General features: G+C 45.3%; 5 protein-coding genes across 11 annotated transcripts; 2 read left to right on the plus strand and 3 right to left on the minus strand.

Annotated features, from left to right (window-relative positions):
* The first annotated feature begins 7182 nt into the window (after positions 1-7182).
* Positions 7183-32101, plus strand: LOC8035162 (complex I assembly factor ACAD9, mitochondrial). 2 transcript variants are annotated; one of them, XM_029995699.4, is made up of 19 exons: positions 7183-7265; positions 7516-7777; positions 7898-7991; positions 8099-8200; positions 9792-9898; positions 14172-14272; positions 15216-15366; positions 16303-16405; positions 16501-16574; positions 20156-20231; positions 22116-22186; positions 22268-22387; positions 25013-25141; positions 25238-25317; positions 26312-26438; positions 27991-28068; positions 28580-28708; positions 28779-28851; positions 31866-32101. In XM_029995699.4, the coding sequence occupies exons 2-19, from the start codon at positions 7565-7567 to the stop codon at positions 31964-31966; spliced, it is 1929 nt and encodes a 642-aa protein (XP_029851559.2). In that variant the 5' UTR covers positions 7183-7265; positions 7516-7564; the 3' UTR covers positions 31967-32101. The 2 variants fall into 2 exon arrangements, with proteins under 2 accessions (XP_029851559.2, XP_029851560.2); XM_029995700.4 differs by having other exon boundaries at positions 7255-7777.
* Positions 32102-35839: 3738 nt separating this feature from the next.
* On the minus strand, positions 35840-39249 carry LOC8035161 (60S ribosomal protein L18a). The gene is made up of 5 exons (XM_029995705.3): positions 39167-39249; positions 37854-38033; positions 37124-37253; positions 36924-37033; positions 35840-35978 (listed from the first exon to the last, which is right to left on the minus strand). The coding sequence occupies exons 1-5, from the start codon at positions 39182-39184 to the stop codon at positions 35886-35888; spliced, it is 531 nt and encodes a 176-aa protein (XP_029851565.1). The 5' UTR covers positions 39185-39249; the 3' UTR covers positions 35840-35885.
* Positions 39250-39361: 112 nt separating this feature from the next.
* Positions 39362-65811, plus strand: LOC8035157 (exportin-T). Of its 2 annotated transcripts, none has more exons than XM_029995775.3 (26): positions 39362-39642; positions 41115-41193; positions 41517-41599; positions 41721-41777; positions 41840-41909; positions 42850-43068; positions 43754-43837; positions 44642-44902; positions 46725-46804; positions 49302-49500; positions 50619-50681; positions 50770-50841; positions 51723-51851; positions 53577-53645; positions 54089-54208; positions 54934-55028; positions 55925-56096; positions 57427-57569; positions 59842-59941; positions 60207-60392; positions 61471-61678; positions 62419-62486; positions 62986-63150; positions 63242-63289; positions 64362-64490; positions 65546-65811. In XM_029995775.3, the coding sequence occupies exons 2-26, from the start codon at positions 41134-41136 to the stop codon at positions 65573-65575; spliced, it is 2910 nt and encodes a 969-aa protein (XP_029851635.2). In that variant the 5' UTR covers positions 39362-39642; positions 41115-41133; the 3' UTR covers positions 65576-65811. The 2 variants fall into 2 exon arrangements, with proteins under 2 accessions (XP_029851635.2, XP_029851636.2); XM_029995776.3 differs by having other exon boundaries at positions 61489-61678.
* A 1950-nt stretch (positions 65812-67761) lies between these two features.
* Positions 67762-75571, minus strand: LOC8035158 (protein lin-37 homolog). Of its 2 annotated transcripts, none has more exons than XM_029995723.4 (9): positions 75179-75571; positions 75002-75071; positions 74759-74815; positions 74596-74687; positions 74223-74380; positions 73978-74136; positions 72406-72479; positions 70651-70722; positions 67762-68319 (listed from the first exon to the last, which is right to left on the minus strand). In XM_029995723.4, the coding sequence occupies exons 1-9, from the start codon at positions 75204-75206 to the stop codon at positions 68274-68276; spliced, it is 756 nt and encodes a 251-aa protein (XP_029851583.2). In that variant the 5' UTR covers positions 75207-75571; the 3' UTR covers positions 67762-68273. The 2 variants fall into 2 exon arrangements, with proteins under 2 accessions (XP_029851583.2, XP_029851581.2); XM_029995721.4 differs by having other exon boundaries at positions 75002-75074; positions 75179-75563.
* Positions 75572-77548: 1977 nt separating this feature from the next.
* LOC8035160 (glucose-6-phosphate 1-dehydrogenase) lies at positions 77549-109925 on the minus strand. 4 transcript variants are annotated; one of them, XM_040499652.1, is made up of 12 exons: positions 109665-109925; positions 89875-89964; positions 89257-89294; positions 89031-89139; positions 88186-88400; positions 86771-86929; positions 86300-86425; positions 84982-85075; positions 83431-83647; positions 82501-82706; positions 81707-81876; positions 77549-77817 (listed from the first exon to the last, which is right to left on the minus strand). In XM_040499652.1, the coding sequence occupies exons 1-12, from the start codon at positions 109683-109685 to the stop codon at positions 77730-77732; spliced, it is 1533 nt and encodes a 510-aa protein (XP_040355586.1). In that variant the 5' UTR covers positions 109686-109925; the 3' UTR covers positions 77549-77729. The 4 variants fall into 4 exon arrangements, with proteins under 4 accessions (XP_040355586.1, XP_040355585.1, XP_029851563.2 ...); XM_040499651.2 differs by lacking the exon at positions 109665-109925 and adding an exon at positions 93087-93539; XM_029995703.4 differs by lacking the exon at positions 109665-109925 and adding an exon at positions 91898-92124 and having other exon boundaries at positions 89875-90240.
* Positions 109926-136880: the final 26955 nt, after the last annotated feature.

Below are 136880 nucleotides of genomic sequence, written 5' to 3' on the forward strand. Positions count from 1 at the left end.
TTTATCTCACCGCATGTACCCGAGTTTTCACTCCGAACTTTATTGAAGAATTTCAAATCCTTTCGCAATTGCTTCTCGCAGACTCGAAGGTGAAACTGAATATTACTTTATCCTTCAATCGCGGCCAATATCTTCCATGCCTCACTTCGACCTTGGCCGTTTTTATAGACTACTCAGGAGCTCTGCTAGGGTAGCAACAAACTTTTTATATCTTAGCAGTTCTCTGTTCCATTTCCAGAGCTTCCAGTTGAACTTCGGATTTGTCTTTTGTTTCTTTCTAGTTTGAACAGTTACAAGACAATGATCAGTAGAAAAAAACTAGTCGAACGCGGTAACCATGTACTTTTTGTATAACGTCACCTGAGACATAGATGGGATCTAGTCGAGCGTATGACGCAGCTTGAAAGTGTGTATATCGTAGATCATTCCTGGCTGCTTGCAAGGCGCCTCCTCTTCGAGCCCACAGGTGCCAAATATAATATCCTTCCCTAGACGGTTACACTAATATCCCTATATTTCGTATATCATCCGCGTGAATCTGTCGCGTTCATCGCAAACGCAGTTGAAATCGCTTAATAAAAACCAGAACTTTATCACATTCCAGGTAACTGCGCAAGAATTGGAAAAAACTCTTCTCTTTGTCGTGCACTGTTAGGAGCATATACGCACATCACATGCCACTGTACGCTACACAACGTAAAGTCACAAGAAATGAAACGACCCGGCTCATCCGAGACCACCTGCAGATTTTGAAGGTTTACAGTCTTCTTAAGAAAAAGTTAACATCCCGCCGAAAATCTTACGGCACGACTCACACACGCTTCATAACGAAAAGAAAAGGAACTCACTGGTGCTTTATAGCAATGTCATTATCGTTCGCCATCTTAGTCTCTTGTATTGCAAGGAAATCCGACTGCGCACAACATAGCAGGCGTTGCAGCCTGGTACGGCTTCCTTACCAAGCTCAACACACGAATGTTTAAGGTGCCGAAATTGTTGGCCATTTTTATTTCATTGCAATACGCACCCAATTTTTAACGGTCAACATAATATCATAACCGATAGTGATTACGTCTACAGGATTGAAAATCCTCGCCCAGCTTACTTGCTTGTCCTCGCAAGGCACGCTTGGACGACTTGAGAACGAGCAGGAGTTTTATATGTTTGTATGTTTCGCTATCTCTTTTTTTAAACATGAAAAAAATATAACTATGATGTGAGTGGAATCACAAATGCTATTCGCAGACTGCTTTGATTTTCTAATAATCGCACACCCTTGTTATGAACTATTACCATAACTTTATGTTATATCATATATGTAGTCATGAGCGAATAGTGGATCTTGAGTTCGAAGCAATTTTGAAGCAAATAGTGATTTTGGCCGAATATTTTCGAATGAAATATCGAATAGTTTCTCCAAGCCTTTCACTACTGTACCATACTTAATTTTAACGAGAGCCCAGATAAACTTGAGAAGGTTGTTCCCAAGCTTCCACGTGTCCATTTCTAAGCTGAGTTAATTTTAATTCAACTATATTTATAGACTGTAGCCTCAGAAAGTTCAATACCCACATTGGGATAGCAAGTAAACTACCGATTTCACATAAAATTAAACCTAGAGATGCCCAGCCATACCTAATCCTTGAGATTTATAAATTGTCTTGCTATGTGCAAATATATATTTTTAAGCACGCAAAATAAATATTGTATCGTATGGTATTGTATTGTAATCTAGATTTTTTTTTAAAGAAAAAGAAACAATAATTAATAATAAACGCAGGTTGTCAGGAATCTCGGCTTAATACATACTCTTGCATAATAACCTGTTTAATTTTTAAAGTTTTACTGTAGTGTATCAGGAAGGGACAGAGATACTCTAAAATGTATTTTAAAATGCAAATATAGGGATGCATGACGAATACTGCTAAGATACTGATACTGAAATGCATCCACGAAAGGGAGCTCCGCGGGTGTTGCTTATCCACAGCGCACCGGTGCACCATAAGTGGGGCACTCAACGGGGCTAGCTTACCACCATCGACACTTCGAAAAAAAAAAAATAATAATGATAATAATAAAACGAATATCGCAGTTTATCTCGAAGCGAATAGCCTATTATTTGAAAGTACTACGTATCAGAAATACATTTGAAAAGTAAATAAAAGATAATTGGAAACACAAATACAAAAACAAAATTTACCGAAGCACTATAATTGTCACATATTTATATATAAAAAAAAAATATTTATTTTTTTCTTTTTGTGATGTGAGCTTTTTTATAGCCGGCTAAAAGTTACTATTTGTTCAGAAATTAAATAAATTTGTGCTACATGTTTTATTTAATCGATCAGCCGCTGCCGATTTGGGCAAAGAGTTAAGTAGCGAACGAGATTAAGCGTTCCATAAGTGTCAACGAACACGGGATAATATTAAAACGAACGAAGACCGTTTTCACACCTGAAAACGTTTTAAACCATGCATATATAAAGAGTGTTTTTTTTTTTTTCATTCTTACACATTTGTTAAAAAGAACGTGAAAGCTACACTAACGCTGTTTGTGCAGGTGAGTTATACAGCCAGGCGGACATTGTGTGAGTGGCTAATCTTTGCGATAAGTCGGCTAATTAATTAAAATTCGGTAATTAACTTTTTAATTAGTAAAATAGACATATAGTTCTAACTAGAAACTTGCTCAGCATCACCGAAAACTTCTTAATAAACTATTTTTAGCAGGATATCACGCCGGGGCAGCATTGTACGGCTTTCTGTAAAAACGCTTCATTTGAGCGGCGTTTCTAGATTTCGGTTTCTTATCGGAGCGCATCTTTGCGCCCGCGGTCCTGCTCCCCGGTGGTCGCGGCGCGAAGCCACCCCCTGCCTCCCTTGTAGAATGGAGGGAAGTAGGGCGCACGTGTGTTGCGCGTCTCAGCCACTGGGGAGCAGGACCGCGGCCGCGGTGATGCGCTCCGATAAGAATCCAAATGGAACGCTTTTACAGAACGCCGTAAAATGTTTCCTCGGCGTCATATCCTTCCAAAAATAGTTGCTTTAGTGGTTTTCGGTGATGTTCTACAAGTTTTTAATTGAAACCATATCTTTATTTTCAGTAATTAAAAAGTTAAATAACGAATTTTAATTAATTAGCCGACTTTCACGGTTTTTTTAACAAATGTTTAAGAATAAAAAAAACACCCCGTATATATATATATATATATATATATATATCAGTTTTAGACCACGCTTGGAGTTCGACTGGGTTTATGCTTCTAAAGCGAAAAACGAGTCCTCCAGTGAAAACAAAAACAGATACTTATTTATTTATTTATTTATTTAAAAGTTCCCTCAGGGCCCGAAGGCATTACAGAGGAGAGCGGGTTACATCAATAGAATTCAACAACATACAATAAATAACAACCTATGAATGCAAAATAATATATGTACATATTAGTGAAACGCTGAAATGTGAACATTGTTAAGGCAATTTTTGAAAGCAACGCTGTCAGATATTGATACCACAGACGCTGGAAGGTGGTTCCACTACACTGTAGTTCGGGGTATGAATGAATTGTGAAAAGTAGTGTTACATGAAGGTACGCCCATCTTGTGTCGGTGATCAAGACGCTGTGATATGTAAAAAGGAGATGCTAATAACTTGTCACGCAAAGTATGATTGCGGCGGTAGTAGATTTTGTGAAACAGGCACAAACAGAAAACTTCTCTACGCGATGCAGATTAGGCAGGTTCAAACTTGATTTCATGGATGTTACGCTGGCAGTGCGGTGATAATTAGTAAGTATGAATCGGGCGGATCTATTTCGAATTGCTGCAACTGCAGATGTTAATACGTCAGTACCGAAGTCCCAAATTGAAGAGGCATATTCTAGTTTGGTGCGAACAAGCGTTTTGTAAAGAAGTAGATTACGTGATAAGGGGGCTGCTGAAAAATTTCGTTTTATGAAACCCAGCATACGCGACTGGCGTTGCTTGTTACGTATTGAATATGAGTTTCCCAGGACAGATTGGATGAAATATGAACTTCCAAATATTTGTACGTTGTTACTTGTTGTAAAGGAGTGTGGTTCAGGTAATAACAAGAGACATCACTGTGAAGCCGAGAAACCCTCATTACCTTACATCTGTTAGTGTTAAGCTGCATCCGCCATAAGTCACACCATTCAGATACACGGTCAAGGTCACACTGAAGAGAAGAAACATCGGATTTGTTAGTCACTTCACGATATATAACACAGTCGTCAGCAAACAAGCTAATTGAAAATGAAACACAGGAGGGTAAGTCATTGACATATATAAGGAAAAGAAGAGGACCCAGTACAGACCCCTGCGGCAACCCGGACGTCACAGAAGCTGAAGGAGAAGACGCGTCATTCGCAAATACAAACTGAGACCGGTTAGTTAGGAAGGCGTGAATCCAAGATAATGTACCGGAATCAATACTGAGTTTGCTTAGTTTATGAAGTAGTAGACTATGTGATACCTTATCAAATGCTTTAGCGAAATCGAGGAATATGCAGTCAGCTTGGGAACTTCGATCAAGAATAAGGTGAAGGTCGTTAGTGAAGGTTAGTAGCTGGGTTTCACGCAAAAATGACTTACGAAAACCGTGTTGGGCGGGAGAAAAGAAGTTGTTAGACTCCAAGAAGTTTAGTAAATGTGAAAAAATGACGTGCTCAAGAATTTTGCATGGGATGCTTGTTAGCGATATGGGGCGGTAATTAGAAGGAGAATGTTGATCACCCGTTTTGTGTACCGGCACCACCTTTCCCACCTTCCAGTCGTCCGGCAAACACCCGCAATTAAGAGACTGATTAAATAGTTTAGAAAGTATTATAGAAGAGTATTCTTTGGTACTTTTTAGGAATTTTGAATTAATAGCATCTACTCCCGCAGAACACGATATTTTTAAATTATCGATTACTTTAACAATTCCACAAGCATCAATAGCGATCGGGTACATAGGAACAAATCCAGTATGTTGAAATGGAGGTAAAGATGACACGTTAACGTCTGAAAATGAAGCGACCATGAGGTAAAGCTTGAAGTTGAACTTGGGCATTCTCGAGCTCGAAATTATTTTCGTATAAAATTGGCATTTTCTTTTAACATCTGTGGGAACTAAGCGAGCCCTTAGTAGGTTGGAAATACTTTTCATCCACATTGCAGTGCAGTTCTTTTTTAGATATATTGCACGCCTTCGAAGCAACGTCACAAAAACCTTTAAATTCGTTCTATATGTATCCAAATATCGCCGAAAGGTCAGCATCTTCTAATTTCATGTTGCCGTTGGTACCTTTTTCGCGGTCACTTCAAGACGTCACTTGGAATGAAATGATGATCTTTTATCTGATGATATGAAGGAGAAAACATTTTGCTCGCCCTAGTAAATGGTGCTGGGAGATCAATGTACAGTTGAAAAGCTCGTACCCACAGCGCCTTCAACGTTTTGAAATATCGCCCAACTGAAACACTGCGGAAGACATATGTCATCTTTGAAAAATAGGGGGGATCGGTGGCCGAGTGGTCTAGCGCACACCAGCTCGGAGCACGTGGAGCGAAAGCTCGCGCTGCAGAACCCAGACATCCTGGGTTCGAGCCCCACCCCTGCCCGTTTCGATCTGGATGAGCATCGTACCGGCGTGCGGTCGTGTATCACTACTGCGTGGTGCACGTTAAAGACCCCAGGCTAGCGGCTGTACCGCACTGGCTAAATTTCTCATCTACAGCTGGGAGACTCGTCGCCCCTGTGAGGCAGACCAAGTTCTAGGCTGTATAAACACACACACAACCCAATTTTTTTGAAAAATAGGGAACAGTGTCGCCAATGTCGGGCTCAACTTGTTCGAAACAAAATCTAGCTTGATAACGAAGCTTCAATGTCACATTCGGTGTACCTTCTACCATTCTGAAGCACGAAAAAAAGAAGTCTTTTTTTTTCTTTTTAGCTTTGCTTGGGGGTCACTGATTTCTCGATTTCTAGCCATCCTTAGCGAAGGCAACGCCAAGCGAAGAGAGAAGGGGCGAGTACAAGAAGAAGGCATGACGGGAGAGGAGGATGAGGGGGCACACAACAGCGGATGGATGGATGGATGGATGGATCTGGCTAAACCCTGTGAATCGGGCGGTGGCTTGCGCCACCTAGCCAACATTATAAATCTAATTATATGTTTTGAATTCCAAGATTAAATCTCACCCCTGCCTCGATTTTAGCCACCAGTCTGATAACCTCCGCTTGGTTATTTCTACCCGTGTAAAGTCTATTTTTCCTTCACTGTCTTTAAAACCCAATGCTTTGATTAGCGCGTGCGTGAACAGCCTACACTCTGGTGAAGGAAAAACATTTTATTTTTTTTCTACGGGAGTCTCCACAGATCCAACAAAAGAAGAATTAGAGACGCCGTGATCACGCACGCCACGCAAGCTGTCTGTCAAGCTCCAGGCTTGTTTCTGGACATTTTAGAGATTGTATCTTTTAAAAGTAACATTAAACTCTGTAATTCTGTAAAAAAAAAAATGTTTTTAAACAAGTTATACACGTTCTTTAAAATAAATTAAGAGTTATCAATTAACATAGAAGCGAACTTCGAAGCGTCTGCTCGAATCACACTTGCTACGTCACTAGTAGAGCGCCCGCGTGGTGGACACTCGCCCCGAGTGATAAGTTTACTGGAAATTTGTCTTTGTATTCCGTGTTGATTCAAGCGATCAGTAGTGAGTGAGCACCGTTTCGTGCGCTTTGAAAAAATATAATCTGCCGGAAATATATTTTCGACTGAAGACGCCCGCCACCTTTCCCCTCGTTGTGTTGGAAACAAATTGTTTCATTGTCATAATTTCGATAATAGAATAAAACCCTTGCGCCACATTAGCTCCTCAACGCTGCCCCTCACGCTCGTTATGAACAAAATTTATACGATGCATGCGCAAAAGCGGCGGCGGAGTATCGAGTGTTGTTATCGGAGTCATCGAGACGATCCAATCGTCTGCTAATACCTAAAAATGAGTCGAGTTCATAGCCTTCGCAATATGGAAGTTACTTCAAAAGCACACACCTCTTTCACGCGACAAAATGAGCATTCAAATATGCCGCCGCCGCCTCTAAATAGCGTGGAGATATGAATAAATGCTCCTGAACCCTGCGAATTGGGCTGCATCGTGCGCCACCTAGCCAATTATGCCAGCTTTCTCGTGTGTCTATTGAGTCACACAGCTGCAGTTTAAAAAAGGTTGAAGGAGTCCAAGGAGTCCAAGTAAGTTCAGCAAAACATTCTCCACTTCGCCTGCCTAAAGTTAATTTCGATTGTTCTTAAACGTCTTGTCTTTTAAACGTCCTATTCTTTGAGCGTCACACGTGACGTTGAAATCAAAACTTCTCCTTCACTTCCTGTTTTCTGCTTCTCGCGTGCAAGGACGCAAGGCATGCTGCGTACTCACGAGGAGTGTGCAGGAAAACATCGCGTACTTCATTCAAAAGGTACTCCGTTCGTACTCTAATTTCAGGCCCCAATTAGGACAGAGGAAACTCCGAGTACTTTCCGACGACAAAGAAATGTCTCATTTGCTGAAACACGCCTTCAAGGGCGGCAGGGGGGCCGCGATATTAGTGCGGCAGCGCGGTCGAATTCTCGTGTTCTGCCGCCACGCTTCGCAAGGTTCTCACATGGACGTCCCCATCACCGAAGAGAGACCTCTCGAGCTGACCACAACGAAGGTCAAGAAAGAACCATTCGTCAAAAATCTGTTCGTCGGCAAGTTCGATAAGGTAAACCGTCTCGCGCTGGTTGAACTGCCGTGTATAATTGATCATCAAAAGCGATGGTGTGTGGTGCCCTTCAGAGATACCTATCTTCGATCCCGTTTGATCGACGTTTTATTTTTCCAGTCTATGCTAGTCTATCCAGAAGTCCTGAACAATGAGCGGCTCAAGGAGCTCGAGTCCATGGCAGACGCGGTGCGGAAGTACTTCGACGAGAACGGTATGCTTCCTCGTTCGCGCGCTCCCGTGTTTGCCTTCCTCGATGGAAAAACGTTTTCTTTTTTTCTTCTTGTAAGTATACGTTTAGCGTTTAATGGTAATTTCCAGTGGACACACCCAAGATCGACCGGGAGAAGCAGATTCCGCCAGAGGTCCTGGAGGGCTTCAAATCCCTGGGATTGTTTGGACTGCAAGTCCCATCAGATTATGGTAACTCTCTACCCTCCTTTACACGCGCAACGAAACCGGAATCAGCTGACAGACGGGAAACTTTCTGTTTGTCAGACGTTCACCTACTTTATTTCGGCTTTTGGAGTTTCATGATGCTTGTGCTCATCGTATAGTTACACACTGCACGCTCTGGACTCAATATCATTACAAAAAAAGCATATTTGTAATCACGTTAACATTTTTTTTTAAAGCCCACAATGACCTTTGAGTGTTTGCAGCTAATTCAGTCATTTTTAGATTTTACGCCATAAAATGGTGCGGAAAATTCGCTACCTGCTCATAGAAAGCTCACACTCTCACCAAACGTGCGTTGAGGTGGTGCATTCTAGGTAATAACTTTTTAAACCTTAGATTCTTTTATTTATTTATTTTTCTTTCATTGTGAGAAATAGGGTTATTAATCTTACCAAGGTCAACGGCGGACGGGTTTGCAGACAACCGTAGTAGCGATGCTAGAGAGCCTAGGTTGTAGAGGGGGTCCATCTCAGACCATACATTGAGGTCTGCATCACAATTTGCAATCTAATGGCAGGCGCCTCCCGTGGAGATTAATTGCAACTGCGCAAGCGCTCTAAGCGATGCTTGTAGTGCATAACGCCATCTCCCGATATGCGGAGCGAGCCGTTGGTGCATCCTGTCGGCTGCTCACTGCGTCTATCGGGAGATGGTGTCACAAGTTGCATTCAGTGCTTACCTGGTCGTCCGCTAACCCGTCTGCCGTTGACCCTGGCAAGTTTGCTGGCCGCATTTTTCACAGAAATAAAGCTATGGCCTTCTTTTTGTGCACATTAGGAGAAAGTGTGAGCTTTGCACGAGGTCGAGAATCCGAGAGAAACGCCCTGCCATTCTCGCCTCATCAGCTACTGTTAGCGCCGAAATGTTTCGGCGGTGCCCTCTTACGGTTCTTCTTTGTGACGTCACAACCAGGTTTTGCCCCACCACGACATCATGAGTTGTGACCCTGGCTACTTATCATCGCCTGCGAACAACTTTGCCGGTGTTTGTAATACCCTAGTTACACGGGCGCCCTTAACCGCAGTAAAGTGTGACTGAGGTCAGGCTTAAATTCAGTTAAGGGTTCCATAGCTGGTGTATAAAATGCATGATGGTAGTTTGGAGTCATCATCACATTCTCAGACCAGCACCATCAAGGGTGACAGTTTGCCATTGTATGTGCCGGCACCAACTTTTCCGACTTTTTTACAAAACTAATTTCCTCTGTCTTAATCCCCCTGCACCACTTTGCTCTTAGTATGTCTGTGCAAGAGAGAAGAGCTACAGTGCCACAGAAAGGCATTGTAGTTCATTCCGGGGACTCTGCGGTGCCATGGTTAAAGTTGCGCTATAAATGTGTGCTAAGAGCGAGCTTCCGTCGTATTCTTTTCCACATCATCGACATTGTCTTTCTCACCAAGCTATAAATAAGTCATAGTGCGTGGTGAATACCGTCTTTTTAACAACCACTTTGAGGTAGTGTGGAGCTTGTAGAATTGGGTGGCCTCTAGCACAGTTGTGTACAAGAAGGATGTTTCCATTTAATTTAATAATATGTTAATTTTTTCCCAACCAGGGGGCCTTGACCTGACGGCCACCGAATATGCGAGAATGTGTGAAGTCACGGGAAGAGATGGTTCTATTGGCGTTACCTTGGCAGCACACAACTCTATTGGCCTGAAGGTAGGTTAGACAGTCTACTCTGCTTTATCTTTTTCCTTCAGCAGATTTCCATTATTTTCCAAATAAATCACATATAAATATGCACACAGTACTTATTCGTATTACAGGGGTGGAACGGCTGCGCCATTTGCACCATTTTGCGCCAGACGCATTTATCTGCGCCATCCTGCGCCATTTTGCGGAAACTGCGCCACAGCCAATACATCGCGCCATTGTGCTCCAAATCGCTGAACGTGCGCCCAATTTTGTTTTCATTTTGTCTTGGTTTCGGTTTTTATCGACTCGATTGGCAACAATGAGCGCGTTTAGCTTGGTCGGCCTTGCAATCCTTTGTTCTGTTTATTCTTCCTTTGTATCCCAATTCCCGAGTCGGAAGCGCGCGAACAAACTCGGGGTTCCAATTCCAAGTGCTACACCACCTGCGACTGGATTGTTGTTCTTCAACCATAAGCGGCTAAGCAAGTTGGCCGAGAAGAGGTAGAGCCGTTAAGCGTCAGATTACCTGAGGCTCTGCGGCCCGGGTTCCGGACGTCAGCCAGTTGAAAACACATTAGCAAACGATTCCTTTTAGTACTTCTTCGTTAGAAGTTGGAACCGCATTCATGCAAGATAAATCGTGATTTGATAGAACTGAAACGCAGTCCGATCCGAAACCTTGCCGGCCAGCAGCTCTCACGCGAGCGATAGATCTTGCTTGACAAACCTTGCTCCTGCTTCTCGCTAAGAACACGATAACTCCGTTAATCGTAGTCTGCTGCTTCAATATTGAGTTATACAATAGTATAAACTCGGAATTTGTTGCCCTGTTCCTCCGCGCAACTGCACGTCCGTTTCTCACGCACGTCACGTGGTTCGCACATATAATTACCATCTCGAACAGGTGTGAGTTGTGCCATAAGCAGTGCTGGTTTGCATTTTGAGCAGCTGAAAGCCACTCAGAAAATATCAAGGACACTATCTGCAGAAACATATGGTACTTGCTTTTTGGTTCTCATTAAGGCTCACAAAGTTTCAAGTTTTCGCATCTGTTACACTGTTATCCCACCTACATAGGTCCCTAACCACCATCTGTGTTGTTCTTTTGTGCTGCTAAGCACAACTGAAATTGCTCCCGTGCTTGTCTAAAACACAAGCTGAAGTGCAATCAAAACTGATCTGAGCTGCTCCTAGCCTGCTCCAGAACATCGTTTTAGCTGCTCTTAACCTGCTCCAAAACAGCTGTTTCAGCTGCTCCCGTGGCTGCTCCCAAGTACATTTCATGAGTTCCACCCCTGTATTATGACCTTTGCACCTTTAAAGGGATACTTCAACAATATTTGAAATATTCCCGTCGTGTTTAAAAATAGGTTGAATATGATCCACAATATCCGTAAATGACAATCGCACGTTTGTATTTTTAGCCTGGTGGCTGTATTTTTCGTTATAGACCGACACGCGGGCTTGACGTCACGGAGCTGCGGTGGCGCTGTGATCGCGCCGGAGCCGGGGGGTGTGGGCAAAAGCACGCACGTTGGGCATGTGCGTCATAGCATTTCAGCATGCCGCGAAGCTGTGTTGCCGTTAATTGCGCCAAAATGTACAAGAAAGGCAGCGGAGTGAGTTTCCACAAGTTCCCGGCAGACTCTGAAAGGCATAGAAGGTGGATAATAACCGTGGATCGAAAAGTATGGTCGCCTCGCGCGAACGACCGTTTGTGCGGCAAAACCTTTCTTGAAGGCAACGGCGGCTTCCATTTCACTCTCCGTCCCGAGGCTTGCTTATGTGCAGGGGAACCGTTGGCTGATCGAGACCACCCGGATTTTGTTCCCATGGTGTTCGCGCACAAAGCACCGGCCAAGCGCTCGTCGGAGGCTCGTTACGCCCGTGCTACCCAGCAGACGGGAACGGCGACAGAACGGCAGTGTTGTAGGCGTTAGCGAAAAAAAAGTAACGAAATACGTTACTCGTTATTTGCAAATAAAAGGTACGCGTTACTGAGCTACGTTACCTAAAACTAAAAGGAACGCGTTACCGCTACCGATAAAAAGTAAAGCACGTTACTTCTGATTCTGCGTTACTTTTTTTAAAATTATGATTTAACACATTTTACGGTTTTGACGATACAGGTAATATGTCAAGAAACATTATGTTTATGCAGAAACTGAACATAATTACTTTATCTCTTTTTGCGGTTTCACCTAAATAATTACGAGAAAAAACGCACAGAAAATCGTAGCTTGACGCCTAAAACACGTAAAAAATTGAAGTGTAATTTCTTTAAGACTTAGGAAGTAGTAACGAGTAACGCGTTACTTGAAATAGTAACATAAGTACGTTACCCGGTACTGTGTCAAAAACTTAACGAGTGGGTTGCTACGTTACTGAAAAAAGTAACGCGTCACCAACAACGCCGTTACTTGTAACCTGTTACCGCCAAGACTGCAGAACGGACAAAGCGTTACTGCTTGCCACGCCTTGTGGTCATGAGGGCAGGGAAAATATCATACCTTGACTTGAAGACGCTGTGTGTATTTAATCAATTAATGAATACACACACTTCCGCGGACCCACGGGCTGCTGATCCTGCCGGCAGTGCAGAAACCAACTCGAAGTAATCGTAGACCTCGAGAGACGTGTACCTGCACCGTGTCGGCCGTGAACTGGCTTGGCGAAAAAACTAAATAAACGACGACGTGAGCCATCGACGTCGGTGGCAGCAACTTTACGTCGGAAATCCAGCAGGTCTTGTTTATACGGCGTACGGATCCTCGTAGTCAACGCCGTCCACGCACAGTTTGTTTCGATACCGCTGCCGTTCAGGCTCGGGCAACGAGCTCGAATAGTCGGGCATAGCATACGGCATACGTTGTGAGGAAATACGACGCACAAATAAAGATACAAGCGTCCCTACAACGTCGACAACGAGCGCACGCCATAGAGCGCAATGGCGAAAACACGGAGAGCCGGGCTGCTTTTGCCCACATAGCTACCGCGCATGCGCGGCCTTCCGGCCGTGTTGGTAAACAGAGCCGCTCCGCGTGTCGGTCTATAAACGGCCCACTCTGGCAAGCGCTCGGAGAAGGCCCAGCGGAGACCACGTGACATCCAACGCAATCGTGACGTAGGTCGTCTCAAGACGAGCAAAGCTACGGCGAGGCTGACGTCTAGAAGATGGCCTAGTCGTTCCAGCCATGGAAGCGGCTGCTTTTGTACGAATTTTGCGTGACGGGTTAATCTTCTCTAATCTTGTAGGGGGACAATAGCGACTTCCGCGACACACAAAAGGCATTCTCAGGAAGAGGGGAGTTCCTCCTGCCCCTCTTCTCTCGTCGTGGCCGGAGGCGAGACAACCTCCGTCACTAGCTGTCAAAGTTCCTAGACAGGCATTACAAGTGAGGCGTTAGCGACATCCACCAGGTGCTCTTTGCTAATCGTTTAATTCGTTTTAAAATTCCTTTTCGTGACTTTTTTAACAAGATATTGGTATGTTCGATGTGATACTGCTCCTTTGAACACATATAGACCAAAAAATGAGCGCCGAAATTTTGTTGTAGTATCCCTTTAACATAAAAATATGACATATCATTGTTCACATTTTTTTTTCTTTTGTTGCTTCCTTTTGTTTATTGCGGGTATGTTCAGCATCATCGTCTTATTTCCAATATATCGGCAGTTCTGATGAAATCATGAGCCTTTTTTATGATTCACTAATGTGTAACAAACTCAAAAGTTTCAAGGGGGCATTGCTTGCTACAAGTTAAGTATAGATATGCAGATGACACAGGTACATATTTTTTTTTTTTTATCACTGCTGCATCTATTTGAATTTGACCAAACTTGGTGGCAACTTACTTTCTCCAGTGAATGAAACTGCCCTTCAAAAACGTTAGAAGCCAACAGTTTTATAAAAAACTAGAATATGAAGTGCCACATGGTAAAATATGTCAAAAACTTAATTTTATGTGTTGATAAACATTTTGTTTTTTACGATCTGCTGACTTCGCTCAAATTACTTATAATTTTTTACATTGCAGGGGCTATTATGCAGCATCTTTACAAGGAGATGCCTTATTCTTACGTTTTATGCTTATGGCTTTACAAAATTGCAAACTTGTAACCCAGAGAAATTTTTGCTAAAAACAAAGCAAATTAGACGTTTGTGTTTGACAGCATGAGGTCAGTCTGCCTTAGACACTTGGGCTGCAGAAAATAGTTTTTATATAGCAGCAGGTTTTGGACTGCAAGCTTCACAATCCCAGCCACCTTTTCACTTTGCTACCCTTGCGTTTTCTAGGGCATTCTCCTGTGTGGCAATGAGGAGCAGAAAGCAAAGTACCTGCCAAAGCTGGCCACAGGAGAGCACATTGCTGCCTTTTGCCTCACTGAGCCTTCAAGGTACGACCTGTTGAAATTTCATACTACTGCTCTTTCGCGTCCATTATAACACTGATTCCTTTTGCATCTTCATATCAGTCAGAAGCTACATGTAACCGTTAGCATTCCATTGAGCAATATGCTTGCCATGACTCAAATCAGTTTAAAAGAATGCAATAGACAAATGTTTGTCGTAGAAATGGACATGCAATTCGCGATGCTGGTAAACAGCTAAGTCCCAAAAATTGATAATTTAATATTTTATAGCCGGGGAAACTGGCTAAAGCCATGTATAAAACTTATAAATGCACATTACAGATTTAAAAAAAAAAAAAAAAAAAGTTATGAAAACTACATTAGTGCGGCTAGGCAGGTGAGTTATATGACCAGGGGGACACACACAATATAGGGGAATAATCGTCATGATAGGTCAGTTAATTAACTACACTTCGTTAATTAGCTTTTTTTAATTATTGAAGGTAAAAATATGGTTCCAATCTGAACTGAGCATCATGGAAAAGCATTAAATAAATAAATTTTAGAAAGATTTGTGGCGCTTGGGAAGCACAATGGTTACCGCTCTTGAAGCAGGCGCAAGGCTAGCAGTGCAAAAAGCGGCCCATAGTTTTCTGAGCTTCGCTGACTTATTGTTTTTCGATGACACTCGGCAAGCTTCTGATTGGAACCATGTCTTTCTCTTCAATAATTGAAAAGCTTTTTTTAACAAATTTTACCTGATTAACCGACTTAATTGCGACAATTAACCCCCTATATTGTGTCACCCTGGTCGTATAACTCACCTGCACAGACAGCATTAGTGTAGCTTTCACGGCTCTTTTTAAACAATTATGTAAAACCTAAAAAAAGAAAAAAAAAACTAAAAAAAGACACCCTGTATTTTTTGACTGTTGAGTTGACATGATGATGTTGGTTTAAAACCTTTTCTGTTGTTTTTTTTTTTCAGTGGTAGTGATGCTGCATCAATCCAGATGACTGCAACACTAAGTAGCGACAAGAAGTTCTATCATTTGAATGGCAGCAAAATCTACATCAGCAACGGTGGCATCGCCGACGTAATGACTGTTTTTGCAAAAGTCAAGGTGGATATGCCGGATGTACGTCGTTCTGAATTCACTCATTTTTTTTCGCAAGATTCACTCTTGCATGAAATTATCGTACCTTGCAGACATATGTTTCGTTGAGTGTAAATACACGTCCAATCATCAGATACTTGCCCCGAGTATCGATTACGTTTACAGATGTGCTTACGGAAGTCGCTGCTGTACCTCCTGGTGCATAAAAATTTTCTAACGCCATCTTTTTTTGCAGGCTTTCAGTTTGGTGGCCGTAAGTACCACATCAGATTAGATGGGGCGAATCACACGCAACATGTTCATATGAATCATGTTAAAAAGTACTATAACTCTGATTATTCTCACAAATTTTATTATTATATCAGGTATTTTTTTAGGCTTGGTGGATTGTTTCTTAAAAAATTCAATGTTACACTAATGTGGTCTTTGCAGGCGAGTTATATGGTCAGGGGTACATAAAACGGGGCTAGTCGTCACAATAAGCCGAATAATTAACTAACATTTGCTAATTCTTTTAATTAGTGAAAATAAACATATGGTTTCAATGAAAAACTTGCTGAGCATCATGAAAAACCACTAAATTAGTAATTACAAACAGATTTGGTGCACACAGGGAGCATGTGCGCCGAATATTTTTCAACGATGTTCAGCAAGTTCTTGATTGAAAACATAGTTTTTTTTTATTTTCACTAATTAAGAAAATTAATGAACCGACTACTTACTTATTCGACTCATCTAGACGATTCTTCTCCTTTATTATGTCCCCCTGGCCGTACAACTCGCCTGAACAGACTGGAATTGTGTAGCTTTCGCAGCTTTTTATTTTAACCAAATCTGTAAAGATAAGAAAAAAAAGCAAAAAAAACACCACCCCGTATATTTGATGATATTAACAGCTTCTAAACGAACAGTGTTCAACAGTGGCCCATAACTTAGTTTTTTCTTCTACTCCGGCAGCGCACAAAGGAAGGTGTTGTGACGGCGTTCATCGTTGAGAGGGGCTTCGGCGGTGTCACTTCCGGACCTCCGGAGGACAAGTTGGGAATCCGTGGGTCTAACAGTTGAGTGTCGACGTTTTCTTTGGCCGCGGTTGAAAACACCGTGTCGCGTGGCGAGCAAGTCCAGTAAAACGAGCGTCACATTTTATCGTTACAGCGACATCCGTGTTCTTCGACGACACCCCGGTTCCGGTCGAGAATGTGCTTCTCAAAGTCGGCGACGGTTTCAAGGTACGTCAGAAATAGCTCGGCTCACTCTCCTAAGTGAAACGCTACGACCAGGATTTTAGCGGGAGCTGGGGTTACGTAACTGGACGGGGCTTGGAATGCGTGTCCGCCCGACGTCCAAAAAAGTGGTTCCCCGATTTCTGCCCTGTGACATCGTAAAAGTGTCATGTTGGCACCGACCGTTGTCCTGCCGGTGGCACAGCGAGGTAGAGGGCGTGGTAAATGCCTGTTCTATGTAATCACACCAATTGGAGACACTCTCCAGGCACCATTCTAATAGTGTGTTAACAGTTTGGTAATCGAGCAGGCTAACATGACGTAAACACACCTACAATCGAATTGCTTTGACCCCAGACCAGGTTATACTTCTGTAACGTAAGAAGAGAATTAAGGGGAGGTACTCCCTTGGAAGGTCTACTTTTTAAGTACTAGTGCTATTTCAATGAAATTGGCAGGGTATACTAGGCATGCAAACTTGGGAGGCTACACCAACTTTCAGCTGAAAAGGTCAATTTCGTGCCAAGTTACAGCCTTATATGTCAAAAATACTATGCAGCTAGTAGTGCCTAGGGGAAGAAACTATAGTTGCAAAACAGTACCAAAGTGTCACAATTTGTTTCCTTGGATATAAGGACGAGTGACTAGACTAATCGGTAGTGGGTTTCAAATAATTTTAAGCGCCATATTTAGCGTTAAAGTAAACTTCGAGAAAGGGGTTAATTTCATTCATATTTTTACTGTTACAAAAGTTGACATTTTCTCGCTAAAGAAATAGCAATCTTGAAAAAGTAAACACATAGTCGAGTTCTCCAGTAAATTTCACTCCAGAAAAACCGCACAGCAGTTACGAAGGTACTTCAGTCATCGAATGATAGTTTTTGAGCAATGAAGAAATGGTCAAAACATGAAGCTGAGGAAAACGCGTTTGAAAATCTATATTGTGTTCCACTTTCGATGGCACTTGCCACTTGACCTAAAATGCTCCAGGAGTGTACGGCAGTCTCTCCTCTGCATTGTCCTTCTGTGCTTTGGCCACAGCTTCCATCTTTTGTCTTTTGCGCGATGCCTCGGTGCCTTCACTTGGGCCTTTGCAATCTTCGTCCGAGTGACCTTCACGGCCTGTGATGTCTGGTGGCTCCCTGGCTCAATGCCCATATCCAAAGAACTTTCTCAAAGCCTCGAGGATCCAGGTTGAAGACTGCGAGAGTACAGTACTTAGAGAAGCGACCTTTGGGCACCTCTTCCAAAGCAAGGCGTTGAAAGATCATTCCCGTTCTGGGTTTTCATCTGGGAACATCTTTCAAGAAAATCATTCCGTGACAGGCGGTTGTACAAGGGCACTAGCTCCTTCGCTATCTCCTTGGAAAAGCTGGCTTATGTGGCCGAGATGCTGGTGATTCTCTCGCTTCCTTGAGAGCTTTGCTTCGGTTCAAGTGGCACCAGGACTCCATCCCAGTGGAACAAGCGAAATGAATTGGCTCCTTGTCGGGGGGTGGTATGAATGCAGGCAATGCGTTGATGCAGGAGACTGGCATATACACTCCACGTTGCATGGAGTATTGGGTCACGTGGCAGGTTTAAGCGAATCGGAGTTCCTTATTCACCAGTGTGGCCAACAAGAGAGCGTGCGGTGCTGTTTTTTATGCGGTTTCACGTTTGGTGCGCACAACGTCTCGCAAGGAGCTCTATACCAAAAGAAGAAGGGCTAAGCACTTTTTCTAATGAATGCGGAGCGAGCGCACTTTGAGAATGGTAAATTGGTGTGACCGCGTGCAGTTTTATGAAGCGCTCTCGGCCGCCGGCACATCAGAAATAATTTATTTCGGACTAAATACTGGATCTACAGGAATAAAACTTTTTGACATCATTCTTCGGGAGTTATACAAGCTGATAAGACTATTTTTCATAAACATGATTTTTTTAAAAATTATGATTTTAAGGCCGTGCCTCCCCTTAACTGATTATCGCATCCCTACGTCATTCTCGAGTGGCATAACATGTCTGCAAGTGGTAATTTGCCAAGCATTGAGAGAGGGAGATTTCGTTTTAGTTCTTTATCTAACTTATTTTAAATCTCCTGGTTAGGGCATTGTATGAGGGAGGATGCAAAATTTGATGACCCAAAATACAACATACAATAATGCACTTAAAGGGCCCATGAAACGATTTTTGGGTTGGGATAAATCATTTTAGATTGGGATTTTACTAATAGAACATCGTTCAGTGGGCCAAAAGCAAAAAGGTAGAAAGTCAAAAGCCTGACATTCAGTGCGAAAATTTGAAAACACAGCGGACTATTTCGTTCCTCCTCCCCTTCATAACCGCTCTGCCTTATCACTGAGATACATCCGCCGTCCCAAAAGCGTGTCATCGGGTCCAAACTGACGTCACACAAAACCGGACCTCATTTAGTCCCTTCACCCCTAAGCTGACATTGTGGTGGAAGCTACGCGCTTGCCGGACCAATCAGCCACCTCCGTTTCATCACCTGACTTCATTCTCTGCAGCCACATTTGCCACGCTTACGTGGCAAAAATGTGGCTAGCCCAAGGAGCACGTAGCTTCCACAGCACTCTCAGCTTAGGGGTGAACGGGCTAGGGAAAGAAACTCTTGTCTGAGTTTTGAGCGACGGGCTAATCTTCTAGGGGGACAATGGTTGTGTCCGGCTAGTCAAGCGAGATTCCGAGCAAGAGGGGACTCCCCCCTTTCCGACTTCTTGAACTGTTTGGTGGAATGCGCGATTTATGAGTTGAGGAGGAAAGCGAAACAGGAAAAAGTTGGAAAAGCGTTTCATGACCCCTTTAAAGGGGCGATGCAACGATTTCTGTATTTTGCGCAAATACCGCTTAAAACGGATCCCTGACAATAATGACCTGTGGAATACCTGTTCGTTTTTCACCACACGCAATCGAAGTCGCAGGAAAAAATTACGAAAAACGAGCAGGGTTCACCCCCTCAACTCGCAGCCAGAACAAGCGGCCACCTGATCTGGAGCCGATTATATGGCGCCAATGTTGATCATAGCCTCGCGCTGGGGTTGGCAAGGCACAGGAAATGCGCCGAGTTCTAGACATTGTTATGGTTCGGTTGTTGTTGTCATTGCAGCGATTGGACACGGGACACTACCCGAATGCTTCTCGAGCTATTGGTTATCACGAGCCAAAATCGAGTGTCTATGCCATGCTCGGGTCCAATCTATGAGCAGCATTCAAATATCGTCACTGAGCGGTACTGCTACTGCCGAGCTACGTCATCAGGTTTTGCGAAGGAGAGATTGAATGAAAACACTCGGTTTTGCCCTCGAAATTACAGCGCAACAAAGAAGTTTTTTGGTCAGTGGCATTGTGTGCGAGTATCCTTGAGTCCCACTACTGCCAGTAAGCTCGTGTAAAGTGAAAAACATTCCAATCGAATATCGTTGCACCGCCCCTTTAATACACAAAAAAGAAAATCCATATCAACTAGAAAAAAGAAAACAATATCAATGTCGATGATCATGGTATTGTTATCTACTTTATTTTATCCCAAGCAATGGAGACTAAAACATTTCTGGTGTTTTTTTTTTTTGTTTTTTTCTCTATAGATTGCAATGAATGTTCTTAACAATGGACGGTTTGGAATGGGTGCAGCCATAGCGGGTGGCCTGAGAGACTTGATCTGTAAGTCTGCTTCACTTCATTTGAGAGCATGGTATTTACCTTACGAAACGAGCAAGGAGCCTATTACAGTAGGCTCGTTAATTCAAACTCTAAGAAGCCTGTCTTTTCTTTGAATGATTGCAAGTTTGAATTATCAGAAATTCAACTGTATATGATCCAAGGTAAAGTTATTTTTTATATGTGTGGCTACAGCTACAAAGCATGTATGCCACACATGAAACATCAGTGAAATGTATGTGATAAGATTATTCATCCCTCAAAAATGTTGTTATTGTGGGCTGTTTAGACACCACACTGCACCTCACAACAAATTTAAGTTTGTTCATCCAACAAAAAAGTTGTCTATTGTCGACTGTCAGCCCCGTTGAGCGCGCTTCTTATCGAGCACCGGTGAACCACGGGTAAGCAACACCCACGGAAACGAGCTCAGTGGTTGTTGCTTTTCTGTAGTGCACCGGTGCACGGAAAGAAGCGCGCTCAACGGGGTCGCAAAAACAAAAGGTATGTATTACGCGAAAATGCCATTTGAATTAAGCGGCATTGAAGTACATTGAGTACATAAGTACATTGAAAACATAGCAGAATGATCAAAATTTTGAAATTTGTTTGAATTAACCAGAAGTATGAAATATCCGAGTTTGAATCATTGCGAGCCTACTGTATACTGTAGATTTCGTTGGAAGTCAGGTCGGATCCGCTCAGACGCATTAAGAACGTCATGCACAGTCGCAGCTGAAGGTATTTTATACATGTTAGCAATTTCCTTTGGGAACTTGGGTGTGTTTGTGTTTCAATTTCTATTTGACGGTAGGTCATTTCGCCAAGCCTCTAATATATCAACAAATTAATCAACCATTGGCTTTTATTAAAGCCAATGCATATAGACTTTAATGACTGCTTGAAAAATCAATGAAGAGGCCATCTTTCTGCTTACTTAAAGGGGTTGTGCAAAAAAATAGATATGCCCACATTTAATTTTATAAAATTGATGAGACCTCAAAGCTCCTAAATCCTAAATATTGTGGCGAAATATTGCGTCGCCTTTTTATCAACCTTGTTTGAAAGTCGTGTTTCTTGGGGTGTCTGAAACTACCATGCGACACTGTTGGCCAGCTTAAGCAACAAAACGTCACAAAAATACTTGTGTAAGGTTGAGGATCTACTGTATTTTATTTTGTGTTTCAAGACTAAAAAGGAAATTATGAAAATAGTGAGGAATTTACTGGTGTTCTAAAACTAATTTGGCGGTACTATATCACACGATTGCTGGTAACTTTTGTTTTCAAACACATCTGAGATTTCAGTCGTCTGGCAACCCTAGCGACGTCAGCTGCTGTCGTCCGCTGGTCACATTCTCTGTGCGCGGAAGTTTTAGGTTGCGGTGTGTGCTTGCGTCGTTGGCATGTGTTGTGTTCGCCCAGCACTTCCTACGCCGACCATGTGCGTTCTGAGACAGTGCAGCACAAGGTACGATAGAGCGAAAGACATTCAGTTTCATGAGTTGCCAGACGATCCACAGCGAAGAGCGGCCTGGTATCGATCCATCGACCGCTATGGCCTGGACGACATCGGCAAGAGCCAGGGTTGCATGTGAAACCGAACTTGTTGTTTTACGCTAATAAATGAATCCAGACACAACAAATGCAAGTGGGTTACATCAAAGAAAACCGGTAATCCAAATAAGCACATAGCGCTGAATTTTCAAAAAACGTTTCACAACCCCCATGGGATATTTGGTGAAAGGGCAGGTTAAGACAGTATTTAAAAGTTGGTGACATGGTTACATGAAGAAAAGAACCCTATTTTGCAATTTTTCATATGTTGCCACTCTAAACGTTCGCAAAGAGACGAACAGTCGCTCTGACCTATACAATCTGTGTCTAGCTCTCACGGCAGACTATGCTGTAAACAGGGTCCAGTTCGAGAAGCCGCTCTCGGAGTTCCACATGATCAAGGTGAGGATCCCTCTTCTACGAGTGGTTTGTTGAGGTCTCGTCTCAGAAGACGTGTGCAGAGTGAGGTTGTTTGCGTTCCAGGACAAAGTGAGCAAGATGACAGCCCAGTTGTATGCCATCGAGAGCATGGTCTACGTTTCCTCCGCCATCTTGGACGTCGTTGAGGAACCAGACTGTGCCCTTGAGTGTGCCATTGTAAAGGTATGCTGGCTTGGGACAGTTATGAAGTTACATGCAGGTTACAGGCTTTAATTGAGCTAATTGGTGCATACTCATGAAAGGTTAGCTTGAACTTACAGAAATGAATGGAGTAAGGACAGAACAGGGCAAAACAGCTGGCTAACAGCTTTGCTTTAGTAAAGGAGTTGTCCATCAGATTTCATGCGGCAAGTGTTACGTTGGCCGAACAGGCCGATGCATCAGTGACAGAATTGGGGAACATGCAGCAGAGTGCAGCGTCAGGCCCTCTGCCGGCTTATTGAAGGACATGCGAATGCGGTGCAGTATTCAGCAACATTACGGTTCTTGCAACGAACAAGAATCCTATGCACGTGAGATGCTCGAGGCACTAAAAATGAAAGAATGTGTGGATGACTGTGTTAGGCACCTCGTCCATCACGATTCACGGCAAAGAAAAACGGTGTTTGCGGTGTACCACAGCCAGATAACCTGTGGGATGAAATTCGGCGGGTAACATTAAACTTGATAATTTCATTGTGTAAATCCTTTTTGTAACTAATAGTCATTTTGTGTATATGTGGGAGACGATTACACGTACAAAGAAGTGTGTACTAAAGCAAAGTTCTGAGCTGTTTTGTCCTTTTTTCGTTTGTTTCTTTAAGTATTTGTATGCAGGGTTCCTTTTTTGGGGGGTTTATGTTTTTTCGAATTTGAAAGTGTTTTTTGGGGGGGTTTATTTTTTTCCCCCTCAGATGTGGTGTCAATTTTCAATCTCGGACAAAGGAAAATTGTCCTTTATCGCGGTTTACGTTGAAGAAAATAGAACACGTGCGTGGGATTTCTCTACCTCCAGGGAACAGATTCATTCATTCATTCATTGCTTTATTTTCAAATTGTTCTTTCAAATATACAAAAGTTGTTTGGACCCATAGCCTTTATGGCTTGTCCGGGGTCCAATGGTAAAAATACACTTCAAAAAGCGGCAACACAACGGACAAATACAATACACGAAACATAGAAGGATCACATTCTACAAAATAATTAACTCGACTGCTTTTTGTAATTAGCAAAAAATGTTTTGAAGAAAGGCAAAAAGTTATTTTTTAGCTTAATATCTATGGGTATTTCATCCCATATTAAAGCACCATTAAATTCGATCAGCTTTTGTCCTTATGTATTGTGACATGGCGGTAAATTAAACGAGTGATTCACTGCAGCTCTTGTTTGTCTAGTTGGAGATCTAAATAGGCTTGAAGGAAATGGTTCATCAATTTCTGTGATTTTATTAACTATTTTCAGTATTTTAATTTTGTAAACAGAACTTATTGGCAACACGCCTAGTAATTGAAGAAGAGGTCTACTAGGGTCAGTTGTTTTTGAGAATGTGAGAAATCGTTATGCCCGTTTCTGTAAATGAGTGATTGGATCTAAGTTCATACTATAAGTATTACCCCATGGCTATACAATAGGTCAGATGACTGTGCACTAATGCGAAATAAAGTTTGCGGAGAATAACCAAATCAAAACATTCGCGCTCCTTTAGTAAAGTATGACACCCGTATGCCCATTTTGAGCAAACGTGTATAACTTAGTTTTTCCAGTGCATGTCAGAATCAAACAGAACACCCAGATATTTATAACACGGAACTCACTGTAACTCCATATTATCTAAACATATAACCAACTCATAGTAATTTAAAACCTTTTTCTTAGAGGGGAATACTGTATACTTAGATTTTTGTTAAATTAAGTGTGAGCTGATTACTCGTGAACCATATCAAAACTCTAGCCAGCTCTTCATTTATCTTATACTGTAGCTCATCTATCGTGTCTCCCACAAGAAATAATGCCGTGTCGTCAGCGTGCATTAATACCTCTGAATATTTTAAAAACGATGGAAAGTCATTTATATAAAGAGAAAAAAAGAATGGCCCCAAGCTCTGAGTTCTATGGTACACCAATTGACACCGTTTGAGGTGTAAATATAAAATCTTTTATTACTATGCACTGTCTCCAATCGGAAAGATAGCTTGTTAACAGCTGTAACATATATCCTAGAAAGCCATAATTATAAAGTTTATTAATCAAAATATTGTGATTAAATGTGTCAAATGCTTTTTTTTATATCTAAGTATACAACAACGGCAAACTTATTGTCGTAAAACAAAAATGGCTGAAGACATCATTCTATTAGATCTGATCCCGTGCCGATTGGGGCAAAAATAGAGTTCTTTAGTAAGAAGTCCTTTATACGTTTGCAGAGTTTTTTTTTTTTTTTAATTGTGTTGATTATATTTAAAACTGAGACTAGACGATGCAGAGGAGTCTTCATCTTTATAGATAAGTATTTTTTTAGCTACCTTAAATTTGTTAGGGTATGTTCCGACTTCTATCGAATGATTGAACAGATGTAGAAGATGAATACTTGCTATATCAATATTGTCTTTAATTAATTTAACTGAAATTGTAGAAGTTGAAATTAATTTAACTGAAGATGCCCTCCCTTCTTTGTCCCTGTCAAAGCAAAGTCAATATAGCTAGTTTTGTTGTTTTTGACTGATTCCTTGTGACAACAGAGAGTCGCGTGAAGAATGTTAAAGGAGATTGCAGTGTTCCCAAAATGACACATTTCTTCATGTCCTCAAGGTGTTCAGCTCGGAGGCTGCCCTGAGCGTGGTGAGCGAGTGCCTACAAATCCACGGGGGTTCAGGCTTCATGCGATCATTACCCCTGGAACAGTACTACAGAGACATGCGGATACTCTCAATTTTTGAGGTAAAAGCACATTCTCTCCCCGATACACCTTTGTTTTTTTTCGTGGAATTTTCGCCGTTCTCTCTTGTTTAAACCGTCATCTTGGCTCCTTTTCAGGGTACGAACGAAATCCTGAGGCTTTTCATTGCTCTTATGGGGATTCAGCATACCGGAAAAGCAATTGGAGAAATCATCAAGTATGATAGCTTCAGCCGTTTTCTTCTTTAAAAACTTACTGGAGTTGCCACCGTACCCTTCTTAGTACATTGGGGTAGCATACTGCTTGAGTTCTGGAGAACGTTCTAGAGAGTTCTCCAGAAAAAAAATGTTACTCCTGGCTTAATTGCAACAGAAATTGAGACCCACTCACATCTGCAAACCAATGTGACTAGTGGTACAGCACCGAAATTGCCTCGCTGTAAAAGTTGGCAATTGGAATCACTTTGCAAGTCTTAGGCTTCTGAAAATTTGACTGCCATGTGAGATGGGTGTTTGGCTATACTGAGCGGTCCACTTATATTTTTGTTTACACTTGCCTCTGCTTTGCTCTAGTATATTTCATCAGAGAGTCCTTAGGCAATAAAAAACAAAAGTTCTCCTCAATTTAGGACTTGTCACGCTTGACGACGACAGTACAATGAAAAGCCCCATGAAGCGGTTTCAGATCTGTTTGCCAAGTGATGCTTAGAGCAGGTTTGAAAACATTGTGGAACATCCGCTTTAAGGTTCAGAGGACAGCTATGTACATGCTAAGATCAAGACAAAGGGTGCTTTCATTCTCGGGATTGGACAGCAGATGGAAAATCTCCCGTGTAAATAACCCGCGTCAAACTGCTCTTGATCCTACGGCTGGCAGCAACAACCTAAGGTGGTCTCGTGGCTCCTCTAGTCGGTTCAGCCAAAGTCCCTCGATAAGGTTCCCGTCCCACGTTTCTTGCAAGTACCGACGACCACCATTGCGCGAACGTGCATTACGCGCCACGAGAGAGTGCCTCACTGCCGTCTGCTTCCAAGGGTCGCACAAGGCGCGCTCCTCGTGCGTCGGCACATTTGATGCCATGCTCATTAGACAAACACATCGAGGGGCTTTGGATCCAGAGAGTGCCAACATCAAAGAACCTTTCGCCCTTCTGTACTCCGCGTTGTCGGGTGTCCCACGCCGACCAGTCTTTCCGACTTGGGGGTCCGCAGGAAACTGAGGAACCCCTTGGCCCATCCCTTCCTGGTGTTGCAGAAGGTGTGGGAAAACAGGCGGGACGTCGCGGACAAGCCTATCATGGACCTGGACCTCTACACCAGCTTGCATCCCTCTCTCAAGGTGAGCCGCTCGTCGTCAGAATGCAGCATCTCCGCCACAGTGCCGTCCCGGCCCGGGACTTGGGGAAGAAACCCTCCTCAGACGGCGTCTGCATACTGTCTAACGTATTAGTGGCGTGACCACGGCTCTAGAGGTCGGTTTTACCTCGCGAAATTCCGCGCAACTCCGTTTTCGTAACAAGGTAGAACAGACACCACCCTTTATTGGTGGCTAGTTCGACGGCGGCAGAGTTGGGTTTTGAAATTGCGCTGGATGATAATGACCGCCAGACCGTGCATTTGAGGAAACTTGTGTACTGCCAGACTAAGACGTCAATTTTTCGTGATTGTTTATCGGTGCGTCTAGTGAGTGACGTTGAGGGCGCCTTGTGGACAGACGTACAAGGGCAGTTTTAAGATAAAGGCGTAAAAATTGTTCATTTTCAGGAGCGTAAGTATTGGTATTGAACGTGAACATTTTACAGAGATCTGTCTGGTTTGGGACGAGGCTAATTAGAGACGGGGACGTCCAACCGCAGCCCAATTAGGGACCCAACGTTTCGAGGCCTGCTCGGCCTCTTCTTTAGAGACGATTGTTAAGGAGCAGTGTTGTCATCTAGTGTTTTTTTTCTGTCTTTTATGGTAATGCCTTTCTCTATGGATTGGTGATATTGCAAAGCTTGTTGACATAGTAGAAGCGTATGCACTTGGGCTAGTTGGTGATCCATGTATGTGAGGTTAAAAGCGCTAAAAACAACGGACAAGTAAAAGAAACATACAACACAGAGCACTACTTGCAACTGAAGTTTATTCTTAGGAAACACACATATATATACACCGTGAAATCGCGACATGTACTTCAGAAATGCAACATCACCCCATCATAGCAGACAGACGAACGCTGATGGGGTGATGTCGCATTTCTGAAGTACATGTCGCGATTTCACGGTGTATATATGTGTGTGTTTCCTAAGAATAAACTTCAGTTGCAAGTAGCGCTCTGTGTTGTACGTTTCTTTTACTTGTCCGTTGTTTTTAGCGCTTTTAACCTCGCATACTTGTTGACATAGGCGGGTGGTTAAAGTACCAAGAGACCTATTGATGTTTTCTGCCATAGTTTGTGCCATGATTCCAAGAAAAGTCTATAGGTTAATCGGCGCTTTACCATCCACCTACGTCAACAGGCTTTGGTGATATCAGCAACCCATAAAGAAATGCACCACCATAAAAAATTTTTTTTAAAACTTCTGCTTTTTGACGGTTGTTGCCACAGTCAACCCCAAAGAAGAGGCCTATTTGGCCTTCGAATGTTGGGTCCCTAATTAGGGTATGGTTGGTTGGTCGTCCCTTTTTTTAAAATTAGTTAAGCATAGTTATGACTATATTGTATTTCCTGCAGCAAGAGAGACGAGGTCAGACTGTCGGCTAGTCCGATCTAGGTACAAACAGAACCCAATGGTTGGACATAGTAATAAACTTTTGCAGCACTTGCATTGAGCAGGAGTGAACTCTGATGCATGATTATACCTCACTTGCAGTTTCAGAGTCATTTGCTTTTTGTGGTCTCCTCGCAGACTGAAGCAGACACGCTGGAGTACTGTGTCAAGCGGCTCAAGTTCTGCGTAGAGGTGTGCCTCGAACGCTTCGGAAGGGTTAGTGCCTCTCACTACAAAGCTATATTTCCAAAAACGGATCTGAGGCTGTCCTCATTTGTTTTAGGAAACGAGGCAGTGTCCTTTAAAAATATGCTAAGTGGGATTTCTATTTTGTCCAAGTAGAATAGCAACTAGGTCGAGATGCCACATAAGAATATTAATACTTTCAGTGTCCAGGCAGCTCTCTCATTTTCCGTACGCCTATCGGCGTGCCACCGGAGTTGGAGCTAAAAAATGTAGCGGACATAAAAACAACAGAGATATACAAGAAGCAAAACTATGCAGGCGAGTTGGTTAGGACACATTGTCCATTATTACATTGTCCGTTACATTAATCCTCCCTATATCTGGGTCCCTATACATTATAAAGAGGTATACGCCCGTTTCATGGTTGCGACATTACCATTCCATCTGGCGATTCTGATCGAACCTCTTATACAAAAAAAGGAAGTTTGTGTTGGTCGCCATGCTGCGTCTTAGTATAATGTGGCTTATACATTCTTTGCAGGAAATCGTGGAATACCAAATGGTGTTGTCCAACCTAGCGGACATGGTCATAGACGTCTATGCAATGTCTTGCGTACTTGCAAGAGCGTCGCGTTCCTATTGCATCGGTCTTCGAAATGCGGATCATGAGGTTGGTTTCTCTACCTTTTTCGCTTTGGCTCCGTGACAAACTGACCGGGGCGAAATTTTTCTCGCCACAGCTCGACATTGCGGCTGCCTTCTGCCACGATGCGAAGAAGAGGATAAAGCTGAAGGAGGACGAAATCAATGACGGTGAGGCACAACTAAGGTCCGGCCTCCGAGCGGATCTAATTTCTCCGCACTGCATAAGCGCGTGCATATCTTGGTCTTTTTAATGCAAAAGCATTAACTGTCCCATGAAGCGAGTCGACGTCATCAGTTTGAAGCGCGAAAACGGCACCTAGTTTCCCTGATCCCAAAGATCCCATTGGCTGGTGCGCGGCGACGAGGCTCCCATTGGCTGCTGCGCGCGTCAGTTTCAATGACTGCTGCCAGGTGGCGCCGCGTGTTTGTGCCGCCAGCACGCCGATAAAACTAACCGCCGCAACCTCGTGCCACTACGAGCCCCGTGCCGGTTAAAACGCACACATTGGCGCACGCTCGGAGGCTTCTGCTCGTCTCGCTGCCGACCAACATGCCATTGCCTTCCATCATCCACATTGTCGGCGGTGCTTCTGCTCGTCTCACCGCCGACGAATATGGCACCGCCTCGAGCAGCCACATCGTCGGACATTCATGCTTTCGCATTCACAACTAAAAAAAAGTGCTAGGTGTCTTCCAAATATTTTTCGTTTTCTATGGCCGCCGGTTATGGCCAGCAGTTCTGTAGTTTGCGAAAACAGCTTGTGTTTTCGCGGCCTTGCCCCTTTGTAGATGCATCGATCCAACCGGTTTAGGTCCATCGGGGTCAGTGATTGCCTAACCATGCATGCAGATTTGCTTTGTGGTCCAGGAAATGATTGGCCTCCCATTCTTTGTCACAGCTGCTCATAATTTAATGAGTTACCCGGGACTGCACTGACATCATTCGAGCCCAACTTTGAGGAGATTGTTTCATGAATAGGGACTAGCAGTAAAGAAACATAATGAACTTAATGAGCTTTTCCCGCATCTGTGTTGCGCTTCTTCTCCTGCCTTTTGATACTGACAAGTATCGAAGGGTCAGATGTAATTTTCAAGGGGGGGGGGGGGGGGGGGGGGACACTTTCACATGGTGTCTCCCCCTCGTGAAACACGGGGGAACCGGACCCTCTCGGGATTTACGCCGCTGGTCTTCTTACTGGCACCGATGTCAAAAGGGCAAACCGCGTGCGACAGTCTGGAGGGTTTCTTGTCTAGCCTCTTCTAGGTGCGATGCATGGCGGCACATGCACGTTGTGCGTTTTAGACACCTAAGTGGGGATAACCCACATGGTGATGCGCATTGATAAGAAACCGAAACCCAGAAACGCATCCAAATTGAGTTTTTTTTTTAAAACGCTGTAAAAGCATTAAGACTAGTTCCTTGGTGCCTCATTTTACTGCCCATAGTGACTGGCATTCGTTGTGAATAAACTGGAATTTGTTTGCACAGATATACTATTAACTACTGAGCAAGTGCCTAGCCACGATTTTCAGATAATTAGGTGAAACAGGGGATAAGTGCTTGTTAGGTCCGAAACTGGAAATGCAGAAGGGTGCTCACAGTGGGGGGGGGGAGGTGGTCTGACGGAACAGTGTAGCGGTAACGCTACAGGGGTACGACGGAAACCCTGTAGTACTAGAAAACTCTTGGAGAATAATAACGAAATATTCCAACACAGCTGACCCTAACTTTTTTAAAAGAGTCTATGCCTCTCCCATCTAGCCCGCTTCACGCAAGCTCTTTCACATCAAGCTCCATTGCTTTGCACTGATGCACGGGTGTCAAGCTTAATTTTTTTTTGCACCGGTGTGCTTGGAGAGGCGGCTGACACGGTGGAGCATCTCGGTTAGCTCGGTTTATTCGCAGGTTTCGCTCTTTAGTTTGCGATTATAGGCCGACCCCTTATTTCAGAGGAAAATTGCCAAAAAGAATACTCTATCTATATTCTAATAAATATTGTTGCATTGCAGAGGGCACTTGATGTGTCTTTTCCATATTCTTGAACTTGCTGGGGTGGGCGCTTGATACGTCCTTTACTTATTTTTTAGATGTTTTAAAAGTGGGGGGGTGGGTACCCGCTGGGGCGTGGCCACATGCTTGGTATCTTACTGTTTGGAGACGGACACATAAGGAGTTCTGCTAGATGTTTCTGGAACCATCCTTTTACATTGAGAATCACTTTAGTTCTCGAATTTTTGAAGTTGGTTTTCTCTCAGTGGCTTTTGGCAACATGTGGCTCTATTTCTGCCCCTAATATAGACACATCTAGAATTCTAGAGCTTCTTCTCATGTTTTTCTATACATTTTACTTCAGCTTATGGTGCCATGTAATGGTCTTGCCATATTCTCCAGTAGCAGAAAAGCGTGGTGCAAGATTGCAACACCGATGGAGCTTAGTACTAGTTGCAGTGACTGGAAGCTATTCTCGACAGAGAACGAAAGATTGTGATGGTGCTGAGTTATAGCTTGCTGCAACCAAGAACGGAAATTATTCCACCAAATTCATCACTCTGAGCAGCTGGCTAGTCTACAATTTCACAAGTAACCAAGATTCTACATAGAATAGCAAGACAGCTCGAACCAGTCACAAAGGCGCCAATCATAGCAATAACCTCGGTAATGTTTGTGGCTAATACACAAGGTCGGCTCTCACTTCCCCATTTTTATTTTGGGGAGAAGCCCCGATTAACTACTGTTTGTAATCTTTTTGCTCCGATTTCACCTCTTCACAAAAACAGCAATAGAGATGTTTATTTTGAATCATAATTTCTTTTTATATGCAGATGAACCTTCCCATACAAAACTGGTTGCATTAGGCTCTATTTGCCATGTATCATATCTGCTTACTAGATTATTTTAAGCCTGTGAGGCATTCAGGTTCCAAGTTTTGTTTGTTAGCTATACAATTTGTGCAGGGGCACAGTTAAAAGTGTGAGGCACCCTTTTTACTTCATTATCTAAAAGAACTAGATCTTAGAATAACTGTCCTCTTCTCTTCCTCCATGTTCTGTGCGCTGTTTTATCCTGCTTAGAATAACCATTGCTTTCTACCACAGGTAAACAAAGGCTGTATTCTTGAGGTGCCCAAGAACTTTAACAATTTCTAATTTCAGCAAAAATTCTGGTTCCTTTTTGTTTTCAGAGGTGGTCGGAATGGTGAACATGAGGAAACGAGACGTTGCGAACAGAGTCTTCCAAGAGAAAATGTATGCTGCAGTGCATCCGCTCACCAAGAACTACTGACAAAGTGTTCAGTAGTGGCATTGCGATTGTGTACAGGTAGTTTTAGCACTAGCATAAAAATGTTGATTATTTTATTTCATCGCCGCAAGAAAATGTTCATGACACGAGAAAGAATAAATAATTGTTTGTTACAAACTTTGTCTCCGCAATGGATGAATCTGGCGTATGGCTTGTCTGCTTTCCTGGTTCATCCACTCTACCATGTTGGACGAACCAGGATCACTCATTGCTTAGTCTGCGGCTCTGCCAACAAATGGCAGCACTGAATATGTTTAAATTTTGCTCCCATTTTGTTTGTGGCTAAAAACTTTATTTAAAGGCAACAAATATAATTTTTAAGACAATTAAGCAGATGAGGGTGAGAAATTCCCCAGAACTAAAAACGGTTAGAGGCTGACGACCCGACTTAAGATTCTGCAAGGCAGAATATCCTCCTCACCTTGGGGGAGGAGGAAACAGGCAACGGTGGACAGGGAAGGAGAGGAGAAAGCAAGGGAAAAGTGGAAAGCGCGAACTGGTCGTCGGCCTTTAAGGGGTTAAAGCCAATGAAAGTCACCTTTTTTTTTATAAATCTGTCTCTTGCATTATGCTGTTTTCTTTTGTTCTACTCTTCAGTTTGAATCTCCGACAAACAGACATGTTTTCACACTTGATCCATGCCATACATGTAATATCGTAGTATTTTAGTAGTCCAAAAAATAAAAACCATTAAACCCAACTAGACACTGGGGCAATGCATCAAAATTAAGCATCATGGTGGTTAGCGACTAGTGAAATGTTCACCTCTTAGCTTCCAAATAGTGCTGAAGACTACACCAACCCAGTGAAGTCATTGATCAGGGTCATTTTGGAGCGGCTTTCAGTGTACCAAAAAGTCCATTTTACAGCATCAAAAATACCCTTTGGAGCGCAACCGTGCAATTTGTTCTCATTTATTCTGCTCAAAATTCTCTGCTAATGCTTGTGTTGACTGTAGCAAGATTACTGAAGGTTCTCCTTGCATAGAATTTTGGGCGAGTTGGTGATGCATTAAAAAGAGAAAATGGTGCAAAAGGATGGCAGACCAGAGGAAGACAGTCCTCCCCTGGTTCGTCGCCATTTTGCACCATTTTCTTGTTCCAAACTCTTTGCCATTCTTGTATCGTCAGCGACTATAGTGTCCATTGTGCAGCTTGCAATTTAATTTCTCTGGATACGCAACTGGCTGGTTTGCAACGAGAATACCGTGGATATTGCAACGAGAAGCAACCTCTTTTTGTATACAAAATCTCTCTACCCCCACCAGGCACGTAGCCAGGATTTTGTTTTGGAGGGGAGGGGGGGGGGGGGGTGGGCCCCACTCATGACAAAATGCTGTATGAGGCGGAGGGGAGAGGTGGTTCCAGCAAAATGAGATATCAGGGGGGGTCCTGGGCCCCATGGGCCCCCCCCTGGCTACGTGCTTGGCCTTGGCCACTTTTGAAATGTGCCAATGTAAACATAGTGCATGGGTGAATGGTAATTTTAGATACGGAGTCCAAACATAACCATGCATTCCACCCAAAAATGTTTAGAATACAGTAATTGGTGTACCATATGCTTTAATTCGGAGTTATAATTAAGCTTTCCAGTTAAATTACGGTGTTTGTCATTTAATTAGGCACATTAATGACATTCTGCATGTACCCAGTCTCGTACGATAGCAAATCTTCATGTATCTACTGCACTCAAAGTCCTATGAACGATGTATTTAACATAAAAAAATTCCAAAGTACTAGCCAAAAGGATTTGGCAACCGAATTTGAAAACCGAATTTACGACTAATTGCACACACAGCTCGTTGGGACATAAGCGCCGCTGTTACCTTTTGAAAATTTTACTTGTCAAGTCGTTATATGGACACTTGCCAAATTCCATTTTTTTCTTTCAACCCGATGCATCCCCCCCTTGAGTCATACATGCTGCAGCGAAGCAATAGGCAGAATAGAGCCTACATAACATCACTGTCCCCACCTGACAGAAGGTCCACTGATCAAAGTCAACTAGCCCACCCAAAGAAACCTCAAACAATAAATATTGTGGAACAAAAGCACAGCAATAGTACACCAGTGAAATCAAATTGTGGCTTGCCCATGACCTCGGTTTGCCCTTCTCTCTGGCGGCCAGGGCACCTTGTTTGCACCGAGGAAGCTACGCTCATTCGTCCTCTCTTCCACCCCTCTTTTTGGTGAAGTGTCCCGTTCACGCAGTGGAAGCAACTTTCCCACTCTCCCCCATTGTCTGACCAAATGACTTCAGTGCAAGCTACGTATAGCCTGTTACCGCAAGTGATAATTTTGACAATTCAGAGGCCTACCTTAAAGGAGTCATGAAATGCTTCTCCAACTTTTTCCTGTTCACCTTTCCTCCTCAACTCATAAATCGCGCATTCTAGCAAACAGTTCAAGAAGACGGAAAGGGGGAGTCCCATCTTGCTCGGACTCTCGTTTGCGTAATCCCAGACACATCCATTCGCCTCCTAAAAGATAAACCCCTCGCTCAAAATTCAGACAAAAGTTGCTTTCCCCACCTCGTTCACCCCGAAGCTGACAGTGCTGTGGAAGCTACATTCTCCTTGGGCCAGCCACTTTTGCCACATGATCTCACTCTCTCGCGCATACCCATGCGCAGAGAATGAAGTCAGGTGGCAAGCGCGTAGCTTCCACCACAATGTCAGCTTAGGGGTGAGGGGAATAAGTGGTGTCCGGCGTCGTGCAACGTGCGTTTGGAGCCGGTGACGCGCTCGGGGTCCGCAGGTGTATCCCAGAGAAAAGGCAGAGAGCTTACGAAGGGAAGGAGGTACGAAATAGTCCGCAGTGTTTTCAAATTTTCGTACCGAAAGTCAGGCTTTTGACTTTTTTTCTTTTGGCCCACTGAACGATGTGCTATTAGTAAAATCCCAATATAAATTGATTTATTCCAGCCCAAAATTCGTTTCATGCGCCCTTTAATGACCATAGTGTAGCAGGGTGTTACTAATTTCAGCAGTGAAAGGAACCTTTTGGCACAAAGTTGGCGCATACCCCTCGCATTCTGGCGAAATATATTTATTTATTTACCCTCAAGGTACAGAGTACATTTTAGAGGGGAGTGAGCAAACAATAAATAAACGTAATGAATCAACCAAGGGTGCTGTTAATAAGTGATTGCTTAAAGAGTGAAATATCATTAATATCTGCAATAGAAGCGGGAAGGTGGTTCCAGTCAGTCGATGTGCGAGGTATGAACGAGGTGCTGAATTTGAAGGTGTTAAAATTAGGTATGCCTACCTTTGTGAATATGGTCAAGACGGGATGAACGGTAAGAGGGCTCGAGCATTAGTTTCAAACGGAGAGATGGGATGTGATGATAAATTTTGTGAAACAGGCATAAACGAGCTGTTTTGCGCCGAGACGACAAACTGGGAAGTGACAAAGTTAATTTCATTGATGTTACACTGGCTGTACAATGATAGTTAGATAAGATGAAACGAACGGCTCGGTTTTGTGTAGCTTCTAATCTGCTGATAAGACCTTGGTGACCAGGGTCCCATATGGATGACGCATATTCTAATTTAGGACGGACTAAGGACTTGTATAAGGTTAGTTTAAGAGAAGAAGGGGCTTGAAAAAAGTTTGGGTTTATGTAACCCAACGTGCGGTTAGCATTACTTACAACATATTCGACGTGTGTATTCCAGGTAAGGTCAGAGGTTATATGGACTCCAAGGTATTTATAACATGGACCGTATTTGCCACTGCAACTGCATCGGCACTGACGGTGCAGAGGGCACACCTTCCAATGTTATGCCACGGCCCCCCAATCTACGACCGCAGTCGCTGTTTCTGGATCAGTTCCGTACAACTAAGAACAATCTGGGGGTGGCTCCAGTTTTTTATTCACAGTCCCGGTTACACCCGGACTAGAACTTGGCATCCGGTCGCACAGTGGTGAATCTGGGCTGGTGGAAGTTGCGGTTGATCCTCGACGGGAGAGGGAACTTGATCCTGCTGTCCTGCAGCGCCAGAAACAAAAGGGGGACACTGTCAGCGACGCTCCTTTTCGATGCGGAGAAGGCAGACTAGGCAATCTTTTGGCAGTGTTGGCACATGGTTCAGTGCAAAGCTCCCAAGTCAATGGAGAGCATGCATGCGACAAGTGTCAATTTCTTTGGCACCGTTTCTGGCCAACTGCAACAGTACAATCGCTGCTGGCAAATGGTACGGGTGCATCTGGAGACCTCTGGAAATACACCCATTTTCATTCAGGTAGTTCTTTTTGTAATAAAAGGTCTTTTGGGTCTGTTGGAAAACTTGGGCAGGGAAGTGCATTGTAGCATTCAAACTAAGTATAAGCGTTATTGCTAAAAAAAGAGAAGTCAGATACATGGAACCATCGGCCTACCGTAACACACCTGACACATTAATACAATTGTGCAAGTGTCCCCGTTTATATAAATTGCATAACAGGCCAAAATACAGTGCACAACTGTTAAATAAAACATGGTAGTAAAAAAAAAAAAAGTACCTTCTGCTTGCAGAATTTGACAGCACCACGCCAGTTTCTTCTTTGAGCCCTACTTCCTGCATCCATTCTCAAAGAATTGGGTTGATTTAACTAGGGTGCCTCAATGTCCTTTTGTTTAATAAGAAACAAAAGGGTGCCATAGAACAGTCAGCGCTTAAAAAAAAAAAAAAAAGTTTAATGTTTGGAACGAAATGGTTAGATGTCAGCAAGGCACTCTACATTTAAGCACTTCGAGGCTCTTTTGCATCCACCAAAAACATGTTCTGGCCAACCAATGCCCACCATAATTTTTCCGCAGTTTAGACCAAGCCTGTAGTCCCGAGTAATAGCTCAATAATACAAGGCGCCTTCCTGGAGACGACTGTCAACTCGTGCACCACCCTCAAAGACACGCATACACTACATTAACTGCAACTCCAAGTGAAGCACGTACGTGGAACTGCTTGATGTGGGGCCTCCTGCACTTGGCGGCCGCAATCTCCTCCACGCGGATGATCTGGATGGACGACGCACGAGCGCTGTGGCGGGCACCCATGTCGCGGTCTGTACACGTCCGGACAAAGCGGTGTTGTTAGCGCAACAGTATAACTTTCAATACGAGAAAGAGAGCAGCCAGAGGCAGAAAGCACTCACAGCACTGGGTGACGGCAGCAGCCACGGTCATGTCACGGTACTCCCGGTACATGTTGTGTGTGCCACTGCGAGAGTTGTATCGCAGCCACACTCCGAAGTTCTTCACTTTGGTCGGGCTCTTGTCGTAGATCTGGGGAACACGGAGCATGCGGGACAGTCTTTTCAGCACAATGCTCAAGAACAAGTCACCTCCCTCCCCCCCTCAAAAATCAGTAAAACCTGTAGGTATACAAGGCAGTCACTAGTTTCATTTTGATTAATTTGTTAAATCACATTGCAAGGATGGAAGCTGTATTGATTTTAGCCTAAAGTACTGTTTCACTGGAAAACTCTACCGCTTCGCCTGCTCCCGCATGGAAAGGAAGCAGCTCCACTCAAACCTCAACTCTCCTTTCAACCACGCAAAGAGTGTAGGGGAAAGACAACCTAAGCACTTTAATACTGATTTCTATCTTTCCTTCAAGCTTATTGCCGTGCGGGTGCACAGAAACACCAGAATTATGATTACAGCGTTGCACGGCATTATAACGACAACCTCGCAAACTTTACGTGACCGCATAGTGTCGGCGAGTGGTTCAACGCAAGGTCCACAACGGTGTAGTGAACGTGCATGCGACAAACGCCGTCGGCATTGCTCTTGCACTGTATCTGACCCCCTGAGACTCGCAATGCCTCAGTGGGTAAATGGGACGGTGCTGCTAATTGAGGAGAGAGGCAACGAAGCACATACACGACGCAGCGACACGATCTCGGCGCGAGTCTTCTTCATCTTCTTCAGCTTGCGGGTGAAGTACCAGTATCTCGACTTGGCTACAATCTTGTCGGGGGCAAAGATGTTCATCTTGTACAGTGGGGGGTGCTTGAGCTTTTCGGACGGCAAGGGCCGTCCGATGATCTCGTACTGTTTGAGCTGCAGAAAAGAATGACAAAGAATGAATGCAAGTTAAGTAGTGCACTCGGGGCATTTCTTGACCGCTTGCAACAATACCTGTTTCTGATCCTTTCGTGAGCAATGGGAACGAGTAAATGGCACACACAGGTTAGTTACCACGTCATATTCAGTCTTCTATCAAGATTTAAAGTTGTGTTCATTGGCTTTTATCAAGCAGAGAACAAGCCTTCTGTCAAGCGACAATTCATCTATCGGCTTTACACAGGTACTCGATCAGCCGAAGAAGTTCCAACACTCGTTTTCCACCTCAAGAATCGCAGTAAAGTTTAGCTCGTGCAGAGCGTTACTACTTGCCTCCTCACGAGGTAAATTCAGATACTTGTGCCTGTACTTAAGATCAGCTACTTGATCAAAACCTTGATATTAGAAACCTAAGCAGCAACGCTATTCCCCTGACAGCTAAATCGTCTAAGAACTTCCCGCAGAATATAAGCTATCCACAAAACTTGCTTCCTTCAATTCACGACAAAACAGAATTTATTATCTGCGAACAAATACAATGATACAATGACAGATAATCGCTGCGGTGTGGTGGACCTGCACGTTCGTAGCTTCCAAACCTGACATACTGATCGCATTTTTGACATACTGATCGCATTTTTTTGTATTTCCCCCGGATCAAGTAGACGACGCGTGCTTTAATTTTCGGTAAACGCCACAAGCGGTTTTTAGCTGCACGTCACAGTGCTTGAACCGACCAAGATCAACGCTACCGACAATGTGCACGATGGGACAGAATGTGCAAGACGAAGCAAGGACGACAGGAGGAACTTCCTACGGCGGCCAATGAATCGTATAAAAAAAAAAACTTGCATAAGAAGCTATAGCGACTTTGCACTACTCACAAGTAGAGTTGGAAAACTTTAGAATATGGCAAGAATAGTGGGGAAAATTATGTAGCTGCCTTTAGGCTTAGTTCGCCCGGCCGCAACACGTGGACACAATACGTTAAAAGTTAAGCGAAAGGAACATTTCTATATGTGCCGAAACATTAACTGTAGAAGCTTCTATAGTTAAGGCTACGAAGTAAGTTCAATTGCACCTGTTTAGTAGGTGTTTAATTGCAAAAAAGTAAGATTAAAAACACTTACAAGACCGCTAGCCTTCATCTTGATGGCGTTTACCACAAAAAGGATCCACGTGCAGACCGCACCAAATTTCTCGAATATTTTTAATTATTAATAAAAATGTTTACGCAACTAAATTTACTTTCACAAATTAAAAAATATTTAAAAAAGTATAAATTATGGTTTTGTAAAAATAAATATTGTACATTTTATGCGGTCTGGAGAAAGTTGTCAACGAAACATGGCGATATGTTAAAGAGGAGGCATGGCTTTTAATTCATCGATACTAATAAATGTTTGGAACGCTAATATAATAGTAACCTCTTGCGACTGAAGCGATATTCAAAATAGCACCTCATATCTTCGATATTTCAACCACAGTTATCTCTCGAAGCTACGGTTGTCGGCGCGCGCAAGGGTCGAGCTGATACCGCATGTGCCTTGTCGGCAGGAAGAAGAATGCGGGGCTCGTCATCGTTGACATCTTTTAAAAAATGACTGTAAGTAAACGTTGACACAATGTACCAGGTCATGTTTGCGGGCTACACCTACGTAGCTATACAAGAGGCCGAAACTAGGGATCCTTGAACGTAGTGTATCTGAACAGATTGCACGTGTGGTGTGGTGGGCCGTTCGGAGGCTAATCCTTTCGATCTAAATGGAGACCTCAGTGTAATTTTCCTTTGCAGCCCTCCGCGCGAATATTCGAGCTGCCGCTTCGGAAATGCTCAACTTTAGAGGAGCGCGACCTGCGCGGTTTGCACGAAAAGCGCAGTCTATTTATTTGGCTTTAATATTAGATCCGTTTATCGATCTCATCTAGTGACCTGTGATACTCCGTAAGTTATGGCTAGACTACAGATCATATGCCTCGCCATGACACAAAGTACACATCTGGTGTAGCACGATTGCCCAGCGTGCAAAATCCCAGTCGCAAAAGCTCCGCGTCTTTAGCTCCACGCTTTGAAAACTCCGCGTTCGATTACCCCGTCCCGTGTTCCCCCCGTGCCAAAAGCCCCGTTCTCACTGCCCCCGTCCCACCCTCTTCGCGCTTCAACCAGCGTTCTATGTCTTTACCAAGGTAATCCGTTGAGGGTCTGCAGACGCTCTTTTAAAAGAAACAACAAAATAAGGTTAACTTGAACCGCAGAAAAACTTAGAATGATGTACTACAAGTGGCCAATCGCATAACTCTGCATAACCCTGCTGTCATAGAGGTATACTCGGACATAGAAATATAGACTTTCTACCTAGGTGGATACAAATATTTGTAGAACGACGTAAGAATGGAAGTGGTGTTTGGTGCTGGATATGTAATAATTATCGCGCCATAAGCCACGGGTTAGCAGTTTTGACAGAACCGTCGGAGCTGTGAATCTGTGCATGCTGGAGTCAACGAAAGCTTTATTTCAATGCTTATTCATAAGAACTGCAACTTCAAATGTTTTGCCAGCGACTGATATTCTCTGTTTGTTCTCACTTCTAATGTGTATAGCGTACGCCTGAAGAACGGGAAGCTTCATCCAATTATTCCTTACTTGAGTCCCGGGTACGACATGATTGTTACACAAGCTCGCGTGCACGCTTACTGTCTCTTAGTTAAAAGCAGAATGCTCCGCCCTCGCGCTGAGGACCGGGCCACCTGACACGGCAGATTTGCGTCATGGGCTTCTGAAACTGGAGCTTTTGAAAGCGGGGCGAAAGGGCCGGGGCGTTAGGCGCGGGGCTACACATCACCTCCGTATGCTGCAGGACAGTTAGCTTCCTCACATTTGACTGCCGATTCATGTGAATAATTTTGTGGTAACTGGGGTGTCTTGGTAATTTATTGTCAACCATGGGTTGTGGTGTTTGTGTCTGTTAGTTCTGCTATCAGGCATGATCACTTTAACAATTCCTTTGAGGGCTTTGTCTGTCCAGTGCTGTTCTTGGTTCCGAGTCATGATCTTGGCTGCCACTGGTTGTTCTGCAGAGTCTCCAATTCCTGAAAGATGGATGTTGAGGTGATTCAAGGGTTCCTTGCTCAGGGGGACCAATCTGCACATGCCAGGGTAAGCTGTCCTCCTCTAAAATTGATCGCTTGGCTAACTGGTGACTACTTTACTGCTGCTAGTTGTATTAGTTGCACAAGTGAGGTGCCATGAATGTTGTACTAACAACAGTGAAAATAAAAACTCGTGGCACATGCCCCGTGGGACGCGCTCGAGTGGCACTGTATGTATGCATGCGATGGCACATGCCCACAAAAAATAGAGACGACGGACGTAGTTTGACCTGTATAGGGGGGACTGACCAGTTATAAATCAAGTATAAGAAAAGTTGTCTTCTTGCAGCTTCAGGGGCCTAATTTTATGTATTTATTTTGTGTTGCTAGGCTCTCCAGTATTTTGAGCAGCTCAAGAACTCTCCTAATGGCTGGCAGCTGTCCATGCAGATGTTGCTGCAGCCATCAGTCCAGTGAGTTGCATCCCTCGGTTTTTTCCCGTTAAATTGTGCCTCTAATGGAAGCTGCTGTCAGCTCCTTCGAGTCGCTGAATGTGTCTTGGACTTCTTTAAAATAACAACATTTCATTCTTAGGGATGACTCTGTCAAGTTCTTCTGTCTCAGCGTCCTAGAGCACTACATAAAAACAGGGTAAGGTCCCGTAATCTTTTGTTTTACGCGGAGCCTGTGCATTAATGGGATATGACTTGCAGGTATGAAATTGCAAAGGAGAATGATCAGCAGGCCATGCGGTCCTTTATCAGCCAATGGATACAGCTCCAGGTAAGACCTTGAAATGCAAAAATACGGCCTATGTCGAGATTGGTTATGTGTTGTTTGCAGTTTGTGGAACTCGAAAAGCTGTTTCTAATGTACAGGTGCAATGGCCTGGTTTATAAACAATTTAACGAAATAAAGAATGAGCATATCCCTTAAGATTGAAACCTCGACATCCCTGCAAGAGGAGAGGGAGGCGAGTATACACACTAGAAATAAAAAGTATCTGAAAAGCTGAATTCGTAAAACTCCACTGAGTGTGATCTGTCGTGTGGCACAATGTGGTCTCAATGAAAGGAAATGTCATTAGAATTTAAAGACCTTTGAGATGCTTGTATTGGGGTTTGAGCAAAGCTTCGGGTTTCTTTCATTTGTTTGGTACTGGTTTCTCAACGTCACACATTTTCACGAAAACTAGGCACATTCCTTCATCGAGACATAATGACTGGGCGGCAGGAGTAAACCGCAAAAAACAATTCTTTGGGTTACCCTTTTGGAAAACCGAGAAAATTACATATTTCAGCGAAGTACATAAGAGAAAATTGCTTGGAACTTACCTGACTCCCAATGGCTTTTCTATAGTACTTGTCTCCTCTTTTGAAGTATATAGTACTGTCATATGTAGCATTCCATACACTAGTGTTTTGAGAGATTGGTGGCATGCCGGAAGAGCATCGTACCAGCGTGCGGTCGTGAATCATAACAGTGGTACTGCACTGGTTAAATTTCTCATCTAAACGGAGACACCAGACGCCCAGTGAAGCAAACTAACTTCTCGCTGTCTAAAGAAACACACTACCCAATTATGTTAGTTTTTAAGGATTTCTCAAATGTTTTTTGGTGTTTTAAAGTGCACGCCCCCGTTTTTTTTTTGTTTTTTTTTTAAAGTTGCGGTGGTTGAGCGGGGGGGGCTTCAACCCTTTTCCCGCGGGTCACGTGTCCGTAGGTATACTCCCCCACTGCGGAGAAGGTGTTCATCCGCAACAAGGTGGCGCAGCTGGTCTGCTGGGTGTTCCTACTGGACTACCCGTCCCGGTGGCCGGACTTCTTTCTTGACCTGCTCAACACCCTCTCCCTTGGTGGGCCTGCCATAGACATGTACCTTCGCATCCTGCTGGCCATCAACGGGGACATTGCCGACAGGGACATTCCGCACACCGCCAAGGTACCCTCAACGCTGCATCAACTGTGTACAAAGTGTTAATTTTTTTTTTTTTTTATTATTATTGTCGTAGCAGAGCAGGCTCGCTCTGCTATGACATTCCATTGTAGTGCGACGAGCCCACACAAAGCTAAGGTGAGGGTGACAGTGCTTCATGAAGCCTCTATGAAGGCCATGCCTTCATATGGGACAAGCGACGCTATAGCATTTCAAGTAGTGTGCAGAAACGCAGCCTCGATTTTTGTCATAAATAAATGGAATACTAAATAAATGTGTACCTAATTATGTGGACTCTGTTATGGTTGTGCCAGAGCAGGCGGTAGCATCAGAGGCCAAATATGCGCCAGGACGTTACGCAGTGAAACCTCCCAAGTCGAACAGTTGTTGGTTCAAACTTTGCCACAAAAGGGCTAGAGGTTCTTCGTATCCCTATTTATATATTGTGAAGCGTGTATCGCAGAATGAAAAAAATTTATTTACTGAGTGAATTTTAATAGTGAATGACTCACTCGAAGTAGACTAAATAAAAGAGCCTGGAACACCAAACTAAACATCCTAGAGAGTCGACTGAAAGCATTTGGGGAGCGTTGGTGCTGGAGAGATGCACTTGCCTTCCGTCGGAGGCGCTAGCCCTTCCTTTCTTGCATACTTGCGATCCTGACAAGGCGCTCCATGCGGGTCTTTCCAGGAGGCCGATCGCAACAGGGTGCTCAAGGACACAATACGGGAGAGGCACATCGTCGACCTCGTCAACTCCTGGTACACCATCCTGGTGGGTGTCCACGTCTTTCCTTAAATTAAGGTGTCCGTAACGCGTCTTTGACTGGTGCATTTTGCATCCTACCCCAACTGTGCATCGAAAGCGGCCCCGAAGTGGCTGGCAAATGACGTCACAAAAGCCAGAGTGTCGTGCCATCGGGTGTCACGATCCTGACGGTTGTGCGTGGAGGCACTCGAAAAGGCCCGATCATGCTGAAAAAGCCCAGGGAGCACAAGATGTGTCCCACACAAACCACACTCCCTGTGTTGTTTTACAAGATTTTTCAGTATATTCATCTTTATTTTTCATTTATCTTTTTATTTATTTTTATTTTATTCTATTTTTATTGTCTTATTTATTTTTATTTATTTAGTATTTATTTTATTTACATCCCAAACCTGCCGCTGTCACTGGCGCTTTTGCATTCAAATGAAAACAGCGACCCATATGCACTAGCCACGCTGGTGGCTCTGTGGCTATAGCTATAGCGACTGCCACCGCACCGAATCATGACGCTTGTTCGTGACAATCTTCTCATAGAAAACGCCGCATAAAACACCTTCTGCATTAAAAGCGTGCGAGTGTTGCTATCGTTGCGGCATGTAACCTCCTGGCCACCGGTGCTTCTGTAAACCGTTAATTCGGAGGACGATCAGCAGCAGAACGGGCATCTGTCTTATCCACCGCTGCTGCTGCGACATTGGCAGGATCGCAGCTGATCCCCGTACTGCGAAGCATAGCTTCTTCAGTCGCTCTAGCGGCGACAACCGAGGATCCTAGGGTTCCGTCAGTGCATCGAGGGACGCCCCGTTGCAGACCTGCCAGGGCCAGGACCTGAGCCGGCTGTGCCTGGAGGTGCTGGGGGCGTACGTGGCCTGGATCGACATCGGCCTGGTGGCCAACGACCGCTTCGTGGACGCCCTCGTGCACTTCCTGTCGCTGCCCGCCCAGCGTGAGGCCGCCTGCGACTGCGTCTTCGAGATTGTCAGCAAGGGCATGGATCCCGCGGACAAGGCCCGCCTCGTCGAGTCCCTCTCGGCCGTGCTGCAGAGGGCCGGTGTGCTCGGCGTCTCGGAGGTGGGTATTCCTTGTTGCTGCCGCCAGTCGTGGCGTCTCGTTCGAGGGGCCGCATTGAGGCCCGTCCCCGCACTTGCATTTGCTTACGACCGAGTTCTTGCGATCTCTTACGCCGAGAGAGCACACTGGCGCCGTCCATGAGGTGACTGTAGAACTGCATTTCACTCGAGCGAAGGTTTCGTGCTTTTTCAAGATCAAATTTTAAAAAAAAAAAAAAATTTAATTTGACAAAAAAAAAAAAAAAAAAAAAAACGGAAATGCTGTGTGTTTTACAGCTACCCAATAGATAGCGCCAATATGTTCTGCTCCCGTCATAAGAAATTTTCAGAGGTTTTAAGGCACAAGGTCGTGAGCAGTCGTGAGTGTGTGAGCCAGCCTTTACTCGAAGAGAGGGGGAAGAGCTGGTTGATTACCGTTCACAGTGCCAAGTTCGTGCCTTATTCGAATACTGATCTCACTGTCTAGATGAGGACGGCTAGGCATCTTTTTGGGATGCCGGGCCTTTAGCACGTGCTCCTTGCCTTGTTCTGTGTACTGGCAGTATGTGCGCGCTCGGAGTTCGTGAGATGTCAAAGTGTTGTCAAAGCTGGGGAAGACCCGGCTGGAAGTGGGACAATTGAAAAACCTCCCTGCCAGTTTAGTGCCATCGGTGACTAGAGCAGCTTATTCCTAATGTCTCGAAAACAGTTAGCATAGAAGACGAGAGCAAGTACAAGACTGGACGCAACAAGCACCTTTTCCTGTCCGGTCTTCTACTTTTAAGACAAGGACAAGTAGGAGACTAGACAGGACAAGAACTTTTCTTGTCCAGTCTTTTACCTCTCCTTGTCTTTTGCACTAACTATTTTTGAGATATTTAACCTACTATGCCATCAACTTATATTGTTCTTTCTAATGTCACGAATGCGATTTCTTAACTTTCCAAGGTCTTCCCATTGTGGACACTTATGTAGCGATACCTTTCTTTAGAAGGGCCAGGTTGTGCTCTAGTTTCTTACATTACTGAAGAGAATTCAGACAAACTTCACTTTTTTATATTTTAGGAAGAGCTAAATTCAGGGGTCGCATTTAGACAGTTGACCTTAAACTGGGGCTCTTCCTTGTTCTGAAATGCATTCAATACCACTGGTGGCTAAAATAGATATTTATGTTGATATTCCCACAGATCTCTTATGATCACCGTCTAAACATAACTATATTTTCGGCACACTTCAGCTTTCTTTGTTTTATCCTTGCACGCATGGCTAGGGTAAATATTGACGTGGCCGGTACCCCAAAGCCACATGTTGATTGTCAGCTCCTCTGTCGTCTCTGCCTTCAGGCATTAGATCTAGCTTTTTGCTGCACGTCATTCTTTGAGCCATTGCCAGTTTGTTTGCAAAAAAGTGGAGCCTATTTTTGACCCTAGAAGTTGCACTTGTTGTGTCTCAGTAACCAGCTCATTGTATTGAAACCTCTTGTAATGGCTATCAATAGATAATGGCAATCGGCTACTCTGCCCAGAACAGAAGAAAAAGTGGTGGGCCTTTAGATGCGTCATATTTTTTTGTAGATATTTCTCGAGGGATCACTCTGTGAAGATGTATAGAATGCCATTCAATGTTTCGCTGAAAGATTATTGCTACCCTTGAGGACCCTTAAAAATGTGTAGTTATTTAACCACTTGACTACATTTTAGAAGTTCTTCGTGGACACCTTCTTGTGTGCCCTAAATCCATTTTTGTGACCCAGGTGGCGTGAAAAAAAAGATGCCCGTCCAAGCCCATTGTGTTTCAGTGTAGTGATTGACCCCCCCCATCCTCCCCCATTGTGTCTTGTCTAGGCTGAAGACGTAGACTTCCTCATCAAGCTCGCTAAGCTGGTCAATGGAATTGGGGTCCAGCTTCTTAGCTGCATCATAAAGTGAGTGCACGGGACCGACCTTTTACCTTTCTCTGTTGATGGCTGATGTTTTCGCATGGTTCTTAGCATCACAAATGACCGCTCCCTCTGTGAAGTAGTCAGTGACACTTTGTATATGGACCACGATTGGCCCATGTTTGCCCGAGTTAGGAAATACGAGTTACTTTTTATTCATCAAAGTTTTAGGAGGTCGGTGAGTTTTCTGAATGGCCCTTGCTAGTTCTTTTGCATACGTCCCCTCGATGAGTGTGCAGTGCAATGAAAGATATGACGGTCTGAAAGGATTGTACGCAAGCTTTGAAGGCTGTCTGACATGAGTTCTCTGCTTCGTTAGGGCTTTGTTGAACCAAAAAAAAGGGAAGACATTAATCCCTGGGAAACACTTATTTAAAGTGCATTGAGGACTTCATTGACAACACTGCTCAAAAAATGCTCTATATATGAAATAAAATTGCACTTTAGGGTACAGGTGTAGCAGTTATCGAAATTAATACTTCATTATGCAAGCAAAAATTCTCTCCCACCAAAGCACACATCTCCTCACATGCATCAATTCCACTGAAAGCAAAGAGCCTATTGCAAACATTGTGCAGCACACTGGCTGAAGGCAAACCTCCTTCAACATGCCTTTCCACAACGCAGCAGCTACCATTGTCAGCTGCAGCACACTTTCTGTGGTCATATGCAATTTTTTGTACAGTTCACGGTGCAGTTCCTTCGAATGCACAACTGTTTGCTTGTGTTTTTTCAACAGAGCAAAAGAAGATTGTTGTGTTGTGGAGGATTCTTGCATATGATATGAAATCAGTGCAATAAATTTAAATTATAGATTTCAACTAAAAGTCTAATACCACGCCGTAGCATAGAGACACATTCATCATATCATTTCTTTCTGGTTCATGGTTTCACATTGTGTTCTTTATTTTTAGACAATGGCTTGCTAGCAATATCTCTAGCTGATTAGTTTTACCATGGGCTGATTTTGTTATCTGTTTACATTTGCCAGACATCTAGGGGGACCGTAATTCTCTAAGTAGAAAACGGGGCAATCAAGTTTAAGGCGGGTGCTAAAAAAAAAATTTGTGCCACTATTCATTTGAGCGTAGAAACGCATTGTTTTGGAGTTGGGCAAGTGACTTTCGTCACTGTTTTATTGTTGCCAAACTAACATGTCAAATTCAGTAGTACTACAAGAAAAATCTGGCAGATTTGTTGGCAGATGTAACGAGGGATAGAGCTCAGAGTTGTGCTGTATGGGAAATAATGTTTTCATTGTACCGTATTTACTCGCATATTGAATGCACCTCCCACAACGGGTACCAATATTTGGACTTCTTTTTTTCCCTCCCATGATGAACGCACCTCCAATTTTCGGCTCCGCGAGTTTAGAATTGCGTCCAACTCACCAAGCCAAATTTCTTTTGCCGCCAAGCGGTCAGGCCAAGTCAAGCAAAGCCAAGCCACTCTTGCAATGGCTGCAAGTGCGTAGTTGTGCAAGTGATCAACCGTGAAACCGAGCGGCGCACACACTTGACGAAGCTTGGGTCAAGGGATTGCCCAGCCCCGGACATTGTTCGCCTCTCAGGTGCATTGATGTCAACAAACACGCCGTCGTCTGCAGTCCTCTTTCGGACAGTGAAATCGTGAAAGTGGTTAGGCCTAAGAACAGTCGCGTTGCTCTTCATGCTGAGTGAGCTTCGTAGGGCGCTTTTCCTTCGGCAAAAGGCACGCCAAAAGCGCCGTAAGAATGTTCGCAATTTATAAAGCATGGTTACTGTGGTGCGCCTCTGACCAGTCGTGGGTGCGCCTCTATCAGTGGAGACGTGCCACAGTACCTTGCCATGTTATATTGGCACCTAATATGACATTCGCACAAAGTGTGTAATTGCAGAAATTTTACCCCGCGTAATGAATGCCCCCCCCCCCCCCCCCTTCCCCCCCTCCCCAAATATGTGTCAATATTTCGGGAAAAAAAGTATGTTCATTATGCGAATAAATATGGTATGTCTATTTCTATAAAATTACATCTCTAGGAGATAAACATTCATCCAGTTCTCTTCCATTCGCTTTGTACTGATTTCTCAACTGCACGTTCCCACAAAAACGGGACATGAGACTGTTTTGAGACAAAATGACCGTACGATGCAGATGAACCTCTAAAACGGGATTGTCCTGCCCAAAACGGGACGTCTGGTCACCCTACACATATTCTATACCCTTGGGATAAATATATAAATGGCTATACTTCTCTATAAAATGCGACGGAAGCTCATTTCGGAAAGTAACCAAACGATCGAAATTCTGCCGGGGCTCGCGGATGCCCTTCGCTGGATGGGCATTAAAACCTCCGAAATTGATGGATCGATTGACTTCTTCATAAAAGACACTCCCAGGCAGTGAACGGGCAGACGGTCTTGATATTTTTGGCCGCATCCACGGAACTTGTGTCGTTTGTGCTAAGACCGCATAGCCAATGAAGGAACCCCGACTCTGCCAGGCTGTCGAAGAAGGGCGATGCAGGCAGCCGGGAGCTGGCCAAGGCGGAGCTGTGCTCCAAGATCCCCCTGATGCTGCACTTTCTGGGCAACGAGGACGACGACGTGTCGCAGGGGGTGGTCGAGTTTGCACGCGAGTACATCCAGTACCTCAAGCATGAACCCCAGGCCTACGGGCAGCAGGACAAGGCGAACATGGAGGCAAGTGCTCGGGCCGCTACCGCACGTTTGCCTCGCTGCCTCGTTTGTATCGACCGCAGTGAGCTCGTTCGATTTACCTGCACCAGCTCGCACCAGAGCCACTGTATATGGCAGCTTTAGCAGCCAGAGTAAGGCTACCCTTTTCCTTGTGCCACCTCTCACCGTAATTCATCACAGCCTGTGCCCTAGCAACGGACCGTGCCGGCTCAGTTTCCACGGCGACCGACAGAGCCGACGATTGCTGAAGTTGTGTTTGAATATTTCGGGGCATTGCCGGTGTACTTGTCATCTGCTTCTTTCGCTTCTCGAATAGCACGAAATTCAACTTGTCAGTGTGCGTCCCCGCGTGCATTCATTGTACGGCATTTAATCAATGGATGGAGTGATTAAATGGGCCACGTTAATAAAGGGGTCACCAGGTGCCGCTAGCAGTTCATTCCACCAAATCTAAAATGGAGATCACTATTGGCACTTTTGACGTGCATCTAAGGTCTTTTTGCGGTGTGTCGCTATTCTGGCATCTAAACCTGCCACATACTGTGGCTCTAGCCTGTACTGGTGCAGAAAAGTGTAGTGCAGTGCAGTGCACCTCCGGTTGTGTTTTGATCTAAGCTGCACTCAAATGTAAAATACAGCATGTGCACCGAGCACAGCCGATTCAGGAGGTGCAGGTGAATCGAACATAGCAAGTGTTGAAGCCGACGAGATACGGCGGGTGGGCGGGCAGCGTCTTTGATGTGGATGCAAGACAGAGAGGGGTGGGCAATGCAGAAGCCACAAGTGGAGCTCAATGTCTCATTGAGTGCCTTGAGACTTTACACTGTCCGCCCTTAAAATGTTCTCTAGCATCCAATGTTTTGGGAAAAAACAGGTTGCACTTGGAAACAGCTTATAACAAGCCACGTGACTGGCTTTTTATAATCGCTTCAAAGCACTCGGAAGTGGATGAAAGACGTCGCTTTCTTCCTCCAGAAAAGGTGTGCGCGGTGAAAGGCAGAGACAGCATGTCCTTGACCCTGTAATTTTTAATATTACTCACAGTGGGAGATGCAATTACTTAATCGGCTTGAAACCCACCTACTGTCGGCTCACAGAAGTTCTTCTCTGTCTCTTTTCAGGCCGTACTGTACATAATAATTAACAAATACAAATATGATGACTCCTATTTATTTGAATCCCAGGTGAGTCTCACCTTTAACCTTGCTTCTGGTGCACTGCATTGGTGCTTAGGAAATGCTTGGGGATTCATCGGTTTTATGTTTCTTACAGGGTGAAGATGAAGCGCTGTTTATAGAATATAGGAAAACGCTGAAGGTGCTGTTCGACAATGTGGCTCAGCTGGTAAGTAGACATTTCATGCTAACTGCTGTCTCCAGAACTAGCGTATATCTGCACATTCAGCCTTCCTCTTTAGAAGTGCAAGTGAGGTCTTTTTAAGCTCCCACCCCTCAGTTTTGTAACATTCGTAAGATATACAAAGAACATATCTTTACATATTGTAGACCGAAGGAGCGCCCATCTTCCAGTCATACGTGATAATCTTCAAATTTTGAGTGGGCACTTGCTCAGGATTTTACAGCAGCCTGAAGGCAAGGGAGTGGTACCTTTGCACTGCGAAGGTAATGAAGAACACGACACTATTTAGTTGCAGCCTCGGTTCTCATTTTAAAGTAGATTATTGGGTTTTCAATTTTTACTTTTGAAATAATTCCGCAAAACAACCTATTATCTTTTTTCCCCAAAAAAAACACTGGCATTTATCAATATATTTTTACCTTTGAGCAATTAAAAATACACAACTATGGAAAAAAAAAAAAAAAAAAAAGGTGTATGAAAGTAAGCAAAGGTGTGGTTAGTATACAACATGAAGCATGTAATCACCTTTATTTGGTTGCCTCAGCTGTTCAGATTTCGTGCTTTCGAAAAAGCAAGTGCACACCAGAACTATGTCTATTTTGCACACCCTCGTTATAACATAGCACGAATAAAACAAAAATAAACGTCAAACAGTTGACAGAGTATCTGGTACTGTCTACTTTTTCTACCGATTTGCCAAGGTACATTTACCGGCGCTATTTGATAAGTGCCGAGAGCCAGAGACCCTCCCTCTAGCCGTGCCGAGATCCATTACTTTAGAGTAATTCCAAGGGCTGTAGCTATTCATGCATTTCAGCATGTCCTTCTAGCTTGGCAATCCCCAAACGTGACTACCCTTCTTTCAGGACAAGGAACTGACACTGGCGCTAGTGCAGGGCATGGTCAGCACAACACTCCAAAACTGGAGGGGTCTCCCCTTCCAAGACATTGAGGTGGCCATCTCCTTCTTGTACCTCCTCGGTGAAGCCGTACCTGTGAGTCCCACTTTGTCCTTTCTTCCCTAGTTTCTTGCCCTCAAAGCATGGGTGATATACACTGCACGACACTTGGTGCGAACACATTGTCATCAGTTTTTTCTTTTTCTTTTTTTTTTTCAGTTTTATTTTGTAAAGATATGTTAGGCATTTAAGTTTACGTCTTAGGTTAGTGCACTAAGCGAGCACTTTCCACCACCGTGGTAGATTTTATGACAGCCTTAGGGTTTAGGAGAGAAACTGGAAAAACCGGCAATTGCTTGTTCATGCCAACAGTGTTCTGCAGTGTTCACTGGGAGATACCCCTCATTTTGTACACCTTTAAAGTAAAAAGTTTTAATATTTAAATAACTTAAACTGCAACTCCGCTCAATTCCAAAAAATTTAGGCTTACATGTAATTCAAATTCACAAAGCACTACTAAGCAACTCTACGTCTTCGGATTCACGAAATGTGGAATGTTATTTGTGTAATCCTAATTTAAACATCAGCTGATACCGAAACCGAAACTTCGGTTGCATCAAACAACATTGGTCTCGGGTTGTCAGAGTCATGGCCACGCCACGTCAAACCACGTGGTCTTGTGGCGTTCGGGAGGGAGCGAGAAACAGGACACGCGACGCGGGCAGGTCGCTTCGCATGGCGCGGACGGTGATGGCCCGGGGGGGAGGGAGATAGGGAGAAGACAAAGGAGGAGAAGGGGAGCGGAGAAACAGACCAATAAGCGCGCAGGGCAGCGCAAACTAGCGCATCCGCGTTACGGTGATCACGTGAACGCCCGGTCAGCCAACACCGGGAGGAGAAACTCATGACGGCATCGTTCAATTTCGCTCTGAAAAGTAAAAACAAACAAAACGTGAGTATGACGTAGTCATGCCTCTGACGTAGTGGCTCAATGTCGGCTGCTCCAACTCCGTGGCATTGACTGCTCTGATGATTGCGCCTCGCGCCGCACGCTAGAGTTGGCAGATTTCGGCGACTTGGCTAGCTTGAAGGTTTGCTGGCCAGTTTATTAAATATATAAACGGAATTAGATCGTAATATTTGACATGGGGTCTTCTTATATGAAACTGAAGAGGGCTACATAGTTTTCTAAATATCAAAAATGAAGCGGAGTTGCCCTTAAAAAAATGAGATTCTACCATGGAAACCCCTTTTTGAATATACAAACATACACTACTCTTTTGTTTGTTTGCACCATTGGAAATTCACTCACTTGACATATGGACTCACTTGACGTCCAGAGTCACTTGAATTCCCGAATTGATTGACATCTGGAGTCACTTAACATCCTGTCATTTGACTTCTAGCCATTCAGAAAGTCAAGCAAAGAACTTGCGGTTGGCTGAGCTTTCCATTCATGTTTTTGCCGCGAGCACTCGATGCTACTAGAAAGTGACAAAATTAACAAAGCTGTGTAATACAATGTATTTGTGATGACAGCTGGTGTATTTAAGTATTACAAAATTCATAATGTAATCCTCTATGGAAAATACTTTTCTGTGGGTGAAATGTTTATTTGCGAATTCAAGTGTCTTTATGGGGGCTCTATTTGGCTTGTTCTCTTAACTGGAACTTACTTATCCACTTGGCCAGAATTGAACCAAATTAGTGTTTTGCTGTTACTTGTTGAACCCATTTGCATTGAAGCATGGAAATGTTAGGTTGAGGTTGTCATGACTGAGTTTATGAAATGGGCACTGTATTTCTCTTCTACCTCCACAGGGTTTCCACTGCAATCAGTTCGCAGGAGGCTCCGACATGGTGTCTCCGATGTGTGTCCTGATGAGGCTGGTACGTGTCTCAGTTTTTCTCCTTCACAAATCTCGTTTCAGTCGCATAGCTTGGCAAAACATTAAGCACGTTGTTCCCTGTTTGTGGTGCCCCTGCAACTTCGCCTCATAATCTGTGTTGCGTGCATTCAGGTTATGCAAAGCGTTTCTCTTCTATTTCTCACATCAGTGTACTAGGCACTATACGAGGAGTGAATAGTGCTAGTGGTGTCCCTGTAACGAAGTTGTCTTTTGGTACCCTGCATCCCGGTGATGTATTTCAGTCAAGTCACCAGCGGTGTCACTAGGGGAGGGGAAGGGGAAGGGGAGGGGGAGGGGGAGGGGGAGGGGAGGGGAAGGGAAGGGAAGGGAAGGGAAGAGAAGAGAGTTGCGGCGGGCCCCTGCGTTTGGTGCCGCTGGCCCTAGTAATACCACTGCCTGGCATGGCCTTCTTTCCTCGTGCAGCTCATTTCGTCCGGCGTGAGCACATATGGCCATTCCGCAGTGACGCTGCAGTTTTTCGAGACGGTGGTGCGTTACGAAAAATTCTTCAACCAGGAGCCTCAGATGATTCCAGATGTTCTCGTAAGTGTTTTTGGCTTCATTTTTTCTCGCTGTAATTCTGCGACATTTTCGAATTTTTCCATGAATATGAATATGTCCCACTATATATAAAGGGCATCCACTAGCTTTGTGTTAGCTGTGTTAGACCCCTGGCAGCAAGTGCACAAAAGAATCTTGGCAGTCCGTCGCAAAAATTTTTGTATGCTTATCTTTCGTGGCAGACCTTCATTCGTGAGCGTGTGCTGTAGAGGCTTGTTTCACTGCAGGAAACGAAAGGTAAAACTCGATAGCATAGTCCTATCAAAAACTAAGAATTCATTGTGCTGAAGTAGGTGGCTCTCACCTGCATATGATTTGTTGGACGACTCTATGCACATTAGTGTCTTGCCCCACTCAAATAAATGTTGCCTACCATAAGGTGCCGGGCATCTGCCCATTTCACAATAGGGGCACACTCCTCAATTTCGTACATTTGGAAAATAGTACATAATGAACACATTTTTTACATATTGTTGATCTTAAGGAGTACCAATCTCCCATTTTTGCATGATTATCTCAAAATTTTGAGATGTGTCCTTTATGTTTTGTGGTAAATCTATACTTGCGACATCTCTTTCTTGAAATCCATTGTCTGAAATGAGCACTCATTTTCGATTTTCTCCGCAGTGTGCGGTCGAGGGATGGGATAGAAGTAAACAAGGCCTTGCTGTGCATCCCCGTCGTGCATCTTGCAAATTGTTTTGCAGGTGGCATTCATGGACGAGCGTGGCTTGCGGCACCAGAGCCCAAGAGTGCGGAGCCGAGTGTCCTACCTCTTTTCCAAATTCATCAAGTGCCTCAAGTATGTCGCATGTGCTTTTTTAGCTTTACATCTTGGTTCGTAGTGGTGTCTATTTGAAAATGTCAGCATTTTTAGAAGGGCGTAGAATAGTAGTAAGTCGGAGTACAGCCAGTGTTAGTACAACCACTGATATGACCATTAGGCTATAGGTAGAATCACCAGTGAAAGCTATGTGCCGAGCAGTATAAGAGCAGCAAAGATTACGCAGCTTTCCCCTATATCAAGAAGCATATTCTTAGCATACATGCAAACACATTTCTCTTATTTTATTGTAACTTCATTTGTGAAAGTCGCACAAGTTTTGCAGAGCAGACATATATTGGGGCAAAAGAAAGTAGATGGTAAATACTGCCAGCTGTCATGTAACACATAGGATCTCGAACATAGTTCTCTAGAGTACCTAGAGGGGATCCCTGAGCTAGCTCCTCAATTTTTTCGCTCCTAAGTAAAGTGTTCTGCCAGTTTAAGCTCTCTTCTAGAAGATCTGAACCATCAATTGATGCATGACTATGTGCCAAAATCTCCCTAGTATTGTTCATTATTGTTTACAAGGTTTGCATACTTCTGCACTGCGTTATCACATCCAGTGCTTAGACTGGGTAATGGCTGTCAAGGCAGATTGGTGATCCTCGGGGTCACCTAAAGTAGCAGGTCTTGGGTTTGCCCGCTTTTCTGTCTAGACTGATCTGCCCTTAATGAAAACAGAGCACACTACAAACAGAGGCACAAAAAAACAGATACGACAGACGAGCACTCTCGTACGTCTATTCTTTTGTCCCTGGTTTCTTGTGCTATCTGTTTTTATAATGAATCAGTACCTGCTGGCACAGTTTTCCAACACCTCTGATGAGCCTAGCCACGAGGATGCCCGAGTTTCTCCTCCACTTTGCTTCCAGGGCACACATGCTGAACTTTACGGAGGACATCTTGAAGAGGCTGCAGGACCTGCTGGTGCTGTGTCCCACTGAGAACGGTGTCACCCAGGCCTCCCTGCTGTCTCCTGACGACCAGCTCTACCTCTTCGAGGCCACGGCCGTGCTCATTGTCTCGGGCCAGTTCTCTGGCGAGGTAAGCTGCTTCTGTCTTTAATTCAAACCTCTGGTCATGCCATGGAACAGCAGCCTTACTCTTACTTTAGGCCCCTGGTCATGCCCTGAAACAGTAGCTTTATCCTTAGTTCGAACCCTAAAATAGTAGCATTATCTTTACTTCGAGCCTCTGGTCATGCCCTAAAATAGTAACCTTGTCCTTACTTTGAGCCTCTGGTCATGTTCTGAAACAGTAGCCTTGTTCTTACTTTAATCCTCTGGTTATACCCTAAAATAGTAGCCTTATACTTGCTTTGAGTCTCTGGTCATGCCCTGAAATGGTAACCTTATCTTTGTTTTGAGCCTCTGATCATGCCATGGAAAAGTAGCCTCATCTCTACTTCAAGCCCCTATCCATGCCATGAAACGGTGATTGCAAAAATATTCCATATGCCAAGAGAACTAATGACTAAAAACGTTTATGCCAGCTTAACATAAGAGAGACATCAAGAAAAAAAATTGCGGTGGCTTAGCTCGGCTATGCCAGGATATATGTAGCGTGAGCTCATGCGCACAAAATGAAAGGCACTATCAAGCGGCTCCAGTGGAGCGTCAGACTTGGCTACTGCGCAACGGAGGCGCACAGCTGGGCACGCGGCGGCGCCAGTGCGTCTGCCGCGGCTGTGACGTCACTCCTCTAAAACGCGCAGACCGGCGAGGCGCGCGCGGCGACGGCCGTGTGACGTCGCTGCTCCTCGCACATGCGCAGCACGGCTCTTTGGGAGCCACGCGAAACTGCTCAACCTCGGCCAGTGTAGCTCACGCTACAAAATATGGACGTTTTGCATCTATTCAGGCGGCATCTTTAGTATAAACTGATGCAAATGAGGCAAGAGCCTGCCAGTCACTACTTATCGCAGATGTCCTTGAAAACGCCCAGTAGGGGGCCGTGGTTGGTATCGCACACCGATAAGCAACACCGGCCAAACCAAAACTCCCAAAGCTTTCTTTGGCCCCAGCACTATTGATTGTGTGCCCTGTCGTCCAGCAGCGTTCAACAAGTTCCATCTTTGTGCGTGTAGCATGAGTGACTTTCACCACATCCCTTCTGTGTTCTCCAAGTCCAGACTTTCTCATCTATGGCTGATACACCAGATGGTCATTGGGGCTTTTTAAATCCTGACTGTCTAAACATAAAAACAAGGCAATTACTTACCTTCGAGTTGAGCATCAGTTTTCAGCAATACTTAACAACAAAAAAATCGTTTCTAAAAGTTTTTGTGAAAAGAGGGTAGAGACCAGTGTTAAATATTTAAAGGAACTTAATAGCATTCTTTGTTCTCTTTAAACTTGTTTGCTTTGTGTTACAGAAGAAACAAGTGCTCCTGAAAAGTCTGCTGACGCCAGTCATGAGGAAATTTGAGTCCCTCGCACAGAGGATGCCTCTGGAGCCCATGGAACAGAAGAGGCATGACATTGCAGAGTGCATGAACCATGCCATAGCCGTCACCAGGTGAGCACAACTGGAAGGCACATACATTCTTGTGTAGGGTGGAGGTGCTGCTGGGAAAATGAGCTTCTTGCACTGAGTTCCATGAGGTTTTTTTAAGAATAGAAACGAGTCTTTGCCATCTGGGCTTTGGACAGTATTCACTAAAGCATGTGTAATAAGTATTGTGAAATTAAATATTAACTTATTTATAGATTTTGCTCTTACACAAAATGAGAAGTAACATTGGGTAAAAATGTATTTCGAGTAAATGTGTCACACATGGTATATATTTTTAGAGTAAGCTAATAATACTTTAGCAACACTATCTTGCTTGACATACTGTCATGTTCCCACCAAAGTAATTTTTAATGGAAAAGAAATCATTGCCACAAAATTAAGAACAAAAATGTTGACTTTGAGAGCCAAAAGCTTGTAAGCTGTTTTCTGCCGATAGTACGGTATGAACCTACTTATTACTGACCAAATTTTACAAAGATACTTCAAGTCAATTGTGTACCTTGATCGAAATGTATGTGGTTCCAGAGAAATGTGCACAAAGTATGTAAATAGGATTCTGAACTAAACTTAAACTAGAACACAAGCACTCAAAACATTAAATATTTTGCTCCAAGTACAAAGCACTTTTGGTGTTTTCCAGTGCTACCTAGGCTAGGGCATATCGTGAAAATCAAATGAAGGGCACTACTTAGCAAGTAAGGTTCGCAATTTATTTGATTTTATACAGTTTTCTAGTGTTGTAAAAATAATAACATTTCTTAATGATAATAGTTTTCAACACTAATATACTACTCAATGTTTGCTTCAAGACCACTTTTTACATTCGTATATTTCGCAAAAAGAAAATGCTATATTAAAACTAACAACTCGGTTTTAACTCTTTCCCGACCGTGCCCTTAGGCCAGGGGTTCTCAAATTGGGTTCCCGGGAACACAGGGGTTCCACAAGCTGGTCTCATGGGTTCCCCAAACCACCCAAATTGCAACCCCCCCCCCCCCCCCCCCTCTCCCCCGCCGCAGGCTGCGCGGCAGTACCATGCAAAGCGCCTTCATCTCACTTTGTACTAACATCGCAATTGATATGGTGGGGTATATGGGAAGCAACACAAGCAAAATTGCCTACAATTGTGCATATGTTGCTTTTCGGTCGGCAGATATGGAGGGGAGGGGGGGCTTTTGCGGCAGTTTTTGAGGCTTCCTGGGATTCTGCGAGTCCAAAAACTTTGAGAACTCTGCCTGAGGCCATCGATCACCGGTGATCAACGGTTTCCAAGCGCCAACAAAAAATTTAATGTAGTGCGGAGAATTATGTTCCACAGTCTCATGGATAGCCGAAAAGCTGTAGTTTCGGTTTCAATGTAGTAGGTTTGAGCTTGATCACAAGCTGCTGTGCTGTCAAAAATAGTCTTGGGAAGGGTGGTTGCACTTGTCTAATGCGGCTAACCGTTTGCATCAGTCTTTGTAACAAAGATGGCATTATTACATAATTCAGCTGTATTTTGGCATATTTTTTTAGACCTCAAGAGCTCTGGGGACACTTGAAATGATCTTATAGGTGTCACTTAACAGATGGTTGTTGGTAAGCATCACTATAATTTCCAATGCTATCCTAGGCCGGCAGGGACGTTTTATGTTCCCAACAAGGTGGACAAAAATGCTAAATATAAAGGAACTTCAATCAAGGCTCTGACAAAACCATGGTAGTAGAACACAAAGCATTCTGCTGGGGATGTGAGATGTACTACTATCTGTGTTTCAACAATCAAAGCATTCCTTTGTTGAAAAGCACAGGTGTTACAACGGCTAACTTTTCGATGAATCAAAAATAGACGTCAGAGAACACTAACTTTGAGAAGTAATAGCCATGGGTGTGGGGCACATTTTCTATATTCAGAATTTTTTTTTATTTGTCGTTTAATCTTACATAGCTGTAAAAGTTTTGGCATTTATATACTCGGTCCTCACATACATTGCATTTTCAAAAAATTACATTTTTAAATCTTTCCCCCACTGTTTCTTTTGAAAGAGCAACTAATTGGCCACATTTTGATGTTTCATATTTCTGCATACACGAATTAGTTGGGAAAATAAAAGCGGTTGCACAGATCCTTTGAAGATTACTGCTTTTCCCGTGGTCAGGGAAGAGTTAAGTGCAAGTTGCGATGTGTCATAAGTTTCGGGTAAGTTTTCAGTGTTAACAATAATTTCGGTTCGCGTTTCGTAACCACGTGTGCCAAGCCCAAGTAGCTAATTGAGCCGCCCATTCTCGTCCTCAGTCGGACCAGCAAGGCCTTCTCAAGCCAACAGACGATGAAGGCCTGCAGCTCCGTTTCTGTCTACCTCGAAGCATTGCAGGTGTTCCTCCAAGCTCTAGACGTGAGTACACTTCGACCATCACTTTGGAAGAGTCGGATCCGCGACTGGGCACACAAGCTGTAAGGCATTTAATACCCTATTCCCACGGGCAGCCTTAGCCGTAGTTAAGCGTTACCCACGCCGGCCTCCGGTGCACGACGTAAAGTCTCCGGCGTCGTTACCTAGGAGGCGTTACCTCGGTGGTGGGATTGCCGAACAGGTGGTCACACGAAAAACGTTGCATCCTCGTCGACCAATTTCTGAAGGTAACTTTGTCGCGCGTCAGCTCCCGTACGAGCAGACGCTGCTGCAGGCGGGGGTGCGGCAGTTCCTGCACCGCATGGTGGTGTGCCTGGAGGAGGAGGTGCTGCCTCTGGTGCCCAGGGCCTTCGAGCAGCTCCTGCGCAACCCCGACGTCAAGAGTGTCCAGGAGCTCATCCCCCTCATCAACCAGATCGTCTCCAAATTCAAGGTGGGCGCATCAACACCTGTCCGTTCTCGGCCCCTTGGATTTGTTGTTTTGGGGGGGTAGTATATAAAAATAAAACCGGTCTAAAACGGACCAACAAAACGTTTTCGTGCCCTTCCGGTGGTTATTTGTGGCTCCCGACGCACATTCTTGGCCAACAGACGGGTTCATTCTGTGTTGGTCCCCTGCTGTGGGACACAGTTAGAAACATTCGTTAGAGTGGAGAGCCACGTTTTCATACTCTTACTTTGCCTCGCTCCCGTCTTTGACCATCCAGTTATCGCTTGTTTCCGACTAATTTGAAAGATGATATGGCTAGTGGTCGGAGGTTAAAGATTTTGGCTATATTACCAAAAGTAAACCTCGGCTTTGATGTCATCTCACTTGTTGCAGGTTGCATGCTTCCTTTCTTTTCTCTCTTTTTCCTCCGAGACACTGATGTAGTCTCTCAACTAATATGATAAAAAAGAAAAACCAAAAAACTTCAAAAGAATAGAGCAACATAGATTGTGTTGCTATTGGGTGCAGAGCACATAAAACAGGCACTGAAACCGAAACGCGAATTGGTATTGTCGAGCCTCATAGTCCAGGAAAAGTTACTTGAGGGATCTTCGTGGTCAGTGGAAAAGGGGCTAGCAAGTGGCGGCACCGAAGAAGTGCTCGGACAGAAGTCACCATTATTAGCAACATCTCAAAACACCTCGTCTTTGCCGAGGCAGCGATGGGGACGGTTGTCTGCACAATTTCTCTGGTTCATTGCTGATCTGCTGAAACATTGCTGCACATGCTCTTTTCCTATTGGCACTTTCTTTTCCCTCCATAATGCGACTCAGTCATATGATCTCCAAGCCCATTGCTCTTGTTTCTGTGAGGGAAAAAAGCTTCAAATCCCATCTTAGGTCTAGGAAACTCTAGATGTGATTTCATGGCCTAAGAGTGGATTCATTACTATATTTTCACTCTGGCACTCGCGACTCGTGGAAGTTGTCTTTGTGCCGCATCGAGGATCCGGGGCAGTGTTTGGCGTGCACGTGACTTGCGTGTGGCGGAAGGTGAGGCAGCTAAGCCTTTAGGGGGTCAGCTGTCCTGGGTGTTCCAGAAAGAGGTGGTGCCTTTCCTGCAACGGATGTTCATGCCGCTGGTGGAGGTGATCTTCCGGGCCCTGGCGGCCCCCACGGAGCCCGGGGACGAGCAGGCCCTCAGGGACCGCCAGCTCCTGCAGAGGGCCTACTTTCTCTTCGTGGCCGCCATCATCACCAACAACGTGGTCGAGGTGGTCGCGTCGCAGGGTGCGTCACCTTCGAGCATTCCTTCTATAAAGGCGCTCACCAGAAACGAAAGTGCAGTCTAACCCCGTCGAAAACTCTCGATGCGGATAAGCGTTCTTCAAGCTAGGTTGAGAACCTTTGACTTAGACCGATTGTAGGGTGTTCTGGAGCACAACACTCTCGTTTCACTAGTTGTGTGCAGCGTTACCATAGGTACTGGGGGCGAGAGCATGACTTGAGCAGTAGAGAGAAGAGGACGGAGGAATTCCTTCCTTATCCCAGACCCTCTCTCGTGCGTCCCAGACGTTGCTCTTGTCTCCCTCGAGGACTAGCCCATCGCTCAAAATTCATAAAGGCTTTCCTCTCCCTCCACTGCCCGTGGCTTCCCCATCACTGCGCGGAACTTGTGAGATAGAGTAGTGCCGAGGTTAAGTCTAAGAAATCAGAACTTAGAAGTGCCCTCCCCTTCTGGAGCCACACTTTCAGATGCTCCTGCCACCACTGGTAAAATTTTTTAGAAGGATAGCAGGTAGTCTCACCCTAGTGCAAATGGCACCATAGTCTGCGACGAGCTAAGAACTCGGCAGATACTCGGCCTCGAACGCAAGCTTTGTGCATTTGATAACACTTTGTCGCTGGTTAGGTTACGTTAAGAAGGCAACGAGCATGTTGTGAAACGTCTACTGAGTTGTTAACCTGTTGCCAGCTGCCGTGTCGGCTACCAGGAGAAAGTCTCAAATCTCCGGTTGGTTGGTTTGCAGACGCACGAAGCCTGGAGCAGGTGTTTGCCACCATCATCCAGGGTGCTGTCGAGTTCCCTGACCCGGTGGTAAGCTCATGTTTTGAGTGATACTAGTACCCCTCTACTTGAACGATTGCGGGAGGGTGCTTCGTCTCTTCACATTATTGTTGCTTCGAGGTACACAGCGCAACACTGTCGGTACAGATGCAGCATCAATGCCTCGTCCTCCATTCCGATATTACTGAGCTCTAACCCTATGGATATAGCAATTCCCGCCGGCAGAAATGGTCATGACAGACCCTTCTCAAAAATGCGGGCCATTTTGTAGGTGCTGCGCTAATTGTCCGAGTCTGCCACTCTTTGGGCACATACTCCTGTATTAGACATGAGGGCTGCTTCAGCATTTGGTGACAATTCGGCTCAACCCGTACCAAAAATGAATACTACGTCAACGGTTCAGCGGGAACTCAGATCCAGTCGTGGGCTTTGTGCCCAAGAAATAACAACCGCCAATGTTGCTTGGTGGGGTTTTGAAAAGGGCCCATTAAAAGGCTGGAAAGGCTGATTATAGCCCCTGTGTACGCAGGCCCAGAAAACCTGCTTCACCATCCTGAGGAAGATGGTCGAGTTGTGGGGAGGTGCGGAAGCGGAGCCCCACTTTGTGGACTTTGTGTACAAGTCTGTGGTTCCTGCGTGTTTCCACGCACCGCTCAAGGACAGCTTCGACTTGACCGATGCCCAGACCATCTTGGTGAGACAGCGATGGCTGTGGATTCTGGCCATTTATTGACGATCGTGCCAGGGGTCGTTTCTCTGGAAGTCATTGATTTCTTTCTTTGCAGGCTCTGTCCGAAAGTGCAATGTGCATGAAAACGATCCTCGCCAAGCGGGTAAGTTCAGACGTGCACCAGGCCACAGTGGATGCACATTTGGGTGTGCTGGATACATTTCTCTGAAATCTTGTTTATACTGACACTAGACAATGACATGAAAATGTGTGCATGACCTGTGTTTATGCCACGCTAAACGTGCCTAGATTGGCAGTTCTGCAAGTGCCCGTGTTTGAGGCATCCTAAGGTAATTTCCACCACTTATGCGACACCTGGACGTAGCTGATTGCCTTGTCGTTTCAGTCGTAGCAGAACTATACAGTTCGCTTGGCGTTTATGCAGAATGCCAATTTTAAACTGCATGTGATTGCAGTCATGATTGAGCTGCTTACATAACCTCAATATATGTTACACTGGCAACTTTGCATTGAGAGCTGAAAAACGAAAGTGAAAAATATGACCAGGTCTTTCATTTTCCCTCGCTTGCTCCGAAACTGCTGTTTAGCTTCTGTTAACACAATCGTCCAAATGAGTTCCTGTAGTTTCCACTGGCACTATGTCAGTGTCACTTAAAGGCCACATACAATGCAACCCCCGTCTTCTGCAAAGAACATAACCTTTTTAGCGTTTTCCTTTCCCAAGATTTGAGGGGAGCCATGTTGGTGAGAGGAAAAAACAGGCAGACATTACCTAAACAGAGGCCTTGGTGCTAACTTTTCCAAGTCGCCTATAGCAGGAGTGCGCAGAGCACCAATTGGACATGGCCCTCCGACCAGATGGGGTTGGCAAAAGTGGAAAGTGTGAGACATATGTCGACCTCTGCTAACGGGTGCCTGCTGCCACAGCGTACACCCCCTTGGGGACACCCTGTTACACCTGGTCACTTCACTTCTCTTCAGAGCAGAAATTTCCATATCTAACAAAGATTAAGCAGGATCTGCAAATATCGGTCTAGGTGTCTAGGTTGTGTGAGCACTATTCTGGCAGGGGAGCAAGCAGGACCAAGCATTTGGCACCGGACGGGTAACCACACTGCTGCCAGGACAGTGCCCATGTGATGTTGAGCAGATGGTTTCGACCAGTCTTGTTGCCTTCGACACTCTTGTCCAAATGCCTACCGTTGGTGCTGCAGGGTGAAGAGTTCATGGAGTACCTGCGGACGCGGTACCTGCCCTCCCTGCTCCGGCTCTCCCCCGAGCAGATCCAGGACTACTGCATGCACCTACAGTCGGACCCCAAGGTTTTTAAGGGCTACGTCAAGGCAAGCAAACAGTTTTCTTTTTTTTTTTTCAAGCTTTTTTTTTTTTTTTTTTTTAGTAGAAGTTAGCAATTCAATTTTAGCAGCTCATACAGTTTCGGGTGTAGGTCCGACAGGATTGCCTACATCCAAAACTCACTTCAATGTGTCTAGAAATCCGACGATATGCTGCAAGAAACTAGACTTGTGTGGAAAATCAATTTCCGACCATGAAAGGTAGGAAAGGATTGATTCTCCAAAGTATAATATGAAAGGGTCTGCTATGAATTGCTCAGACTGTGTTGTTTTAGCCCAGCTTGGGGTAAAGGTGGGTTAAAAAATCTTTCAGCGATTCCACTCTGGTGGAAAGGCCACCAGACCCAATAAACACTTTTCCGACCTCAAGTCGGCAAGGGAAAGAGTGGAAAGGCGGCCGCCGTCACTCATAGATGGCGGTAGCTGTCCGGAGTTTTGTGTCAACATTTGTTTGCACGCGAACACAATACTGAAGAAAATAGCCCTTCACGCTGTAAGAAAAAAAAAAATATATATATATATAAAAAAAAAAAAAAAAAAGCTGTTGACAGTGTTAAAACACCCTTGGCAAAGAGAATGTAGCAAGCCACTGGTGAGCACATTGTTCAACATTTTGAGGAAAAAGGAAACCTTTCAAAAACAACAACCTGACATTTTGTGTAAATATTAACGGAGAAAAGTCTGAACCTTTTACATAAATGGATATGGAGGTTATGTAATTAATTTGTTTGTTTTTTTCTAAATCTCCCTAGCCAAGTGTGCCTTCTCATTTCAAGGTCCCCCCCCCCCCCCCCCCCCCCTCATTTCCCCCACCCCATTCTTTTAATATCTTTGCAACTAAAGTTTGTAAGCTTTCAGACGAGATTTTCGCTCATGTTTGTGTATCAAAGCATGTCTCAGCTATGCCGGAGCTGCACTTATACTTCGCAAAGTGATAGAAAATTAGGCTGCTTTTCAAGAACCCAGGTCTTGCAACATTTCCTTTGGAAACGTATACAACTCAATCGGACCGAAGAACCTGACTGCCCATCCTCTGTTTGCAGGCGTTTTTCCAGCGGCTGCGTGGTTCTTGACGGCAGTGAAGCAGGGGTCTCTATTCACCAAGTGGCAACAGACTCTGTCGTACTGACTGTGTACAGCGATCATCACAAGAGAAGGGGCCGACGATGTAATTTAGCTATTACTTGAGTTTTGCTATATGCATGCTTGATATGTGCATGCCCCCCCAACCTATGGAATATTTTGTACAGCTCGTGATAATAAATGATTGCATGCGAGAGCTTGCTGCAAGCTCTACTCAAGTCTGGAACCACGGCACTTCCATGTCTACCGCCTCGATAACATTTGACCAATGAAAATAGTTAATTGCATGGAGAATTAAAACGTTGCTAGTATTATTACTTCTTTTTAGGCACATTGTGCATTATATTTTGACGAAAACGTCAAATCTTTGGATGTAGGAGACGTAATACAGTAATTAATACAGCAATTGAAGATCATGCAAAAGCACGATCTTTGAGTAGATTTTTAATAGGAAAATTGGGTGTTCATGAGCTTAATTTAGGGTTTCTTAAAATGCGCAGAGCCCGTCGATCAAGTTATCACCACAAATAGAAGATCTCGGAATCCACTTGAGCGCCCTTTAAGGCTGGACGTGGAAGATGCGAGCTGGTGCTACCTTCCCGAGGAAACACGCGTACAAGAGTAGGCTGTCCCCAATCAAAAGTTTCCCACAAAACGCCAGAAAACAAATCACAAACGCCGTATCTAATCAAATATAGGCCAGTGGTATTTTCCGAAAAGATGAGAATGGTGGGGCCGTCGCCAAGGTCAAGTGCGGCGTTGGTCAATCCCTGCCGCCAGATTTCTCGCAGACTTTTTTGCCAAGTGTCCAGATTAGGGCGCCACCTCGAGCTCGTTGCCTTTCATGGTGCTTCGCTACCCGCGCATACAAGAGGCTCGCTCGCGCCGGAAGGGTGGGGAACTAAATGACCTTCCCCACCTTTTTCATTCGGTTGCTGGTTATAGAGAAATCGTTGAGAATAATAAAATTAAATACCGAATGTGGGTTGACCAATTTTCAAAGTGAAAGGCAGGAAAGTTCATATACAAAGTGTTGTTTTTTCTTTAAAGCTTTGCAGATTTGTTTATAAGATGCAGTGGAAGCTACACTTATGCGGTTCGTGCAGGTGAGCTCTACGGCCAAGCGGGCATAGTGTAAGGAGCTAATCGTAGCGATCAGTCAGCTGAATAAGTATGCTTTGTTAATTAACTTTTTAGTTAGTGAAAATAGACATATGGTTCCACTTAGAAAGTTGCTAAGCATCATCTAAAACCCCAAATCAACTCTTTTTAGGAAGATACAAGACGAAGGAAGCGTTTTACGGCGTTACGAAAAAAAAGCTCTCTGGACGCGTCTCTAGGTTTCGGTTTCTTATCGAAGTGCATCTTTGCGCCCGCAGTCCTGCTGCTCAGTTGTCGCGACGCAAAGCCACCTTCTCGCTTTCCTCAAACAGGATGGAAGGAAGTAGGGTGCAGAGATGCACTCTGATAAGAAACTGAAACCCAGACATGCATCCAAATAGAGTTTTTATGGAATGCCGTAAAATGTTGCCCCTGCAATATATCTTTCTAAAAAGAGTTGATTTAATGGTTTTAAATGGAGCTCAGCAAGTTTCTAATTAGAACCATATGTCTATTTTTACTAATTAAAAACTTAATTAACAAAGTTTACTTAATTAGCCGACTGATCGGTACGATTAGCCCCCTATACTATGTCCCCCTGGCCGTATAACTCAACTGCAGAAACTGCATAAGTGTAGTTTTCGCAGCTCTTTAAAACAAATCGGTTAAGCTTCAACATAAACTGGCCCCGCCTGTTTATCGCAATGGAAATGTCATTCTCCTAATTTCAACCACGGAGACGCGTTCCGGACACCATACCCATGCTGTACACTGCTAGCCCGCCATTCAGCACCAGTGCTTCTGCTTCGAGCTTCGCCACTTCTCACTGGCAAGCTCGGAAAAGCAGCTACTGCAAGGGGGGAGGGGGGGGGGGGGGGGGGTCGGGTCCACTGCGAGAAAACAAAACAACCGGCCCATATCGGAACGATTTGTGTAAGATCGTAGAAGGTATGAACAAAAGTTTTAAGGACGTTGCACATCCAGAGTTCTTCGCTCGTGGAATTGAGCCATAAAAGGTCGTTACACACGTCTTAAATTATTTTTTTAAAAAAGAGGGACGTCAACACTTTTTTTCAACAGATATTTAATTGGAATGGCCTCTTTTTACGATATCGCAGCCAAGAACGAGCTACACATTCGTGGGAGAATAACATGACACAAAAGGAGCACATTGAAGGGTATATCAACAAACAAAGCATATATTGCGGTAAAGCTGCTGAAGACGGCAAGACCGACCACGCTAGCAACGGTGTCCTCGCAATTGTGCGCAATGTAGCTGGGCCTCAGATCGCTCATTTTCTCGGCTCCAAAGAGCATATTTGCAAAGCTTTGCAGTTGACTTGTGCTTGACAGCCAGTCAGCCAAGTGAGCCCCAGCATTTTCTTTGGGAACTGGAACTTTATCTTTAGCAGAACAGTTCACAGTAATTAGCGCACATTGCTTCCTTACAGACCATACGTTACAGCAGGTAGAGACTGCTTACTCCAATCCGTAAGCTTTACAGCTCGCAGTGAGTGAATCGCGGAACACCTGAAATGTCTACAGTCTACACTTCCTCGTCATTTCACCGCAGCTGTCGAGAAGTGGTCAAGTGGCCACGCTTTCCCACTGGGATGCCGGTGCATCATCACGACTGAAAAGGAGAAAAGGTCAAGTTAGAGTAGTAAGCCATGGGTGCTAGTGACACGGTTTAGGCGCATTCTTAGCTTTTAGCTAGTCTGGTTCCTGGCATGCATTCAAAACTTTTTTTAGTATGAACAACATTGCAAATGAGGGATGCAAGGAGTGCATTGTTAAAGGGACACTGACAGGGTATTTAAGCTCGCCAAAGTTTTTATTTGTGCACGACATGAGAGCCCAACTACCCAGAACACTATTAGCGGCTCGAAATTCGTTTTCTTTCCGCCCGAAAACCGCCAATCGAGAACTAGCCGCTTTGAGTCGCACTCGCTCTCTTCTCCGTAGTCACGTGCACTTTTCTATGGTCTAGGACAACCACCAAAGATAATCAAAGCTGTGTGTCACTGAAGGCACCTACTCGATGCTAAATATAGACAAAAGAATATGACGCCCATTTTTTGTGGCTTGTAAAAAGCTGCAAATACCTTGATTGAAAAACAAAAAAAAAAGTTGCACAGCCACGTGACTTATGGTACTTTCTCCTCTATATTTCTTCTTCGTCCTCAGTATAGTTTCGGTTTCGAGTAGTTACATCTTTTTTACTTCATTAAAAATATATGTAATGCTTTAGTTAAATATTGATTGGGTAGCCTTCCGACACCATAACGGATCGCCTGGCAAAAGATGAAAACATTTTTTTGGGGTGTGTCAGCGTCCCTTTAAGGCCAGTTCACACACTTGCATTCAGAGCAACCACTACGCTCACGAACGAATGCAACCGGTTGGAACAACGATTTGCCATGGCAACGAAGCACTAAACAGCCGTCTCATTCGTGTTCGTTCGCAACGCAATGAGTTAGTTGGGCTGAACTTTTTCGCTACGCTTGGGAACGGACGGAGCAACCGCATTGACAGACCAATGGCAGGTCGAAGAAAGCGCGCGGTTCCTCGACCTGCCGCGGTTCCATTTATCTGCTGAAATACATGAGTCTGTGGTAATCGTCAACGTGGTTGATAAGGTGTAAGCTTATCGTTCCGCATAGCGCGCTATCCTTGACTGTGAATTCTCATTGTGTGTCGAGATGATAACCCAGCACACGTTAGAAGGGAAGATTTATTTACTCGTGCGGCATTGTCATGGCGGCACTCTCAGGAGCTGGAACGCTCATGCTGTCGTGTTTGTTTCCTTCGACTACAGTGGTGCTTGCTCAGCATTTGTATCCTCAAACAACGCCCAGATTTCTTATTTTGCGCACTCCATTCATGCGCTCAAGTTCAAGGTCTGTTATTGATGTGTACCGTATGTAAAGTCGCGCATGAAGGATGAGAATTTTTATGCGTTTTCATCACCCGAGAAAAGTGATTATTGAGATTGGTTATAATGAAGTCGGTTATAACGAAATAGCGGCTACAGCGAAGCGATCACAATTTCCCATTCCCTTTTGCACTTCATTAACCAAAGCCAGTTATAACGAAATAGTGGATATAGCCAAGTGATTTCCGATTTCCTTTGACTTCGTTATAAGCAGTCTCGACAGTATTGGTAAAGTCGTGTGTAAACTTGTGATCGCCCAAGACGGCGTACTGCATCTTTCTTTTTGTTTTCATGCACTTCCCTGCATGTCTATCCTGAGAAAATAAGAATGAACAGAGCTTGAGGCCACAGAAAACTGTCTGCCCATTTTCTGCTATGCCAATGAGTGGCAGCGCGTCCCCTTCTTTCTAGAGGCACCACGGAAACAGCTGACGGCGGCGGAGAAGTTGCCGCCATGCTGACGACCTGCTGCGCTTGTTGCAGCAATGGCTGGAGTGGGTATGCGCGGTGCAGAGCAGTTGTTCCTGTCGCAATGTACGCAGTCGTAGCTAACGCGCTCGTTGCAGATGTCTAAACCGAACTTTAGCTTCGTGCCTTGTAGTTTAGCATGCATCAAACGCCATCTAGAAATTGAGGCAATGGCCTCGCCTCCTAGGTGATACCAAATGTAGCAACTAAAAAGTCTGGGCACGTACAGGCCCCATATATTATCAATATGGCAGTGCAGTGTGGTGCAGACTTGGACTGCATATATGCACATGTTTGTAGTATCCGGTGCCTGCAGTGTTGCAGATGCAAGCCCGAGGTTCCAACCGCACAAATGAACTCCCAGTGGGACCACTTCCCACATCCTTTCTTTTAAAGTTCTTATGAAATTGCGTGTCAGTACTTCGCTGAAACGAGTTATGGCGAGTTCCACTTGCTTTAAAACACCCAGTATATGCGCAGACTAACCGGAGCTACCAAGAGCTTGCACGACACTTATTTTTGGAATGTGCCATCCAAATGCTGGCTGTTGGAAGTGCTTACTTCATGGCTCGGTGCAGGACAGCTGTACTTTCCTTGTAGCGTTCTTCATTGACCATGGCTGCTTCTTTCCATCTGCAGCACCACGCAAGAATAACCTCATTATGAAGCCGCTTTATTGTAATGATTTTTGTTTGTGCAATCAAAGTACAGCGAATCATGTTGCTGGCCACTTATACTGAGGAATGATGAATTTATGCCTTTTCTATCAGTTTGAAAAAGAGATATGAATAACAAGAAACTTCCAAATGAAGGAACGCACTGGCAGTTCTGCCGTGTCCTCGTCCCGACAGAAAGTACAGGAAGCACTCAAGGGTACAATGCCATCAATATCTGAAGATGGACCTTTGTTTAATGCTACAATTGATCCATCGTTTTAAATTCAGAGTTAAATTTGTGTACAAGCAGGTCAGATACAGCGTGATGTTCCCTCTAGTGTGAATGCTGCCTCATCAGCATGGGATCAGAGTTCTGGGCAGGTCGGCTATGAGACATTCATGGGAACTTGCAACACATGTGTAACTATAGTATTTTATTGCCACATATCACTGTTGCTGTGAAGGTCAATCAATACCTGTGGGACAGCACAAAAACCTACCTTGTCCAATGCAGCTTTACTTTCTGTGTTTATTTTTTTTTTTTTTTTAACCCGTTTCAATGACAGAAAAATAGTTAACAATTAGCTTATGTTTGGTCCGAGTTTCAACAAGATTATTTTCACCTTAATGTAAACCATGGCAAAGGCTGCAGGCCATAGTTCAGAACTTCAATAGGTTTTCGCACTGCGAGCCCGCTTCTGCCGCCAAAAGATGTAGCTGTGAGCTCGCACCTTGTAATTTTCAGTGCGGTCTACGTTAAGGTGAAACAAGATGCAGGCCTGAGATATAATGGTGACATCCCTGAGTGTCTACCTCATGCTATGTCAATGCAAGGCCTAGCCCTGGTGGCTCTAAGATTGGAGACTTATTGATTTTAAACAGCGCACAAAAAGTCGGGGGAAGAGAAAAGGACAGTAGAACGAAAGAGCGCTGACCCCCAACTGATTTATTTAGAAAGAAGTGAAAAGAAGGAAAAAGAAGCCACGAAAATTGGAGACTTATCTTCGCCCTAAAGCAGCATGACTGCTATAAAAAATCATAATGAGGTGAATGCAGTGACATTGCTTTTTTCTCGCTAGTAACTGAGGCAGTAACAAAATTTGATCGCAACAAGGAGCGAAGTACCATTGCCTGTCTACCTTACACTCATTTCCAACAGTACAGTGGACTACAATACAAGTTGAATGCAGAAGCAGCTACAAAGAAGCAATGGCTGTGCACTAATGAGCAGGGGAGGCAACTGACGTAGCCTAAGACACAAGCAAACCAGTTCAGAATTAAAATGCTCTCGAAGCCATTTGCAACTGCAGCCCTAACTTGACGAGGCACCTTGCTGACTTATTTATAGAGGGCAGCCAGCACTTCCCAGTTGTCAGCTCTAGTGCTTTAACTAATCATACTACAATCGGATACAACATAAGAGAGACAGTGCAAGGGGGGAAAAGGGCAGAAACCAGGACAGCTAAAGTGGAAGGAGCAACCTCCTTTTTACAATGGCTTTTCTCGTGCGCATCCTTCTTCCCCCCCCGCAGTCTTTCTTACGTTGTATCTGACTATAGGGTATGACACATTTCCAAGCTCGGGTGTAGCCAAGTACAACTAAAGCGCAAGAATTATGTCACGAAGACCAAACGAATACCATGTCACAAAATGCTCCTACTTTTGTCTGATGCCTTTCCAGCGGGCTTGGTGACCAGCAAGAAGGACACTGACTGGGACAACCTCGCTTTCATCCTGAAACATGAAAGAGAATAAACAAATCCCCTATATTCCATCCCAAGAACACTGAGCAACAGCATATGAGGCATGGGCACGAGCATGTGGCTTTAAAGGGACACTGACAGGGTATTTATGCTCCCAAGGTTTTTATTTGTACATTACATATGAGAGCCCAACTACCCAAAAAACAATTCATGGCTCAAAATCCGTTTTCCTTCCGACCGAAAACAGCCCATCGAGAACTTTCCAGTTTGAGTCGCTTTCACTCTCTTCTCCTTGACAACGTGCCATTTTCTTTGGTTTAGACACAACCAACAAATATAATGAAAGCCGTAGGTCATCGAAGGCACACACACAATGTTAAAAATAGAAAAAAAAATATGATACGCATTTTTTGTGGCTTTTAAAAGCTGCAAATGCATTGTTTTGGGGAAAAAGAAAAGTATCACAGCCACGGGACTTCCACCACCTCTCTCCTTTTCTATATTTCTTCTTCCTCCCCAGTCCGGTTTCGGTTTCGAGCAGTTTTGTTTTTTTACTTTATTAAAAATATATGTGAGGCTGCAGCAAAATATTGATTGGGTAGTCTTGTAACACCATAATGAATCCCCTGGCAATAAATAAATAAACTATTTTGGGGACACAAGCGTCAAAAGATAAATTTTATTTTTGACGCTTGTGACGCTTTTTGACGCAAATGAAAAAAGATTAATTTTTTTAAACAGTCTAGTTGGGACACAAGCATCAAAAAATAAATTTTAGGCAAAAAACAAAAAAGAATTTGTTAGAGCAATATTGTTGGCGAGAGATTTATTTGAAATTCTGCGTGCAGAGTCTATGACGGCATAGAACGGTCATTCGCTCTTTCGACCTCGACGTGAAGGCAAAGCCGATCCACCTCTTCTCCATGTGCCCGAAATGCCTAGAGAAAACAAGTGGAAAGGAGGTGACTACTGACTAAATCGCGTCTCAAGCCGTCAATATTGCTCTAAAAAAAAATGTTTCTGTAAAATTAATTTTTTGACAAGCTCAACCAAACTGTTTAAAAAAAAAAAAAACTTCTTTTTTTCTTTTCAGGGTTCTTTTAAGAAATGCTTTCCTTGTATCACTGGTAGTGCAAACAAACACTCGCACCCCTGCCTTTGTTAGCGCTGCACACAATATAGGAGAAGGAGTCTAATAACAATTGCAGCAGCTATACAGCTATGTAAAAGTCAATCTGTGATCAACTTTTACTTTGTTTGTCACACGCGGAAAAGCCAATCTGTGATTGGCTTTTTCACGCGTGTCTAAGATTATCATAAGGGTCACCCCGCTTAGTTAAAGCAGAGTTACATTGCCATTTTTATTTAGGGAACCTTCAAACTGTCTTCGATACCGATCTCATCCCTGTACAAGACGGTACCAGATCCTAGACGGAATAAAGACATTGCATCTAACCAATCCAGCATTTCATAGCAAGCTGTACAATAGCCTTTCGTAGTCGAGTCCTCAGCATTTTTCAAAAACTCACAGATGCCATGAAAAACTTCTCAGTGGATGGCGGAAGCGGCGATGGTATCCGTAAGTCTCTAATATTCCCGTCTTTATCCCTGGGTGCAGCGACCGGTGGTGGCATGTTGTACACTCCTTTGGGATTCTCATCCCCCTTCTCTGCGCCAGATTCAAAAACCTGCAACAGCGACATGAATGTTCCAAAAGGGACACCCTTCCAGATGACAGCACGCTTTTGCATCAAGCTCTTCCAACAAAACATACCTTTTGCTCCTCTTCCTCATCTTCAATGTTGGCTGCTTTTTCGCCATCTTGCAGTGGCTTGTTACGGATCCAACTTCGGCACATTGAGTACAATGGAGAGTTTTCGTCGAACTGCGCTAAATCAACACTGCAGCCATAGATTTTTGTGATGTAGGTGTCTGAGAGGAAAAGGTGAGACATGAGACAATTCCAGCAAGGGGAAACCTAGAGCTCATTCAATGCTACGACCATGGTTTCTTCTGTTTCGAGTTAAAAAAATAGATTCAATTACATGCACGAGTCAGTAATATCACACGAGTATGTTCATATGAAGCAGCACCTCTGCTGCAAACATGCAGTCAAGAAAAAAACAAGATGTTGCAAAAGGGCTTACTTGAAGCCTGGAGAGCCGATTCGTCTTTCCGACGTCGCTTCCTCTGAGTTTTCTGCACCCTCTTCGAAGGAGATGACATTGGTGACGGGTCCCTATAGTAGTAAGGGGCCCAATTAATGTTAAACTCGCGATGATGGCGAGCGCATCGTCAATGCGCACTTACTTCATCACAACATCGGACGCCTTGGCCTCGTCGTCCGACTGCGACGACGAGCTCTGACTGAAAAGCAGATGGCACAATTGTCATTCGTAGGACTGGACCTAGTAGCAATTCACACGGAGTATACACAACTTGAAGAAAATTGTATAAGCATTAGTAGATTTCCACAAATCGATCATCAATCTCCTCCCGTTTTTCGATCTGTAACGGATCACGCGAGAGACGCGGTGTTCCCGGAATATTCACCTTTCTTCCGTTTTCTCCATGAGATTTTGAAGAACTCCATCGAGCTTAGATCTCGCTTGGTCAAGCTCGGCTGCTGTAAAGAATGGTTCAGTTCGACATGAGAGCTCTGCTCGGACCCTCTCTTCGTCATTCGCAACGTGGGCGTGCAAGCTGCTGACGGAAACAAGAAGTACACACCGTGCTTTTCCTGTTTGTTCCTCGACATGATGTGTTCAGACTCAAGTCGCTGCAATTCTAGAGCGAGGAAGGTGCTTCTTGGAGTTCGCGATCAGCTCACCACACAGCCACACCGACGCCAACTGCTCGCCAACGCCGATTCCTCGTATCACCGATTGCGTGTCGTGTACTGCGTAGTACGGGACGAAGGGGCGTCGACGCCACTCCAAGATAACGTCGAGCGAAGGGAAGTTACTTGATTTTTTCCGGGATAACATGTACTAATTCCGCACGGCTAACGAGGAACGGGAAATCAAGCATCGCGCCGTTTCCTAGCTTTAATTCCTATTAAGACCAAGATGGCGCTCTTGTAAACAATGGCGTCCTGTGTTTTGTTGTTGTTTGTGGCTTAATGTCCCAGTGGTGCTTCAGTTTCACTTTCGACTGTAAGCATTTTGTAAAACTAAATATAAATTGTTAAAATAATAAAAAATCAGTGTCTTTATTTTATATGTTTATATATAAAATGTATCAATATTTTTATTTGTTTTAAGTGCTTTTCACGTTGGGTTGGGACGTTTCCAAAGTCAGATTTGTGGTTTTTAAGAGTTTTACGTGCCAATCCAACGAAGGGCATCCAGGGCGGGAACTTTAAATATGGCACGCCCCAGCGGATGCCAGCGGAGGACAGGATTCATTTCAACCACTTGGGTTACCTGGGGATCTTCTCACCTGCAGCCAAAAGCTCGGTTCTTCTCCGCATATGCCACCGTCATATTGCGGGCACCTCACCCAAGATTCGAACCCCGCCAGCTGAGTATCTGTAGGCTGGCGCTTTGCCTCGGAAAGGTTCGTACGTTTCAGTTTTCGATTTTTTAGCAGAAAAACGAAGATGCAACTGTGTGTAACCCCTAGTAACATCCAAAAATAAGCTAAATGTTCACTTCCAACACTCCTTTTTTTTTTTTTTCACAGCTTACATGCGAACGTTTCGAATATGGGCACTCTCAGCATGTGCTTCATAATGTGCTGTAGCTTTGTCGATCAAAAATCGGTCTACGAGCACTTGATCTTGCCCAGTAACAATCAATTTTGGGAGTTTTACGTGCCAAACCAACAACGGGCATCAGGCACGCCCCAGCGGAGGACTGAGGATTAATTTCGACCACCTGGGGATCTCCTGACGTGCAACCGAAAGGTCGCGGTTACACGGCGCCTTCTCCGCAATAAGCCTCAGTCAGATTGCGGGTACCTCGGCTGGGATTCGAACCCGCCACATGGGTATCCGTAGGCCTGCGCTCTCGCCTCGGAGCCATCGAGGTGGCTTGTCCAGTAACCACATTCGTGCTATTTACTTTCAGACAGCATGTTAATCTACGGTCACCTACTAACCAGCTTCCGATATTAATAATGAGTAGGAAAAATTGACGCCAGCAGAGGTGCATAGATATTTATTTTCATCATTATTGAATTGAAACAAGACAGTAGCAGGGTGGATAATAAAAATAGAGATGATTTAATTCAGAATTTAAATAGTAATTTATATCGTGATTTACATCAGGTCAGTTTTACTAGATATTTAAAATATCTCTAGTGCTCGTGCCGCAAAAAAAAAAAAAAAAAAAGAAATTGTAATATTTAAAAAAATGAAGAAATAGTGTTTATTCATTGTACCTATCATTTGATGCTTTTAGATAAGAAAATCATCAAGCAATAAAGATTAATATCAGGCCCAACACGAGCAACAAAGAAGTGCTCTTTTGAGCAAATCGGAAAGTCGAGCTTCCACATCGTTTGAGCTACACAACATCCTGTTGCAACAGTATAAAAACGGAAAACAACGAAAGCTAGAGAAGTAATGTCCTGTAACAATGAAAACAGAACTTGAAAAAAAAAAATTTAAAGTTTCCAAATAATTTTTAGAAATCAAGCTTTGTTCTAGTATGGCAGGGATTACAGCAATAAAAAAAGTTAAACTGTACTTTGCATTTACAGTAATTTTTCTTCCGCTTTTATCAGTGACCGGACAAATTGACCAAATAATCTGCCACGATTAAACATATGTAGCAATAGACAATATTTTCTAGCTAGTGATTTAAATCAAATTAATCGGATTTAAATCATATATTATCTATTGAAATCAAATAAATCCAACTTATTTTATTGAGAAAAAAAAATTTTTCTGCTCAGCTGGACAGGAGGCAGACACTAAAAACAGGATCTTTGCCGTCAACCCATGGCACCATGCATCTGGCAACTTTTACAGGCAACTCTCCATGAACACATCAGCAGTCAGCTAGGATCGTTCACACAAAAACAACAGAGAATGCAGTAAGGCATTTCTTCACAGGACGTGCCATTACACATTTAGTTCAAACAGGAACACAGAAGGAACTTTTAACAATTTTTTATTCATTGGCAATGTAAAAAAATACTGGTTTCAATAACAAAAACGGTAGTCCTTAGGAGAAAGATAGCAGATCTTGTTAATTTCACAACAAGGAGAACTTCTCAATATGTAAGGTAATATTCGTTGGGTTTGCATAACTTATAAATACAGGAGAGACGCGAACTACGCCGCAGTGTTCGTCCACCGATATGTGCCGTAAAACTTGAAGCCGACTTGCTTCCAAAGATCGTCAGCCTCCTTGAAGCCACGACTGAAACAAACAACAAAAGTTTTTTTTTTCTTTGTTAATTACACTTGACAAACTATAACATGCATCACGAATTGACAAGGCACTGGACAGACAATGTAGACACAATCCATCATGCTCTAAAATACTACACATATGTAGTGACATGGTGCATATACTTGGTAAAAACCTGGCTTAGCAGACTCAAAATATTGACAATACAGGGCTAGAATTGATGAGCTTGACGAGCGTGTTGGATTAATACTCAATACAAAGGAAGCACAACACACACAGGGGACAGAGACACATCTGTTTCCGTCCCCCGTTAGTGTTTCGCTTTCTTCATATGGAGGGTGACAATTAGCTGATGGTGCTTACTTGACTGACAGTAGGAACAAAAATGGTTCCAGCTTTAGCAGACTACAGGTCTCTCTCTGGGTGTCGAAGAACTTGGGTATTTTTAGTTATCTCTTAATTTATAGTCTATAGAAAATCGAAGGACAGATCGCTTGATTTTCCTCTCTCGAGCTTCGTGTCACATACCATTTTAAAAAATCCTGCTATGCCAGAAAATATGGTCTATCAGGTTCTGCAAGCGTGCATGCTTGGCTTTTCCGCAGTAAACTCTCATGACCGCTACTATCTAGAAATATTAATCTCAGCCCTGTTTCCATTTTGTTTAGCCATTTACTTCAAAGACGTGGAGAAAGACAATGCAGGTATTTGCACTGAAAGTACAGCGTGTCCACAAATCAGGATGAAGCATTTAAAGTGACCGCATAAATCAACTTGGTGATGCATTGAGCAAGAAATTACCACAGAGACGCCAGAAGGTTGTGTACGCATTGCATAAAAATTTCGAAAGAACAAACTTGCCCGTGTAAAAAGTAAAAAACCGGGAACCGATTTTCCGTACCTACAGCGCCCGTCTGCTATCCACGCCCCTTTGACTGGCACAACAACCGGCAGGTGGCAGCAGCAGCCCCAACCCCGGCACTAGCTAGAGAGCCTAGATTGAAGAGAGGGCCCGTCTCAAGCCACGAGGAGCATGGCAATTTAATGGCAGACACCTGCGGCGATCGGTTGCAAGTGCACATGTGCTGCGTTTTTGCGTAGTGAGGAGGAAAGCAGGAGGAAAGACAGATGTTTGCAGACGATCGACGCTTCTATCACCTCCTCGCAGCTCGTATTGCAAACACAGCCCATAAACAACGTGACCCCGATCGAGCGGTTGGAAACTCTCTGCAATACAGGCTCTCTAGCGCCACGTGGCGACGTGTAGCTGAAATTAATCACCGAACCATTTGTCTTGTTCGTTTTGTGTCCAGTTAATGTGTTTCTCCGAGCACGCACCGTTTTTGATTTAAAAACATTGCTTTTGGCACGACCGGCCGGTAAGCCTGCGCCAAGTGCCTGTATTACGAAGAGTTTCCAATCGCTTGCGTTTCCAGACGCATTGGTCGTCAGCGGGTGTCTCCACCTTTCTGTCCGTTTTCCTCCTCAACACGCAAAAACACAGTGCATGCGTTTTGCATATGCGAAGACCAATCGGAGCGGGAGGTATCGGGCATTAAATTGCAAACACTCTCCATGGATTGATTGGACCCTCTCTACAATCTAGGCTCTGGCTTGCGCCAGGACTGCTGCCACCATCTGTCGGTTGTTGTGCTAGTCAGAGGGTGCGTAGATAGCAGATGGGCACCATGGAGTAAGTTTGTTCTTCTAAATTTTCATGCGATGCTTCCACCACCTTCGGGCACCTCTGCGGTAAACCATAGCGCAATACGTTACAAAGCCGATTTATGCATTCACTCTAAAAACTTCACCCGGATTCGTGGGCACGCTGTAGTAATGGGACTTGAAATGCAAACAGATGCCTGTGCAACTACAGGCACCGAGCAATTTTTCGGACGCCGATAATTCGGACTTGTTCAATATTTCGAACCTAAAGGAGGAACCGTGACCTACCCAATAGAAATAGTGCATATTCGCGACCAATGTTTCGGACAGCTTGAAGTCCGGAAGTTTGATTTTTCGGACAAAATTGTTGCGAGCGATCAGCGGGAAACACCAACGAGAGGTTGCCATTTTGGATTCTACGTTGGCTGCACATGGATTGGCTTGGTTTGGCAGCGCTACTTCAATACTGCCAAGTCCTGCTGTTATGCGACGCTGTACGGCTTTTCTTTTCTCTAGCTGCAAGCCATTATCATCACCATTGTTGTTTCCATTTTGCTTTGTTCATTCGCCATCGCAGTCATGGACTTGTGCCTCTCATCTCGATCTCGTCCCGGTGAATAGTGTTTTCAAACTACGCTGGCTTGGATGCCAAGGCCCCATCTGCTCTTCCGCTGTCATGATGTGTCGCTAGGAAGCGCAGAAACTACTTGACCATAACACTAGAAAAGAAGACAGCGATTCTCAAGCTAACAGAAAGTTAGCCAAATGCAAACGGAGGCGTAACCTAAAACAAGGTGTGCAGGCGCAACCTGAAGCAAGGCACTATTCACGGCTTTTTTAAGCCCGCTTAGGCGTAATAAAGGCAAGTTTTTTAATCTGCTAATTTTTCGGACCGCTCTATTATTCGGACGTTTTTTCCGTCCCTGCGAAGTCCGAGAAATCGGTCGGCGACTGTGGTAACCCCCACTGGCATGACAGAGCATGAAGTGGACCGGCATAAGCGAGTCATTCAAACAAATAATCTCGGGATGGCGTCCTGGAGCCAACGTCTCAATTAAAACTCATTTTTAGTCCTTCGACTGCCAGGTTTTTTCTAGCATGCCAAACAGAAATTTTTGGTCCGATGCACAAATTCTGTAGCATGCTTTAAAAAGTATATTTATTTGTCAAAGACATATTGGTCCATTTGCTCAAAGTTAAGCGACGTCTGCGTGCCTCCAGCCAAGGATATTTTTCTCAAATTATACTTTTCGAAACGTGGTGCAATGCGAAGTGGCACCCCCATCTTTGCGCCCCGCTTTACTCTTTTCAAGTGGCCTTAACCAACATTTTTATTACTAAATAAGCTTATCACTAAATTCGAAATCTCGGTGTTTGACATAAAGCGCAAGGTTGAACGAAGTAGATTCGCCTTTCTGTAATGCGAAAGAGCAAACAGAGACAGAAGTTCCCTAAACAAGACTTTCCACATGCCGTCAACGGGTGTTACTACAAGATAGAACATTGCTCTACACGTGAGAATAGAATCGAACACCCAGTTGGGAGAAGTAGAGAGCAAATCCAAACTGAAACCTGTATGGGGACGCACCCGAGTACACTTGGGCGTGGCACTCGAAGGGTTAAAAGTGATACTGCAACGAAGTTCGAGCGCCTTTTTTATTTTATTTTCTAAATGTCAACCACGTTCTTGACACACTACAGAGACAGAGTTTTTGCTCAGAAAGACACTAAAACATTATTTCGAAGGAATAGGTAAACCGAATGTCGTTACATGACTTTGCACTAGAAAGTGGCATCGCTCTGCGGGTGTACGGCGGCAAGCTGCATGCCTGCGAGCCAGGTCAAACCGGACTTTTCTTCTTTCTCGGCCTATTCAACTCCTCTGGGAAGCGGGGAGAGAACTAAAATGGCCAGGTTGTAATGTGTTCACGACGCCAAGTGGCGGAGCTCCTAACAACGCCAGTCTCCAGGCAGCTTTGCCCGTGCTGGGCTGGTTGTGTCAAACCACCCACGATGCATCGCGCTCTTCGATGGGCAATCATCGAGCGCTCGTTATAATCTATACTTTGGAACGAAAAATAGCCATCCGTTCAAAACGCAGGCATGCAATTGCTATTTGCAGAGAGAGTCGATAGTGTTTAACTTATTTCTGAAAGCGAGAGGTATATCTTAAGTTTAGATTCAGTATCCCTCTAAAGACGAGCGTTGCACGGGACAAGGAAGGGTCACGCACCTGCCGTACTCGTAGGGCACGGGCTGGGGCCGCTCCCGGTCGATCTGATGCAACAGGGGCGTGAAGATGCGCCATGCCTCCGCCAACTCGTCGCTCCGCACAAAGTGCACCTGGCTCCCGTAGAACACGTCCAGGATGAGACGCTCATAGGCATCCGGCATCGTCATGCCCTGCACAGGACGCCACCCAGGATCAAAACGAGGCATAGGCGATCCTTGCAACGTACGAGCCGGTACGGGGAAGGACGGTCGTCTGCTGCGAAAGCTACACCAGAGTCTGAAGGCACAACTGGCAACACTTATCGACCTCGTATAAAAGCCAACGCATGACCCGTGCTTTTCGCTTTCAATCGCTTCCTCCGTTACTCCATTAACACATCCTCTTGCCCTTCACCCTTGAGTCCCAAGAAAGTGTCGTGCAGAGTCAGCCCTCCTTTCTTTGTCGCTCCTTTCCTTTCCATACCCGACCGACATGTTCCCAAGGTCCCTTTAGCTAAGGGGTCTTTATTGTTGGCAGCGAATCCATCCGCAATCCTCCACACGTGACAAGGGCTCGCAAGCCCAATGCACAGGCAGATTCACCAATCCCAAAAACACCTACGTTAAACATACCATCATGCCAAACGTGCAAATAGGAAATACCCTCGAAGACAAAGGAGACTGGAAACCAAGAGAAAACATCTGCCTCGAAGACGACCGGGTTTCGATGCCAGCCTTTCATTATAATAACGGCAAACAACGGTGCCTGCAGACACGCTCAGGCCGGAAATCCGGTTTCCGAATGGTGGCCCTTGCCTTGTAGCGGCTGCCGTAGGTCAGATCCAGCTCTGTCTCCTCGATGTCAAAGGCCATGCCGGGCTTCTTGGACATGAGCTTGACGTAGATGGCCTCCCCTGGCTGCACTCGCAGCACCAGCTCGTTGCGCTTGCTGTTCCCGCCAAAGATGTCGCCGGGCACTTCCTTGTACTGGATGCGCACCTCCGCCTTCCTCTCGTTCAGCGCTGAAACGGAGGAGGAACACGACGGTTGAGACCGGTCGGAAGACAGAGGATGACCCCTCCACCCGCTGCTCGTCACATTACCGTTTGGAAAGAAGTTAAACAAGTTTAAGCTGCACCGACGGCACAGATCATTAGAATTACTTGCTTTAAAGAGTCTTTATTCAAAGACGAATGGAGTGAATGCCCTTAGCACTGCTGCTTGTCCATTAAAATTAGAGAATTATCAATTAATTAACTGAAACCAGCCTGAAAAAATAAAAGGAAAAAGTAAAATATTAAGTAGTGGTATGCAGAGTTGAGAAACGGTAGCACAGGCGGTACAAATAAAGACTAATATAATACACAATACAGTAGCGGGTGAAACATGCCGAAAGTGTGCGGTAGCCACAACAAATTCCCTCGTAACTAAAATGCCAGAAGAAAAAAGAGTTTTCATGGGGAATCGCTTTGACATTACAGAGGAGTTCCACCGAAAGGGAAAAATAGAAAACAATCGGTTCATTGCTCCTCCCACCAAAAAAACTTACTACACTCCAATAATCGTGAAGCTGTAACTCGGGGGTCTACATGCACGCAGTCACCCAGTGCTGCTGTCCCCTGGCACCCCTACCACACCCCCACATAGTGACAGGACACTACGACATTGCCCGGACTGCCCACCGAAGGGCCAAAGAAACCTCTCTGTCTTGCAGAGGGCGCAGCGCCCGGGAATGTCGGCGGTCACCTTTGCCGCAGCGCAGGATGAAGGGCACCCCTTCCCAGCGCTCGTTGTTGATGTAGGCCACTGCCGTGGCATAGGTGGCAGTGCGGGACCCGGCGGGAACCGTGGGGTCGTCCAGGTAGCCCAGCCTCTCCTCCCCCGTGCCGTCGGGCTTGCCCACGTATTGCCCCAGCACCACGTGGTTCATGGTGATTGGGGGCACACACTTGAGCACCTTCACCTGCACGTGGCAAAAGGGCACAACACAGGAGTCAGGAAAAGGATTCCCCCCTTGGGACGAGTCCAATTCGGTCTACTTCCAATCGAAACGCGATACCTGAGCACGCTTTCAAGGCCTGTATCCCATCGATCTTTCGGTTGGAATTTCGATGAGAAGGAGCAAAAGACTGCGTTCCGACTGGTCCTCAACAAGTTTTAGGCTTGAACCTGCCGTACAACCCTGCCCTGCCTTCATGAGCTCCAAAGTTGTTTCAGAGTTTTGCAAAGGACCCAATTCGTGTGCCAATATCGGGGCCCCGAAAAAAAGGCCCGACAGCTCTCCGAAACCTGCAAGTTTAGGGATTACAAATATACCCACCACCACGACGTACAAAATATAATGAGCTCCGAGTGCGCGCTATAAACGAATTTGCTATAAAAATTTAGGTTATAAAAATAGCTGCATTCTTTAAAGTGGCCGAATTCATTCCCACAACCTTTTGATATGTTCCAAGAGAAAAAATTTGGCAGACCACTTAAATTGAATGAAATATTTGAAGCAACGAACTGCATATAAATAATTATGAAATACTACACTTCATCGGGGAGGATGGGAAACATGCACTAAACTGCCACAAAACAATAACAACTCATTGCAAAAAAAACAAAACAACATAGTGCTACTTTTGTTTGACATACATTCACCCTCTTCAGCCGCCGAACATGCTTATCTTCACAACGCCGCAGTGGTGCAAAACTTGTTATGGGCATCTGTATCCCGAGTAAGAGTAACAAATTCTCCCTCATTGGTCAAGTAGAAAAGAATGAACTATTGATTATTTTAACTAAAGATAAAATGGGCTTCCTCTAAACTGATGCAAAAGCACAAAAAACGAAAATGTGCAGGAAAAAGGAACAGGCGACAGGAAATCGGCAGCATCCTGTCGTTCCTTTATCACCCAGCATGCACACGCCAAGACTTTGCTTGCCCCATCAGAAGACAACATTTCTGAGTATACTTTAGCACAGCTGATATCCGATAACTCACATAAATTAATTTCTTAATAGGTCATTCGGAACCATGGATACCCGGAGAAGACATTTTGTGGGCTTGGTCTCTTTCCTTAACCTCGTTTTCTATGTTGAACCACGGATGCAGCGAATGCGATTAGTTTACTTTTGCATGTAATATGCCGCATTAAATTTCATACTAAATTACTTTGTAAGAACATCTGCAAATTAACTATATTTAAGTGGCACAGTAAGGAATCAAATTCAGTTGAGACAACAACTGTTTTAGGTCGCCCAAAATATGTTCACTCAACCATTTACCGTGCGAGCCCACATTGAGGTTACCTTTTCATTTCGAATGTCCTCGGCATTTGTAGAGACTGGCTTTTCCATAGCAACCAGGCACATAATCTGCAGCAGGTGATTCTGCATTACATCTCTGAAATAAGAGTGCAAACCAGTCAGACACAATCCAGACACAAACAAAGACGATGAACTTACGCCCGGAAGAACCACGAGAAAGAACCGAAATCTAGAGCGAACAGAGAGGATCCTAGCTCTTTCTCCAACGACATTAACCAACAATAGCCACATCTCAAACGTGTAGTTTCGGTCAGCTTTTGATGCGAGAATGTCCTAGGGTACAACACTCGAGTTGAGTAAATCCATGTAACCGATAAACAAAAAAATAGAAAGAGGAGTGCTACATCATGCCCGCAAGCATAAGTAAAAGTACCGCAACATACCAGCATCAGCGAGTGCCTCTGCATCTATTTAAGGCACAAGGCAACGCGGTGGGAAGAAGACGGATGCGAGCACGCCGCAAAAATTGACGACGACACCGGACAAGACGAACCAGCTCCACTGAGGCGATCGGCTAGACATTTAGACATTAAAGCGAAAGATGCCAGACTGCAGGCCCGTTCACAAACTTGAATCTGATTACGAGAGAGTTCTTGCGGTCTCTTACGACGAGAAACGCACTGGCACGCTGGCACCATCTAAGAGGTTATTCTGGATCTGCATTCCGCTGGGGTAAAGGCTTCGTGGTGTTTGCGAGATCAAATGTACACTCTACCTATGAGAAATAATCGAGCCAACAAAGATGGTGTTCCATGGCTTCTCGATAGATGGCGCCACTCGGTTGCAAGCGGTCGCAAGTATGACCCAGCCTTGCGAGTAAAAAAATTCCGATTAGAATCAAAAGAAAATAAAACCCTGCCTGTCTAAAATAGTAAATTTTAGAATGTCCAACTCGACTAAACTGCCAAGACATTTTCACATAACATACGCCGAGAGTTCTTCATACTTTATTGCACTCGATAGAAAAGAAAACAAGGAAGCGTGGAAGGCATGCTAGTTCTGCGAAAAGGCTAGGACCCATACAGACAGGTGTGCCCGCAGAACTTCCCCCTTGTACCTCTAATATAGTAAACAAGTAAATAGGAACTGTTCGGTTATGTCAGGCAAGGAAACAACTACTACACATAGACAAAACACAATTACTTAATAACTCGCGTGTTTTTGTTTTCTCCGTGTCCGGTGTGGTTCAAGACGTACATTGTGTGCCAGCTTGCCCGTCTAGCGACTCTTTACGGGGAAGACGGCACGTTGCGACAATTATTTGACGATCCTAGACGAGATCACGCGACGTCCAGCTTACCTGATGATCCCAAAGCTGTCGAAGTAGCCCCCCCGCCCCTGCGTTCCAAAGGGCTCCTTGAAGGAGATCACAACACTCGCTATGCTGTTCCGGTTCCAAGTGGGACCGAAAATCTGATTAGAAAACCTGCACAAAGAACGTCGGGACAGAGGCATTGAAGCAAGCCTGCAAAAACAACCTTCCCATTTCCAGCAGAGCGTTGCTTCAAGCCGCAGTCTCGCTGCTCGTGCGTTGTACAAGAAAAGCACAGCATCCACTGCAGACACGACACACCTGAAGCATGTTCAAAGCACATTTGCTTCACACGTGTGTACGCTTCAAACATACTTACAGACAGTTTTTGTACGACCGAAGCAAGAGCTGACCGTCGTACAAGGAAGAAACACGCCTCGGACATTGACTGCGGACCGTCTCTTGTACGACGTAGCAGCAACGCGACCGCGGCTTTAGGGGACGACGAAAGCGACCGACCTGATCGCCATGAGGTTTTGGACCATCTCCTTGCCGAGGTAGTGGTCGATGCGGTACAGCTGAGATTCGTCGAAGAGCGATGCGAGGTGGTTCGAGAGCTCCGCCGAGGACGCAGAGTCCTTACCAAAGGGCTTTTCGATGACCACCCTGGTCCAACCCCTGAAGAAAAGAAAGATGAAAACCACACTCTTACGGGTGCGGTGGGAAACAAAAGGCAGACACGCCAGCATTGAGGGTAGTGCTGTCATCTGAATTCAACCTACAGAGTTTAAGAAAAAAAAAAAAAAGTTTATGCATTGCCAAACGCTTATTCTCTGCTCAAATGTAGCACAAGCGATTCAAAGCAGATGCTGAAGTTTCAGAACAAACTGTTACCTCAAACAAAGGTCACGAGCGATTTTCTCAAAATTGCGAAGGGAAAATGGGGCCCGTTTTCAGTAACTGCAGCCATCCAGCACCACGTACTGGAGGACTCCGTCGGCTGCCATTTGCCCATTGAAAATTTTGGAAAATCGCTTTTTTAAGGTAACTTGGTTGCACAGAAGATAGGCACTGATCACTAATTAAGGTTGTTGAGTGTAAACAAAGACAAGAAATACAAGCACTTGCGTGCAAATATTTTGTACTTGTCTCAGATAATCAGCACTCAAATTTAAACACACTTCCATTTTTAGATCTTAAATTCGGCAAAATTCAAAAAGAGGTAACCAAATTCTCGGTTAACATGACCTCTACTACTACTATCTACCAAAACACAACAATGGTACTCTAGTTTGTTTTAGCCTGAGCGGCTAACTCCGCTCAAAATAAGCACCGAGATCAAGCTTTTATATGGCAGCTTACCTAAGCAAGAAATCTTTGAATATAGCCCATAAAATAAGTGGCTTAGCAAATAATCTGTGAACATGGGCGGATTTAGAGGGGGGGTCCGGATGTCCTGACCCCCCTCTTGATTTTTACATGTGTAAAATTTAGGGCGTAAAACAAGGTGAGGGGTTCCTAAACATATGGTACGCTGACCAACACCTGACCCCCCCCCCCCCCCCCCCCCCCCGTCAGGAAATTCCTGCATCCGCCCGTCTGTGAATACAGCCCACCAAGTAAGTAGCTTAAGTTTAAACCATTAAAAAAAAAAACTAAAAAAAACTTTAGCTTATTTTTATGGTATTCGGTAGTTGTTGATATGCTTATAATGACTTTGCAACAAGCAATATAGCACACGGTACACAAGTATAGCCTGCCTCGCACACATGATGCTGCAAAAGGCATGGGCACCAACTCGTTAGGAAGCTTGGCCAGCCAAAAAATTTCACGAACGTATACACTAGTGCTTATTTCAAGCCCCAGCATGGACTCCGATTTTTAAAGCTTCTAGTTGTCCCTGTAGCTACAGCAGAAAACAAAGGGAAACTGACTTTTTGCTCATACAGTGCCGCTTGATGTTAGTAGCAACAGCCTGAAAGACTGTGGGCGGCAGTGCCATGTAGAAGATCCGGTTGGCCGACGACCCTTCCAGTTTGCGTAGCTCGCCGTCAAGATTGTCGAAGTCTTCACTCGCGTCATACTTGCCACTGATGTAACTGTTCAGCTTCAGGAAATTCGAGAATTTCTCTTTCTCCTCCTCTTTGACCTGATGCAAGACAGTGGGGGCAAACAGGATTAGCCAACACGTCTACGATAACTCGAGCTGCTTTCACCGTATTTGTGCAAAACATGTGCATTTTGGCAGACATTTCACAAGTGGGCTCCCCATTCCGCCGACTTTGAGGTGAGCACCGAAAACAATAGTGCCCACTTTAACATGCACTGTTAAAATTAAAACTGAACAATATTCAAACTAGATATCTGGCTAGTCCAATGCAACCCACAAACTCAGTAGTTTTAATCTAAAAAAATAAATAAAAACATGCAAAAGTATGACTCAACAGTATTGAGCTAGGTTTGCATAAGCATTTTGTACTCGCTGAAAATCTAGCTAACCAAGAATATGAGTGTTTTCGGCTACAACTAAGAAATGCTCAAATTAAAAATATGCCAATTATAAAAACAAAAAGTATGAAAAAAAAAGTGTACTGGAACCTGTCACTGAACAGCCAGCGGACGTAATCAAATGCCTAAGGCTATTTGGAAAGTTAGCATGAATTGAGGGGTTATATGCAATCTGACGGAGTATCATACAAGAGAATCCTGCGCCCAGCGACATCACTCAAATGTAGCATTGGCAGGAAAGTTGGTTATGCTGCATACGATGGTGGCATACCTTAAGGTAGGGCTCAATCTTCTCACTTAGACTTTCCACGGTCATGTTGGACCTCGCGTAGCCGACGAACTTCGTTTTTGGTGGCAGCAGACCGTCCCTGAAGAGAGCCCTGTGCAAAAAAAAAAAAAAAAAAAAAAAAAAAAAAAAAAAAAAAACGCTTTTTATTAAAGTACGACGTCCCATAGACCACAACCAAAATCGGCCTCAACTACCATGACAAGCTTACCATAACGTCGGGTAGATCTTCTTTTTGGCCAAGTCTCCCTGCGCAAGACCATAAACACTTTAGGGGCAGACGAGGGAGACGAGACAGGAAAGCATGCTTCCAGGAAACAAGGAAAACCGCAGAGCGGCACGCAACAAGGAAAAGACGTCCAAACACGAGCGACGGAAGGTTTGCGATGTGCTACCTACGAAAACAAACCACGGGCGGCATGCTGGCTGCGTGCTTCCGGTGGATCCGCGAGAAACAAAAACGCGGTCATGCGCTCACGTGCAGCGCAGCTCGAACACCGAACCTACTCGTTCGTCGAGTACGACAACAGACAAGCTCCTTTCCTCCGCATCGCTCAACGGTGGCTCGTGCCCGTTCGTAGTAGCGGAGGTAGTACCACCGTCGCCGTTCAACGACGTAGTCGCGGCCAACGGAGCCACCGAAGCACCACGCCGCACGATCACCACCATGCTGCCTCGCGCGTGTTTTCGGCGTCCGGCGCGGTCGAACGGCCTCTTTTATGGCCAAATCCGGTATCGAGCGTCGGTAAACACTGGCCGAAAGGTGGGCTCGCGACGGGAGGTCAGGGAGGCTACGTTTGGGGGGGCGCGGAAGAGAAGGCGGGCTCACCGATGCACCGAGCACAATGAAGACGTGCACTTGTTGCTCCTGTACGGGTTCTTCGAACAGGTGGATCGATTCCTTGAGCAGAGCGATGCACTGCGGAGAGAGGGCCGGAGGAAAGGATGACTGCGGCATCTCGACTTCTTCACCGGCGGCGCAAGCAGTGGAAGCAACGCGAGGCTTAATCGGATCACTCTGCGTGCAGCCCAGCTTGGCGCACGACGAAAAACTGGTTCGCGCCTGACTATTTGTAGACTGCCGATCGGCGGAAGCGGATGAACGAGCGCTTTCCGTCGTTGCGTCGCGTGTTCTGACGACGACGACGACGGTGCCGCTTGCTTGGCCACCCCTCTCGACCCACTGTGTCTCGACCTCTCCAGCCGAGTGCAGCTGTAGCCTCCACCATGGTAAGGAAAAACTAGCGCCACGAGGCGCTAGTGGCAGAAAGGCGAACATACGTCTGGTCGGAGATTAAAATTGGTCTCGAAAGGCTGCCAGATGGCGCCACCACTGCCGTTGGCGTGCGCCCTCCGTCCTCTCCTCCTCCTTTCCCCCCCCCCCCCCCCCCCCCCCCCCCCCCCCCGGGTTCTTTTTTTTTTTTTGGTTTGTTTGCTAGGCTGGTGCCGCGCCGGCCGCTGTGAGCGGCCAGCACGGCACCGGTCTAGCAGACGAGCCGCGCGCGATATACTTCGCAACAACTGCGCTTCACGTGATATTACCAGTGCAATCAAACAGAAACAGCACGTTCATTGAAATGTATTTTTTTATTGAACCCCATTCAAATGAGTTGCGGTACTTCAAACACGCATCTACAAACTCCGTTGGCAGTCCACCGCCCTCAAAGGGGAACCAAGAACTGTAGTAGGCAGTAAACACAGTAAAGTTGTCAAACATGTAAAACGAAATTAATTACATTAATGTACAAACTAAGAGAAAAGCACTTATCATCGAATTATCTAAATGCTCTATAAACAACTCCCACAAACTAAACTTCTGAATACCCAAACAAACAAATCAACGCCGAAATAAAGGAAAAGGCTTGCAGGTGAGCTGCATAAGAATAAACTATAAATAAACCATAAACAAACTCGCCAATAGGCAATGCAATTAAGAAAGAAAGAAACTACTGTTTTGGAGTGTCTACATCTCTGACTGTAGGTGCTTTATCGGTACTCTATCCTAACATATAAACACGAAGCTGTCAAATTAACTGAAGATTGCTCTGACAGCAACTCACCCAGAGGAGCAAGTCCTTGCAGCAACGGATTCGTAACAAGAACGGTGGGGCACGCGTTTTTCCACAAACGAATCTTCCCACAACTTGCAAACACGGTAGCACCGAAGTGCTCGCTGCACAAACGACGCTGGCGCAGCTTGCTCGTCGGCAAGCCGGGCAGCCCGGGCAGGCTTCCAAAGTCCTGGCGATTTGCATACGCAATCCATTTCGATGCTCTGATGGAAAAGTCGAGTTTCGAACGCTGACAAAAAAAAAAAAATTGATATAGAAGTTTACCTGTCGTCTGTTGGAAAGCGGAAGAATGAGCACTCCGAGGTTACTTCGCCGCGCTGTAGACTCCGTAATACGCCGTCATGAGGCACGCAAAACACTCGGCAGAATCTCTGTCAAATTAGAGACGTACATCTCTAATTATTATAAGCGCGCAGCAGCGTCGCACCGTACTGCATACTGCCGTATAATCCGCACTTTCGATTTTAGCACGCGCGGAACGGTTTGAAAGCTTGGAGTGACGAGCGAGCGCAAACAAAACAAAAAAGACAAAAACGGTCGTTTCCCTTCGCTCTTACTGATTGGTCGGAAGAGCCCAGAGTGCTTCGCTTTCGGTAGCGAAGATCATATACACGTCACCTGCGCTGAAAATCATAGCGGCGAATATGAGCATAACAGTTTGGTCGGAGTCGGCTGGGTAGACCTACGAATCTGCTCTTTGGATGGACGTACAAAAGAGAAGCCAGCGACGCGGCGCCCCTATCGGCCCAACCGGGAACTCCGGAGCTGCATTCGGATGACCTCTCCACAACGATGACTATTTTTTTATTTTTTTTTCGCTCGGCTGCACGCCCGTGCTTGCGCCGTCGTTGCTGAAAGCCAACGTCACACTGGGTTCGCTAATCCCGTGTCCACTCTACGGGCTTGAGAGAGGCAACTACATTTGCAGCTGTTGCAGCGTCATAGAGAGGGGGGGGTCGGTCGGCCAGTCAGGCTTGTTTGGAAACGGCGCGAATCGACCTCTTTTCGAACTGGTTTGAAAGTCAGCAAAGCCTCTCGGCCGGTAAAGCCCGCCCGCAGAATGGCACGAATGGGCTCTGATTGGAGCCCCAACTTTTGTCTTTTCTGGGCTACTATTGTTTATTCCCTTTCCCCAAAACAGGAGGGGTTCTGGCCTTCTGGCGTACACCGTTGGATCACCTCAGTTTACTCCTTTGACTTTGTTGGAAGGGGGCGAAGAGAGTGGTAGGAACTCTCCCTCTCTCTGAGTGCGAGCGTAGGAAAGGGGGGGGGGGGGGGGGGGGGGGGGCGATTGATCGGTTTGCTCGCCAAATCCCATTGCCGGTGTTTTGGACGGCCGTACGGGTGGAAATGGGCGTGCACGCGGTGTTATCGATCGGCAGAGAACCTGCCGAGGGGGGTCGGAATATCAGAGAAAGCTGGTGGCGCGATCGTCTCCGCGTGGTTTTATCGTCCAGATTTAGAATGTCGTTGTCTGAAAGCGTGCGGCGCGATAAGAGAGATTGCGTAACTCGTCTTCGGAAGAGAATATAAGCCGCGCAGAACGGGGGCAACAAAAAGGAAACGTGCGCTCGCTTCTGGGAAACCCGATACGCCACAGCGCACGCACATCTCGAGCGGAATGCTTGTTTCTAAACTCGGGTTCCCTGAGACTGATAGCATGTAATACTTCCACGGCAGATGTTCTTGTCGGTTGTCTAACAACACGGCCGTTTTTATACGTGAGCCTTTTGACGAGCGATTTTAATTATACTACGTTGGCGTTTTTAAGCGCGTTACCTTGTTTTTGCTGAACACTAGCACTTCCTCGACGGGACCTGTTGCTGTGGTTTTCGTATAGTTACTGCGACCTTGAAATGCGTCACCCGGATAAAAGCCAGGATCGGGATTTTCGTAAAAATTCTCGATCGCGCCAGACCGTCCAAGAGGAAAAAACAAAATTTCGCGTGTGGCGTGTTGTAGTACTTACGATAGGCACGGCGCAGAACAGGAAGAACAGGGTTAAACCCATCCTCGGAAAGCCCCGATTGCCGGACGAAGCTGCCATTTTGGACCTCTTGGTATACGACGACGTATCGAAGCTGGCGGCACGTGTTGTCCGTTCGCTCACAGATTCCGGATCTCGGCTCCTCGTCTCAATGTACCACCAAGCTAGCTCGCTCATCAAAGTTTCAGCGAAAAGGGGATCTTCTCGGTCGCCGAGGCAGCACTGCCAATCCGACTTCTATCGGTGCCGATAGGCGGACTCGTGGAATGCAGCTTGCGGCCATTTGCAACCTCCGGACAATGGACATCGTTCGGTGCTTACCGATGTCTTTCTTCAGAGCTGTTATACCGACCTAGAGCCAAGTTCGTAGGCCTGGATTAGATCCGCGCGTGGCTTGCGCCCGAGACCTTCCCTCTAACCTAACAAATCAACAACGTTCAAAGTTCTCCCTGCCTTTTTTTTTTTTTTTTTTTTTTTTTTTTTTTTGCTTTCTGTTGGCAGACAGCAAGCGCCTATCAGAGATATGAAACTGGCCGCCAAAAGGCAAGTCTGCGATCTCCGTCGTTGTATATATCTATTGAAGTTAAAGCAAGTAGGCAGGCGAACTGGTTAAGGATAGACATAGTAACCTTGGAGGACGGACATGCACACACGAAACTCCGATCCGAGTCTGTCCGCCCCTTCTTTGCCCCCTTGCTTCAGGGTTACTATGTCTGTTGTATCTAGCTACAGTCGTTCAGGGTTCTTTTAGAATTTAAAAATTTAAATTATGTGACTTCTTTAAAGTTATAGGTTTGTTTGTTTTCGGTCATTTTATTGTAATTCCCGAGCCAAACATTGGCTGCAGCCTCCGGCTCAGGTCTGAAGATAAGAAATTATTCACATTTAATATTCATTTAAACATACTTATTATTATTTCTCGACTTTCATTTGCAATAACACGCTAAATTTATTGAGTTGACTTTTGTTGCGCATAAAATTATTCACGTAAAAACTTTAAAACAAGGGGGGGGGGGGGGAAACATTTTCGCATTCTTTAAAATAAACTGCTTTTAAATCGTTTTGATATATAATACCTGCCATTACGTGTCATTTCATAAGAGCTTAGCCCGAAAATCTGAGTATCAGAGGAATTTAAAAATGTTCGAGGAGCCGGGAGAATTTATCATTAGAAACGTTTACAGAACATAGACATCAATGGACCGCTAACACTCTCATTGCTTGATCGCGTACTTTCCCTGCGTTCGGCGAGAACGACAATGTTGCTCGATGTACCTTTGAAATGGGCCTATGCGTAGTGTAAGTCATAGAGTTATTATAATGTACGCTAGAGGTTCAAGTGGCGCTAGTGTGCTGACGCAAATTGAAGCAGACAGCAACCAGTCCAAAATTGACTTCCGGTAATGCATTTCTATGGGAAAAAGTGAGTGCATTTTCTCTCTGCTCTCGATCATAAGAGCAAATAACCCAAATAATTTGTGCGTACTAGGTAGCTTGGAACATTTCTCAGTCAGGCAAACGAAAGAATTGGTCAGTTACGGCGTTTTTCTTTTGAATTCATCGCATTAAAAACGGTGCTAAAACGGCTTCGTACGTGTATTTATTTGCACTGTCGGTCGCTGTTAGCGCGAACGCGGTGTCGGCGATTTCCAGCATGGGGGATATACATGCCAAACGAACGAAGGACATCTGGAAAATCAAGAGCGGCGGCGAGAACTACGCAGCAACACTGGATCAGTAACTCGCAGTGCATGTACGATCGCAATAAATTGAAGACCACATAATCTATTCCGATTTTAAATAAGTAAGTACCGCTTTATTCTTTCTGCCCTGGGCGAAGCTGCTTGTTCTACGTTCGAAATATCACCCGCGCGCTCGATATCTTTGAGAACAAGTGCGCGATAAAAGCTGCCCGGCTGAGACAACAATACGAAGAGACACTTTTCATAGCCCACGGACTTTATTCTCTACGTTTTGAAGGTTTTTATCCGCTCATGCACGACGGGATCATTTTCATGTAGTGACTGGATTGGCATATTATCAATATACAAGCGTCACCGGAATGCTGGCGAGCCTTGAACGCACTCTATGTTCGTTTCGATTGTAATTTTGCTTTGAATCGTCGCTTGTTTTTACACACCTGCTGCGGAACACACGTTTGGAACTGAAATGTAGCGAAGTTAAATATCGTTCACTGATGAAGAAAAATGCGCTAACTAAAGCAATTACACTTTTGCAGTGTTAATCAAAGTACATGCTATTCGGTACGACCCAAATAACCAAAGTGTTCCGTGTTATTTTTCGGCGAAGAGACAAAATGCACGCGAGTTTTCCCATAGGAATGCACAGGAGCACCGCAAAAGTAGACTGGTTGCTGTCTGCTTCAATTTGCGTCACGGAAGTTGCATAGACACTAGCGCCAGTTGAACCTCTAGCGTACATTATAATAACTCTATGGTGTAAGTTCGTCTGCTTCTTGCTTTTTTTTTTTTTTTTTTTCAGGCAGCCAATAAGAGCTCGGCGTTCTGACATCATCACAAGTCATGTGACTTGCGATGATGTCAGAATGCCGAGCCCTTATTGGCTGATTGAAAAAAAAAAAAAATAGTGGGTAGACCTCGAGGCATCTAGCATTGAGGTCTACCCACTATCCTTCCAATCCAAGCCAATCCGAGCTCGGCGCCTTTATGACGTCATCGCAACTCCCGCGCAGGAAGCAGACGACTTGCTCCCCGTATTGGCAGAACGAACAGCGAGATCACCTCTTCGCCGATAAAAACGAAAAAACTGGTTGTTTTCGTGCGGTCTGGACCACTAACTATACGGCGAGAGAGAGAGGGAGAGTCCTTGAGCGTGGAGGAGCAATGAACCTCGTCGGAGCACGCGGCATTCCGTAAGCAAGGCGTTGTTCGGGACAATTATTCAAGTTCGGAACGGCACCGCGACGGCGTTGCTCGCTATTAAAACGACCCGCTTATCGAACTGGGTCGCCGCCCTCCCCGTGCCTACCCCCCGTGTTGTTTTCTTTTCCAACCGACTCTTTAAAACGTGGCACGCGCTGGAAGCCGGAGAAATAGCTTTGACCTCTTCCCACTCGCTGGCTAATTGGCTGCCGCCATGCCTTGTCAAACAACTCGACTTTCTGGAGCGGCTATTGCTATATAGAGTGTAGTAGAATCTTGCGATGAGAAAATGGTTTATTGAAAGACGCGGAGGTTAACCGAGCTTGTATACTTAGCGCCATGGGAAAGGGGGGAGAGGGATAAAGGAAGAACCGGTACGTGCGAAGAAAATTTTAAAAATAAACACGCGAAAAAGAATTAATATGTAAAAAAAAAAAGGGAAGTCAAAAGTCAAATTTGGGGGTTTTACGTGCCAAACCAAGGACGGGCACCTGGCACGCCCCAGCGGAGGACTGAGGATTAATTTGAACTACCCGGGGATCTTTTGACGTGCAACCGAAAGCTCGGTTACACGGCGCCTCCTCCGCAATAAGCCTCCGTCAGATTGTGGGCACCTCGGCCGGGATTCGAACCCGCCACATGGGGATCCGTAGACCGGCTCTCTCGCCTCGGAGCCACCGAGGCGGCAGAATTAGGGTTACCACCTTCCTGATAATGAAATGCGGGACACGCTGACCGGGAAAGGGGGGGTCAGTGTCATTACAACTGCGGAATCTAAGAAGGATACATTAGAGGACATGTATTACCACGCACACCACGATATGTGGCTGAAAGCATATTATACGCCTGTACACTGTATTGCGGCCATTAAGCTGAAATAATTCACACCCAGTGATATATATATATATATATTTTTTTTTAAATTTTAATGACAAGTAAGTTATTGAATGTGTCTAAGTATAAAACATCAAAATTGACTGCAACAGAGCTCAATGTATCAAAAGTAAAGAAGAAACTGTAAACCTTCTTTCGGCTTATTGTTTCCTGTCGATATACTCTTACCAACATACTCTTACTCAAATTTAAAGCCCAATGTTTTTGGGTTTTTTTTTTTCTTTTAACTTGGGTTTGGGCGAGTTGGCCCGCACTGAGTTGAAAAGTTAAAAGCGTGAACAAAACGAGGACAATAAATACACAAAGACAACAGGACAGGCGCTAACTCTTCACTAAAAATAGTTCACATCAACCCTTTCGCATTGACACAGTTTGATTTGAAAATAATTACAATAATTTATATTTCATATTTTGGCTAGCAATTTTCTTTTGCAGTACTTTTGGGGGAGTAGCACAACAGCACATACGCGTCTATCTCCTGGAAGAACAACGGTCGCTTCCCGCAATGCTAGGGTAGTAAATAGCCCCCCATCGCAATTCGCACGATTACCAGCGGCCTCCACGCTTCCCCGTGCCCCTTTGTTCGGCAGCGCCATGAGATAAATTCTGAATTTTACGACAGGCGTGAAATGCGGGACATTTTGAACAGTTTTGGAATATCTTGCGGAACACGGGACACAAGCCGTCAATGCGGGACAGTCTCGCGAGTCGCGGGACGGGTGGCCACCCTAGGCAAAATGGAAGTTAAACATAATGTGGAATCCGTAAAAATATAGTCAAAAGTGTACTTCTAAGCGGAAACAGACAACATTAAAAAAAAAGTACATGAGCTATGTCCATTTTCTTTCTCTCACTCTCTTGCTTGTGTCTTTATAACTTTAAACTGTCCTGTCTAGACTTCGTTTCATCCTAAAAACGCACACCCTCGTGGTGTTCGTCATGGTATCTGTCCCATCTTCGCTGAACCAATCATAAACAAAAAAAGAGGCAGTGAGTTGCGTAGTTGCGTTTTTGACGCTGCTTAATTGATTGGTCCATTAGCTCGTAGCGTCGGCTAAATGTACCTAAATTGTTGCCTTTAAAAAAAAAAATTGTCAGTGCATTGGTGTTTACCTCGGCTTTTGGTAGGTTTGCTATTGGCCGAGGAGTCGTTGAATGCATAACGGTTGTCCTGAAAGATTTGCTGCTTGGACGATGGTTGCTAGTTCCTCGTCCTTATATAAACATACGGTATACGTTACGAATTATTAGGGAGTTTTCGTAGATCGTTTTCGCCGTCCCTCAACGGCCCTCCGCAACCCGCAACGATACCCGGAACTCTACAGTCAAGGCTGTTGGCGCGCAGGCGCAGTAGCAACTTCTTCGTTACGGAGGGCTTAGCGGAGGGGGAAACGCGGTCTGCGAAAACTCCCCAATAACGGTGTGACTTATTCGTGTGTATCTCCACAACACATTGAAAGGAGCCTGAACGCAAACAATGGCCCCTGCGAGATGAGCGAGCATATGCCCTTCCCTGAGCGATGAGGCATTTCGCAAAGTGTGACGATTTGTGAACCATTTTTTATATGTCGTCATTACTGGTTATTGGAAGCCACGCTCTTGCATCCTCCTGCAGAGAAATTATGTTCCATGGACAATGGAGTCTGCTGGCTCAGTTCCATCTCTTTCGTGGTACTTCTCAAACGCCCATTTATAATGTATAACGCAACAAAACGCAAAAAAAAAAAAAAACTTCTTTTTTGTGGATTTTTAGGAAGGGACAAAGCTGAACCGTGAATTTTTAAAATTGGTAAAACCCGAATGTACGCTTTCGATCGAACTTTATGCTGACCCTACAAGTCGATTTAATAGTCGATATAAAGTAGAACTCGTTAGGCTATGTATAGCATCGACCTCGACTGAAAAGTCAACCATTTACAGGGAGTTGCAAACGTGCCAAAGCCGTCTTCGATTTCATTCTTGTTTGTTATCTTGTTGCGAGGAGGTTGGTAAGCTTCGGGGAGGGTGGACGATGCATAAATGTGACGATGCGATATCAAATCAGTAGCTGTGCTTCGAGACAGTGTGCATGTTTGTCCTTTTTCTTGTGTGTGTGCGGTTTCAGTTTTTTTTTTTAATTATTTCATTTTAAAAATATTTTACACATTTCTTTTTTTTTTTTTTTACCTTTTCGATCGCACTAAATTTTTCTGCCATTACGGTCCTTGCGTCTGAATCTGAAATAAACGAACGTGCTGTCTACGGCATTAAAGGACACGTGTTGGGGTTGAAGGCCGATTCACACATTCGTGACGGTTGCGTTCGCAGCAACCGAAACGGCGGCGACGACGAGTTCGCTGGGACAAGTGTTCGCCGCACAGGACATGGCAGGCTTCAAATTTGTTGGCACATCAGATTTTCCAATCTGTCAACACATGACGTGATCACTTCCAAAAAAATAAAAAAAACTTGATTGTCTTTTTTTTTTTTTTTTGCTGTTTTTTTTGTGTTTTTAAATATTCTAGTATCTTTATTCTGAATTGAATGGTTTCCTAAAATTTCTAAGTACTAGAAGAGGGATCGTGATATCGCTGTCGTGAAAAATGAAACGATAAACAAAAAGGCTATCTAGGAAAAAAAAATTCGCGATAATATGTCCGTTTGCGGCGTTATCACGACTGTAGCAAAATAGTTTGCGAGCTAACGATCTGTATAAATATTAATTGTAGCAAGCCTCTAATAATTACGCATGTCAAAAAATGCTACAACAGTTGTTTGTAAAAAAGAAAAAAAATTGCTTCACGCTAGTGGAGAAGTGAACTGACAATGTGACCTAGAGGCGAAAGAACTGACACTGCTAAGCGCATATCGGATTTATATCAGTGAGAAACACCTGTAGGCACGAAAGAGAAAACGTTTTTTCCTTGCTGATTAATATGTATATATATATTTTTTTAAATGTAGATGCCACAAAGAAATTTCGTCTTTCTAAATTATCCTTTGACCCAGGTAACGTCACGTCCTCAAACTTCGGCATTCTCTTCGCCATGGATGGATGGATGAATACGGCTGAGCCCTTTGGATCGGGCGGTAGCTTACGCCACCTAGCCATTTTGTTTTACCATTTAAGCTTAGAATATTTAAATGTGAAATCTATATTCACTCCGCAGTGCAAAGAAAGTGAGGCTATGAAACCCCCTTGCTATCAGTGGATAAGAAAATACCTAGTTTTCTCTCGATTTCTGCCACCATTCACTTAATCTTTGCTTGGTAATCTCTACAGTCTTGAAATCCACTCTCCCTTCGCTGTCTCTAAAACCAAATGACTTTATTAAATCTACGTTGTCTTCGGTAGGCATAGGGTGAAGCCCTTTACAGTAGAGTATCAAGTGCTCAGCCGTCTCGTCCTCCTCTCCACAAGCAGTGCACACTGTATCAATTTCCTGGTACTTCACTCTTTATGTTCTGGTTCGCAGAACACCCGTTCTTGCCTCAAACAGCAATGAGCTTCCCCTAGAATTGTCATAAATGCTTTCTTTGGCAATAACTCTTTTGTTTAATCTATAGCTTTCCAGAGCCGTCTTTGTCTGCATTCCCTCTAGCCACCAATCTCTTTCTGTGGCCTTAACTTTCTTCTTAACTGAGACTTGCTCTTCCGTATCTTCGCTATAGCCCAAAAACTTTCCTCTTAATTTCCTAGTGCGCTGTCTCCACTTTGTGTCTACACTCCTCATGTATAAATAGCTGAAAACCTTTCGTGCCCATTGCTCCCCGTCCATTTGCCTCAACCTATCCTCAAATTCTACCTTGCTCACCGCTTCCCTGCTCTCAAATGATGCCCATCCCATGTCTCCTTGTACTCCCTGGTTTGGCGTTTTGCAATGTGCCCCCAAAGCCAGTCTACCTACTCCGCGCTGTTTTATTTCTAGTCTCGCATGCACTTCGGATTTCATGCATAGCACTGCGTTTCCAAAAGTCAAGCCAGGCACCATGACCCCTTTCCAAATCTCTCTCACCACCTCATACCTGTTGTAATTCCAAAGTGCTCTATTTTTCATTACAGCTGCATTTCTGTTGCCCTTACCTATTATATACTTTTCATGGTCTCTGAGATATTCTGCACCATCACATATCCATACTCCTAGATACTTGTATTTACTAGCTCTCTCAACTGTAATATTCTGTATCTTCAGCCTCTCAACTTCATCCTCGTTAAAAATCATGACTGCCGATTTTTCGCTACTGAATTCTAAACCTAATTCCTCTCCTTCCCTACCACAGATGCTCATTAATTCCTGCAACTCTGTCCTGTTGTTAGCCATTAGTACAATATCATCCGCATACATCAATCCCGGTAAGGATTGCTGAATTTTTTGGCCTAGCTTACTGTAAGAAAGGTTGAACCCAAGCCCACTCTTCTCTAGTCTATCCTCCAATCCTCTCAGATACAACATAAACAGCAAAGGCGATAACGGGCACCCCTGCCTAAGGCCTCGTCTTATCTCTATTTTCCCTGTCGCCTTTCCTTCCCATGTTATAATCACCTTGTTATCTTTGTAAATGTTCCTTAATAGTGCTGTTAGTCCTTCATCTAGGTTTAAGTTCTCCATTATGTCACACAGGTTTCTTTGGTTCACATTGTCATAGGCACCCTTGATATCCAGAAATGCCAGCCAGAGCTGTCTGTTTTCTTTTTGCGCTATTTCTATACACTGTGTTAGAGAAAATAAATTGTCCTCCAACCTTCTTTGTTTTCGAAACCCGTTCTGTAATTCGCCCAGTATGCCCTCGCAATCTACCCATTCCTCCAGTCTGTTCTTTATAATCTGCATTACCAACCTGTAAATAACCGGTGTCACGGTTATAGGACGATAATTCCTAATATCAGACTTATCTCCCTTTCCCTTATATATCATACTCATCCTACTAAGCCTCCATTCATCTGGAATATTTCCTTTTGTTATCATGGTACTCACTACCTCCCTTAGTTTTGCCTTAGATTTAGGACCCAAATTCTTCACCAGCTTGATAGGGATACCATCTGTGCCTGTCGACGTGCCACTAGGGACTCTTCGTTCCGCCTTTTCCCATTCTCTTTGTCCAAAATCCGCGATGTCACAAACTGGACTGCTACTTCCTTCGGTTCTCCTATCTTCCACATGTACCCGTTCCCGAAATTTCTCCTCCATCACTGCTCCTATATATTGCATCGCATCATCTCCCTCTAATTGATCTCCCTGATGCGAGAGTATGAACATCTGTCTAGCTTGCGTTGTTTCACCGAGTGAGTTCAAGTGCTCCCAAAACTTCTTGGCAGCGTTTCTATCTTTCTTACTTACATTACTCATCCATTCCTCACCCTTTCTCTGAATTTTCGCATTGATCAAACTGGATGCCTCTCGGCGACATGTTATAAAATTGTCCCATTTTCTTTTTACTTCCGTTTCGGACTCCCCACTACGCTTGGAATACCTGTGTTCTCTAGAGGCTTCCTGACGTTTTTGTATCGCTTGCTTCACTTCTTTGTCCCACCAGCTTTTTGGTCTATGTCCTTGCTTCCCCTTTCGTTTACTCTTAACTTTGTCTAGTTCTAGAGCAAAAAGCCTAGTTAGGCTCTCATAGGTCCAATCTGTATGCCGGTGCCCTGAAACTGCTGCCTCTATTCTTTCAACAACTATTTCCAACTCTTTGTCGCTGCAGAAAGTTTGCTTTGAATTATGTTGTCTAGTTTCAGGATTTACTTCTCTGGCAAAATTCAGCTTAATACGTTTGTGATCACTACCAAGACTTTTGGAACCTTCTTCATCTATTTTCATTACTTGTAACTTACCATATATTTTGTGTGACATGAGTACGTAATCTATAGTTGAATGCAGATTGCCAGTTTCCCAAGTTATGTGCCCGTCACACTTCTGACTGGTATTACATAAAACTAAGTCATGTTTTTTCCACCAGTTCTAGTAATATGCTTCCAGTTGAGTCCGTATACCCATCCAGACCCTCAATATGGGCATTCATGTCTCCCATAATAATTATTTCGGAGCCTTCCCCTAGTTCACTAATGTCTCTTGATATGCAATCAATCATTTTTCTGTTTTCCTCTTTAGCACCTGTCCCTGTCCATAAGTAAACCACTCCAAGGACTGTTGATTCCCCAGCGACTTTTCCTTTCAGCCACAAATGTTCGGCGCACTCCTTTCTGATCCTTTGAAAGTTCATATTCTTCTTAATAAATGCTCCAATTCCACCTCCCTTCCTCGTTCCCTCCATTCTGTTGCATTCTTCCCACACATAGTCAGGGTTGCAAGGTGGCTGCTCCATGTCTCTGAGATGTGTTTCCACAAACCCATACACCATTAAATCCTCCTTTCTTAGTTGCTCCTCTACCTCTTCCCATTTTAACCTATTTCTACCACCCTGCATGTTAATATATCCAATGTCTGATTGTGCTGTTTTTTTATACCTGTTCTTACGTTTTCTCCACTTTTTAACCCTGGGTGCCTCTCCTGACTTCGTTGGGTTTTCAATTACTTCAGTGCCCCCAGGGCCCTCGGTCCCCCCAAAAAAGCAGTCACCGTGCGGCCCATCCTATCCCCCACCCTGTAACCCGTGGCCTCACTGTAGTGAATGCCATCTGCAAAAGGGCGGGAGCCAGCCTCGTACACCTCTCTGTTTACTTCCATTACGTCGTACCGAAGCTGTCGACTCATACCCTTAATTACTCCGTTGGCTTCGACAACCCTCCTCTCCGTTAACCCGGACTGCCCCCGAACTTCTGGAATGGTGCACACAACCACATGCACATTCTCAGACACGTCCCTCAGCTTACGTATTCCCACGTTTAGCTGCTTTCCGAGGTTCTGGCTCCTACCCTTCAGCACATCATTAAGCCCCGCATGAACTATTACTAGGTTCCTTCCCTCCCGGTTATCCCACACCCCCTCACGTGCTGCGGTCATAGCATCCACCATACACTTCCCTGGCTGGACCTCTACGGTTACCCTCTGGTCTCCCTTCACCCTGTTATGTACACCCCTCCTAACCCGTGCTACGTTAGAGCTCCCCACTACCAGTACCCTAGATCCCCCTGGTGCCTGCGCGCCTTTGTCCTGCGACTTATCTCCTGTCACCTGACTGCCCGACGCCTGCTGCTCGAAGGCGCCATTGAGCTGAGGTTCAATCAGCTCTCCAGCGTCGTCGAGCCCGCCTGCCAACAGGCCGGACTCCCGACCACCAGGGACCCCAGCCTGCAGACTGGTGGTTCGTCCCGCTAGAGCTGACACTTCCTCCTTTCTTCCCTCGCTACTCTCACTCGCTCGAATTACCCCTTCCAGGCGCTCTACCCTACTGTCACACTCCCTCTTACGCTCCTCTAAACCCGCCTTCCATACTTCCCCCAGCTCTTCCGCCTGCTTCTCGAGGCCGACCCGCTGCTCCCTCTCATGATTAAGCTGCCTAGTCAGCTCCTCTACCTGGGCCTCGAGACCCACCCGCTTCTCTCCTTCTGCCTTAAGCTGGGCCTCAATCTCCCGAAATCTACCCTCCCATTCCCCAGTTACCTGCTGAAGCTTCACACAAAGCCGACACTCGAAACTCACCTCCGCCGCCACCTCCAGGCTCCCGAAACCCGTCTCCTCCAGGTAACACCACCTCCCACACCCCTCGCACTGCACCAACTCGTCCCCACCCTTGTCATGCCGACCCAAATCTAGACCCATGTCTAGACCGGGAACAAACCGTCCCTTCCCGCCAAAAATTCAAACAGAGCCTACTTTGCGAAACTAATAGCGAGTTCGTTTCACGGCACTCGTGTCCACGCGTGCCCACTCGCGGCGTAAAGCGAGTTCGTTTCGGCAGGCACTCCACGTGTGGTTGCACTCTCCGAGTTCGTTTCAGCGGCGGCACCCCACGCGTGCATGCACCCGCTGCACCGAGAAAATCGGGCGTGCGCCAAAATGCAATCCCGTCATGCCTCGCTCCGGCGAGTCCGGCAAAGAGCGGGAGCAGACGACGGAGGGTTCGTCTGCTACGATGCGTCGCGGAACCAACTACCTCGTTGCGCGGACCCGAAAAGAAAAAAAAGTAGATTGTCTGATAGAAATCGCGTCCCGCGGGCAACATAATCAAACGCGAGCTTGAATTATGAGCGTCTGCTATTTCATGAAAGAAGCAATTAACAACCCGTGCTTTATTTGCAGGTCTTAAGTCGTTCTGTTGCCGTAGAGACGCTGAAATATACCAGTGAGCCAAGAAATGCTCAGAACAAACGCATCAGCGGCCCCCGAGGTTTTTATTCTCATCAGTGTGCGGGTGAAAAATTGAACATTTGTCGACAAGACTCTCCCAGCAGAAACCTCTGACTGTCCAATAGGCATACGAGAAAGCTAAACATAGTGACTTTACTCGAGGCTTGGGCAACATCATCATGTTTAACATTTACCTACGTCAGCTAACTTTCCCCGTCGTATTTTGTTCGAAAAAGCTCTCGTTCTCGACGTCTTCACCAAGGCTAATACCTTATCCACCAGCTGTAATGACGACCAAAATCGAAAGTCCCACGAAAAGTTTTGCTGGATATTCCAACAGACTAGTTTTAAGCAATACTATTTCAGTGGTTCACGCATAATACCATGCTCGAACGGATCAAGCTTCTGCTCGGACAGCATCATCAGTTTTCTTCAGTGTGTACGGTTATAAGAATTGAAAGATCGCAACCAGCTGCTTTGTAGACAGCTAGATGCGGAAATTTACGCCGTGTGTAACTAACTCTCTTTACGGCAGCCGAATTGCTTGAAGTCATCGCAACTATAAACCACAGGTTGCAGCGTTCAACGTTTGTAGATAAACGTTGGTAGTGACTGCACTCCCGCATTCCCACCCACCACTCCAAACAGAAAAGCCCTAGTTTCGGTTTGAGGTCGGTACTCTTTCTACAACATAGATGGCGGCAGAATCAGTCTTTTGCACTCGGTGCATTGGGCGAGTTCGTTTGAGTCCAGTTTTCCGTGCAACACTCTGTGAGTGCGATGCATTCTGGGAGAGAACTCGAACGGTGCCAGTGCGTGTGAAACGAACTCGCTATAACGTTAACTGCAGCTGTTCAAACCTAATACTGCTACCGCATAGTCACTTCCAATCAACTCTCAAAAAAAGAGAGAGAAAAGAAGAAAAACTGGCACTTAGCTTCGGATGCTCGAGGAGAACCAGGAAACACGTCCGCTCACCGCAACTCAGTACGAGGTCACCGCCACTCCAGCCCGCCGCTCGCCCTCTCGCGGACGAACGGAGAACCAGAGGAGCGGGGACATGGCCTCCGAGATCCCGAGCGGCGGCGGCGGCGGCGCGGGGACAGTGGCGGGGACTGCCGGCCTTGGTGACTTGGTGCTGCTATTATACCGCATGGTTCTGGTCGGCATGTTCGTGCGTGAAGCAGTTTTAACGAAAAAAGTGAGCCCGTTGAAATAGGACTTCTTCGTACATCGCATACGCTGCGGATTTCTGGTCTTCTGGTCGCCAGCCCAATCTGCTCAACGTGATGGCAAACACTCCCGCTAGTAGTGTACAGCTTCAGCGTACGGTCTACGTGCAACATGTCGAGCAATAGGCATCGAGAATGGGTTCGCGTCTTTTGAGACCGTTACAAGGGACATGACCATTTGCTCCACGCACTTTAAAAAGTCAGAATACGCGTACTTGCTTTCAGGTAATTACGAAGCAAATAAAGAAATGCTCCAAGCATTTTAAGCGCGTCTGTATATTAGCTACCTGTTTGCACGCCGTTCATGACGAGATTAAATTGGGCAGTTTCAGCGAGGCAAGTCGCGCCGTTGCTACTTACAAATGTACGATATAATAAAATAGTTATTTTTAATAGAGCAATAAATAAAACCCATAAACACGCCGATGACGTTATTAGGCAGTTTCAGCGTGTTACCACAGGGTACCGTGAGCACAACAACGCTCTTGGCACGCGCTGAAAATAATTGCTTCAAAGGCGCAGCGCGAACTTCCAGTTGCAATGCTGCGCCCGCGGCAGCCTGAGGTCACGCAGTCCTAAAACTTTCTATCAATAGCCTTAGCGCAGTTTGATCACGTGTTGCAATACACTAAAACCACGACGGTGAGCAGCGAGTTGTGAGTCTGTGACACGAAGACATGAATACTGCGGAACTCTGCTGTTCCAGAGCTTGACGGTCATTGTGCGCGGCTCACTTTTTAGAGCACTAATGGCCAAGCTAAAATTTTGCACCAAACAGTGACGTGGCCGGTGCACCAAGCGCGCTCGCCTTCCACAATTAAAGCTTCGCAAGTTGAGGTTTCCGCAGCTTTTAAGTATCCACTTGCTCGTTTTCCTAACGCACATCAACATCTCCGTCACCTGTAACATGCTCATGCTCTGACCGCTGCGCATTTGTAGACAAAGAAATTATTTCTAGCGCACTGACCAGCGTCAGCGAGCTGGCGCACCGGAGATCCTGGAGAATCTATTCCCGTCTCTTCCGCTATCTAAGTATACCGCCCCTCCATCTATAGGGCGTTGGAGTTGCGAATAATCTAACCGCTAGTGTCACACTCTCGCAGAGTTCGAGTTTTCCGCAATACATAGCTTATTCAATCGGGCCGAATAAACACGGTTCTCTTTTCGAAGGAACGCCATGTACATGACAGGCTCCTCCCCCCCCCCCCCCCCCCCCCCCCCCCCCTACAAAGCTCTCCACTCTTTCCACTTTAGCAGAGTGAATACTGGAGAAAAGGCGAGTGCGGAGGAGAAACCCACCAATCATGGCGAGCAGAGAGCTTTGAGGGAGGGGCTTGTCCCGTTGACATCCTTGTTTCAGCTCGGCGGGAAATCTTAATTTTCTGAAATCTAACAATCGAATACCTATCTCGACCATTAGTCATAGACTGTTCCTGAGACGGGTTACGATCAGAGGTCGGCATTTTAGGTCGCCCTCATTCAGCCTCAAATCCACACTCACCTCAGCCCCTCACCCTCATCCTCACAGTCACACTCACCTTCAGCTCTTCACTCACCCTCACAGAACCTCACGGACTCACAGCCCTCATGGCCCTCACGGTCCTCACTCACCCTCACACTCATGAGTTTTCTTGGTTCAGAAACTCACTCACCCTCACCTCAGCTGTGAAGATGAGGGTGAGTGAGGGCCTTCATTAGTGAGGTTTGCCGAGGTATGGTTACGATACTCCGGCTGGAAAATGGCTCGCTAGGACGAGTAATTAAAAATATATAATCCGCTGCGCTACACTTGTCTGCTGGCGTCCGGCGCAACCAAGAACGCAATAAAAAAAAGTTTAAGGGCTTTATTTTCATAACTACTTCGAGTTTAAAATTAACCCGCGTATGTTTTGACCGAACGAGGCTCCGGTAAACAAAACGATGTCTAGCGTGCACTCTTTCCACTCAAGTTCACGAACCTTGGAAGCAAGGGCAGTGGCGGACGGGCAACGGGGATATGATACGGGTCGTACGACTGAGCACCAGGTTGCGGGGCGCGCCAACACTCGCGTTGCCAGACGACTGATACAGACCGAGACACTTTCCCTGGCGGAGTCGGGTGACGGCAGCAACGATGCGTTGCTGAGCGTGGGCGCACATGCAGTTAGTCTGAAGGGTATTCGGCACTTCAGAAGAACACAATGGGCTTCCAAAACCCGCAGTGACTTCAATAAATCCGCGCCTGCGGAAGGCCCTTCATCCCTTCGTCATCCCTTTTTCTGTATTTATTCTTTATCTTATCTTACCCGACTTCCATCAGTACTGTCACCAGTGTTGACTTGAGGTGGAAGCTGGCCAATGCAGCCTCATAATTGAAAGAACATAAAAAGAAATAAAATGGCTACTTTTGACTTGCGTTTGGCTATTTTTATCAATTGCCCAACGGCGACACTGGTTCTGCAAATAAAATATTCAGATCTGTTTGAAAAGGTGCGTCTGTCTCGCGCATATAATTATTTTCTTCACAAGTTGCTGTTTTTTTTTGTTTTTTTTTTTTTATTTATAATCACCATTTAAGTTTTGCACGAGTCAATCTATAAGTAATAGAGTTCCGTGATTTCAGTAAAAAATGATAAACGCCCAAAATTATCCCCCAAGCCGGTTTTTAGCAAAATCGGGGAAAAGAAGTACAACCCCGAAATGAAACTGATTTTATAGTAAAAAAACAACAAAAACCAAGCATCCTCTATAGCCTTATTTTGTACGTTCACTCGGAATACAATCCCCTCTGCACTGTCTACGAAGCTCATTCTTTTTTCTTTTTTTTTTGTTTTCCAGGAACAACGCTTTTTTTTTTCCTTATTGGTGCCGGTATTTTTTTTTTTTTTTTCAAGTATTCGGGTCATGAGCATGTTCTATGGAGTTCAAGGAATCCCACGACCGTGTCTTGTATTCTTCAACATAATTCCCAAAAAACACTGTTTATTTTTTTTTCTTCAGAACAACACTAAACACCAAAAAACCACCGAATAAAAAAACAGCAAAAGCCCGTCCATACTAAACTGGGTGGTACAAACATTAAGCTTAATCAAAAATAAGTCTCCAAAAGAATACCAGGTGCGCTGGACCCTTGGACATTCATCCCATTCAATAAAAAATCGTCAAGATTAAATTTCAAAATGTTTGCTCAAGCATGCTCTGACCGACCGCACGAATTTTCTCACACGACTATCAGAGATTCCCATCGCGCACGTCCACTTTTCCAAATTCTCAATCCCCTTCTTAATCAGTGAATCATTCACGTAAATATACGCCAGTGACGCTTACTTGTCCCGCCGACTTGACCATGTCGATCGTAAACCAAGACGCACGTGTCAGCAAGCAGAGACCCCTAAACTCTTCAAACCACTGGAAAGATGCACCTCCAAAGAGATCCCGCAGTCGTTCTGAGCTCGAGAAGACAGCGACACGGAGTGCGACGCCGCCACCACCACCACCAAGGCGTGAAATTTCCCCCCCTGCTCGCCACAAGTCGCGCGAGCCGTGGCCACGGAAGCGATTCCGATGTCAATACAGACACGGGAAAACAGCAGGAGCAGGAAAAGCGGGTCTCCCAAACGCACAAAATCCTCACAAAAAAAAAAAAAAAAAAAAAAAGAAAGAAAGAAATCTCTGCAGAGGGAAGTTTTTGGGGGGATTGGTTGCCTGCGCAAGACGTGACGCGAGCTCCCGCATCGTCCAATGGCGGGCAAGCTGCTGGGTGCCGCGCGGTGTCTCATACGAGGACGGAAAAGAGAAAACACACGTCTTTGAGCCGCGGTGAACGGTCTTCAATGACCTTCCAGTTCAAGGACGGCTGGCCGGAGACATCCTCCTCGCGGTTCTCGGATGGATCTCATTGTTTCTATTTCGCGGCCTCGGCGCTCAGCACGGAGGCGGTAATCATCAAGAGAGGTGGCGTGATCGCTGGGAAGCACACGCGCACGACGTCTCCTTTCTTTGTCTCACAGAGTGCTAGTTGTCGCGCGTGGCCGCCTTGCCGCATTGTTTGAGAACATTCGAGGGAAATACGGAAAACTTTCCTTGCGGCTCAGCGCTCTTTCGGCATTGTTTCGATGGCTCCTCGGCTAACTGTCGGCCTCCGAGAAGCTTCTGCCATTGTTGGCTGTCTGTAAAGTGGGTCGTGGGCAGAAGGGAGTCTTTTTTCCTTCTCTGTTGGCCGTGCTCGCTCTGGATTTGATGCGTTGATCGGACGTGCCCGGGTTGTGTCAAGTATTCGACGGGACAACCTGCAGGTGTAGAAGTTTCTAGCCTTGTCGGTAAACGTATCAACCTCACTGCGAAAACTCGGAGACCTCGGCACCCCAGATCTTCAAAATTGCCTGGAGAACGCAACGAATCCTATTCAAGAAAGAAACTCGAACATCCCTGTTTATCTGCCTCTTTAGTACGAGGTCTTGGCGGTTGTACCTGTATATATGTCTGTCCGAGGAACTCAGTCGAAGGCGTGGAGCGACAGCTCGAGCTGCAGACACTGGCGTTGAGTCAAATTTTCAATCTTGCCATTTTCGAATTGGTCGGACATTACGTCAGCGTCAATTTCTCTAATTACAATTTTGTAGTGCATACAACAAAGAGTCTAGGCTAGCATGGCTTCTCCGCTATCACGGGCACAAGGCACTGTATTTGAATGCAGGCTGTATTCCCGCCCTATCTCAAAACCTGCGCACGGTTGTCCAAAGAAACTGCGCAAGCACGGGTAAATCGAGAGATCAGCCAAGACGCTTGAACGATTGAAAGAAAAAAAAGGGGGTATGACGTGAGTCCACCATATCTGCGGATCACATCGTGGGAGCTCGGAGGAGACGCCGTTCAACAGGAAAATCAGATTTCGCATCTGTAGTATACGAACGACATTAATAGGTAACGGCAAGCTTGCTATCTTTCCCCATTGGACGCTTGAGAGGCCTGTCCAGACAAGACACTTCATAAATCGTGAGGCTACACGACTCCGGCAAAAATTGTAAAAGTTGAAGCGTCCGGCAGTCCATGTCTGTTTGAACACCACCGAGCCAAAATCACGACATGGATGAAGAAAGAATAAAACAATTAAAACTGGGACAACGTTACAACCACATCTTTCAAAGATGTGGTTGTGTTGTGCCAGTTTTAATTGTTTTATTCTTTCTTCATCCATGACTTGAACCAACATTCTGTTCTACCAAGCATACCAAAATCACGACTGTCCTCCTCGCTTTTCGGTGAGCTCAGTGCTCGTCAAACTTGACGTCACACGGCACCTGCCAATGCTGTCCACCGGTTCTGCCGGGCCCTCGTATCCCTGGCCGTGTTCCAACATTTACTCGATCTTACTCTAGGGTAAGGGTTTTATAACTTTGCGTTCGAAGACCTATACCCGCGTCCAGCGTCGTTTTATCTGTGTTATCACGTGACACGACCCGCCGGAGTTAGGTAAGATTTCTAACACAGCCCTCCCCTTTCCCGTTTCCGGGACCTGAAGAACAGCGGAGGCCTTGAGCGATTGACCGACAGCCAACAGATCGAGCTTGTGAGTGACTGTCCCGACCCACGTGATGAACATGCTCAAGGCCCCCGTCACTGTGGCCGCCGTGGAGGACACGGGCAAATTTGACGGAGGGGACTCCCCCCCCCCCCCCCCCTCCCCCCCCCCCCCCCCCCCCCTTTTCGCTATAAATATACGCATCAAAGAGGAAAACTTTCTCCGATCCCCGTGACACGCCTAACGGCCTTGAATATAGCGAACCTCTCTCGCCAAGAAACCGCCGAGGCTACATCTTGTGCTTCGGGCGGCTTGCTTGTGTATACACTTGTCTGGCCGGGAAACTGACTCAAGAAAGGTTGCGTGACGCGCGCCTGAGGCTTGCGTCGAACTGTTGCGCTAACTCGGTGCGCGGAAATTCCATTGTTCCGTGACTGCCCACTCGGAAGTTGTGAGAAACTTGCTGACTATACCGCTACGGACATACTCGTCCATATGAGGAAGCAGCGACGCGCAGCGGTCCGAGATAAGACTACGGCGATGACCAACGTAGAGGAACGTACTGTACTTTCCAGATGCGTTCGAGGGCCGAGAAGCCTGCACGTGAGGTAGCGAATCTCGTCATTTTCAACGTAAGACACTCAAGAAGAGCGGAACAGAATAGATAATCATGACACGTTTCTTATATATATATATATATATATATATATATATATATATATATATATATATATATATATATATATATATATTTTTTTTTTTTTTTTTTTTTTTTTTTTTTTTTTTCTACGACAAGTACGTTCTTAGTTAAGGCTAGGGGTGTCGCGAACCGGCCGAGGTTCGAGTTCGACCAGGTCGACTTTTTCGAACTTTTAGTGGAAAATTCGACGAACCTTGTATTGAGGTTCGACTAGTGTGCGCATGCGCGACAGGCTGGCCAGTTGGCTTCGGATTGGATGTTGATGGCTAAGGGATGAATTAAGGGCAGCGCTGATTGGTTATTTTAGTTAATACAGTACAACAAATTAAGTTATTAACTTCTTCAGTTATTAGAATCAGTTTCTTTTAATTGTAGCTGTTCACAAAATTAAAATAATCCTTTGCATAAAAAAAAATTTTCCAAACCTAGACATGCTTGTATCAAGGTCTGGCCACACTGTCTACAAAGTCGAACCAGTCGAATCTGTTGAAAAGTTCGAAGGTTCGTCGACCGGTTCGACCCAGTCGAACTCCGAAAGTGCGACCTAAAAATCCGGTTCGACAAAAGTTCGCGACGCCTTGCAACTGGGGACACCGAGTGGAGTTAGGGCCGCTGCAACTATTTCGCACTGCGGTCATCACAGGAAGCTCTAGGAACGCGCAAGACTATGTCACGCATGGCAGATATCACCAAGTATTGCGTTTGACCTTGAATTCCGCCCGACTGCCGCACCAATCAAGGTCTTGTAGCAATGCGAATTCTGCACCTGCCAAAAACGGCATTGAAAAAAAAAAAAAAAAATCGCAATCAATAAGAAAGTTGTGTGTCTTACGTAATATTATTTTCGCGCTGTTTTATTTAACACCTTCTTCGTTTTCATCCCTGTTTGCACAAACAAGTTTTCTAGGCAAAGTTTGGTTTCTGTTTTTGTAAGCTGACTAAACGTGTTGCTCTGCCTCTGTTCCCTGAACTGCTTCTGATTGTGTAATGTTGCTAAACTCAGCCCTGATTTCACTTGGTTGTAGTCCAGGAACACACCCTTGCTGCACACTGATGATGACACGAAGAGAAGCAAACGAGAAAGGGAGAGGGGGAACACAAACTAACAGCGCACCTCAGCAGACGCTGCGATCTCCACCGGAGCCAATCCTATAGCCTCCAGCGTGTCACATGACTTTCTGGTGGGGCGGAGCTACGCCCGGAGCTCCAAGTCACGTGACAGGTTTGGATGACGTAGCGCTGGATTGCCTAACATGTCTTCGCGAGGTGAAATGGAGTATAGTATTTGCATTACTTAGATATCTAGTCTGGGTAAACGTATCAACCACGTAAGAAAAGTAATGAAAGGGTTATGAAATTGTAAATAACTAATTACAAGTCCTCTGGTTTCTTGCAATGCGTCCCTGCCACGTCAGGTAGTTTCCTCACAATTGCACTTATTCCAAAGTTGAGGCTAGGAAGAGCATATACTAAAAAGATTACCGCTCTTTTTCCCGACGCCGCGAAATACTGCCTTATAAAGCAGCCTCATGAACGATGTCTCCTCGTAAAATGTCTCCTCGTAGAACGTGGAACGTAAAAACACCCAGTGAACAGCCGTTGTCTTTAGAGGAGTAATCCCCTATATTCTTGCTTGCATAGGGGTCCTGCCGAACGAGTTGCATCAATTGTGCCTGAGGCTCGGAATATTAAACGTTTCGATAAGGTATTCATCGAAGGACACGGTTCATATACTTGATCGTCTCAAAGCATCCGTATCCACTGGACAACACTGTGGTTTAGGCCGTCCAGCTCCGCCCATAGAACGATGGCTCTTTGTCCATATCGACCCCCCAATTGCTCCTCGGGCAAGAACTGGACTGGCGAGGGAGAGGTTTAGATGTGCGCCTTCTGCAGAGCGAAAGACAGTTCCCGGACTCCGTGGCCCACAACCTTCCAATTCAGACGCAGGATCGATGGACCGACAATGGACCTGCCTAACGATCGTCTTTCAAACAAACCGCCCGCCGCGGATCATTATGAAACGATCAATCCCTGTCTCGTTGATGCCGGATGGTTTTTTTGTTTTCGGTTGTCGGTTTGGTGAACCGACAATCGAAATTATGGAAAACATAAAACTAAATTATCAGGTTCCTACATTACTAAACATTTTTTAAGGGCGTACTGATTTTACAGTATCATTTAATAAATATAAAAGTAACATCAGACACACGCTTGTAAACAACGAGATACGTGTAGTAGAAATTGATTTATGCGCCTATCAGTGTTGCAATGTCACGTGGTTACACGTGCACGAGGAACGTGCAACGTGCACCCCTTGGGAAGATTATGGCGGCACAGCGCAGCCAGCTAGATTTCAGACGCCATAATCTTGCCAGAAGTGGCGCGCGCGGCACGTGTCTCGAGCATTTCTACAACAATAGATGGCGCCACTTTTCCCAGGATAGAAGGACTTTACGTGCACTCCTCTCCGAGCGCCATCTTGAGCAGACAATTAGCTTCCCCGATGCGATCAAGGTTGCTATAGTTCTTGACGCTCTAATGACAGTCTAGAACTCGAACCTTCGCTTTCCTATTCGTTTCTATCCCATTTTCGTTACACGTACGGGGCCTACACACGGCCACTTCTTTGTCCAGTGACTAATACCCATGGAAATGGGCAACCCTTCGTGTCCAAAAGAAATCGGAGAGAGGACCAACGCCCCGAATTCAATTATCCGTTCTTCCTGCTGCGCGAATGAATCGGACTAAAGGCACGCTTCGTTGGGCGCGCTCTTGGAACTACTCCATGGCGTGTCCGCGTGGCCGTGTCCGCCGATTTCGCAACACGTCGCCTCTAATCAGGCTACGAATCGCAGAAGGGGTCACGCCAGGCTTTGAAAAGAAGCCTTTGTTACTCCGCGGAACAATTAACCACACTTGTGTGCGCGCGTATTTTTCTGTCGTTCCCTTTATCGTTTGCTCTATTTTCTTTATTTGTTTCTTGTAACGTTTTTTTTTTCTTTTTTTCTTGCTTTTAAAGTTGTCGAGAGACTGCCGTTTCTCCGCTCAAGGTCGCGGCTGCAGTCCGGGAATTCGGAGCAGCAGGTCAACGGGCGCATGGCATTGGTGGCGCAGCTTTATAAATGATCAATGCTGGGAAATACTTCAAGTAGATTGTACTTGAAGTACTATTTCAAGTAGGTTAAGGAAATGTGCACTTTACTTGAAGTACATTCTCTGAGTATGTACGTGGTCTTTACTAAAAAAATTTTCTGATACTTCTCGAGGAAAGTACAACTACCTACTTCAAAGCACATTTCGTCAACTCTGAGCAAATACTGGGAGGCATATTCTACTCTCAGCAGAGACGCGAGCAGACAACGCATCGCTCCGTTAGTACTGGGAGAGGCTTTCCCGTGGTATCTCGGACTTGACTACTTTTCGCTCTGTCAGCGCGAGCGGAGGTTAAAAATGATTAGAAGTCACTCTTCCCCGAGACAATTGCTTACGCTAGCTATGAAACTGGTGTTACGCTCTCTTTTACTGCGTTTAGCCGCCTTGGGTGCAAGCCAGGGCAAGCGGCGCCGAAACCAAAAGTCGGAGGAACTTATGAATTTGGCGCCATTGACGAAAATAACTATTCTAAGATCACTTGACTTCATCCAATATTCGCCGCCGTTTCCAAAAATACATGATGCACCACCGATCAACCCATGAGGCAATAGACCAGTTCAAAAGGACATGAATGACCGTGTTAAAAGTACTTGTACTTTGCTTTGCGCCCGGAGTACTTTTTAATTTTTTTTATTCAAACATATGTCTGGCTTACATTTGAGAGCCATAGCACGTGGGGGTGGTACTACATAAGAGCAGTACACATACGAAAAAAAAATTAAACAACATATTTTTAGAGTGGATTATACAGAACTTAGTAGTAGGGTTGGGCGTCTCCTAAAAATTTTAACCCGACTAAGTGCCACCCTTTAATCAATTAATTAATAGATTAATCGGTTTCCTTAATTCCCTTGCAGTCAAAGGCACCCACTCACCAATTCTTACTTCAGCTGCAGTTGCAAACGGGTTCGTTGATATTGTCCGGCAACAGCGAACCCCTTGGTTCTGCTGCGCTAAACGAACATTCGCATGGTGTTAAAGTAGCTGAGACACGAATAACCTTCTCCACTTGTTTGGAGTTACAAATCTCGCCCCTACAGTTCACTTTTTTTATTCTCTATTCAATAATTACCCCGCAGTGCCCAGGGACGTTACAAAAAACAATTTACAGAGATGAAAAAAAAAAAAAATCACATCTTCATTCAGACAGATACATAATAAAGTAGTTTAAAGTAAATCTCGCAACTTATTATAGTTTTATTTTAGGTTGAACTTTCACCTAAGTTTTGCCTTCATACAGGTACGTATTCGTATACGTCTGCGTAGTGAAAGCGTTGTATTTTTACTTTTTTTTTTATTTATCAAAATTTAACCAATGAACCAGTTAATAAATTAATCGAGATTAAATAATTAATTGATTAATAATTGATAGGTTAATCGATCAAGTGCGCAGCCCTGCTGAGTAGTAAAACACATCAGTACAATTTGAGACAAAATTCAAAAGGTGACATTACAGAACAAGCATTTATATGCTTCCTAATAATAAAAAAAAATGAGGGTTGCATCAAATAACGTGGGAGTAGTTCTTCTAAATGCAATCTCGTAAACAATTTAAACACTTTTCAACGATGTCACAGTCCAAGACTTCCGGCGGAAGCCTGTTCCGATTCTCAACGGCGGTCGGGAAGAATGATTGCTTAGACACACTCTGTACGACAGAAGAAGGGCATCAACGACCTTCTGTGGATGCCTCTGCCTATGCGGGACAATCTCGGTTTCAATTATTTAACTATGTCAATATTAAAAGTCTTGTTTAATTAATAATGAAAACAAGAAAACCACCCGAGTGTGGTAGCGCAATTCATTTAATGCGTCCAGCTTGGCTTGTGCGTAGAGAGGGGACACCGAATCAAGGGTGCCTTATTTATTATATATGAAACGTAGTGCTTTTTGTTTAACCCTTTCCAGTTTGTTTATATCTGCTTGAGTATAGAGGGTCTCAAAGAGCTGATGGATGCGTACTCGAGTACTGGACGAATCAAGGTTTTGTATGCGATCAGCTTAATTGAGCTGACACATAGTTTTAGATTATGTTTTAGGCTTTGCGTACAATTGTCTCCACGTGAATGTTGCACCATAGATCTGCTTAAAGAGTTACGCCAAGGCGTTTAAAGTTGGACACGCTTGCGAAAGGGTGGTTGTTTAGGGTGTAGAGGAAAACTAAACGGACGCTTTTTCCTAGTAAAGGTTATACTGACACATTTGCTTAGGTTCAGTGGCATTTGCCAGGCAGAGCCCCAGCTCGAGAAATCCGGTAAGCGTTTATTGAGGCAAAGCTGGTCTTCTGGTTGTTTTATTTTGCGGAACAATATAGTTGTCCGCGAACATGCTTGTCTCCGCAGTAACATGACTACCCAGGTCGTCCAAAAAGAAAGAAAAAAAGAATTACTTTACTACTTTACTTGAAGTAGATAACGTCTTTTTTACTTTGTATCTTATTTCATGTACTTTTTAGATGTACTTTTCACCCAACATTGTAAATTATACTGCACGCGGCTGGACCAGACAACAACATGCAATTTGCATAGACTCCTGATATCTCGCAAAGCTGGTTCATAAACACCTGCTGCGGTGCCCAAGCTTACAATGCCCGTTTGAAAACATACACACGTTGTTCGCAAAGAGACGCAGAGATTGAAAATACTCGAATCGTGCCAATTGCTTTTTTGTGGGTTTTGTTTTTCGTTTTTTTTTTTGTTCTTTTTGGTTAAGTAATTGTTTGTTTTATGTGCAAGTAGAGAAGCTTGGCTACACTACAAGTCATAAATGTTTGGTTACAGTAATTTTACAGGATGTGCCCACTTATACATAGATAAACCGCAGGAGAGGAGAAAATGAGAGTGCGCAGTGACATCAGAGCACCAAGATATGATTGGAAGGATAGTGAGTAGGGTAACAGCTAGCTTTTCGTCTACCCACTATCCCTTCCAATCGGAGCTCTGCGCTCTGATACGTTCCTCTCATACCCTCCTGTGCTGTGTGTCTCCAGGCTTTCGTTTTCCCCGAGAAGCGGCCGTGGCAGGGTAAACTGAGGTGCTGTTTCTCGTGGCCCACCTGTCCTTCATTTGGCAAGCTGGGTGCATCGAGCTCGGCTGATGTGAGACGGTAATTAATACTGCTGGCAGTCGGACGTCCCAACCTTCCGCCGGCGATACGCCCGGTCGCGTTTTGACAACAACCACGTTCACCGTGCCTTGTCTTGGAACCCGTTTATCGCAAAACCCAAGGTCGTTATACGAGTGAAAATTTGCATGCAGTTACACCAACTTGCGCTGGTGAATAGTCTACGCGACTTGGCAATGCAAAATGAGAAACTTTGGCCAGGGATGCTTCCGCATCCGGTGGTTTTCCAATTTCCTGACCGGAGCCGATCGGTGACCTCCGAGAAACTTGGCACGGCGACGAGTCGAGCTACCCATCATATATATTTTTTTCTTTCGTGGTTCCCGTTAAAACTAAAACTAAAAAAAAAAGTAATCGATTACAGGCGAATTTACAAAAAAAAGAAGTACTTGATTAGAAAATTCGGTTAATTGATGCCACAAGTGATACCCTATTTTAGTCGGCCATGCAAATATCGTGAAAAGTACTTCTCGTCAAAGGCATTTTTATAACATAAATGACGATGAAATGAATAGCTCAGTATTGTGCTTCCTAAACTCTGCCTGTTAGAAGTAAAAAAAGTAATCGATTCCAGTCGAATTTACCATAAAAACGTTATTGATTAGAGAATTTGATTAAATGATGCCAGAAGTGATGGGCTATTCTAGTAGGTCATGTGAATATCGTGAGTTGTACTTTTCGTCAGAGGCATCTTGATAACAGAAAGAACGACTAAATGAATGGCTTAGTAGTGCTTTCCAAACTCTGCCCGTTAGAACTCAACAAGTAATCGATTACAGTCGAATTTACTAAAAAGAAAAGAACTTGATTAGAGAATCTGGTTTACTGATGCCTGAAATAATGGGCTATTTTAGTCGCTCATGTAAATTTCGTGAGTTGTAGTTCTTGTCAAAGGCATTTTTATAACAGGAAGAATGATGAAATGAATAGCTTAGTATAGTGCTTCCAAAACTCTGCTACCTTGGAAGCCATCGATAATACAAAATATCGCCTCGCGAGGGCCCCCGACTGAGGCTGGCATTTTTAAGGCAAAAGCCTTACCTGCCCTATTGAGCGAAAATTCGGAGTAAATGGCCATAAAAACTTTCAGCTTTTCCACTCTGGCGAAGAAGGAAGACCAGCGAACAGTGGCGTAGCCAGGATTTTATTTCTTTTTTTTTTTGGGGGGGGTCCAATAATATGAATCCCCCCCCCCCCCCCCCAATGACGAAGCAGGGTGAGCTGGGCGGTACGGACGCTCAAGCAAAGATTAGGTACAACCTCCACGCTCCCGAAACGCCAAGGGAGAAAACAAGTAGAAAGGACGTGACTACCGACTACATCGCGTCTCGCGCCGTCAATATTGCTCTAAAAAAAGAAAAATATATAACATTTCGTTTCTTTTTTTTTTTTTTTTCAGGGACCCTTTAAGATCAAACGGGTAAGGCTACCCTGTCATTTTTGAAAACGGAGCAGGCTTATCATTTACAGGAATACAGGCGTGGTGGCTCACTGTTCTACTGTCGTCGTACTGTCGTTTTAAAGTTGGTGCCCACCAACTTTAAAAGCTTCTTCACAGCACACAACTCCCCCGCTTTTTGAGGTATATACACTGCATTACCAACGCGTGAAGGCCAGACAAAACACAAGATTAGTATAGACCAGAAAACTTGAAAGTGAACATTCGAGAGAAGTCTCTCTGGTTGGGGAGCAACAATAATAATAAATAAAATACACACCAACCAAATCCTCGTTTGAAGCTGGAACCCTACGTTTCGAGACCTGCTCGGTCTCTTCTTGAGGGGTTGACTGCGGCCATATGGCCGTTGAGGAGCAGTATTCTGTTTTCTTCTTCTACGGTAGTGCTTACCGTTTTTCATCGGTGATGTGGCGAAGTCCGTTCACGTAGACGGTCGGCAGAGTGCCGATGGATCTATTTATGTTTTCTGGCGTCGTTTGTATGAGCCAGAATTCAATAAAAAGTCTATGTCTGAGATTGGTCTCAACGGCCAGGATGCTGGTGTTGGCGAAGTCATTCATGTGATCTTTGACGTCGCAGTGCTCAGCTACGGCGCTTCGTTCATGGTCTAACTTTCGAACGTTGTTCTTATGCTGGCAGATTCTCTCCTGAAAGTTCTTTGTTTCCCCGATGTATGCGACACGCAGTTCGCGCAGGGAATTTTATAAATAACGCCTTGCGCTTTTTCCTTAGGCGGGCGATCCTTTAGACGGGGCATGAGTCTTCCGAGCGTAGACATCGGCTTGTGGGCCACCTGGATCCCTTGTTTGGCCAGTACATGTGCCAGCGCCTCGCTTGTATACCTTTTATGTAGGGGACGCTGATGCGTGAGGGGTCTGTGTACTTGTCTGTCGTCTACGTGTTCCTCTTCTCTGTCCTTGTCCCTGTGTGCGCAACTGTAACTATGTTCAATAACTACCAACTCGCCCAACCGTCTACTCTACTGCAGTTTATTGCTGGGGGTTGCAGGTGTTTGCGATCTCGGGCTTGATGACGGGCAATACAGTGCATGAAGCTGCTTGTATAACCATTATGTTGTAGGTCGGCGAAGATGGTGTGTTACTCTTTTTTACGGTCAGCTTCGGATGAGCAGATATTTTTTGACCTGGATAACAGCGTTCTGACCACTGATGCTTTGTGACAGGCTGGGTGATTGGAATGGAAATGGAGTTGACGTCCAGTATGTGTCGGTTTTCTGTAGACAGAAAACTGGACCTCTTCATTTTGTCTTCTGACGAGCACATCGAGGAAAGGTAAGGTATTGTCCTTTTCATGCTCCACGGTTAATTGTATAGTCGTTTCAATGGAGTTAAGGTGGGTTAGGAACGTGTCCACTTCCGACGTTCTTAGAATGCAAAAGCAGTCGTCTACGTACCTCAAGAACACTTTGAGGGTCGCGTGAATGACTGTAGCGCCTTTTACTCAATGGCTTCCATACGTAGGTTCGCTCTTGTGACGGAAACGGAGGCACCCATCCCGGTTCCACTCGACTGTTTGAGGAATTCTCCCTTGAAACTAAAATAGGTGTTGCTCAGGCAGAACTCAAGGACGCGGCAAAGTTCCTCCATGCTAAGAACGTCCTCGGTCTTTCCCGAGGACGTTCTTGGCCGTGGCGACCAGCCAGGGGAATTTTATTTGTTATTATGGTACAGACCAGTGACTGCTTTGTTCCATGGGCGCCGTCATGTTTGTTTATGCTGACGCAGTGACACGGTAAAAGGTAGGGGGGGGGGGGGGGGGGGGAAGTTGCGCTTTTTGCAATATTCAGTTTTTTTGTTTTTTTTAGGAACTTTCGGCGGGCCAATCGGAACGTGACTACGTAACACCGGAGTGCGCTTTTACTGCGAAGAGGTATCATGCTTTTCGCTGCGTCATGCTCCAATACGTGTGCGTGGCGCTCGTATAGGTAGCGGATATCGAAGCCGTCGGCACGCAAAGGGGGGCTTATCGCTCACCCTTTGCCAAGTTACACCGAGGCAGGGTGTAACTTTGGGCTCCCACTCTACTGGCGCCACCTGGCTGTTACCGGCAGGCTATACTGCCACATAAAATTCAGCAGCAAAAAAAAAAAAAAAAAAAAAAAAAATATATATATATATATATATATATATATATATATATATTTATCGGCGTTGAAAGATTAGAGCAACCGTCCTCGCACAAACACTAAGGGCTCATATATAGGGCGATGGTAATTCTGAACAATCACAAAACCAAAATGTATACTATCTATTAAAGGTTTAATAAATTAGTGCTACAAAACAAGATGCCGAAGGAAAGAGTTATTTTTGCTAGGCCGATTTATCTTGCAGTGTGGTCCAAAGGCAGCAGCGGCATATCCTCGAGGCAATGCGAAGTCGTCAGTCCGAACTCGTCGTTCCGTCACTCGGTGAAATGACGTCACACACCACACACAAACACGCAAACCACGCGCCGAATATGGAAACAAACTTAAATACCCTTGCACCTATGCGTAGTGAGAATATGGAGACTCCTCGGAGTTTTTGATGTTCCGTGCAACGAAAAGATTAATCTAATAACGAATTGCATCGGATGCCACCTCGACATGCAAAGCAGAAAGCAAGACGGACTTCATCGCATCCGTGAGCCATCGTCGAGACGGGCGCCTCGATGGAGGGAAATTTCAGGAAGTGAGGAAGACTTCGCCAAAAATAGGGAAATTTTAGGCGTCCAATAAAAGAGCGAGAAGCATGAAACGCCCGTCACGTCTGCGCTACAGGCAGTCGCCCTCTGTCAGGAGGCCCTATTCCCAAACGCCCATCGTCTCCTCAATTGGATCCTTGCGACTCATGCGCGTAGCAACGGCGGAAGCTGAGCGTTCGTTCTCTTCACTACGATGGTTGAAAACACACCTGAGAGAGTCCACTTCGAATGAGCGACTGCTCAGTCAGAGTCGGTCTAGTGTTTTTGAATGTTCACCGCGGCATTGAAGTTCAAGCGGTGCACGGACATTCAGGATATTCTTTGCCGTGAACGCAGGCGGCTGCATCTAGGCGCTTCGCATAATTGTAATGATCAAGAGAGCCTGTAAATTGCTTTCTAAAAAAAACTAGTCACAGTTACTTTTTTATTCGCGGTAATTTTTAGTCGAAAGCTCGCAATTCGGACCAGTACACAAGGTGTGCGTGAGAGCAGCGCCATCCGCTGCTTACAGTGCCATTGTTTTTACAATTCATTCAAGGGACCAGCTCGGTTTCTTGGACACGGGTGACTAGGGTAATTGGGCGAATCTTCTTCGTCGTTTTCATCTATATCATCCTAATAATCTTCAACTTCATCTTCATCACGAATATCCAGCGCTGGAACCCGGTTCGGAACGTTGCGCCGTGTTTTTCCGTGAAGCGACGAAAGGGGGTATATCCAACAACAACAGCATATCTGGAATCCTGGTAAATCCAAATAACAAAAAAAAAAAAAATAATAATAAAAAAACGTCAACAGATCATCGGGCACTCACCCTATAGCGTATATGTCTCAGGGCTTCGTCGTTTCACTAATGTCTTAGAGCTTCGTCGCTAGTTTTTTAAACCCGTAAATATAATTTATGTAAAATTCCAGCAAAAAACCAGCATATCCACTAGCACGTCTACGTATAAGAAAGCATTCCCTAAGTTTTTTTGTTAACCTACCAGACTTAAAACTAACATTATAAACTGCCAAAACACCCTCAAATATTATGAAAGCCTACACTCGTGAAAGTGGCACTGCTGTTTAGCGGCGTTGGAACCAGTGAAGTCCAAATTCTCTGTTCTTTCGATCGACAGCTGCACGGGAACAACCTTGACTATTATTTATTAAAATGTAGAATCGCGTCTCTTCTTTTCATCTTTCTCGGCGCAGATATTTAAAATTGGTGATGAATCTACTATCAAGATTTAAAAAACTCGAGGTACACCTAAGCACTTCTTATGAGTTGTGAATGCGAAAGCAAGCAAGCTGCTTGTCCTCTCCCTTTTTGGTCTGCTGCGTACTCTTCGTCACCGGTCAGCGCGCGTGCTCCCCTGGGCAAGCTGACCTTGGACGCTAAGTGTTAACGGCGTGCTGATGGACACGCAGCACCAGGGGTGAGCAGTCGTGGAAGCGGACGAGCGCAGTGGCCAATGGGAGCCCCGTCGACGCGCGCCAGCCAATGGAACCGAAGGAGAAATCCATCAGCTTTACTTCGCTCCTATTGGGATCGCGGAAACTAGGTGCCGTTTTCGCGCTTCAGACTGATGACGTCAGCTCGCTCCATGGGTCCATTCATACTTTCGCATTAAAAAAAATAGACATGAAATACTACCGAGCATAATTACTGAGCCTAGCCAACGCGCTCCTCCATGTCTGCCGCTGCTCCTAGCACTCCGGTGCAAAGCGGTGAAGCTATTCACGCGTACCCTGGGGGTGAGAGGCGGCGCGGAGGCATGCGGCAGACACGATAAATCAAGTTATCTGATCAGGAGTACAAGACCCCGGTTCTGTCTTATCACGGTAGCCACCATCCTACAACTTGGCAATGTTTTCTCGCGACTTTTAGCTCCTCACATCGTCGATATCATCTGGAAATTTAGTCGATGTCGGCGATCAATCCGCCAGCGCATCAACCGACCAGCGCGGTTGACGAGCATTCTCGATACTTTTTTGAACTTACTTTAAAGCGCAGCCGCCGTCAAAGGAACCAACCAGCGTCAATGCGCAGCACCATGACATTCGTCGTTCTTCCTGTGCGTGGTCTTTTGTCTGCTAGACGAATCAAGTGCAGCACATGTCCCGTGACTTGCACTTTTAGTATGTGTTTGCGGCTGTATGTGTTCGAGCCTTCGGCTGCACTTTTATCTAAGATAAAGCAAACTATACGGTGACTAGAGACACGCTGTTAAGTACATATTTGTCCCACTTTCCTTTCCTCCTATACTTTTCTAAATATTAGGGTCGACCAATAATAAAATATTATTCTTTTTTTTTTTTATATGCTTAAGCCCATCTCAGCGCATGTACGGCGCAATTCTTGCCAAAAATGGCACTTTGGCGCAAGATGTAGCAGACTTTTCGCTCATGGTGTAGTTTGGCCCAAATGGCGCAGCGCTTCCAACGCTGGTCCCCGAGGTTCTCGCTTCACAGCTGTGCACTAGAGCGCGGCGGGAAGCGCACTCAACGAAGCTTATAGCAACCCTTCGGAACAGGCGCGAACGTGAGAAATATTGCGGGACTTCCGAGTGCTGTCGGTGTTTGACACAGATGTCAAATCGAGTATATGGGTACGATATTTAAAACAATAATCGATGATTCTGAAGAAGAAAAAAAAAAATTGCACGAGCCTACCGTAACGATTTGGCCATGTTGCAGTGCCTGAGCTATTTTATTTCTAGTAATAATAAAGAAAAAAAAAAGTTTTTGCACAATGTCGGCGCAAATGTATCAAATTTTGGCACAATGTATAGCAAGCTGCAGCAGGGCTTTGGCGCAGTTTGGCACATATGGCGCGGAAATCGACTCACTGCATTACCCGTTGACTGTGTATAGGAAGGCACTAGCGACCTTCGGGGAGAAAAAAAGAAAGGTGAGCGCGATTAGATGTAAAATTATTTTCAAGGAGATAACAAAACTGAATTAATTAACAGCAAAAGTGATTGGATATTTATGGTTGGTCACTCGAATATCGCAAGTATTCGGCGGAAAAATCATTTCCATTTTTTTTTAAAGTATTGTGAAAGGGTATTGAGTAAGTTGCGCAGATAATTATAAAACTTGTCTCAGTTCTTCTGGTAAACCCGGGGAGCATGATGCGTGCGCTTCATTACTGGTTTCGCTCGATTCCTGGTTATGCGTGCTCCTAATGACGGATGAAGCTTTGATAAGGGGTTTCGAACGCATTGCACGCCCGACCCAATAATGTGCTCCTGGTTTATTGGAATGATAGAGACGGGTTTTAATTTATCCAGGAGCGGTGTGTGAGCAGTATATATACACTTTATTAAAGAGTTTCCATCCGTTCTGCTTCCTCTGAGGGTGCGTGTAGCACCTTCAGTTCACCATGCATTTGTATAGCGAGAAGCCACCTTTGCGATAACTGAAGGAATTTACGTAAGTATATATATATATATATATATGTGTGTGTGTGTGTGTGTGTGTGTGTGTGTGTGTGTGCTTTTATTCTTTCAGGTTTGTTTCTAAAAAGCCGTGAAAACTACACTTATGCGGTTTGTGCAGGTGAGTTATGCGGCCGGGGGGACACAGCTAGTATAGGGAGATAGTCGCAACTATCAGTCGGCTAATTAAGTAAAAGTTATTAGATAACTTTTTTAATTATTACAAATAGACATATAGTTCTAATTATAAACCTGCTGAGCATCATCGAAAACCACTAAATCAGCTCTTTTTAGAAGGATATAAAATTCCTGGGCAGGCATTTTACGGCGTCCTGTAAAAACGCTTCATTTGTACGCGTTTCTAGATTTCGGATTCTTATCGGAGCGCATCTTTGCGCCCGCGGTCCTGCTCCCCAGTGGCTGAGACGCGCAACACACGGGCGCCTATACTTCCCTTCATTCTGCGAGGGAGACGAGAGGGTGGCTTCGCTCCTCGACCACTGGGGAGCAGGACCGCGGATGCAGCTATGCGCTTCGATAAGAAACCGCAATCTAGAAACGCGTACAAATGAAGCGTTTTTACAGAACATCGTAAAATGTATATGGCTGCGACGAGTGACTCGTCGCAGCCATTTAAAAGCTGCGACGAGTCACTCCTGTAGATGAGCAATTTAGCCAAGGCAGTACAATCGCTAGCCTGGGGTCGTTAACGTGCATCATGCGGTAGTGATACGCGACCGCACGCCGGTACGATGCTCATCGAGATCGAAACGGGCAGGGGGTGGGAATTGAACCCAGGGTCCCTGGGTACTGCAGCGCGAGCTTTCGCTCCACGTGCTCCGAGCTGGTGTGCGCCAGCCCATTCGGCCACCGATCCCCCAACACCATCGCACTTGTTTGCAAGGTAATGACGTCAGCAGAGGGAACCACACGAGGGCGCCACCAAAGCATCTCGACGCCAATATCATTACAAACTCCGTCTCAAGACCGGCAATCTTGACGGTGTGGAGAATGCCATAGCGGACCTTCAGTTTTTGCCTCCTCTTATTCCGTTTACTTCAGTTCACCATTACCACATCAAGACAGGCTATTGCCATTTTAGATTCTACTTTGTCCTTCTCCCCAGCTACAGTATCCTCAGCATAGGTATTTGTGGAGGCTCGTCAACTCCTGCTTCAGTGGCTTGGCATCTCGGTAAGACAAGAGAAGGTCAGCCAAGGCGGCTGTTCCTCGCGTCAAAGATGAGCTGACGGCATGCACGTGACCTCGCACGCGCGACTAGCGTGACCATGCGTTATGTTCCAAATCTTGCCCAAGTAGCATGTCTCCTACGTCAGCGGGTAATACCACGTGATATCGCGAGTAAACGATCCGCGACTCGATTTTGGAACGGCCGGGATAATCACCTGGCTACATGGATTGGCTTTGTCTTGAGCTCCGGCAAAAAGAAAACATAGCGGCGACGGCGGAAAATAGCAGACGATCTCATTAGATCATGGAAAAAGCTCTCAAAAGAACGATATTAATAACCGCTTCAAAGTTTCCTTCTTTTTTGACAGTGGTGACGCGGTGTTTTTTGGGTGGCTCCATCAGCTCCTTTTGCTCACCTTCTTTTTGGGCTGTATATTGAGATCAAAATTACTTACGTTAGACACCAAAAATTGTTTTTATTAGTCGCTGCAAGTTTAGTCCAAGTGCTCTAAACGTATATGTTCCACGCATCGTAATTTGCACCGATTATGTTTTGCAGAAATTGCTTCCACACGGCGTAGCGGTAGCCGAGCGCAAGTTCCCTTGCGCTCCGCCGTTCATGAAATTTTCGAAGCCTTGACTGCTTTACCAGCATTTTGTCCTGTCATTACACATACTCTGGGAGAAAAAAAAAATACTTCCACATCATCGACTCCGTTCGAACTTGTTCAGCCTTGAACGTAAGAAAACGGAGTTCCCTCCAACGCCGAATACGAAGATGCGGAGAAGCTTCTGTTTACGCTCCCACTCTAATAATAACAAGAGGTATACCTTCCCGGGGAAGGTGCACGGTCTGGATGTGGTGCACAGACAATTCCTGCGTTGAAAACAACAAATCGCAATGACCACACATAAGCGGCTGTACCTCATATTATTTGCCATTCCGAACATCTGCCACCAATGCCAACGTAGGAAATGGGCTTCGACGGTTGTCGGCGCAGAAAGCAGACGACGAGCAGACGCCGAACAGATCACGTGACGTATTTACTCGATTTGTTCCGACATTACCCACTGATCGAGGAGGGTAGCGTGAATAATTAATTACTCCGGAGTAAACAATCCGCTCTGCAACCCCGGAAGTCTCTTTTACCTGGGGGGGAAAGGGGGGGGGGGGGGGGGGGGGGCAGCGGTAGGAATAAAAGGAGGGGAGGGTGGGGGGGGGGGGGGGCTACAATTGAGAAAACAACCTTTACCAAGGTTTTACGGTTTGTAGAAGGTTTATTATCACTACCTATACCGTCTGTCCATACACTCCTCCAAAATTCCTGTCACGAAGCAATGCGATGTTGACACAATCTGATCCAATAATAGCAGCGGTGGCATCGATCTACGGTGTTGATGTAAACTGCACTGGAAAATCGGGCGCCTGCACATAGAAAGTTTACATTTTCAACGAAGGTGTATTTCACCTCGCCGTTCGGTCGTCCTTCGGTAATAAACCTTCACCGGCGATGGCCTTTTTTCAGCATGTTTTATGTTTTTAAGGTATTCTTTTAAAAGAGGGTAAAACAGTCTGGGTTTATAATAGGGTGCGCACCTGAACATAGCAGGATGCCTCGCCAAGAACCAAATGGTGTTTCGACAACCAGACACAGGAATACAGGTAGTCCTGTGTCTGGTTGTCGAAACCAGACACAGGAATACAGGAATACCTGTCGAAACCAGACACGGGAATGGAGTATGCCGCGATTCTTTGATGTCTCCGACGACCACCGTGATAGCGGCGCTTCAACACAGACTGCAGTGCGATCTTTCCCTTGACAAGATATGTCGCCTTGGGAGTTGGGGTACTTTATTCCCTTAACTTGCTACATCTGTAGGCAGTTCCTCGTTCAAGACGGGCTTTCGTCTCGCGTAGACCATCTCCCCGCCTCGCGCTTCGGCTCTCCCCACGGAAGCAATTACCCGACCCTTGTAAGTGCTCAGACCGCCAAAACAAAAAAAAAAAAAAAGAAAAGAAAAAAAAAAAAGAGCGCAGCTGCAAGAAGAAAAGAAAAACAAGATATCCTTAAACTTGAGGAAGAAAACGAGAAGGGACGGTTCCTTCTCGTTTTCTTCCTCAAGAAGCCGGCTGGGTGGGTGGACAAAAACAGTGCGCTGCGCGTTCCTCCGCATGGTCAACCCGCGAGCGCAGTACGGGAGGGCCTCAGGAAAACGACCAACCGGGGGAAGAGATGGGATCTACCTGACTGGTGTCATTGTGCTATGCAAACCGCAGACCACCGATTTTTTTTTTCTCCATTTTTTTTTTTGAGTTGTCGCGTCCTTCGCGATTTGCTGACACTTTGTTATAATTCGTAATTTTTTTTTTCTGGAATTTCGTGGGAAAGGTTGTGCCGTGATTTTGTGGGTAACGAGCCGTAACAAAAACAGAGCCACGTGCTTGCCCTTAGCCAAGCACGGGAGGGGAGGGAGGGGGAGGGGGGGGTGCAGGCATTGTTAAGTATAGACGCTTTGCAGCAGCTGTGCATGGACGCCGCCATAACTGACCTTCAGTTTTTTGTTTCCTCTTATTATGTTTATTTCACTTCATCATTACCATAGCAGGCCAGGTTATTGCCACATTAGATTCAACTGTGTACTTTTTTAAAGCATCGGCCTTTGTAGAGGATCGTCAACTACCGTTTCAGTTGCTCGGCATCTCGGTAAGACAAGAGAAGGTCAGCAATGGCGGCTGTAATTTGGCGCGTGTGTAAAGCGTCTATAGGCTTTGAGCCGAATGCACGGGGACTCAGCGTATTGGCCAGCACCCCCTACAAATGTCAGCAAGTGCCTAAATACCCTTGCCCCCCCCCCGGGTTCCGGGGTCCCCCCGCTTCTGCACCGCGAGTCCTGACGTCATCGAGTAGGCGCGAGTTTTGAAACGTTACGGTGTAGAACTTTTACTCCGGAGTTGGATCGAGTAAATTTTGGAACATAGCCTATATGTCTGAGTCTGACCCTTCAAATCGCGATCTGACCTTGCCTTCTTTCGAGCACGGACTCACGTTGGGCGGCGTCTCCGAGGGCACACTGAGGGAGTAATCCAGGCGGCTGCTGCGGACCTCGGCGACAGAGCGGCCGGACATCGTGAGCGCCGCCGGCCAGGCGCGCAGGGTCCTCGCTGTTCCCTTGGCCGGCCGCACCCGGCGGAGACGAACGCTGCTCGCCTCGTGCGGAGCCTCTGCCGCGCAAAAGCGATGACTGTTGCGGCGACGACATACCAGCAAAACGCAGCTGCTGTTGCGTTCTGTCCCAATCACAATACAATAAAAAGGTGCCTGGTTCAGTACGGGTTGCGGTTAGAGCCACGTAGTAATCGCAGCACATGCGCCGCGAACCTATTCAAGCAAAGAGCTGCTGTTTTGCACGATCGAAAGATTATTGTGTGACCGACGCCCACGTATGATATTTCGCGCAATACACGGAAACCGGACCATGCCAAGCTAAACACTCATCTTCGGAACCAAGGCCCGTTCTCACAGTAATGGACGATTGCAAGCAGGGCATCTGGCGGTCGCCATATGCTTCTGCTCCGTGCGGCCAAGCTAGGTTCACGCTCACGCTGCACGTGCTTGCACGCAGGGGGCACGGGAGTCTCCTAGACGCACGCGACGTACGAATCGTGGAAATACCGGCGACTCATAATGAAATCCAAGGAAACGTAAGCGAAGCCTTCTGTGTGAATCAGTCATAAAGGAACGATGCGACAATTTTTGAAGCTTTCACAACAATTCCTTGTAATTTATAACCTATAAAACACCCGTTAGTTATTTTTTTTTTTCTTCCCGCAATGGCAGTTGCAGAGGACATTCGAGAAAAACGAGCAGCGTTATCCCCCTCGACTCGGAGCGGGGTGTATACAAGTGGCCATGTACCGTAGCCACGCGCTGGGGTTGGCAAAACAAAGGACACTGGTTGAACAGTCCGATCTCATTAGGCGTTCGGCGCATGCGTGACGCCGCCATAATTTTGGTTCATAGGAGGCAGAGGGCAATGCACAAAAGGGCTCGTGCCATCTCGGGCTCTATACACGCGCAGAGCTCCAGCGAGGTTGTCGCACGTGCAGAATACGCCTCGAAATCGCTTTTTATATATAAAAACAAAACAAAAAAAGAAAAAAACTTTGAAATGTTTAAAAGCAAGCCTGGAGCTTTACATTACAGCTAGCAGTGCAGCGTGCGTCAGGGCTGTTCACAGCTTCTCTGATTCTTGTCTTTTCGGATCTATGGAGGAAGCTGTTGAAAAAGGTTATAAATTCACCCAGAGCAAATGACGTGCTGTCATCTTAGCTGTGCACGCGCGCACGGTTCTGCTGCAAAGCGCCGCACACTTGTTTTAGCTATATTAAATACCGACGCTTCTACCCAAGTGTGACTCCACAGTGGCTGACGAGCAAACGGTCGTCAGCAACTGACGCTTAGTTCCTCCTGCATTGAATACACGGCAAAGAAGTTTATCACATCGCGACTTCTGCTCGAAAGAAAAGCAGAAATTCTCCTAAATTCTTAAATTGTAGAACATGACCCGGCAAATTCGGGCGATTGATTAATCAAGCGCATCACGCATTATGCCCATTTGGGTCCGAAAAACGAAACATACAAAACGGTAGTAGTTCATAGCAGGTGTATACCTCATTTTTTGGGACGCTGAAGTGTCATGGATTTACTACATTTAAGACTTCGATCGCGAGGGGGTCTCACAGGTTTCGCGTAGACCGGGTGAATAATCAGGGATTTCATTGAAACGACTCCGGAAGTCAGCCACCACTTCTTCGATCCTGCCAGTTATTTCGAGGGAATGGTGATTTGCTGGTTTATAAACTTAAAAAAAAAAAAAAGAAAAAGGAATCAACTTGGAGCTAATAAGAGACCACCACTCACCGAACACATTGAAACCAACAGGATACACGGAATGGCTTTCATTGAAGTGTTTACTACACACGCGAGAGGTTCTCGAATTTCGATTTCCTATTTTCAATTTGATGAGACATTCCTTTCTCAATTTTATTTTGTTAAAATCTTTTTTTTTTTTTTTTAGGTACACCTTGTTTGCCGTGGTAGATGTTGTAGTGGGGTAAAGCGCTGGATATTCTATACTCATCATCCAGCTTTTTGCACTGGGGTATAGAGAACAGCACACCACCATCCAAGCACACCACCATCCAAGCACACCACCATCCGAGCTTTGGTAAAATTACTACAAATGTCACTTCATCAAATGAACACGACGCGTGAAATAGGCTTTGCCGCGCGTTACCAGGGAGCTGACGAGTCGAGGGATCCACGATCTGCGTGTCTGTCCCAGTCTGTCCTACCCGTGACGTCACAAACGACGATGATGATAGCTATAGAAAAGCGCACCCTGTGTTCGCGTATACGCCGCCACCCGATTTCTTGCATTGTAGCGTGGAATTGGGGATAGATATGAAAACAAAGTGCTTTTTGGATGGCAGAAACCTTCAAGAGTGACACGGTGTGAACCATAGAGTTAGTATAATGTACGCTAGAGATTCAACTGGAGCTCTTGTCTACGCGACTTCCGTGATGCAAATTAAAGCAGACAGCAACCAGTCTACTTTTCAGGTGCTCCTGTGCATTCCTGTGGAAAAACGCGCGTGCATTTTGTCTCTTTGCCGGAAAATAACATAGCACACTTTTGTTATTTGGGTAGTACCCAATAGTACCTACCTTTCTTAACACTGTAAAAGTGGAATTGCTTTAGTTAGCGCTTTTTTTTTTTTTTTCATCAGCGAACGATGTTTAACTTCGTTCTATTTCAGGCCCAAACGTGCGTTCCACGGTAAGTGTGTAAGAACAAGCGACGATTATAAGCAAAATAACAACCGAAAGAGACCCCGTCTTGTAAAGCATAAAGTATGTGGGCTATGAAAGGTGTCGCTTTTAATTATTCTGTATGCCGGCAGCTTTTATCGGGCACTTGATCTCAAAGCTTTCGAGCGTACGGCTGATCATCGTCGCACAAAGCGAAAAGAATACTTATTGAAAATCAAACTGTATTATGTGGCCTTCAGTTTATTTTGATCATACATGCACAGAGAGTTACTGCCGGTGCTGCTGCGCAGTTCTTTCCGTGCCTCTTGGTTTCCAGATGTCCTTCGTTCGGTTGGCACGTATATCCCTCATGCTGAAAAGCGACGACGTCGTATTCGGGCTGTGTCAGACAGTGCACAAAAATACATGTACGAAGCCGTTGCAGCACCGTTTTTAATGCAATAAATTTGGAAGAAAAATGCCGTGACTGACCAATTATTTCGTCTGCCTTGGTAAGAAACGTTCCAAGCTACCTGCTACGTACGAATTATTCGGGATATTTTCTCTTATAATCGAGAACAGGGAAAAAATGCACTCGCTTTTTCCCATAGGAGACTGGTTGCTGCCTGCTTCAATTTGTGACAGCACACTGGCGCCCGTTGAACCTTTAGCGTACATTATTTATAATAACTCAATGGCAGGGGTCTCGAACTCCTCATTCGAATGTGGGGGCCACGAAACGGCCATCCCCGAAAGGACGAGCGCCAAGGGGGGGGGGGGGGGGGGGGGGGGGGGGGGGGGGGGGGGGGGGTAAACTTAGTTTGGCCACACGAGCAGAGGCATGGTTAGCGCCAGGTGCCCTGCTTGCAACCGTGTCGAAAGAGGGGGGGGAGGGGGGGGGGGGTACGCAAAATTTTTTTGTATTTCGGGGCAAAGGTATAAACAAAGAAACACCAAACGGATATCGTTGGGACAGTCGGCGGACTACCGACTGTCCCAGCGACCTCCGTCAGTTACTTTCTAGACGACGAACCTAGTGCTGTCTGCTTTTTATAAGCTCACCGTTTTGCCATCTTTAGATTTCATTTACATATACGACTATTTTGGGCTCACACCTGATATTATGAGAAGATTTAAAACACTGTCAGACCACATTACTGGCAGTTTTCAAAAGAACGAGAGCATGCACGCCGTCCTTGCCCAGGCTCATCATGGCATATAAAAATTTCTCTTCATACGACACTTTTTGTTTTTCTGACGATTTTTATAGCAGCATTGTAAGAAAATTCTTTCATTTTAAAGGTGCTGTCTGACAGCTAAAAAATCAAACCCATAGCTTTTTTTTTCTGTTTTTTTGTTGAGTAAGAGTTTGTGCATCCGGGGTGCCTCCTTGCCTAGTAGTGATATTGTCATTTCGGTTGATTTACATATGTGCATCCGGGGTGCCTCCTTGCCTAGTAGTGATATTGTCATTTCGGTTGATTTACATATGTGCATCCGGGGTGCCTCCTTGCCTAGTAGTGATATTGTCATTTCGGTTGATTTACATAAGAAAAGAATGAACGGCCAATAGTAGACGAAGCGATACCGACTGAGCAGTAGGCACCGATCCCTACCCACGTCAGCGCGACGTGCGCGACGTGCGCCTCGGTAGGTTGCTATTTGAACATTGCGGATGAATAGTGGCTAGCGGTGCCGAGGGCGTGGAAGGAGTCCAATAACAGGCTGAAGTTGAGCTAGTTGGTACATAATGCAAACTATGTACCAACTAGCTGACCGTTTACTTTTGCGTAGGAGCCTCTGGAGCAGAACCGCTGCTCTGGAGCATTCAGCATTTTTGCATACAGAAGAAACAAACGTGACGGATCTTGGCAAAATAAATAAATAAAACATACGGAATCGCGATATGCAAGCAGGCGAACAGATTTAAAAATGTGAGTGCAAAGGATCGGCGCAATCAAATGTTCGCGCTCACTGATCTCAATGACAATTGCTGGATCGCGCTTGCCGCTCCCGCAAGTGAAGCCACCGGGCCTCACCAATACCACCTAGAACACAAGGCCTGCGCGTTTCCTCCTCTAAACGTCATCATTAGTAGATCCCCTCAGCGCCCCCTAGCTAGCCCGGATGAGCAACATCGTCTGCTACATCGTCTGCTCCATCGCCTGCTTCAGTGGTTTGTGTAACAGATAATGAAACAGATGCTCACGCCGAATGTCTCTTGCAAATAGCATACGATGAAGTTAAGACGTTCACGTGGAGCGTCAAATGCATGAGCGAAATTGCCTTACTGCTGCGCGAAGGGCTGAAAAGCCCTTCGTTGGACGCTGGACGCTGACACTGGACGCCATTTTCGAGGGCGCTGTTTATACCTCGGGTAGCTGCTTCGAAGCGTTCTACCGCAGAACGAGCGCGCGCGCTAGAAATGCGCGTCTCAAAGCCAGGAGCGCGTGCTAGCTCGCGCTCCTGGCCGAGGGAGCGTTCGCGTGCACGTCGCAAATGCACTGGAAGCTCGCTATTAGCTCGCGCTCAGCAGTCACGCACACAGCTGCGGCCGCAAGTGAATGCGACGTAGTCACGTAGTTGCGACGCGGCCCCTACTCTCCTCAAGCTTCGGGCTGTTTGCCGCTTGGGGCGGGTCGGGGATCTACTAACGAAACGTCATGCGCAGGCCTTGTCTTCTAGGTGGTATTGGCCTCACTCGCTTGGGATACGATTTGCCGTTTTTGCTAGCCTTTGCTGCGGTTTTCCAGCGTGCTGACGACACGTTTTCTACTCGTTCGTCGTCATTCGCCGAAGAAGTTTTTTGAAGACTCTGTGTATTGTTGAGACTTGCCGTTGTGAACACGTGGAAAAGTTTACGAAAGTGCAGTGTCGCAGGAAAAAGGCACAACGCGTCGAAAGGAAGGGCTGGCGGCGTGTTCAAAGCATCCTTGGCACGCCGAAGTGCCGTGTCTCTGTGCCTTCGCGCGCTTGGATACCGACCAAGAACCGACGCCGTGTGAATGTGTTTAGCGAGTGCAATGTGCGTGAAGCCGTATCAAAAGGTACAACTCGTCGAAAACGTGTCGCCGGTGTCGCGGCGTGATCAAAGCTTCCTTGGCACGCCGAGTGATGCATCTTTGTGCCTTCGCACGCTTGGATACCGGTCAAGAATTGACGCCGCGCCAAAGTTCTGAACGTGTGTCGCGCGTAGATGCCTTTAGATCATTTATATATATCGGCCACGGAGTTCTGGATCGTCCAGCTGTTCCGGTGAGTTGCTATCAATAAAAGGGGGAGATCTGTACGTGTTCTTATGTACTATATTAACCATGGCTATGTCCCAAATCTACTCTAATAGATTCCGTGGGAGCACGAATAGGGCAACGTTGTGGAGCCAGGGGGGTTTTCGAAAGCAAAAGTACAAGACGGCGAGAATGAAAATCTTTGAAGCGCGGCCGATATGGTCG

This window comes from Ixodes scapularis, unplaced genomic scaffold (genome assembly GCF_016920785.2).
Source record: "Ixodes scapularis isolate PalLabHiFi unplaced genomic scaffold, ASM1692078v2 PGA_scaffold2__306_contigs__length_199485367, whole genome shotgun sequence".
NCBI lineage: Eukaryota > Metazoa > Arthropoda > Arachnida > Ixodida > Ixodidae > Ixodes > Ixodes scapularis.

Coding starts and splice junctions, on each gene's coding strand:
- LOC8035162 (XM_029995699.4), top strand. CDS start 7,565: ATGTCTCATTTGCTGAAACACGCCTTCAAGGGCGGCAGGGGGGCCGCG. Junction 9,899..14,171: donor ACAACTCTATTGGCCTGAAG/GTAGGTTAGACA, acceptor TGCGTTTTCTAG/GGCATTCTCCTGTGTGGCAA. Junction 28,069..28,579: donor GCCTCGAACGCTTCGGAAGG/GTTAGTGCCTCT, acceptor CATTCTTTGCAG/GAAATCGTGGAATACCAAAT.
- LOC8035161 (XM_029995705.3), bottom strand. Junction 37,254..37,853: donor AGATCGTGTCGCTGCGTCGT/GTATGTGCTTCG, acceptor CGTGTTCCCCAG/ATCTACGACAAGAGCCCGAC. Junction 35,979..36,923: donor CCCACATCAAGCAGTTCCAC/GTACGTGCTTCA, acceptor CTGGCGCTGCAG/GACAGCAGGATCAAGTTCCC.
- LOC8035157 (XM_029995775.3), top strand. CDS start 41,134: ATGGATGTTGAGGTGATTCAAGGGTTCCTTGCTCAGGGGGACCAATCT. Junction 43,838..44,641: donor ACTCCTGGTACACCATCCTG/GTGGGTGTCCAC, acceptor GCCCCGTTGCAG/ACCTGCCAGGGCCAGGACCT. Junction 63,151..63,241: donor CCGATGCCCAGACCATCTTG/GTGAGACAGCGA, acceptor CTTTCTTTGCAG/GCTCTGTCCGAAAGTGCAAT.
- LOC8035158 (XM_029995721.4), bottom strand. CDS start 75,206: ATGTCGAGGAACAAACAGGAAAAGCACG. Junction 74,688..74,758: donor GCGTCCGATGTTGTGATGAA/GTAAGTGCGCAT, acceptor TTACTACTATAG/GGACCCGTCACCAATGTCAT. Junction 68,320..70,650: donor GTCCTGCACCGAGCCATGAA/GTAAGCACTTCC, acceptor TCTCCTTTTCAG/TCGTGATGATGCACCGGCAT.
- LOC8035160 (XM_040499651.2), bottom strand. CDS start 93,281: ATGAGCGAGCTAGCTTGGTGGTACATTGAGACGAGGAGCCGAGATCCG. Junction 89,965..93,086: donor TGTTCTGCGCCGTGCCTATC/GTAAGTACTACA, acceptor CTCTCTCCGCAG/TGCATCGCTCTGCTCAAGGA. Junction 89,140..89,256: donor AAGATCTACCCGACGTTATG/GTAAGCTTGTCA, acceptor TTTTTTGCACAG/GGCTCTCTTCAGGGACGGTC.